Source organism: Eutrema salsugineum, unplaced genomic scaffold, assembly GCF_000478725.1.
Source record: "Eutrema salsugineum unplaced genomic scaffold, Eutsalg1_0 scaffold_4, whole genome shotgun sequence".
Lineage (NCBI taxonomy): Eukaryota > Viridiplantae > Streptophyta > Magnoliopsida > Brassicales > Brassicaceae > Eutrema > Eutrema salsugineum.
The window spans coordinates 12527641-12663589 of record NW_006256686.1 but is presented as its reverse complement, the minus strand read 5'-3'; the positions used below and the strand labels follow the sequence as shown (position 1 = coordinate 12663589).

General features: G+C 41.4%; 4 protein-coding genes and 5 non-coding genes across 9 annotated transcripts; 7 read left to right on the top strand and 2 right to left on the bottom strand.

Moving 5' to 3' along the window:
- Window positions 1-10458: 10458 nt before the first annotated feature.
- On the bottom strand, window positions 10459-10566 carry LOC112084951. Its single transcript, XR_002898599.1, has one exon. It is a non-coding gene; the product is annotated as a small nucleolar RNA R71 (small nucleolar RNA).
- Window positions 10567-26122: 15556 nt separating this feature from the next.
- On the top strand, window positions 26123-26229 carry LOC112084708. The gene has a single exon (XR_002898369.1). It is a non-coding gene; the product is annotated as a small nucleolar RNA R71 (small nucleolar RNA).
- Window positions 26230-33860: 7631 nt separating this feature from the next.
- LOC112084797 lies at window positions 33861-33967 on the top strand. Its single transcript, XR_002898457.1, has one exon. It is a non-coding gene; the product is annotated as a small nucleolar RNA R71 (small nucleolar RNA).
- Window positions 33968-49026: 15059 nt separating this feature from the next.
- LOC112084856 lies at window positions 49027-49133 on the top strand. The gene has a single exon (XR_002898514.1). It is a non-coding gene; the product is annotated as a small nucleolar RNA R71 (small nucleolar RNA).
- A 15090-nt stretch (window positions 49134-64223) lies between these two features.
- LOC112084747 lies at window positions 64224-64330 on the top strand. Its single transcript, XR_002898408.1, has one exon. It is a non-coding gene; the product is annotated as a small nucleolar RNA R71 (small nucleolar RNA).
- A 22781-nt stretch (window positions 64331-87111) lies between these two features.
- Window positions 87112-92535, top strand: LOC18013818 (kinesin-like protein KIN-7B). Its single transcript, XM_006419069.2, has 15 exons — window positions 87112-87423; window positions 88063-88294; window positions 88399-88488; window positions 88597-88697; window positions 88779-88892; window positions 88977-89058; window positions 89279-89346; window positions 89494-89553; window positions 89628-89752; window positions 89849-90047; window positions 90166-90303; window positions 90504-90590; window positions 90674-91564; window positions 91700-92007; window positions 92091-92535. Exons 2-15 carry the CDS (start codon window positions 88066-88068, stop codon window positions 92419-92421), a joined length of 2823 nt encoding a protein of 940 aa, XP_006419132.1. The 5' UTR covers window positions 87112-87423; window positions 88063-88065; the 3' UTR covers window positions 92422-92535.
- Window positions 92536-97004: 4469 nt separating this feature from the next.
- Window positions 97005-97858, top strand: LOC112084536. Its single transcript, XM_024153685.1, has 2 exons — window positions 97005-97337; window positions 97532-97858. Exons 1-2 carry the CDS (start codon window positions 97005-97007, stop codon window positions 97856-97858), a joined length of 660 nt encoding a protein of 219 aa, XP_024009453.1.
- Window positions 97859-99071: 1213 nt separating this feature from the next.
- On the top strand, window positions 99072-101954 carry LOC112084535. The gene is made up of 4 exons (XM_024153683.1): window positions 99072-99545; window positions 99588-100979; window positions 101094-101534; window positions 101874-101954. Exons 1-4 carry the CDS (start codon window positions 99072-99074, stop codon window positions 101952-101954), a joined length of 2388 nt encoding a protein of 795 aa, XP_024009451.1.
- Window positions 101955-102147: 193 nt separating this feature from the next.
- On the bottom strand, window positions 102148-104131 carry LOC112084534 (uncharacterized protein At3g60930, chloroplastic-like). Its single transcript, XM_024153682.1, has 3 exons — window positions 103503-104131; window positions 102332-103151; window positions 102148-102258 (listed from the first exon to the last, which is right to left on the bottom strand). The coding sequence occupies exons 1-3, from the start codon at window positions 104129-104131 to the stop codon at window positions 102148-102150; spliced, it is 1560 nt and encodes a 519-aa protein (XP_024009450.1).
- Between the last annotated feature and the right edge of the window lie 31818 nt (window positions 104132-135949).

Here is a 135949-nt window from a genome sequence, read left to right as displayed (position 1 = left end):
AAAGGTATTTGCTTCTAAAGAACTCATTTTTTTTTTCCTTCATTCTTTGCGAGCTTTTAAGTTTGTAAAATGTGGAATCGATTCTTTTAGAACATATCGACCTCTGGGAATAATTTTAAAAATTCCATCAGGATAGACAACACAAGAAAAACCGGTTTTTGTTCTGAAAATCACTTGTTCTTGAGTTTTCAAAATTCTTGAGAAAATGCGCTTGGAATCGGTCTTAATGATGATTTGTGTACTTTAGCTGAAGTGTCTTGATAACTTGTCTCTAATCGGTTGTTCTGGCTTGTTCTTACTTCTCTCTTTGATGTATGACAAAGCTATAACTATGATCTTGTTAGAGAAAAGCTCTGTCTTTGCTATCTTCAGAAACCTGTGCTTGTCGTTGTACTTGATTCTAACGGTTTCTTTGAGGATCTGTCTTGCAGATGACCGGCGACCGAGCTGTTCCCACTCATGAGACGAACAAAAATGAGGTCCAGAGGAGGAGCACGAAAGGGAAAGCCGTGGCCGTAGCACGCAATGGTGGAACAAGCAAGAAACCCTCCGTGAGATCCGATGGTGAGCCAGCCGCCAAGCGAGCGGGGACCTCAACCGCACCAGTTACACAGGAGGAGGTTGGGGAAAGCTCAAACGCAAGGAACCCGGAGTTTCCACCAGGCAAAGAGGATTGGATCAACCCTGCCTTGGCATTCTTACCTGAACCCTCGGATAGCAGCCCGCCACGTCAGTCCACACCCTCCTGCTCAACATCAAATCCCTCGTACTACTTGGGATCAGACCTCTCCGACTAAGGTATCGACTTCAAACCCTGTACATATGCATCTTGTGTATATCATTCTGCATTCGTTTAGTTCGTCTTTTTACTTCTCTCACACGCTTCTATAACACACGGGACTGTGTTGTTTAAGTGTGGGGGAGGAGCTTTGTGTTTTCTGATCTTGTTTTCTTTGTTCTTATTTGACTTTTGCATTCTTGAGTCTCATCTAGCTTTGTACATATGGTAAAACCGCATCATTCTAGTTGCATCTCGCATTTTAAGATCGAGTCTAAGTTGCATCATGTAGGATTGCATCAGTGCAAGGAGCAATGATAGATTTTTTCCTAGAGAGTAAATCACTCGAGAACTTGAACTAAATATGCTTGTGAAACTCATTCTGTGCTTGTAAAGCTTGAAACGATTTGAATCTGAGAAGCAAGTCTAAATTACACTCAACTCTAACTAAGTGATAACCCTGAACTTGAATTATAAATATCTTTTGATGCATTGCTTGAATTGGCTTGTGGATACCGATATACATACTTGAGCTAGAATCATTGTTTTTACCACCCTCTTTTCCCTTGCTCAAGTAGCTGAATCCGCATCATGGATCAGTTCCCTCACCTTGAACCCAACTTTCTTTTCGAGCCAATGTTTGTGTGTGAATTGTAAGGCCACCTTGGACCGAACTTAGCAGAAAGTGTTAGGTTTAGAGCGACAAGGGCATGTCTCATTGAGTGCTACGTTCCAACATCAAGGAACTGAGAGTATTGGCAAGAAATAAGTGTGGGGGAAAAGATCTATTGGTGAGTGGAAAAAGGTGAGCTGAGAGAAAAGAGAGAATGGAGATAGCTAGGGGAATGAAAGAAAAAGAATCGAGTCTTGAATTTGAAAAGAAGAGCTCTGTTGTTCTAAAAAGAAAAGTATAGTCTTTGAAATGAAAAGAAGACAAAAAGGCTCAAGTGTTCTAGAAAGAAAAGAAAAGAGCTGTTTGAATAAGTAAACACCAAAGGCTTGAAAATCAAAACAAAAGTGAGTCCCCTAGTGAAAAAGAAAGCGATTGAGAGAGTGAGGATCTTGAGAGGGTGAGCAAGTAAGAAAAGCTTTGAGTGGAGTGTGGGGTGTGATGAGTCTTGCCCTTGTATGCATCGGTTGCTTTTTACCTTTAGCATTCTGCCAAAGTTTGGTCGTTCATTGAGTGATCCCATTGTTGCATTACACCCGCTTGAATATTGATGAGATCATTTTTTATCTCATGACCTTACCCTAGCCAAGCCAGCCTATTTGAACATTGCATCATTTGATTCACCGGTTACGAGCTTAATGAATGTGAAAGAGTTGAATGTGATAATGACTTGTGGAGATTCTGTGCTTTAATTATAGAATATCTGAGTATGGCTTTACGTTGCATATTTGAGCATGAATCCGAGTTCTCCTTGTGATCACTTCTTTCTAAAAAGGAAATATGAGCTCCATCTGCATTACAACCTCTTCTTCCCATTTGTTCTCTTCGCTTGAGGACAAGCAAAGGACAAGTGTGGGGGAGTTGATATGTCTATATTTTACATCATTTAGAGTGCATTTTAGAGTCCTCATTATGTGTTTTCCCCATGTAAATTGAGTCTTTAGGCATGAAAATAGGATTTAGGGCTTGCATTAGGTCCCAAAGAGTTTTGCATGTTTTGAAGTCTTTATCAGGTGCTTGGGGAGTCATTTGGAGCCTAAGAAGAGGAGCAGAGAAGAAGACGGTGAAGAAAAGGGTCAAAAATGGTGAAAACCGCTTGGAGGAATTTCTCGGCCAAATCGCTTACCGGACGGCAAGAAACCTCGGCCAACAAGAAACCTCGGCCAAAATCCTTACCGATCGTTCAACCTCGACCAAAAAGCTTACCGATCGCTCAGCACCGACCAAAGTCAGCCTGGGTCGAAGATCAGGTGTAAATACCGCGGGTTGAGTTTTTGGCCGAGGCGAAGGAATTTTTACGACCAAAAAGCTTACCGCGGTACACAGCCCTCGGCCATTTTCCTTACCGTGGGAAGCTTTTCTCGACCAAAATTTGTCCTTGTCCGTGCGTTTCAAAGATCAGCAATCCGGGGAACCATCCGGTCCGAACCAGTTGGCGGGGTCTTCAGAAAAGTTGGAGATAATCAAACAAAGATCCCAGAACAGTTGGAATCATCCAATTCGGACCAGTGGGGAGAAAGATACAGCTTCCGGAAGATGCACCAACATTACGCGCATCCGAGAACCGAACGGTGGAGTACAAAGATCACGGCGGACGGAACCTTTCCGGACCGAACCAGCTTGCCCGGTCTTCATCAAAGTTTGAGAGCTTTGAAAGACCTTTTCAGAACGGTTGGGATCGCTAAATTCGGACGAGTGGTTTGAAAGATAAAGTCTCCGGAGTTCACACCGGTCCAAACAGCTTATTTCCCGGTGATTCCAATGCGGTTCAAAGATATGAAATCCAGGAAGCCTTCCACTTCCCAAGCTCCGACGGTTTCTTCACCAAAGTTCGAGTTTATTGAGTCACCTTGACTATGAAACTGGTCTCAGAGCATTCGGAGTCGTGGGTCGAAAGTTACTGCCGCCGGAAGGCGACATGGTCGATACGGGCCCAAATATGTTGCGATACGCGCTAAGTGTTTCTTCAGGGCTCGGCATCATTACCTCGACATCAGCCAAGTCAAGGCTCATATTTTGGAAGTATCCTGAGCTAGGCCTCGTATAGATACCTCGGCACGTTGGGATCAAGGCATGCACACGTAAGAAAGGAGCTGGAAACGACTAAGTGTTGAACATGCACCTCGGTGTAGCGACCTCGGCGTGCATGCCGGACCCTATTCTCCCGAACCCCTCGACGTCCAAGCGCCTCGGCATTTTATCCCGAGGTCCATTGTCACAAGCCCAGAATCAAGAACAAAGCTGCTCAAAAACACACACGTGAAGATGGATCAAAGACTAGGGTTCATGCATGTTCTTGCCGTGTTCTTCACGAGATCTTCATTTGGATCTGGACTCACGTGCGCTCCTCGACATGAAGACCTCGGCTTCACTCTCCGACACACCGTGGCACTCACCCATCAGCCCAAGAACGCGGTTCAGTACCCGGTTTGTTCCGGGCTGACCCGCGACACTTTACCTTTGCTATATATACATTTTGAGACTAAAAACCTAATCATCTTATCTCTTATCTGTTTTTAGCTTTAAGAACTTGCCTCTTTGGTGAAACTTGATGATTCTAATCCGATATCTCGCTTTTGCATGAGAAATCTTGTTCTTTCTTTATTTCTTTGATCGTCTAACATTAAACTCCTCATCATGACCAGCTACACGTCTTGCAAAGGACTTAGTGAGCTCGTTATGATTAGTGAGTAGTCGTTTAAGCGGCTTTAGACGAGTAGATTAGGGTGCTTTCAAGGTAGATTAGTGGGTTTAGGTGTCTAGTCTTGCATGTTTCATTCTTTAACCGACGAGATCTCTAGGCTGGATCCAAGCACATCACTTGAGGTTCAGATCTGAGACATATCTCGCATCAAAAGTGTTCGTAGAAATGTCTGAACCACTCGGTTATGGGTTTAAGAGTCTTTCATCACGAGAGTGATAGTTCGTTCTCTTAAATGACATTTTTGAACTGATTCTTATTGCTGATTGATTCGATGCTTCTCAAAAGACATTTTTGGTATGAAGGAGGATCAGTTTAGATGCTTAATACTTTCATGAGAAGATTAACATGCCTTGAGTTCAAAGTTAAATGAAACTGCTTGATGTTTTGATACATTAACCAACTAGTTGAACTTGGAAGCATCCAAGTCAAGTATCTCGTCTAAAGTTCCTTGCTTTATTACATATTATCATCATCTGAATCGTTCAGTTATTATTTGCATCCTGTCTCTGTTTAGATCTAATCATTTGCTTTACCTTTCATGCTTAATCGTTTGTTACTTAGCTTAGTTCAAAACCTTCACCTTTTGTCTTGACTTAAATGAACAAACATCATAGTCTAGTGTCTCGTTGACTTGTCTGGATTGATACCTCTTTGTGCTACTTCGACAAAGGGGATTGATAGCCCTGAGTCCTATAAAACTCCTATCTATCATACTCCTGATGCAAGAATGACAGAAAATGCAGTTCCGAAAGAGAGCCATGTGCCGGGACCGCAGTCAACACCCATTTTCCCGCGGGTAGAGCAACCGCGACCGCGGAACTTGGTCGTTCACTTTCCAGACGACTTAATTAAAGCCCAGATCAATTCCTTTCGTTATTTTTGAAGCTCTAAGTGTCCAGGACCACCCCAGAAGCTATAAATACCCTCTTTAGGTCCACTACAAGAAAACAGAGATTTAGCGACAGCAAATACAGTCGCATAACAGTCGTTAATCCTATATATCCGACTAATTTGTGACTGAATTTTTTTGTAGGTAATTCTTCGTCGCAAATTGCTGCAGTCGTACTTTCGTCGCAATTTTGGGACTGATGATCGACTAATCTTTCGTCGTCGGGAAACAGTCGCAAAATAGTCGGTAAATGTTACGACTGATTAACGACTGAATGTACGACTGTTTTGCGACTTTATATTAGTCGTAATGGTCTGTCACCGAGTAGTAGTAAATCAGTCGTGAATTGTTACCATTTTACGACTGAATTGTGACTACATTGCGACTAAATAACGTTTGAATACCGACTGTTTTGTGACAATTGCTAACATCAGAATTACAATTTGGTATTGCTTATATGACTTATCCTAAAACAATACTGATCTGAATTCTAAAACATATAAAAACAATATTCAAAAATTGTAAAAGCATATGAAACCAAATTAAATTACATTACATAAACCATACATTGTCATTCAAACAAAAGCCTAAACCCATACAATCTCCAATGGTACCATATACAACCATTGGAGATAAGTTCAAAAAAAGGGCTACAAAAGATAACATTCTACAACCAACATCAGTCGACATTCAAAAAAGAGATAAGAGAGGAACCTAGGATCAGTTTGAGTTTGGATCAGCAGTAGTAGTTTCTGCAGTCGATGCAGATTGTGTAGCCAAAAAGTCTGCAAACTTAGGATCAGTTTGAGTTAAATACCTTTCAACCAGTGTGAGCTGATCGATCTTCGCTTGTTGTGCAGCTTGTGTAGCCAAAAACTCTGCTTCACGTCTTGCATTTTCAGCCACTTGTACTTCTATCTCTCGCTGAGATTGTTGTAGCTGTTCGTGAAGGCTGTTGTATGCTGAGGAGCTTCCTGGAGACTTCCGCTTTCCATTAACATGTGATTGTGAGAGGCTTCCAACTCCATATGGAACTCCTCTTTCACTCATGATAGTGGACTGCAAAGAAACAGATCATTCAAACACATCATTCAAACTTCACCAAAACTCATTCAAACATCATTCAAACAGATCATTCAAACACTTATTGGAGAGAAAAAAACCAGAATATACCTGAAGAAATAGGTCATTCTCCTCTTCTACGGATAGCTCTGAAGACCCGAGTGCAGACAACTTCTCTTGCAGGTTCTTCTTATATGTTTCAACAACTATCTGCGCCTTTCCATCAACATAAGTACCATCTTTTTTTGTATGAGTCTTGATGAAAACTTCACCAAGACTCACAGGTCTTCCCAATTCATCTTCCTGAAATGATAAGAAAAAGGTTAATGTATAAGCAAGAATCTTCTTCCCAAGACTTAAACAATTATATGCTAAGAGAAAAAGATACACATACCATTTCCTGTTGGATTTGTACATAGGACTTTTGACCTGAATAGTGAACATGAGGACCTAGTCCGCCACGTTCAGACATCCGAGCTGCTGATGTCGTTGAACTCTTCTCTTTTGATTTCTCTAAGTCCCAAAACGCAGTCATCTTTCTCCACAGGGTATCTCCAATCCAGTGTGGTTGCTCGCGTGAAGTTCTTGCTTTGCTGACCATATCTTTCATCCTGCTTTTACATATGCTCTCAAATTTCATCCTGCTTTTACATATGCTCTCAAATTTCATCCCAGGTGTGAGTTTTCTACAATAACAATAGAGAAGGAGATGATGTTAGTAAGTAAAACACTATACTTAGAGAAAAGAAGATATTAGTCTTAAAAAAAATGTAGTAAATGAAACACTATAATATATACCGCGAATTCAACAAAGTATCTCTCTTGTCTTTCACGAGGCACTCGTCTCCAGCTATAAAAGGGACCATCAAATTTGTTGGTGAAGACTTTGGTAATCTTCCGGGTCAGTGCAGACTTGTCACGACCAAACCTACAAACATTAAACAAAATGGAGACAAACAAAGCATTAAGACACAAACATCAAGCAAAGCACTAACATTAAGCAAAGCATTAAGAAACAAACATTAAGCATTAAGGCACAAACATGTACCATTAGGAAATATTAAGCAAAGCATTAAGAAATCTTACCATGTTGTACCCGGCTTCTCTATGGGGGAGAGTACTGTGGTGTAAGCTTCCCTCCCAGGCTTTGTGAGCAAAGCATTAAGAATTAGCAGCTGGTCTTCTGCGAGACTGGGAAAACCGTCTTCACCTTCTGAATCATCCTCCGATGGAGCTTCTTTGCCATCACTGCGAGCTTCGTGAGAGAGTGGCGAGAATCCTTGCTGAGAGTGTGGAGAGGCTCGTTGCTGACACTGTGGAGAGGCTCCTCGCTGAGAGTGTGGAGAGGCTCCTTGCTGAGAACGTGGAGAGGCCCCTGGTTGAGAGTGTGGTTGAGGTGATGCAGAGTGACGAGGAGAAGCAGAGAAACGAAGTTGAGACTGCTCTGACCTTCGTTGTTGAGGTGGTGGTTGAGACTCCTGGAAAAGCTCCATCGAAGGTGGATAATCACGTACGTCCAAAGAGGGTGAGAAATTGGGGACAATCGCTGGTGGAGATGATGCCGGAATAAAATCATACCGGCTCGGTAGTGGCGATGGAGTTCTGACCTCAGAAGCTGAACCGTTGGCTGCCCAATTCTTCGACGTCGAAGCTCCCCCTCGTCCTTTCTTCCTTCCACCGCCTGCCATCGGAGATTACACAAACTTGACTTACGATTTAGAGGTTTGAACAGAGGTTTGAGTTAGGATTTGGGTGAGAATCGAAGAGAGAAATTGGGATTTGGGTGAGAATCGAAGAGAGAAATCGAGTAGTTAGGGTTTCTATAATTTGGGAATTAGGGAAACATAGAAACACTTAGCAAAATTTCTGTCTTTGTTAAGCGGGCTTGTGAAAATATTTGGGCCTGATTTGGGTTTATGGCGGGGTGAATTGGCGGCTTAATTTTTGGACTAATAGAAGGTATTCAGTCGCAATTCAGTCACAACATTAGTAACTTAATTTTTTTTAAAAAAGCAGCATAAGTATACTTTTTCTCATACATCATAACTTATTTATTTAGAAATTATTTGGATAAACTTTATGTAACTTACTATTTTTAAAAAGTTTATGTAAATAACTTAGTATATAACTTAGTTATTTTAAATGATTTTATGTAACTTACTTAAAATGTACATTTATTTTTTTTTTAAATGCACATATCTATGTGAATGCACATAACATATTTCATATTTTTTAAAAATTGACATATGTTAGTTTCTTAACTTAAAAACACTTCCAAAAATATCTTATATTCAATTGATAATGTATGTGAATGAATGGAAAAAGTTGCAAGTGCTAAATATAGATATACATATATATATGCGACTACATAGCGACTAACATGCGACGAAAATGCGACGGCACTTTATTAGTCGCAAAAAAAAGTAAACCAACCTGTTTACGTAGGACACGTGTTTTTGTTTTCTCCGACCAGTAAAAACAGTCGCAAAGTAGTCATTAAATAGCGACTAATTAGCGACTGTATATATTGGTCACAAATAAGCGAATGTTAAACGACATCGCGCGTTTAGTAGTATCGTGGTTGCAATTCAGTCGCGAATCAGTCGGTACATTTTGCGACTGCTGTTTTTAGTCATTATGTGCAGTCGCTAAATCTATGTTTTCTTGTAGTGGTCATTCTAAAGAGGTAGAGACGACATAAGATAAAAATAGAGAGAGATTTCGTGGAACCCTAGAGAGTAGGCCGCCGCATCAGAAGAAGGAGCCGCCGCTGGAGGAAGACATCGCGCCTCCATCTGCTTCTTCGTTCTTCGTTTTTCTTCCTTCTTTTCTTTAATTTCCTGCACTTTCAATACTCTATGATGCTTTGTTACAATATGTTTGAGTAGTTACCCAGTTGGGTTTAAAGGGATTTTTCAAAGGGAATTTCATGTGTATTTGCTTATGAATCGATAGATTTAGGATTATTAATCTTCTAGATGTTTTTCGTTTGCCTTTAATCTTACTGCATGATTCTTTGCTGGCCACTTAGAAGCCGATCTGATATGATATGTTGCGAGAGTTTTCATTAATTGTCTGAACTAGGGTGAAACGAGCAATAATTCTATAGGAGTGGAAACCTACCTGTAGTTGAGTTGTGAATGTTGATGAGTCTTGTTCTGCTATTGCGTCTTCTCCCTTCCAGGTTCAGAGTGGAAACCTACTGATCAGGGTTGCGAGAGATAGTTGTTTAGTGCTGCGAAAGTAGGCTATTCATACTTCTGTGCCTCGAGTTCTAGAACATACGTAGTTGATTACCTTTATCACTTGTTTAAAATCGACATAGCTTAGTCCATGAATCCCTGCGAATTACCCTTGAGCCCCAACGTTTGTCTTTCATTGCTTACAACCTTCAATTCTATTTGCTTTTCAATCGCTATTTACTTGCCTTCATTTGCTTTTGTTTAATCGATTTTATTTTCTTTAGTTTTCTTTCAATTGCTTTTTACTTGCTTTTTAGTTTAGATTTAGTGACAACCAAAACCCAAAACCAAAACCCAAATTGTTTAGTTCTAGTCTGATTTAAGCATTTTCGTGAATTCGTACTGAAACAACTAAGTCTCTGTGGATCGATACCCTAAGTACTACAGCGCACATCTATGCACTTGCAGACATTTAGGGGTTATAAATTTAAAACCTGAAGCTTAGTAAAAACGAAAAACAACAACCCCGTTTTGCTCGCAACCAAGTTTTTGGCGCCGTTGCCGGGGACATTGATTTGTTTCGTTGCGAATCCCAGCTTAAATCCATTAGAACACTTGTTTACTTTTACTTTTTCTTTTGAATTTTTCAGGTTTCTCTAAGATGAGAGACCGGAAACATGTTCCCGGGACTCTTGGTGATCCACCATATCGTGTGGATGGTGATCCAAGCGATGATGACCTGACTGATGATGAGTTTGAAGAACCGATCTATGATGACAATGAGCTAAACGGATCAACAAAACATGAAGATGATGATGAACTGATTGGAAGTTTCGATTCACTCGAGAAATTCTTGGGAGATCGAAGAGCTATTCAACCAGCCTTACCAGAGGATGGTAAAACCGAAATTAAGGTACCCCATATCCATTTAGTTCAACAAAATCAATTCTCTGGTTATTCATTCGAAAACCCGATAGATCGTATCGAGACGTTCGAAGAATTATGTGCAACCATTACAGCAAATGGGGATTACCACAAATGTAGTCTTTTCCCATTCTCTCTTAGAGACAATGCCAGCAAATGGCTAAAATCTTTAGAACCTGCTTCACTAAAAACGTGGGCAGCGTGTAGAACTGCTTTCCTAAATCGTTTTTATACTAGAAATCGTTCAAATTTCTTATGAAACAAGATAAGAACTTATAAACAAAAAAAAGATGAAGATCTTTTAGATACTTGGGAAAGATTTAGGGAATACGAAAGAGATTGTCCACACCATGGATATACCGAGGAATACATGCTGGCTATCTTCTATCGCGGTATAACTCCAGAGTTACGACATTCTTTCGACACAGCAAGTAATGGAGACTTCTCAACTAGATCTGTAGAAGATGCTCACGTTTTCATCAACAATCTTGCAAACAGCATCCGAAATCAAGTAACCTTTGGTAATTCTGCACTTCCTGAGAAGAAAGAAGAAATTTTGGAAGTTATGAAGTGTCTCCATCACATAATGAGTCATCTTGGATTGCAACAACCAAATAAGGTACACAATACGTGTAACTTTGACGGTTGGGACAACCCAATGGATTCTTATGATCAAGGGATGGTTAACACTGCAGAAGTCTACCAAATTCAAGATTTTCCATTCGTTTCTGATCACCGCGGGTCCATTCATCCGGACCGCGGCAAACCAAGCTTTCACCGCGGTCGTGATGACGCTGACCGCAGCCAAGACCTGTTTCACCGCGGTCGCGAGCCTTCTGACCGCGGGAAACCGTCTTCCAAACTTGCCTGGAAACCACCTTCCAAACCAATCTTGGCTGTTCAATCTAATTCTGTTTCATATCCTAGTTTTCCCTCTTCTGAAGCTGAAAACCTAAACAAAAGAATTCTAGAGCTTGAAAAATCTAGGTCTCAAGATATTAGTGATCTTAGATCTGAACTAAAAACGATGCAAGAGGATTTCGATGAAAAATTTTCCACCCTCCTTAGCCTGATGATCAAAACTAATTCTAAAAATTTAGATAAACCTGAGGAGGAGCCAAGTGAAAATTCTTTCGAAAGCTCAAGTGAAGCAGATCCCTCCGATGATGTGAAAGCTATCACACTTAGGAGTGGATTAGCTTACAAAGAGCCTGAATTTCCTAAAGATGCCGAAGATGAGGAAAAGGGTAAGGAAAAGGAGAAAGAAAGAGAAAGTATTACTGTAGAAGATGTTGAGAAAGAAGTGGTAGGAGAAATGGATGGAGAAGAAGTAAGAGAAGATTCATCCCGGGAAATACTCGGAGAAGACCTAATTCCACCTCCACCAACTCGTGTCTACAAACCTAAACCTCCATATCCTAGAGCCTTAAGAGCCCCTAAGAAAGAGAAAGAAAAAGCTAAGCTGAAAGAGTTGATTGATCAATTAAATGTGAGATTACGTTTCGTAGAAGCTTGTGCTATGATTCCAGCTTTAAGAAAATTCATGAAGGGTATTTTAAAAAATTCTTTAACTCTTGAAGAAGGCGTTATGATGATAACCCATGAATGTAGTTCTATCCTGCAAAGCCGAATCCCTGAAAAGAAAAACGATCCTGGAAGCTTTGTACTTTCATGCACCATCAATGATGTAGCTTTTGAGCGTGCTCTCTGTGATTTAGGATCGAGCATAAACATGATGCCTCTTTCTGTAGCAAAACGTTTAGGACAGCACACTTTCAAGCCCACTAAAATTTCTTTGGTATTAGCTGATCGTTCCGTTAGACAACCTGTAGGTATCTTAATTGATGTTCCTGTAGAAATCGAAAAATGTTCCATACCCACCGATTTCGTAGTTTTAGAACTAGAAAAAGAACCTAAAGATCCACTTATTCTTGGACGACCATTCCTATCTACAGCCGGAGCCATAATCAATGTTCCTGAAGGAAAAATTGACCTTCATCTAGCCGGCCTAGTTATGCAGTTTGACATGAACAAAAGTTTCGATAAACCAACTTTGGATGGCAAAATTTGTTGGGTTGATGAGTTAGACGAAATTATTGAGGAAGTCTATGAAGATCTGCTTCTAGACGACCCTTTAAGTGTCACGCTTTCACCCGCAAAAGACGAACGCAATTTTCTTGAAGAAATTTCAAGTGAGTGCGCGCGTATGCTTGATAAATCCGAAACTTATAGGAAACCTCTAAACTATCTAGATCTTAAGGACCAAACAAACATTCCTACACCTCCTAAAGACAGTTCTGCAGCAATTAACGATCCTTGGAGCGAGCTTAAAGCCCATAAAGTTGAGCTTAAACCTCTTCCCGTCGGATTTAAGTATGCTTTCCTTGGACCAAATTCTACTTATCCTGTCAAAATAAACTCTGGTTTGACGGAAGAAGAAACCACAATGCTGTTGACTGAGCTGAGAAAGCATAGAAAAGCCTTAGGATATTCACTTGATGACATACCTGGAATCTCTCCAGATCTTTGTATGCACAAGATAAATCTAGAGGATAATGCTAAAAACTCAATCGAAAGTCAAAGGAGACTGAACCCTAATCTCATGGATGTTGTCAAGAAGGAGATTATGAAGCTTTTAGAAGCTGGAATAATCTTTCCTATCTCAGATAGCACTTGGGTTAGCCCAGTTCATGTTGTTCCGAAGAAAAGAGGAGTCACTGTCATTAAAAATGATAAAGATGAAATGATCGCTACAAGAACAGTAACGGGACATCGTATGTGCATCGATTACCGGAAGCTGAATGCAGCAACTAGGAAAGATCATTTTCCACTTCCATTCATAGATCAAATGTTAGAAAGGTTAGCTAATCACCCTTACTATTGCTTCCTTGATGGATACTCCGGATTTTTCCAAATTCCTATTCGACCGGAGGATCAATAAAAAACGACATTTAACTGTCCATATGGCACGTTCGCTTACCGACGTATGCCTTTTGGACTGTGTAATGCACCTGCTACCTTCCAGCGGTGCATGATGTCGATCTTCACAGACTTTATTGAAGATTTCATGGAAGTATATGTGGATGATTTCTCTGTCTATGGATATTCTTTTGAAAAATGCTTATCCAACCTTGGTAAAGTTCTGCAAAGATGTGAAGATAAGCACTTAGTATTAAATTGGGAAAAATGTCACTTCATGGTACGAGACGGAATCGTGCTTGGGCACAGAATTTCCGGAAAAGGTATTGAAGTTGACAAAGCTAAAATCGAAGTCATGACAAACCTACAACCACCCACAAACGTCAAAAGAATTCGTAGCTTCTTAGGACACGCAGGATTCTATAGGCGCTTCATAAAAGATTTTTCTCAAATAGCTAGACCTCTTACGCGTTTCCTTTGCAAGGAAACGAAACGAACTTCGAGTTTGATGATGAGTGCTTAGCAGCGTTTCATAAGATCAAACAAGCTCTTGTCTCCGCTCCTGTCGTGCAAGCACCTGATTGGGAACTCCCATTCAAAATCATGTGCAATGCAAGTGACTATGCAGTCGGAGCAGTGCTTGGCCAACAAAAAGATAAGAAACTGCACGTAATCTACTACGCAAGCACAACTCTAGACGAAGCTCAATACAATTATGCTACAACAGAGAAAGAACTTCTAGCTGTCGTATTTGCATTTGAAAAATTCCGTTCTTATCTCGTAGGGTCTAAGGTCATAGTTCATACTGATCATGCTGCAATCAAGTATTTAATGTCTAAGAAAGACGCTAAACCGAGGTTGATAAGATGGATCCTCCTACTGCAAGAATTTGATATCGAAATTCGAGATCGAAAAGGAGCAGATAATGGAGTTGCAGACCATCTTTCACGAATTCGAGTTGAAGAAAGATTGCCTTTAAATGATAGTTTGCCTGAAGAAAACATCTATGCAATAGATACTACCCCCACCAATGCCAATACCGCACCACCACGTCCACTCATGCGACGAGCAGATGCTTTCAACACCCCATGGTTTAGACACATAGCAAATTACCTAGCAGCTGATGTAGAACCACCACAATTCTTTGGTTATAGGAAGAAAAAGTTTCTGAAAGACGTAAGACATTATTTTTGGGATGAACCCTATCTCTATAAGAGATGTGCTGATGGGTTATTCCGAAGATGCGTGGCTGAAGAAGAGATGGAAGGAATTTTATTCGGATGCCTGATAGACAAGACTTTTTAGGGTCTCAGGGCTATCAATCCCCTTGTCAATGTAGCACAAAGAGGTTTATCAATCCAGATGTGGTGTTAGACACTAAGCTATATGATCAAGTTCTTAATTCAAGCAAACAAGAGTGGGTCTTGATTAATCTAGAGACAACTATAAACATAAACAGGATTAAAGACTAATGACAATGACAAATGGTGTGAATAAGATATGATGGAGGCATGAGATTCTAGACATGATAGATGGTTAGGGTGCTTTGGTGTTAAACTAGGAATGCTAATGACAATGATGAGACATGATTCAAGTGATTAAGAACTCTAATCTATGTTAATCCTCTCATGAAGGTATTAACCCCTATACTAATCCATTTTCAAACCAAATTCCCATTCGTGAAATATGAATCAATATGCATTAAATAACAGTTCTCAATGATCATTCAAGCATTTAACAAATCATTCCCATGATGAAAAATTACTTAAACCTCTAACACAACTCTTTCAGGAATTTCATCAAACACTTTTGGTGCATGAAATTCCCAGAATCTAGATCTCAAGTGATTATCAAGGATCTAGCATAGAGAATAGTTGTTTAGAGAAATGAACCAATGAATCTAGCCCTAAGCACTCCTAATCTAACACTTTAGCACCCTAACCTACACATCTAGAACCTCATTGAGGTAACTACTCACTAATCATGATCAACACACTAGATCCTTTGCAAGATGTGTTGTTAATCATGATTAGAATTTGATTTTGATGAATAGAAATGATGAACAAGATGGAAAGAAACTGCAAATCGATTTAAACTCTCTAAAACAAAGTGTATTAAGTGGTTTTTCACAAAAGGGGGAAAAAAGACTAAAAGTAGATTCAGTGTTCTCTACAAATTAGGTCTAAAAACCTTATAAAGGAAGCTTGGGCGAACCGGGTCAACCCGGAACAAACCGGGTACTGACCCGGCCTTGATGGGCAAAGAAGGGTTTGCCACGGTCTGGTGTGTCCTTGGTGTGACCGTGGCATTCCTGACCGTGTCAAAGACTTCATTGTGTTCTTGGTTCATTTTGATGCCACGGTCTGATTAAGCTTCATCTGGGACTCGTGGCAAGTTAACCGTGTCAAACGCCGAAGATATGTAAAGGTTGCCACGGTCAAACCCCCAGACCGTGGCATTCAGACCGTGCCAAAACCCGCATGTATGTGAAGTCCTTCCCAGCCAAGTATATGCTTGCCACGGCCAAGTCTCAGGCCGTGGCATTGAGATCGTGTCAAAAACCGAAACTGTGTAGAAGTTATCTCCAGCCACTTGTTCATTTGCCACGGTCAAGTCCCAGACCGTGGCATTAAGCTCGTGCTAATCGCTGAAGGTTGCAAGATGTTGCCACGGCCAAGCCTCACACCGTGGCATTTAGGCCGTGTCAATCGCCGAACGGTTGCTAAGTTCCTCTCAGCCAAGTGTGTGTTTGTCACGGTCAAGCCTCACACTGTGGCATTTATATCGTGTCATTGGCCGAGGGTGCACAAAAGTTGCCACGGCCAAGTGTGGACCGTGGCATTGAAATCGCGGCATGTTTAACTTAGTCATCCTGGGCTGTCTGGACCATCTCGCATTCCGGAGAGTGTAACTTCCTGGAGACCTGTCCGAATTGAGTAATTCCGGTTGCAGAAGACAGAGGACTCATTTATCTCCAACTTTGATGAAGGAAGTTTCAGTGCTTGGGAAGTGTAAGGTTTCCTGGAGGGCACATCTTTGAAGCGCATTTACACGACCAGAGAGAGGCGCCTAGACATGTGTCCATTCCGGAGACCGTATCTTTCTGCTCAAAGCTCCGAATTGATTGATCTCGGATGTTCTGGAAAGAAGACTCAAATGTATCTGATTCTCATGAAGTCCCCGGAAACTGAATCGGAGTGGAAGTGCACCGTCCTTCGCATCCTTCAAAACTGATCTGCTCGGTCCGGAATACCTGCGAGATAGGGGTTCCTTCCGACTAGCTTATCTCTCTGCTCACGCGTCCGAATTCCACGATTTCACTTGCTATGAGACCGTGCTCCAATGCTCTCCAACTCTTCCACATTTATTAAGCTTTTATCAGGTGAACCTCATGATGCAATGTTTAAACAAGCTGGCTTGGCTAGGGAGAGGCTATGAGATTAAAATGATCTCATCAGTGTTCAAGTGGGTTAAATGCAGCAAAGGGATCTCTCTATGAATGATCAAACTTTGGCAGAATGCTAAAGGTAAAAAGCAACCTATGCATACACAAGGGCAAAGACTCATCACACCCCACCCTCTACTCAAAGCTTCCTCACTTGCTCAAAAATCCTCACTTTTCACTCTCATTTTCCTCTCACTAGGGGATTTACTTTTCACATTTCCTCTCAAGTCTTGGAACTCAAACTTTACACAGCTCTTTTTCTTTTACAACTTCTAGCCTCTTCTTTCTTTCTTAACAAAACATTTGAGCCTTTTGGCTTCTTTTCTTCCTTTTTTTTTTACTTAGAGGCTAGAATCTTTCTTTTCAACAAACCAGAGCTCACTTTCTCAAAACACCAAGACTGATTTCTTTTTCTTTCATTCCCCTAGCTATTTTCACTCTCTCTTTCCCATTCATCTCACCTTTTTCCACTCACCAAAAAGTCTTTTCCCCCACACTTATTCCTAGCCAAAACTCTCAATTCCTAGATGTTGGTACACAGCTCTCAATGAGACCTGCCCTTGTCGCTCTAAACCTAACACTTTCTGCTAAGTTTGATCCAAGGTGGCCTTTCAATTCACACACAAACATTGGCTTGAAAGAAGGATGGGTTCAAGGTATGGGAACTGATCCATGATGTGGATTCAGCTACTTGAGCTAAGGAAAAGAGTGGTAAAAACAATGGTTCTAGCTCAAGTATGTATATTGGTATCCACAAGCTTTTTCAAACAATGCATCACAAGATATTTTCAAGTCAAGTTCAAGGTTCCCACTTAATTAGAGTTGAGTTCAATTCAAACTTGCTTCTCAGATTCAAATCATTTCAGACTTTGCAAGCACAGAAAAAGATTCACAAGCATATTCAATTCAAGTTCTCAAAGTGATATACTCTCTAGAAAACCTATCATTACTCCCTGCAAGATGCAACCTATATGCAAATGCAATCTAGACTCAATCCTAAAAAATGAGAATGCAACTACATGATCATTTTTTTTTTTTTATATGCACTTAGATGAGATTACATGAATATGCAACTAGAATGTGACTCAAGACTCAAAGTGTAAAATAGGAAAATAGAAAACATGATTAGTAAAGGATGAAACTCCTCCCCCACACTTAAATAACACAGTCCCTTGTGTTATAAAAGTATGAGAAAGAAGTGAAACCAAAGCAAACAGGCAAAATGCAAAAGAAAAAGAAAGTCTACATGCTATTTACAAGGTTTTGAGTGTTTACCTCAATCGCTGAGGTCTGATCCCAAGTAATGGGATGGATTGGAGGTTGAACATGATGGGGTGGAATATCTGGGTGGGCTGCTCTCAGGTGAGTCTGGTTGGAACGCTGTGGCCGGATTCACCCAATCTTCTTTTCCTGGTGGTAGCGCAAGGTCATTGGCAGCTGTGCTTTCTCCCACCTCTTCGCTTGTATCTCGTTTGGGTGAGGTGGCTGGAGCTGTGAGCTTTTTAACCTTCTTCTTAAGCTGCCTAACACAGTCAACCAGCTTGTGGATCGTTTTGTCTTGCCATTTGCACCATTTCTGAAGGGTGTTAACTCGGGAATACAGCTTCCTTGTGTGATAGTCAGGCTCACCCCAAAAGTAAGGATCAAAGTGATACCTTCCTGCTCCCATCCTTCTTTCAAAATCTCTTGGCTCCTCATGCTCACAACCAGTGGTCCTAGTTGTGTCTTCCTCTTCAGCTGGCTCTTTACCCTTAGAATTAATTGGCTTCTTACATTTGGGAATTGGAGGGTGAATGGCTGAGTTGTAGAGCTGATCCTTGAGGACAATAAAGGAGACATTGTGCCTTTCTGTGAGAGTTGTGATGGCTGGGTTTGGCAACAGAACATGAAATTTTTCATCTTGCAAGAGCTTGAAGGTGTACAAGAAGTGTTCACCATTGCTCTCTTTTAGAAACCCAACCTTGGTGAGGGTAACTTCATCAATCAACCCAGGCCTGACTGCAACATTATCAAAGACAAAACCTCTTGCTTTCAGAATCCTTGTCACTAGCCATCCATTGTGTAGCTTAGTGAGCTTCTTTCTTTTACCCTCGCTCCAAGCAATGTCCTTGTAAATCAGCATTTGGCGTGCCAAGAATGCACCACTAGAAGGGATGTAATGTGGAAGGTGAAACTCTCTCTTGCTCTTCAAGTGACTGATGAGAGGATGAAGACCCATACCCAATAGCTCCATGTCGGCTAGATGCACCACTCCATCATTGTGCTTGGTAAAGAACATTTGGCAAAGCACCTTGTGAGCATAGCGGATTGCTGGGTTTCTTATCCATGAACTCTTGCATCTTCCTCCTCTGAAGCTCCCAAAAGCAATTGTATCCCACAAGTCAGTGATCATGTGATCAGGGTATGTGAACTTCACTGTCTCTTCTTGTGCAGGTCTTGTAAAAGCAAAGATCTCATCAAGTTCTTTGAAGCTTACATGGTGTTGTGCACCATCTATTTTGAACTCTATGTGCCCAAGACCATTGCCCTCTTTGATTCTTGCATCTCTAGGGCCATATCCACAAACTTGAAGGGATGCAAGAAATTCTTGTGTAACACCATCATGAGCCACATCTTTCATCTCAAAGAATCCACCAAACCCCATGTTGTTGAAAATGAGCTGAACCTCTTCAAGAATACCCATCTTCCTCAGCAGTTCCATATCAGGGAACTTGGTTTGCTGCACTTTTGCACTTCTGAACATGTCAAAGTAGTCATCAAAAGTTGGCTCTCTGTCCTCAGAACCTGGCTTTGCTTTCTTGGCCCGCTTCAATGCTGTTTCAGGGTCACTCTCTGTTCCTTCTTCATCCTCAGCCACAACCACCTCTTTTCCTGCTCTGTGAACGACCTCAACCAATGCCAGCTCTGTACCAGAAGTTTTTGAAGTGGAGGCCTTTGTTTTCTTTGGTGCAGCAATCTTCTTTGTTTTCTTTTCAGCTGAATCCTTTGGCTTTCTCCTCCTTTTCTGTTTCTCGAAAACTTTGTGCCCAAAAGGCAAAATCTGCTCCTCTGATTTCTCTTTTTTAGATTTCTCCATGGCTGCTTGTCTTTTTGTTCCTCCCATCCTGCATTTTCTCAAACCATTGTAAGCACCAAAGAAAGAGAACAACAAAAGTTTTTTTTTTTTTTTCAAAAATTCAAAAGTTCATGAGCAGCACCAATCGATTTTTCTTTAAAAGAAGGTATTGCAAGCTGATTAAAAACTCATTAAACTCAAGGCAATGGCAAGAAGCAATGCACACAAATAGTTCAGCTTGAAACACAATTTCTTAAAAAAAATCTATTCACATGGTGATTTTCAAGAAAATTTCTCAAAAATTCCAAGAACAGGTCATTCTCAAGCAAGATTCATGAAATCCCTATCCATTCTACTTGCACAACATTCACAAAATGATTCCAAGGTATCAAGAAACCCATTAAAATCGATTCCATTTGTTTTTCTCTGTTCATGAACAGTACTCTAATGTATGGAAAAGGTGAGTTTTAACAGATTAAATACCTTGGAATCTTCAAGTTTCGAGTGTAAAACGGATGTGCAACAAGAAACTAGACAGGAATAAGAGTTCAATGCAGTTGGAATCACTCAATTTGATGCAGCAACAAGAGAGATATGAAAGTTTAGAGTTCAAGAATGGAGAAGAGAGAGCAAACTCGCGATGAAGAAGAAAGAGTGGTGGGGAACAGCTGGCCTGGCGCGTCTGTTGACCGGTCAACGTCCGTACGGTCAACTGGAATTCAAATTTTGGATCGCGCCTCTTTGACCGTGTCACATGCCCGTGTCTATCACTCGAGGATGCTGTATCTTTGCCGCGGTCTCGACTTGGTCGTGTCTTCAGGCCGTGGCAAACCCCGAGCATTGTCCTTCTTCTTTCTTCTTGCCACGGTATGATTGTGTCCCCGTGGCAAACCCCTCGTGGCCGTGCTCATTCCTCGGTCAAACCCTCAAAAACTTTGCCACGGTCAAGCCTCCAGACCGTGTCTTGTAGACCGTGGCAAACACCGAACCTTGGCCGCTTCACTTTTGCTTTGCCACGGTCAGGCCTTTATCCCGTGGCAACCCCTAGTGGCAAACACCGAGCATTGGACGTTTCACCTTCATTTTGTCACGGCCTAAGCTTCTTCCCGTGGCAACCAAGTCGTGGCATGGTCCGAATGTTGCCTGGTCCACTTTTGTTCTTGCCACGGCCGCCTAGGTTCCATGTTACAAGGCCGTGGCATTCACCGAACACATGCCTCCTTTTGCCACGGTCTGGCCTTGAGACCGTGATTATCTCCCCGTGGCAGCACAAAGAGACTTGCCATGCCTTGTTTTTGACCGTGGCCGGCCCCCATGTCAAAGGCCGAGCACAAGCTTGTCTCCATTCCTTCATCTCTTTTCATTCTGCATTCACTTTCCAAAGGTTTAGACTCACACCTAACACCTGTAAACACTCAACAGACCCATCAAAACATCCTAAAACATAAAAAAAAAGAAAAGAATCAGAAGATCAAAAGCATATTTACAAAGGATAAGCTTGGGGTGTCTCCCAAGAGCACTTTGTTTAATGTCTCTAAGTTTGACTTTGGGAAACTGATTAACAGGCTGGTGGATCAAGAAGGGGAACTGATGTAGCTTCCTCCTTCCTTTGTGAAACTAAGTAATGCTTGATTCTCTGTCCATTCACCACAAATTCCTGACTATTCTTCCCTTCCAAGACAATGGCACCATAAGGCCTTACTTCAAGAACTTTGAAAGGTCCAGACCACCTAGACTTAAGCTTTCCTGGAAACAACTTAAGTCTGGAGTTGAAAAGCAAGACCAAATCACCAGACTTGAACTCCCTTTTTAGAATCTTCTGGTCATGCAGGGCCTTGGTCTTCTCCTTATAGATTTTTGAGCTTTCAAAAGCTTCAAGCCTGATCTCCTCAAGTTCATGAAGTTGCATGATCCTTTTCTCTTGAGCTGTCTTGATATCAAAGTTTAGAAACTTCACAGCCCACATAGCTTTGTACTCCAACTCAACAGGAAGGTGGCAGCTCTTCCCATATAGCAAACTGAATGGTGATGTTCCAATTGGAGTTTTAAAGGCAGTCCTGTAAGCCCATAATGCATCATCTAGCCTTTTGCTCCAATCTTTTCTGCTTGAGCTAACAGTCCTCTCAAGAATGGCCTTGATCTGTCTATTGGATACTTCAACCTGGCCACTAGTTTGAGGATGATATGGAGTAGCTATCTTGTGTTTAACTCCATGCTTTCTCAATAAACCTTCCAGAGTCTTGTTCACAAAATGGGATCCTCCATCAGAGATGACAACCCTTGGAACTCCAAACCTTGGGAAGATGATGTTCTTGAACAGCCTCACTACAACCTTGGAATCATTGGTAGGGGAAGCAATGGCCTCAACCCATTTGGACACATAGTCCACAGCAACAAGTATGTATTGATTTCCATAGGATGAAATGAAAGGTCCCATAAAGTCAATCCCCCAGCAATCAAAGATCTCAACCTCTAGAATGGGGTTTTGAGGCATCTCACTTCTCTTAGATATGTTCCCATGCCTCTGACAGGCATCACATGCTGAAACCACCAACTGGGCATCTTTGAACATTGTAGGCCACCAAAACCCACTTTGAAGAACCTTTGCCACAGTTTTGAATGCCCCCATGTGACCTCCAAAGGCAGAACCATGACATTCTTGCAACACAGGTTGCATCTCCTCTTCAGCAAGACACCTTCTGTAAAGCTGATCCTTGTTCAGGACATAGAGGTAGGGCTCATCCCAATAGTATCTCTGGACATCTCTGAAGAATTTTTTCCTCTTGTAGGCATCTAATTCAGGAGGCTCCACCCCACATGCAAGATAGTTCACTATGTCTGCAAACCAAGGCATCCTCCTTTCTTGAATGCTATCTACTTCCTCAAAATCCAAGTATGAATGGAGCACCATCAGAGACTCTTCAGGCAAAGCATCATCTATGGGAACTTTTTCTTCAATCCTCAGCCTTGAGAGATGGTCTGCAGCCCCATTCTCAATGCCCTTCTTATCAAACACCTCCATATCAAACTCCTGAAGCAATAAAACCCATCTCAACAGCCTTGGCTTGGCATCTTTCTTGGTCATCAAGTACCTGAGGGCTGCATGATCAGTATACACAATGACCTTTGATCCCACCAGGTAGCTTCTGAACTTATCAAAGGCAAAAACTATTGCCAGCATTTCCTTTTCAGTTGTAGCATACTTTTCTTGGGCAGAGTCAAGTGTTCTACTGGCATAGTAGATCACATGCAGCTTCTTGTCTTTCTTTTGTCCAAGTACTGCTCCAACAGCAAAGTCAGAAGCATCTGTCATGACCTCAAAAGGTAGAGACCAGTCTGGTGCCTGAACTATTGGTGCACTAACCAATGCCTCCTTGATCAACTTGAAGGCTTCTTCACATTCAGCATCAAAGATGAAATCCACTTCCTTACACAACAGTCTTGTTAAGGGCCTGGCAATCCTTGAGAAGTCCTTTATGAATCTTCTATAAAACCCTGCATGACCCAGGAAGCTCCTTATCCCTTTAACTGAAGTGGGGGTTTGCAAATTCACCATCACCTCCACCTTTGCCTTATCAACCTCAATACCCTTTTCAGAGACCTTGTGCCCAAGGACTATTCCTTCTTGCACCATGAAATGACACTTCTCCCAGTTCAGCACCAAGTTGTGCTGCTCACATCTCTCCAACACCTGTGTCAAATTAGAGAGACAATCTGAGAAGGAGGAGCCATAGACACTAAAGTCATCCATGAACACCTCAACTTTCTCTTCAATAATGTCAGAGAAAATGTGCATCATACATCTTTGAAAAGTGGCTGGTGCATTACATAAACCAAAGGGCATTCTCCTATAAGCATAAGTGCCATAAGGACATGTGAATGTTGTTTTCTCTTGATCTCTTGGATCTATGGGAATTTGAAAAAATCCAGAGTACCCATCGAGAAAACAAAAATAAGGATGATTAGCTAACCTTTCAAGCATTTGATCAATGAATGGCAAAGGGAAATGATCTTTTCTAGAAGCAGAATTCAATTTCCTATAGTCAATGCACATGCGATGGCCAGTTATGGTTCTTTGAGCTATGAGTTCATCCTTATCGTTTTTCACCACTGTGATCCCACCTTTCTTGGGCACAACGTGAACAGGAGACACCCATCTTGAGTCAGAGATTAGGTAAATTATCCCTGCCTCAAGAAGCTTTAGTATCTCCTTCTTAACCACTTCCCTAAGGTTGGGGTTAAGTCTACGTTGGTGCTCAATAGAGGACATGGCTTGGTCCTCCAGGTGGATCCTGTGGGTGCATATATCAAGAGAGATTCCTCTAATATCTGCCAAGGAATACCCTATGGCTCTCCTGAATTTCCTTATTTCACTAAGTAATGCACGTTCCTCATGCTCCAGCAAGTTATCATTTATGATCACGGGAAAAGTAGAGTTTAGGCCTAAGAATGCATACCTGAGCCCTGTTGGTAGAGGCTTGAGCTCAACAGAGGGTGCATCCGCCTCATTCCAGTCCTGGTCCAGGTTGCTTTGGCTGGTGACTGATTCCTTGATAGCAAAGACTTCAGAGCCTCTTTGTTCCAGCTCCAAAAACCTTGTTTCAGGACCCAGCTCTCTTGCATTTTCCAGATACAGCTTATACCCTTCACTTGCTTCAGCCAAGAGCTCATTCTCTCCTTGTTCTTGAGTTAGAGCAGCTTGAAGAGGATCCTCAGTGTTCAGTTCCTCAAGCAACTCATCAGCCAACTGGTCCATTGTCTCCACATAGAAACATTGACCTTCAATGGTGGGTTTCTTCATCATCTCATTCACATCAAACTTGAGCCTTTCAGACCCAAGTTGAAGCTCTATTATCCCACCTCTCACATCAATGATGGCTCCTGCAGTTGCTAAGAATGGCCTGCCCAAGATGAGAGGATCTACTGGTTCCTCATCCATTTCCAGCACAACAAAATCTGTTGGAACTTCAAAACCACATATCTTGACAGGTAGATCTTCCAACATACCAACAGGCAATCTAACTGATCTATCTGCAAGGATAAGAGAAATCCTTGAGGGTTTGAAAACTCTAAAGCCCAACTTCTTAGCTATGGAGAATGGCATCAAACTGACTGATGCTCCTAAATCACAAAGACATCCAGAGAATAGAAGAGGTCCAATGGCACAAGGGAGTGTGAAGCTCCCTGGATCAGTTAACTTCCTTGGAATGGACTTCTTCTGAATGATAGCACTGCATTCATGACTTAGTACTACCATGCCTTGAAGCTCTTTTGTCTTGTTCAGAATTGCATTCTTCAAGAACTTCCCCATCTTTGGCATCATTAGGAATGCATCAATGAGAGGCATTGTGAGTGGTGTCTCTTTGAGTGCCTTCTCAAATACAGCTCTTGCCTTGTTCACTAGTTGCTTCTTAAATCTCCCTGGAAATGGGAGCTTGGGTTGGTATGGAGGTGGTGGCACATACTTCTTCTCTGGTTCTGGTTCCTTTGCTACCTCTTTACCTTTTTCTGTCCTTGGTTTCTCAGCAACTTAATCATCCTTTAAGGCTGCCTCCCCCTCAGGTTGATCATTGTCCTCAATGATCACTTTGTTGTTCTCAATACCAGGTAATTCCTTGCCACTCCTCAGTGTAATTGCTTTGGCATATTCCTTGGGGTTGGGTTCTGGTTTTCCAGGTAGGTGACCTTGGTTCCTTGAGCTTGATGCCTGGTTTTGCTTCAGTTCCTTGATTTCCTGCTGCATAGTCTGTTGACCCTGAAGTAGTTGTTGCAGAATACCAACCATATCTGTACCCATCTGTGGCTGCTGTTGGACCATTGGTGGCTGAAACTGTTGTTGAACCGGCGCCTGCTGTTGGAACTGTGGTGGACCAAACCCTGGTGGTGCCTTTGGCTGCTGTGAAGTGTAACCAGTGCCCTGAAATGGTTGCTGTTGCTGACCAAAACTCTGATTCTGACCAAATTGATTCTTGGGTTGGAATGACCCTTGAAAGTTGTTCTTGGGAACAAAGTTCTTTGGAGCTTGAGAATTGGGATAGACCTGGTCTTGTGGGTTAGCTACATTGGTGTTCCTGTAAGAGAGGTTTGGATTGGCATTACCATACTGATATCTTTGGAACCTCTGATTCCCAATGTAGTTGAGCTCCTCTTGGGTAAGACCTTCTTCACTTATGTTCTCAAAAATTTGAGAAGGTTCCTCATACTCTCCGACAAAATGCATTGGCTTCTGAGTGGTGAATTTCAGCTTGTCCAATTCACTCCTCAACTCCTTAACTTCTCTGGTGAGCCTCTGTTCTGAGCTTGAACCTTCAGATCTATTTGATCTGTCATAGTCTTCACCATAAGTGTCATTGCTCAATGCTAAGTTCTACACTAGCTCTAAAGCAGCATGTATCTCTTTACCCAGAAAGTTCCCATTGGAAGCAGTATCCAGCTGGTTTCTAATCTTGGGAAGAGCTCCCCTATACAGTGTGCTGAGAAGAGAAGCCTCACTAAACCCATGGTGTGGGCATTGGTTTGTGTAGCTCCTGAATCTCTCATATGCTTCACCAAAACTTTCATTGCTGTGCTGAGTGAAGCTAGAGATTTGGTTCCTCAGTTTTGCAGTTCTTGAGGTGGAGAAGAACTTAGATAAGAAGGCTTGCTTGCATTGCTCCCAGGTTTGAATGGAGCCTCTTGGAAGATTCTTCTCCCATTGATGAGCTTTATCACCAAGACTGAATGGGAATAGTCTTAGCTTGAAGCTGTCTTCTGAAACTCCATTTATCTTGGTCAGATCACACACCTTATCAAACTGGTCCAAGTGTTCCAAGGGATCTTCCATTGCTAACCCATGGAACTTTGAGTTCTGGACCATATTCAGCAATGATGCTTTCACTTCAAAGTTGTTGTTTTGCACAGGTGGTGCCTGAATACCAGCTCCATACTGATGAGCATTGGCCCTGTCATTCTCTCCAACATAGACTTGGGGTTGCTCATATCTTCTTTGCTGTGGTTGGAAAGGGTGGGGTTGGTGGTGCACCTGGTGTCCTTGCTGAACATTGGCCTGATGCCTTTGTTGATGAGCTTGAGCTTGTCCTTGGTGGACATAAGCTTGTTGATGGTGCACCTGTTCCTGATGAACATTACCCTGATGAAGCCCTTGACCAACTCCATTACCAGCTCTATTACCCTGAGCCTGTTGCTCTTGAACCGGTTGTTCTATATCTACCACGTGATCTCTTTGTTCTGCCATCTCAGTCTGATCAATTTGTCTACCACGTCTGTCTCTTCTCCTCCTTGGTACCAAAAGGTTGATGTTGTCGTTTAGAGGAAAAGGAGGACCACAGCTTCTTGATCTAGACCTGGTGTTCATACACCTGAAATCACAAACAGAACTTGAAAGGAATCAGTAAAAACAAGAAAGTAAGCACTTGATCTCAAGAACAGATCAGAGCTTAATGCTAATCAAGCCACAATTTGGCAACGGCGCCAATTGATAGACAAGACTTTTTAGGGTCTCAGGGCTATCAATCCCCTTGTCAATGTAGCACAAAGAGGTTTATCAATCCAGATGTGGTGTTAGACACTAAGCTATATGATCAAGTTCTTAATTCAAGCAAACAAGAGTGGGTCTTGATTAATCTAGAGACAACTATAAACATAAACAGGATTAAAGACTAATGACAATGACAAATGGTGTGAATAAGATATGATGGAGGCATGAGATTCTAGACATGATAGATGGTTAGGGTGCTTTGGTGTTAAACTAGGAATGCTAATGACAATGATGAGACATGATTCAAGTGATTAAGAACTCTAATCTATGTTAATCCTCTCATGAAGGTATTAACCCCTATACTAATCCATTTTCAAACCAAATTCCCATTTGTGAAATATGAATCAATATGCATTAATAAACAGTTCTCAATGATCATTCAAGCATTTAACAAATCATTCCCATGATGAAAAATTACTTAAACCTCTAACACAACTCTTTCAGGAATTTCATCAAACACTTTTGGTGCATGAAATTCCCAGAATCTAGATCTCAAGTGATTATCAAGGATCTAGCATAGAGAATAGTTGTTTAGAGAAATGAACCAATGAATCTAGCCCTAAGCACTCCTAATCTAACACTTTAGCACCCTAACCTACACATCTAGAACCTCATTGAGGTAACTACTCACTAATCATGATCAACACACTAGATCCTTTGCAAGATGTGTTGTTAATCATGATTAGAAGTTGATTTTGATGAATAGAAATGATGAACAAGATGGAAAGAAACTGCAAATCGATTTAAACTCTCTAAAACAAAGTGTATTAAGTGGTTTTTCACAAAAGGGGGAAAAAAGACTAAAAGTAGATTCAGTGTTCTCTACAAGTTAGGTCTAAAAACCTTATAAAGGAAGCTTGGGCGAACCGGGTCAACCCGGAACAAACCGGGTACTGACCCGGCCTTGATGGGCAAAGAAGGGTTTGCCACGGTCTGGTGTGTCCTTGGTGTGACCGTGGCATTCCTGACCGTGTCAAAGACTTCATTGTGTTCTTGGTTCATTTTGATGCCACGGTCTGATTAAGCTTCATCTGGGACTCGTGGCAAGTTAACCCTGTCAAACGCCGAAGATATGTAAAGGTTGCCACGGTCAAACCCCCAGACCATGGCATTCAGACCGTGCCAAAACCCGCATGTATGTGAAGTCCTTCCCAGCCAAGTATATGCTTGCCACGGCCAAGTCTCAGGCCGTGGCATTGAGATCGTGTCAAAAGCCGAAACTGTGTAGAAGTTATCTCCAGCCACTTGTTCATTTGCCACGGTCAAGTCCCAGACCGTGGCATTAAGCTCGTGCTAATCGCCGAAGGTTGCAAGATGTTGCCACGGCCAAGCCTCACACCGTGGCATTTAGGCCGTGTCAATCGCCGAACGGTTGCTAAGTTCCTCTCAGCCAAGTGTGTGTTTGTCACGGTCAAGCCTCACACTGTGGCATTTATATCGTGTCATTGGCCGAGGGTGCACAAAAGTTGCCACGGCCAAGTGTGGACCGTGGCATTGAAATCGCGGCATGTTTAACTTAGTCATCCTGGGCTGTCTGGACCATCTCGCATTCCGGAGAGTGTAACTTCCTGGAGACCTGTCCGAATTGAGTAATTCCGGTTGCAGAAGACAGAGGACTCATTTATCTCCAACTTTGATGAAGGAAGTTTCAGTGCTTGGGAAGTGTAAGGTTTCCTGGAGGGCACATCTTTGAAGCGCATTTACACGACCAGAGAGAGGCGCCTAGACATGTGTCCATTCCGGAGACCGTATCTTTCTGCTCAAAGCTCCGAATTGATTGATCTCGGATGTTCTGGAAAGAAGACTCAAATGTCTCTGATTCTCATGAAGGCCCCGGAAACTGAATCGGAGTGGAAGTGCACCGTCCTTCGCATCCTTCAAAACTGATCTGCTCGGTCCGGAATACCTGCGAGATAGGGGTTCCTTCCGACTAGCTTATCTCTCTGCTCACGCGTCCGAATTCCACGATTTCACTTGCTATGAGACCGTGCTCCAATGCTCTCCAACTTCTATGAAGGACCCGCCGTCTGAATCGGACCGGAAGGCTCCCCGGAGAGGCGATTTCTGAGACTCGTTCACACCCGGAGATTTTGGCTGATACACTTCATTCGCGGTACATGGAAATGGCCGGTAAAGCTTCCCGCGGTACATGAAAATGGCCGGTGAAACCTTCCTGGCCAGCGAGAATGGCCGAAAATCTCCCAAGACCCAATTTTTCCACTTTTTCACTCTTTGCTCACCATTCCACCTCCTGGATTCATCTTTTCAGCTCCATATTCACCTGATAGACACTCAAAACATGCAAAGACTCATTGGGACCTAATGCATCTCCTAAGTTCTAAAACAAACCCTAAGGACCTAAGATGCATGAAATAAAACATGATTTGGAATGATTTATGCAACCTAAATGATGCAAATTATGAACATATCAATGCCATAGCTCGTCTTACGCAGGACATTTCGCAACCTTCAAAACTGCTTCAAAGATTTTACAAGCAGGTTTTTGGGGGCCTACTTTGTTCAAAGATACTCAAGCTTATATATCGCGATGCGATAAATGCCAAAGGATGGGTAACATAAGCAAAAGGAATGAGATGCCTCAAAATTTTATTCTCGATGTCGAAATTTTCGACGTCTGGGGAATAGATTTTATGGGACCCTTTCCTACTTCTTTTGGAAACCAATACATCTTAGTAGCAGTAGACTACGTCTCTAAGTGGGTAGAAGCAGTCGCCATCCCCACTAATGATGCGAAAGTTGTCATGAAGCTGTTTAAATCTGTGATATTCCTGCGTTTTGGAGTTCTTAGAATTGTGATAAGCGACGGAGGATCGCATTTCATCAACAGAGTTTTCGAGAATCTTCTTAGAAAGAATGGAGTTACACATAAAGTTGCTTCTCCATACCATCCCTATACCAGCGGTCAAGTAGAAATCTCAAATAGAGAAATCAAGTCGATTTTGCAGAAAACTACTGCAGTTCATCGCAAAGATTGGTCTACCAAGTTTGACGATGCATTATGGGCATACCGAACAGCATTCAAGACACCATTAGGAACAACACCATTCACCCTAGTTTATGGAAAAGCATGTCACCTTCCAGTAGAACTCGAGTATAAGGCGCAATGGGCTATTAAGGAGATGAATATGAACTTGAAAACAGCTGGAGAAAGAATACTACTTCAACTTCACGAGTTAGAAGAAATCCGACACAATGCCTACGAAAACTCGAAGATCTACAAGGAGAAGACTAAAGCATATCATGATAAGAAGATTATTCATAGAACTTTTGCTCCTAACGATAAGGTACTTCTTTTCAATTCTCGTCTTAAGCTTTTTCCAGAAAAATTACGATCAAGATGGTCAGGACCCTTCACGATAAAGGAAGTCAAGCCATATGGAGCCATTGTCCTGTGGGACAAAACCGGAAACTCATTTACAGTGAATGGACAGCGTGTAAAGCCATATCTGGCTGAAGAAAGAGAAGACGAAAGAGAAGTGATGTTTTTGATTGATCCATCATCGGCCAATGATGAGACCAAAGAATGTCACGACCCCGGTTAAGTCTAATCGAGCATTAATGTCAAGCTAACGACTTGAAACAAGCGCTTAGTGGGAGGCAACCCACTTGGTATTTTATCTATTTCCCTTTGACCTTTATTTTCTATTTCCATTGCTTTGTTTCTGTTTCATTTAATTTCAGGCTTTCAATACGGAAGAACAAACACAAAAGACGAGCAACACTCTCCATCGCTTGTCACTCATTTCTATTAAAAAAAAAGGAAATTAGATTAACCGGGAATCAAGAATCGGAGTGGAATCAGATGCCATGTCGGGCATAAAGAGAATTGGTTCACGGTGTGCAAGTATCGCGCGACACCACCATCGGTGTCACTCGTTACTACCAAACAGGTAAGTCTCCTTTTTTCCTCTTTTATTTAAAACCTTCATTATCTTCTTTCTCTCCTTCGCCGCACTCGACACCATCGACCCGTTCCCCTTCACCAAAACTCGATTCGCTCAAATCTTCACCGATTTGAGTGTTTCAAAACCCTAACCTCATCAGATTTTCACCCTCATTCTGTTTCTTCCATCAATTTGCCACTTCCACAAGGTAAGCCACTCAAATTTTCAATTTTTTGCTTTCGGCACCCAAGGTATGGAATGTTGAATTTTCTCTTTCTAGGGTGCTTTATTGCTCGATTCCTCACCTTTAAGCTGATATAGAGCAAATTTTGTCATCCTCACATACTTCTCATCGACGTTTTGGCAGATTCCTGGAATTTTGTTCTTCATGAAAACTCTTGTTCGAAATTTTTGCATGTAGAGTTTCAGAACTGACTTAGGGTGAACTCTGGTGATTGTGTTGCTATGCTTGTTGATCTTGATATCAGGGAATGCTGGAATAGACAATGCATGATTTTGACATTGGCTAACTTGTCGTTTTTCCTCTTTGTTTGCTTTGCTCTGTTTTGTGTTTTGCAGATGCCCCCACGCAAACGACAATGCAGGAACGACGCCTCCAGCTCGCAACCCACTGAAGCGGTGACATTCAACCTTTGTGATCACGTCGAGGCTTTGATAGGAGATCAGTGGCACCGCACAATCATTAATGTGGTCCTCGCGGGACCTCGCTATTTGGTTAAATTCCCTGACTCGCAGGAGTTGCAGCTGTTCACGTCCTCCCACCTTTGACCTGCTGCACCACCTCGTGCTCGTTCGGACTCAGCACCACCATTGCCTCCTGCTACACCTGAGTCACCAGCTCAGAGGATTAGGCCCCCTTGGCCTAAACGAGAGAAGGTGCGCATTGTTCCCAGGCGAGTTTGGGAAGAATCTCACAAGAAGGTTTCTGAGATTGTCGAGTGCCTCCATAGGCCAATTTCTGATGATTGCGACGATTACGGTATGCTTTTCTACAATGCTTGGCTTAACTTCAAGATGGTCCCTACCAGATCTCTCAATATGCGACGTCTGGGTTTGGATTTTGAGCTTTTACGTCTGCTGGCTAAGCTGGGTGATATGTTCATAATTTGCATCATTTAGGTTGTATATTTCATTTCAAATCATATCTTATTTCATGCAAATTAGGTCTTTAGGGTTTGTTTTAGGACTTAGGAGTCCCAATGAGTCTTTGCATGTTTGGAGTGTTTATCAGGTGTATTTGGAGCTATTTGGAGTTGAAAAGGTGGATCCAGGAGAGGATTGGCGATCAGGACTTGAAAGATGGTGAAAATGGGTTTTTGGAGCTTCCGGCGATTCTCACGTACCGCAGGCAACTTTTTCGGCGATTTTCATGTACCGCGAGTGAGCCCCTCGGCCAAAACGCGTACCGCTGCTAAGGTTTCTCGGCCAAAATTTCCGGGTAAAGACACATCTCAGAAATCCCGTTACCCGAAGGTCTTGCCGGTCGATTCAGCTGTCGGATGCTTCATCAAAGTTGGAGAGGATTGGATCGTGGTTCCAGATCAGGTAGAGTCATATGATTTGGAGCCGTGAGCGGAGAGTTAAGCTTGTCGGAAGTTACACCTGTCTCGCTGCCGTTTTGGACCGACCCGATGAGCTCCGAAGAATGCGAAGGACGATGCACTTCCAGACCGATTCAATCTACAGGGCCTTCATCAAGATCCGAGATATTTGAGTCCTCTTTCCAGAACGTTTGAGATCACTCTATTTGGAGCTGTGAGCAAGACGATAACGTTTCAGGAATAGACGCATGTCTAGAAACCTCTTCCTGACCGTGTCAATGCACTGCGAAGATGAGCCCTCTAGGGAACCTTCCATTTCCCAAGCGCCGAAGGTTCCTTCACAAAAGTTGAAGATATCTGAGTACCCTTTCCACTGAAGTTAAAATCGCGTCATTTGGACCAGTATCCTAGAAGTTACTCTCCCCTGAATGTGAAGTGGTCCGACGAGACCTGAATGCTGCGAGATAGTCTTGCGACTTGGTTAACTCGAAATGCTTGGAGATTAATGTCTGGGGGTTGAGCTGCGTGTTGAGATGTGCGAGTAAGGTGTCACTGGGTAAGGTCTAAGGTTCCCGAGCAAGAAAAATGCTAAGTCCACAACCGTGCGACTTGAGCATGCGAGTTGGCCAAGCTTGGAACTGAACCGCATGAAGACTCACAATCTACACCGACTTGAGCATGCGACTTGGGAGTGATGGAGACCACCCCACACATATCTCTGAAGGCCCCTGTTATATGGTCGTGCAAGTTAAGGAGCAAAGAAGACTTAGCCGCATGAAGGTTCGCAGATCACACCGAGATAGTAATGCGGCTGAACTTACATAGGTTTTATCTCGTTCAAGCTTCTTTCTTTGGCTGTGCGAGTTAGGCATGCGACTTGGGACTAAAAGAGGACCAAGTCGCATTGATGTTCTCAAAGTTTGGAGAATCATCATACTCACCAACATAGTGAATTGGTTTTTGAGAAACCAATTTCAACTTGTCTAGTTCACTCCTCAACTCCTTAACTTCTCTAGTGAGCCTCTGTTCTGAGCTTGAACCTTCTGATCTGTTTGTTCTGTCATAGTCTTCACCATAAGTGTCATTGCTCATTGCTAAGTTCTCAACTAGCTCTAAAGCAGCATGAATCTCCTTTCCCGGAAAGCTTCCATTGGAGGCAGTATCCAGCTGGTTTCTAATCTTGGGGAGAGCCCCTCTATAAAGTGTGCTGAGAAGAGAAGCTTCACTAAACCCATGGTATGGGCACTGATTAGTGTAGCTCCTGAATCTCTCATATGCTTCACCAAAACTCTCATTGCTATGCTGAGTGAAGCTGGAGATTTGGTTTCTTAGCTTTGCTGTTCTGGAGGTTGAGAAGAACTTAGACAGAAATGCCTGCTTGCATTGCTCCCAAGTCTGAATAGAGCCTCTTGGAAGATCTTCTCCCATTGGTGTGCTTTGTCACCAAGACTGAAGGGAAATAATCTGAGCTTGAAACTGTCTTCAGATACTCCATTTATCTTTTTTAAGTCACACACTTTATCAAATTGATCCAAGTGTTCCAAGGGATCTTCCATTGCCAATCCATGGAATTTTGAGTTCCGGACCATATTCAACAAGGATGCCTTCACTTAAAAGTTGTTGTTTTGCACAGGTGGTGCTTGAATTCCAGCTCCATACTGATGAGCATTGGCCCTATCATTCTCTCCAACATAGACATGTGGCTGCTCATATCTCCTTGTCTGGTTTTGAAAGGGCTGATGTTGGTGCACCTGTTGTCTTTGCTGGACATTGGCCTGATGCCTCTGCTGATGAGCTGGAGCTTGTCCCTGGTGGACATAAGCTTGCTGTTGATGCACCTGTTCCCGATGAACATTACCCTGATGTAACCCTTGACCAGCTCCATTACCCTGAGCCTGTTGCTCTTGAGCCGGTTGCTCCATGTCAACCACATGCTCTCTTTGATCTTCCATATTAGCCTGATCAATCTGTCTTCCACGCCTGTCCCTTCTCCTCCTTGGTACCAAAAGATTAATATTGTCGTTTAAGGGGAAAGGTGGACCACAGCTTCTTGATCTGGACCTGGTGTTCATTCACCTAAAACTCACAAACAGAACTTGAAAGAAATTAGAAAACACAAAAGAAAATGCTTGATCTCAATAAATGACACAATCTTAATGCTATCACACTTTGGCAACGGCGCCAATTGATAACTTAGAGTTTTCAAGCCTCTAAATGAGGGGTTATCAATCCCTTTTGTCACTTTGCAGTACAAATGGTATCAATCCATCATGTGTAGACACTAAGATGCAGTATCAGTTCTTAATTCAAGCCAAATGAGTGAAGTTTTGGTGATTAATGACAACTAAGAATGGAAAAACAAGGATTAAAGCTAATGATCAACTTAAACAAGCAAGTAAATGAGCTAAATGAGATGAGAATGTATGTATGATGATGAGAAAGGTCTTAGACATGATAGTGGATTAGGGTGCCTTTAGTGTTAAACTAGTGAGCTAATGAATCATGTGATAAAGCAAACCATTCAACTTAAACATCATTAATTAAGTTAATCCTCTCATGAAGGTATCAACTTCTATGCTAAAACAGTTTCTAACCTAATCATCATTAGTGAAATATGAATCAACAAGCATTGAGAGCCAGTTTAATCTGTCATTTAAGCATATAGACAATCATTCCCATGATGAATAACACTTAAACCTCTAACAACTTTGGTTCAGGCATTTCATCAAACACTTTTGGTGCATGAAATGCCCAGAATCTAGACCACATATGATGTGTATGGATCTAGCATTAAGAACAGGTTGTAGAGAATGGAATATGAATGATCTAACCCCTAAGCTCACTAATCTACCACCTAAGCACCCTAATCTACATATCTAAGACCTTAATATGGGGATTACACACTTCTAATCATGATTAACAACACATCTTGCAAAGGATATAGTGTGTTGATCATGATTAATGAGTAATCCCCATATTAAGGTCTTAGATATGTAGATTAGGGGGATTGAGCGCGAATTTGTAGTCCTGGTGGGTTATGTTTCTTGTATTCCATTCTCTACAACCTGTTCTTATTGCTAGATCGATACACATCATATGTGGTCTAGATTCTGGGCATTTCATGCACCAAAGTTTTTGATGAAATAGCTTTAAAAGATGATCAAGTTGCTGAGAGACCAAGGAAAGAAAAGGGTAAAGAGGTGCAAAAGGAACCTGAACCAGAAAAGATATATGTGCCACCACCTCCATACCAACCCAAGCTCCCATTTCCAGGGAGATTCAAGAAGCAGCTGGTAGATAAGGCAAGAGCTGTATTTGAGAAGGCACTCAATGAGACACCACTCACAATGCCTCTCATTGATGCATTTCTAATGATGCCAAAGATGGGTAAGTTTTTGAAAGATGCCATTTTGAACAAGACTAAAGAGCTTCAAGGTATGGTGGTACTGAGTCAGTATGCATCAATGCAACAGGATATCAAGGAATTGAAGCAAAACCACGCCTCTAGCTCAAGGAACCAAGGCCAACTAGAAAGCCTGAACCCAACCCCAAGGAATATGCTAAAGCCATCACACTGAGAAGTGGCAAGGAGCTACCTGGTATTGTGCACAACAATGTGATTGATAGACAAGACTTTTTGGGTCTCAGGACTATCAATCCCCTTTGTCAAAGTAGCATAAAAGAGCTTGTCAATCCAAGAATGTGGTCATAGACACTAAGCTATGTGATCAGTTTCTCAATTCAAGTCAACAAGTGAGGATTTGATTGATTAATGACAACTAAAAACTTAAACAAGATTAATGACTAAAGGAGTGATCAAACAAGAACTAAGCAAATGACAAGTGATGAGAATGTATGTATGATGATGAGAAAGGTCTTAGACATGATAGTGGATTAGGGTACCTTCTGTGATAAACTAATGAGTTAATGAACCATATGATCAAGCAAACCATTCAACTTAAACATCATTAATTAAGTTAATCCTCTCATGAAGGTATCAACTTCTATGCCAAGACAGTTTCTAACCTAATCATCATTAGTGAAACATGAATCAGCAAGCATTAACAACCAGTTTAATCTGTCATTTAAGCATGTAAGCAATCATTCCCATGATGAATAATACTTAAACCTCTAACAACTTTGGTTCAGGCATTTCATCAAACACTTTTGGTGCATGAAATGCCTAGAATCTAGACCACATATGATTTGTATGGATCTAGCATAGAGAACAAGTTGTAGAGAATGGAATATGCATGATCTAACCCCTAAGCTCACTAATCTACCACCTAAGCACCCTAATCTACATATCTAAGACCTTAATATGGGATTTACTCACTAATCATGATTAATACACTAGATCCTTTGCAAGATGTGTTGTTAATCATGATTAGAAGTGTGATTTGATGATGAGAAATGATAAAACCAGATGGAAAACACTCTTCAAATCGATATTAAACTCAAAACAAAGTATTAGCCAATGGTTCTTTCACCAAAAAGGAAAAGGAGACTAAGGATCAGATAAGGTTCTCTCCAAATTAGGTCTAAAAAGTATTTATAGTGGTCTTGGACGAACCGGGTCAGCCCGGAACAAACCGGGTACTGACCCGGCTTTGGTGGGTAAAGAAGGAGTTTGCCACGGTCTAGCAATTTTTGGTCAAGCCGTGGCAAGTGACCGTGTCAAGTCCCATGTCTCTTGTTCTTGGATGAATCTTGGTGTCACGGGTTGACTCTGGCCGTGATGCATGGCCGTGTCAAATGCCGAAGAATCGCATCAAGTTGCCACGGTCAGGTTCAAGGTCGTGCTGGTGGCCGTGTCAAGTCCCGAATGTCTGAAGGATCACAAGTGTTGTCTTGCCACGGTCAAGTGTAGACCGTGGCGTTACCTAGTGTTAATTACCGAATGCAAGTGAGATTCTGCCGCGGCCAAGTGTTATCTTGCCACAGTCAAGTGTAGACCGTGGTGTGGAGACCGTGTCAAACCCCGAATAACTGCAATCAAGTGCCACAGTCAGATGTGGACCGTGGCATTCCACCGTTCCATCTTTCCCTTAGCATAATTTCAAGGCCTTAATAAGGGTTATCAATCTCGCAACATTCAGGGCTCCTCGGACCACTTCACATTCATGGGAGACTAGCTTCCAGGATACTGGTCCAAATGGTGTGATTCCAGTTTCAGTGGACAGAAGACTCAGACTGTTTCAACTTTGGTGAAGGGCTCTAGCTCGGGTGACGTCGGCAAAGGCTCCGTTCCGCCAGTTCTTCGACGCGCGTTGCTTTGGTCTTTTATCAGCTCCGAGAAATGCACTGCGTCCGATCGCCGTAACTTTCAGCTCACAACTCCAAATAAGACGATATGAAGTGTTCTGGAAACTAGACTCGACCCTTTTCATTCTTGATGAAGACTCCGGAAGGTGAATCGCATTGCAAGTCCTTTGTCCCACGCGATCAAAGTAAGGGCTTTGTCTGCGCCAAACCATCTGTCCGAGTTGTTGCACACAGGTGAGGGTTCGTCCATGATCCCAGCTCCAAGTTGCTCCAAAAAGTCTCCAAAGGACCTCAAAACACTCCAAAAATGCAGGACACTCTAGGACCTAATGCAAATCCTAGACAAAGCTAGAACCAAGGGCAAACTCAAACAAAACTAGCTAAATGTATGCATGAGACTCAATCTTTGGACAAAAATGCAAACCTAAATATGACAAAAAAATGAATATATCAACTCCCCCACACTTGTTCTTTGGTTGTCCTCAAGCAAACAAGAACAAATGAGAGAGAGAGGTTGAATGCATGGGAGTTCATATTTCTTTAAAGAGATATCATCATTAAAAGAATTCAAAGCTCATTGTTCAAGTCATCAATTTTAGCCTGCAATGCAAACTGGTTTACTCATAAAAATTAGCCATACTTGTCACCAAATGAACCAAACTCAAGCACCAACCTTCACAAGCATTCCTAACATCAACCTTTTGACATTCATTTAAAGTTTCAAGTGGATCATGTTCATGCAGATCAAGTGAATTCATTTGGCTTGGGACTGGGTTTTGAGATTAAAATGATCTCAATCAAGTAACTGGTACTCCATGCAAGGGGATCACTCAAAAATTAGTAGACTTTAGTAAAATGCTAAGGGTAAAAAGCAATGGATGCATACAAAGATAGAACTACATCTACCCCACACCTCAAATGCTTTTCACACTCAACTTTAAACCTCTCAAGGCTCTTTCTCTAGTCTACTCACCCCAAATGGCATTTTACCCTTGACACTCAAACAGCTCTCATCACTCTCTTCATTTCATCTCTTAGGGGAATGCTTTCTTTAACAACCACTTAGTGAGTTTCTTTTCTTTAACACACAAGCTCTTCTTTAATTCAGCCTCTTTTTGAATCTTTCTTCTTGTTTTTTTTTTATATGAGACTCTTTCCATTTCAACACATGAGCTTTACATTTCAGCACACACTCACTTTCTTTCATTTTAGCATTCATTCCCCTAACCAGTCCGGTTCTTTCCACTTTCATCACTCAGAATTTTTTTTTTTCAGCTCACACACTCCAAATCAATGCTCTCACTTTCACCTAAACCTGGACTAGCCCTTGATGTTGGACTAGTATCTACATGCAGCACTATCTTTGTCGCTCTAAACCCAACACTTTTTACCAAGTCTACTAGAAACAAGGCCTCACAAATCATGCACACAAGAAAGGTGTTTAGGCTTCAAAGAAAGGTTTGGCTAAAGGCAGTGAACTGTCTCAAGATGAGAGATCAGCTATTTGAGCTAGCAAGAGTGGTGAAAAGGGATAAGAAAGCTCAAATATTTATGTGGTACCCATGAATTCACAATGATATGCACAAACATGATAATTAGATGTCAAATTCAAGGGTTCTCACTTAAGAAAGGTTGAGGCTATTCACAACTTGATTCTGCTAGCACAGAAGTATTGAGACACCAGTTCAAAGCATGGTTCACACTTGATTTCATACCAGTTTTTCAATGCCTTAAGGGACCAAGCTCTTAAAATGATGCTCTCTTCAAGAAAAAATCTATCATTACTCCCATTTGCATATGATGCAACCTATATGAAAATGCAAACTAGACTCAACCTAAAATGTGAATGCAACTACATGAGCATTTTTTGTGAAAATTTTTCAGATTTTTCCATTTTTTTTTTGGTTTTTATATGCACTTAGATGAATGCAAAATGAGACTCAAAGTGAAAAGGAAAATAAGAGCAGAATAAACATGATTAGTAAACACAAAACTCCTCCCCCACACTTAGATAACACAGTCCCTTGTGTTATAAAAGCATGAAGGAGAAGTGCAAAGCAAAATCACAAAATGCATAGAGAAAACAAGCTAAGTTATATGCATATTTACAAAGGTTGAGTGTTTACCTCAATCGCTGAGGTCGGATCCCAAGTAGTGGGATGGATTGGGGGTGGAGCAGGATGGAGTTGAGTATCTAGGTGGGCTGCTCTCAGGTGAGTCTGGTAGGAACGCTATGGCCGGGTTGATCCAGTCTTCTTTTCCTGGTGAGGTGGCTGGAGCTGTGAGTTTCTTCACCTTCTTCTTTAGTTGCCTAACACAGTCAACTAGCTTGTGGATCGTTTTGTCTTGCCATTTGCACCATTTCTGAAGGCTGTTAACTCTTGAATACAGCTTCTTTGTGTGATACTCAGGTTCACCCCAAACATAAGGATCAAAATGGTACCGGCCTGCTCCCATCCTTCTGTGAAGATCTTTTGGCTCCTCATTCTCACAACCGGCAGCCCTAGCTGTGCTCTGCTCTTCAACTGGTTCTTTACCCTTAGATCCTGCGGTCCTCTTGCATTTGCGAATTGGAGGGTCAATGGCTGGGTTGTAGAGCTGATCCTTTAGAACAATAAAGGAGACATTGTGCCTTTCTGTGAGAGTGGTGATGGCTGGGTGTGGCAACAGAACTTGGACCTTCTCATTTTCTAGGAGCTTGAAGGTGTACAAGAAGTTTTCACCATTGCTTTCTGTTAAAAACCCAACCTTGGTGAGGGTAGCTTCATCAATCAACTCAGGCTTGACCTCAACATCATCAAAGACAAAACCTCTTGCTTTCAGAATCTTTGTCACTAACCATCTATTGTGCAACTTAGTGAGCTTATGCCTTTTACCCTCACTCCAAGCAATGTCTTTGTATATCAGCATATGGCGTGCCAAGAATGCACCACCAAAAGGGATGTAGTGTGGGAGATGAAATTCTCTCTTGCTCTTCAAATGACAGATGAGAGGATGTAGACCCATACCCATTAGCTCCATGTCAGCTAGATGCACTACACCATCATTGTGTTTGGTAAAAAACATTTGGTAAAGCACTTTGTGAGCATAGCGGATGGCTGGGTTTCTTATCCATGAACTCTTGCATCTTCCTCCTCTGAAGATCCCAAAAGCAATTGTATCCCACAGGTCAGTAATCATGTGATCAGGGTATGTGAACTTCAGTGTCTCATCCTTTGCAGGTCTTGGAAAGGCAAAGATCTCATCTATTTCCTTGAAGCTTACATGGTATTGTGTACCTTTGACTGTGAACTCTATGTGCCCAAGACCATTTCCCTCTTTGATCCTCTGATCTCTGGGGCCATATCCAAAAACTTCAAGGGATGCAAGAAACTCTTGTGTTACTCCCTCATGAGCTACATCTTTCATCTCAAAGAATCCACCAAATCCCATGTTGTTAAAAATGAGCTAAACTTCTTCAAGTAGCCCCATCTTTTTCAGCAGCTCCATATCATGGAACTTGGTTTGCAACACCTTTACATCCTTGAACATAGCAAAGTAGTCATCAAAAGTTGGTTCTTTGTCTTCAGGTTCTGGTTATGTCTTTGCTTTCTTAATTGGCTGCAATGCTACTTCATAGATTGGTCCTCTAGGTATATCCTGTGGGTGCATATGTCAGAAGAGATCCCTCTAATATCAGCCAAAGAGTATCCTATGGCTCTCCTGAACTTTCTTATCTCACTAAGCAATGCACTCTCTTGATACTCTAATAAGCTATCATTGATGATTACTGGATATGTGGAGTTTAAGCCCAAGAAGGCATACCTGAGCCCTGTTGGTAGAGGCTTGAGCTCAACAGGGGGGTGCATCAGCCTCATTCCAATCCTTGTCCAATCTGCATTGGCTGGTGTCTGATCCTTTGATAGCCAAAACCTCAGAGACACTTTGTTCCAGTTCCAAAAACCTTGTTTCAGGACCAAGCTCTCTAGCATTGTCCAAATACAACTTGTACCTGATAACTAAGGTTTTTAAAGCCTTAGATGGGTTATCAATCCCCTTGTCAAAGTAGTATAAGGGGTGTCAATCCATATGTGTGGTAGTTAGGCACTAGTTTATGTGATAGGTTCTTAAGTCAAGTAATCAAAGATGAGTTTTGTGAAACCAGCAACAAGAAAGCATAAAACAAGAAACAAACAAGCTATGATTAATGAACTAAGCAAGCAAACAAAACAAGATGATGGTGATTAAGCAAATGATAAAAGCTAAACCTCTAGATGTGATCATTGATTAGGGTGCTTTAGATATTGAATCATGATGCTAAGAACATAATGCAACACTTGCTACTCTTTAGTCTAGGCTTCTTAATCAGATTAATTCATTCCCATGACAATAATCCCTTTGCAAATCACTTAATCAAGTCTAACAACCATTAGATATAATCAAGCAATCAGCAAGCATAATGCATCAAGCCTAATAAGTGACCAAACAATCTCTCAACCAAGAAGACTGAATCTTATACAGAAAGACATAACAAGCAATCACATGATCTCAAACATTTCAACTTAGAACTCTAATCTAGACTAATCCTCTCATGAAGGCATTAATCTCTACACTAATCCACTTTCAAACCAAATCATCATTTGTGAAATATGAATCAATGAGCTTTAAGAAACAGTTCTAATATGTCATTCATGCATTTAACAAATCATTCCCATGATGAAAAAGGCATAAACCCTTAAGTTAGCTCATTCAGGCATTTCATCAAACACTTTTGGTGCATGAAATGCCTATGAACCCAGATTTCACTTTCCCAAGGAAATCTGGCATTAGGAGCAACTAACTAAGGAAATGGAATGAGAATCTAAACCCTAAACATCACCAATCAAACATCTAAGCACCCTAATCTACACACCTAGAAGTTTAAAAGATGACTACTCACTAATCATGAAGAACACATCTAATCTTTTGCAAGAGATGATGTTAATCATGATTAGAAGTAGAAATGAGATGATGAGATGATAAGAAACAGACTTGGAATGATCAAATCCCTTCAGATATCTCTTAATCAAAAACGTTTTTACACTCAAAAGGAAAGAAAACTAGAGAGAAAACTAAGTAGAAGATAACATCCTTGGGTTTTTCTCCCAAAAAAACTATATATACCTAGTGCTAATGGACCGGGTCAGCCCAGGACAAACTGGGTACTGACCCGGCTCAGTTGGGTCAAGTGGAAATCCTGCGGGTCAGTCCAGTATGTCCCAGGTTGCACACCTAAGTCGCAGTAGATGAAGACTTGTCTTGTGAAGCCTGAATCGCCTTGTCTTAGCCGCACGCCTAAGTAGGAGTGTTTTGCGAGTGCTGCTGCGGCTTGGTCTCCTTCCTCTCCAACTCGCAGGGCTAAGGCGGTTTCTGGGGAATGTACAAACTGTGCGGGTTGGTCTCTATTGCACCTAGGTCGCAGGCTCAAGTCGGAGTGATTTGCGAGTGTTGCTGCGGCTTGGTCTCCTTCCTCTCCAACTCGCAGCATCCAGAGCAGCTTAGACCACTTCGCATTCCGGAGAGTGTAACTCCTATGAGACTTGTCCGAATTGAATGATTTCGGTTGCAGAAGACAGAGGACTGGAAAGAAGGCTCAAATGTCTATGGTTCTCATGAAGGACCCGGAAACTAAATCGGCCTGGAAGTGCACCGTCCTTCGCATCCTTTAGAACTGATCTGCTCGGTCCGGAATACCTGCGAGACTGGGGTTCCTTCCGACAAGCTTATCTCTCTGCTCACGCGTCCGAATTCCACGATTCTACTTGCTAAGAGACCGTGATGCAATGCTCTCCAACTTCTATGAAGCACCCGCCGTCTGAATCGGACCGGAAGGCTCCCCGGACAGGCGATCATTCAGGGGTATCGGATTGCTCCGGAATGAGTGCGAGACCTGTTCGTCTTCCGATTACCATATCTTTCAGTTCTGTGGTCCAAATGCCTTGATTCCAACTGTTATGAACTCTTGACTCAATTATCTCCAACCTTTATGAAGACTCCGACAGCTAAATCTGACCGGAAGGTTCCCCGGACAGGCGATTTCGGAAACGTGTCTGCACCCGGAGATTTTGGCCGAGAGACTTGACCGCGGTACGTGTTATTGGCCGAGAAAGCTACCCGCGGGAAGGATTTTGGTCGAGAACCTTCGACCTTCAGTACACCATTTTGCCGAGAAACCCAAAATTGCTCCTTTTCACCATTTTTGATCATTCCAACTCCATTTCTTCATCTGAATCACATCATCCACTCCAAATTGGCTCCAAAAGCACCTGTTTAACACTCCAAAACATGCAAAACTCTCTTGGACCTAATGCAATCTCCTAAGTCTTAAAACAATGCCTAAAGACCTAAAATGCATGCAAATGAGACATGATTTTGACTAGAATATGTACATTAAATGATGCAAATTATGAACATATCAACTCCCCCACACTTGTCCTTTGCTTGTCCTCAAGCAAAAAGAGCAAATGAGAGAAAGAGGTTGTATGCAATGGGAGTTCACATTTTCTTTTTGAGAGAAGTGATCATAATGAGAATTCAAGTTCATGCTCAATTATGCAATGCAAAGTCATACTCAGATATATATCAACTCAGCAAGGAATCTCCACAAGTTCTTCTCTCTCTCAACTCTTTCACATTCATTAAGCTTTTATCAGGTGGATCTCATGATGCAAGGTTTAAACAAGCTGGCTTGGCTAGGGAGAGGCTATGAGATTAAAATGATCTCATCAGTGTTCAAGTGGGTTAAATGCAGCAAAGGGATCTCTTTATGAATGATCAAACTTTGGCAGAATGCTAAAGGTAAAAAGCAACCTATGCATACAAGGGCAAAGACTCATCACTCCCCACCCTCTACTCAAAGCTTCCTCTCTTGCTCAAAAACCTCACTTTTCACACTCATTTTCCTCTCACTAGGGGATTTGTTCTTCACTTTCACTCTCAAGTCTTGGAACTCAAACTTTACACAGCTCTTTATTTATTTTACAACTTCTAGCCTCTTCTTTCTTTCTTAACAAAACATTGAGCCCTTTGGCTTCTTTTCTTTCTTTTTCACTTAGAGGCTAGACTCTTCTTTTCAACAAACCAGAGCTTACTTTCTCAAAACACCAAGACTGACTTCTTTTTCTTTCATTCCCCTAGTTATTTTCACTCTCTCTTTCTCACTCATCTCACCTTTTTCCACTCACCAAAAAGTCTTTTCCCCCACACTTATTCCTCGCCAAAACTCTCAGTTCCTTGATGTTGGAACACAGCACTCAATGAGACCTGCCCTTGTCGCTCTAAACCTAACACTTTCTGCTAAGTTTGATCCAAGGTGGCCTTTCAATTCACACACAAACATTGGCTTAAAAGAAGGATGGGTTCAAGGTATGGGAACTGATCCATGATGTGGATTCAGCTACTTGAGCTAAGGAAAAGAGTGGTAAAAACAGTGGTTCTAGCTCAAGTATGTATATTGGTATCCACAAGCTTTTTCAAACAATGCATTACAAGATATTTTCAGGTCAAGTTCAAGGTTTCCACTTAATTAGAGTTGAGTTCAATTCAAACTTGCTTCTCAGATTCAAATCATTTCAGACTTTGCAAGCATAGAAAAAGATTCACAAGCATATTCAATTCAAGTTCTCAAAGTGATGTACTCTCTAAAAAACCTATCATTACTCCTTGCAAGATGCAACCTACATGAAAATGCAATCTAGACTCAATCCTAAAAATGAGAATGCAACTACATGCTCATTTTTTTTGTGAAAAGTTTTCAGATTTTTCCATTTTTTTGGTTTTTATATGCACTTAGATGAATATGCACTAGAATGTGACTCAAGACTCAAAGTGTAAAATAAGAAAATAGAAAACATGATTAGTAAAGGATAAAACTCCTCCCCCACACTTAAATAACACAGTCCCTTGTGTTATAAAAGTATGAGAAAGAAGTGAAACCAAAGCAAACAGGCAAAATGCAAAAGAAAAAGAAAGTCTACATGCTATTTACAAGGTTTTGAGTGTTACCTAGTGGCTGTTGAAATCAGACCCCAATGAGTAGGAGGGGTTCGATGTGTGGCCTGGTCATCCTATGTCTAACCCGCACTCCTATCCCGCAGCTTCTGTTACTTAGGCATTTTGGCCGTTCATCTTTTTGCTGCGGCCTGGCCATCCTCTGTTCTGACCCGCACAACCATCCCGCAGCTTCTGTTACTTAGGCATTCTGGCCGTTCATCTTTTGCTGCGGCCTGGCCATCCTCTGTTCTGACCCGCACGACCATCTCGGAGTAAATTCCGAGTCTTGCTGCGGGTTGGTCTTCTTTACTCCCAGGTAGCACGCTTATCTCGCAGGTTTTGGGACTTAATCTCTTTGGGTTCCCTTCTTTCTGTGCGGCCTGGCCTTCCTCTTTCCAGGTCGCACGACCATCCCGGAGTAAATTGCGAACGAAGGTTTTGAGTGTTACCTAGTGGCTGTTGAAATCAGACCCCAATGAGTAGGAGGGGTTCGATGTGTGGCCTGGTCATCTTCTGGTGCGGCTCAACGTCTACGCTTCTAGGTCGCACGCCCCAGCCGGAGTAAATTCCGAACCTTGCTGCGGCCTAGCTCCCTCTCTTCTGACCCGCACGCCCATCCCGCAGTAAATGGGACTTAAACATTTTGGACTTCTCCAGGTTTTGTGCGGCCAGGGTTATTTCACACCAGGTAGCACGCCCAGGCCGGAGTAAATCGCGAGTCTTGCTGCGGCCTGGACTCTTTATGCACTGACCCGCACACCTAGGTAGCACTGAGGCCTTCTTCAAGTTTTTCTGGCTTTAAACAGTTCTCTCAGCTCTCTCACATGATCCATTCCATTCATCACTGAGCTATGTCCTCCAAAAATCACCTAGAACCTGAGACCAACTCACAAAACCCATCAAAAGATCCTAAAAAAGGAAAAGAAATGAGAGAAAAGAATAAAAAGATTATATACAAGGATAAGCTTGGGGTGTCTCCCAAGAGCACTTTGTTTAAAGTCACTAAGTTTGACTTTCAAAAACCTGTTTTCAGCTGGGGTGAGGTTGAGCACTGATGCTCTTCAGCTGGGGTGAGGTTGAGCAAGAAAGCTGAGTTGGTTTGCTGCCTTTGGGAACCATTAGACCCTTGTCCTTGAGATCCCACCTTGAGACCTTTGTCCACCAGCTCTTGAATACCATCTGGGTCTTTATCAAAGATGGCCCTTGTGAGACATGCCCTCACTTCAGCAAACAGACCTGGCTTCCCATTGCAATCCAGCTTATACTTCAGAGAACCATCATCATCAACCCAAGGAGTGAGATCAAAGTCTTGAGAAGAAAGATCAGGTTTAATACTCTTGTCTTCTGATGCTGAGCCATCACTTTTGGTGTTAATCATCCTTAGATCACTAAGTGTAGGAGACCATGAGAGCAAGATGTCTTCTTCTCTGATCAATGGCTGTTCAGTCCCATCCTTGTAAACAGAGTTGGTGTGAGGTTCTTTTTCCATTTCCACAGCTGAGAGAGATTGGGATCCACCTAAAATCCCAGTACTTCCTACATACTTCATCTCAAGTACCTTAGGGGGTTCTATCTCTTGAACAACTGATCCACAAAATTCAGCTAAAGGTGGTTGAACAGGGTAAAAGGCATCCTTATCCACCTTTGTGAGCACCACTCTTTGAGTATCAAAGTCAATCATTGCACCAGTGGTGTTGAGAAATGCAGTTCCAAGCAATAGGGGGAGCTCTTTGGTCTTCTTCATCTTCATGATCACAAAATCAGTGGGAATTATGCATTCACCAACTTGAAGTGGATAGTCTTCTAAAAATCCATATGGTTTCTTGGAGTAGGAATCACCAAAGGTGATAGAAGAGGGGTAGGACGTTATAGACCTGACCTTTAGCTTCTCCATCATATCTTTAGACATTATACTCACACTTGAGCCTGAATCACACAAAGCATTCTCAACTCTAAAGTTTCCAAGAGTGCAAGAGATGGTGAACTTCCCTGGGTTGCCTAGCTTTGGGAGGGAGGTGGGCTTCATCTGAGTTGATTCAGAGGTGGAGGCACAATCTGTTAGCTTTCCTTGACCAGTTGGATGCTCCTTTGTTTCAATAGACACTGAATCATTTCCTTGCTGAACAGAAAAAACTGAACCGGCTGCCCCCACACTTTTGCTCTCAATGTCCTCATTGAGTTCATGTAAGAAGCCAATGAAATCATCTATAATGGTGTCCTCATCTACTTGAGTGTGTGCATTCTCAGTAAAAACTTGACCATAAAGGAGGTCTTCAATCTCTTGCACAGCAGCTGAATAGTCCTCATTGGAGTAGATGGCATTGCAATAATCTTTTGAGTTTTGAAGAGCTTTACCAGGAAGAGAGACTTGTGGTTCAGAAGTGCAGATGCCCTTGTTCTTTTTAATAGACTTTAGTTCAGTACCTAGTGTCTCCAGGTCAGATACCATCTTTTGTTGTCCTAGTAAGAGCTGTTGGAGAAGAACATTGAAATCAGGACTTTGTTGAACAGTTGGTGGGCCAAAACCAGGAGGTGGAGCCTTTGGCTGTAGGCTGACTTGATTTGTGAAGCTATTCCCTTGATTCTGAACCGCTGGTTGCTGAAAACCCTGTTGACCTTGGGAGTTACCTTGGTACTGATTCTGTTGAACAAAGCTTTGAGGAGGGTATATTTGGTCTTGGGGGTTGGCCACATTGTTGCTCCTATAGGACAAGTTCTGGTGGTTGTTGAAGTTGTTGTAACCATTGAACTTGTTTTGATTTCCAATGAAGTGCAACTCCTCTTGAGTGAGACCCTCTTCATTGATATTTGTGAAGCATCTCTTCTCCTCACTCACATAGTGTATAGGCTTTTGAGTGGCAGCTAGGGCTTTGTCAAGCTTTATATTTAACACTTTAAACTTCTCTTCCAGCTCTTGGTGTCTACCAGAATCTTCTCCTCTATAGCTTCTATCATAATCTTCCCCATAAGTGTCTTGGCTCATGGCTAAGTTCTCAACAAGTTCCATAGCTGCATTGATTTCTTTTGCCAAGAAATTTCCATTTGATGCTGTGTCCAACTGAATCCTGATCTTAGGAACAGCTCCTCTATACAAAGTGCTAAGGAGAGAGGCTTCTGAAAAGCCATGATGTGGACACTTATTTGTGTAGCTTCTAAACCTGTCCAAAGCTTCTCCAAAGGTCTCATTAGAATGTTGAGTGAAGCTGGAAATCTGGTTCCTTAGCTTTGCAGTCCTTGAGCTTGAGAAGAACTTGGATAGAAAGGCAATCTTGCATTGCTCCCATGTGTGGATGGATCCTCTTGGGAGGTTCTTTTCCCACTGATGTGCCTTATCTCCAAGGATGAATGGGAACAATCTCAGTTTGAAACTGTCTTCAGATACCCCATTGATCTTAGTGAGATCACAAACTCTGTCAAACTGATCCAGATGCTCCAAGGGATCCTCCATAGGTAAGCCATGGAACTTCTGATTCTGAACCATATTGATCAAAGAGGCCTTCACCTCAAAGTTGTTGTTTTGGACAGGAGGTGGCCTGATTCCTGCTCCATACTGGTGTGCATAAGCTCGGTCATTCTCACCAACAAAGACTGGTTGGGGCTGATGACGTATGGGTGGGTTTGGGTGGGGCTGTGGTGGATTAACCTGAGGTCGGTCTTGGTTCTGGTTACCCTGAGCGTGTCCCTGATGGACCTGAGCCTGTTGAGCCTGAATTCCAATCCCATTACCAGCTCTTTGACCTTGATCAGCTTCTTGAGCCTGATGCTCATTCCCAACTTGCTGATTCATTCCTAACCTCTCCAAGTGAACAGCTCTTTCTCTTTGTCTTCTGGCTTGGCTTCTTGTGATCATAAACCTGAAAACAAAGACAGAGCTTGAAAGGTGATCAGTAAAACAAAATAAACTTGATCTCAAAAACTATATCAGAAACTAATGCTAACAATCCCCACACAATATGGCAACGGCGCCAATTGATAACTAAGGTTTTTAAAGCCTTAGATGGGTTATCAATCCCCTTGTCAAAGTAGTATAAGGGGTGTCAATCCATATGTGTGGTAGTTAGGCACTAGTTTATGTGATAGGTTCTTAAGTCAAGTAATCAAAGATGAGTTTTGTGAAACCAGCAACAAGAAAGCATAAAACAAGAAACAAACAAGCTATGATTAATGAACTAAGCAAGCAAACAAAACAAGATGATGGTGATTAAGCAAATGATAAAAGCTAAACCTCTAGATGTGATCATTGATTAGGGTGCTTTAGATATTGAATCATGATGCTAAGAACATAATGCAACACTTGCTACTCTTTAGTCTAGGCTTCTTAATCAGATTAATTCATTCCCATGACAATAATCCCTTTGCAAATCACTTAATCAAGTCTAACAACCATTAGATATAATCAAGCAATCAGCAAGCATAATGCATCAAGCCTAATAAGTGACCAAACAATCTCTCAACCAAGAAGACTGAATCTTATACAGAAAGACATAACAAGCAATCACATGATCTCAAACATTTCAACTTAGAACTCTAATCTAGACTAATCCTCTCATGAAGGCATTAATCTCTACACTAATCCACTTTCAAACCAAATCATCATTTGTGAAATATGAATCAATGAGCATTAAGAAACAGTTCTAATATGTCATTCATGCATTTAACAAATCATTCCCATGATGAAAAAGGCATAAACCCTTAAGTTAGCTCATTCAGGCATTTCATCAAACACTTTTGGTGCATGAAATGCCTATGAACCCAGATTTCACTTTCCCAAGGAAATCTGGCATTAGGAGCAACTAACTAAGGAAATGGAATGAGAATCTAAACCCTAAACATCACCAATCAAACATCTAAGCACCCTAATCTACACACCTAGAAGTTTAAAAGATGACTACTCACTAATCATGAAGAACACATCTAATCTTTTGCAAGAGATGATGTTAATCATGATTAGAAGTAGAAATGAGATGATGAGATGATAAGAAACAGACTTCGAATGATCAAATCCCTTCAGATATCTCTTAATCAAAAACGTTTTTACACTCAAAAGGAAAGAAAACTAGAGAGAAAACTAAGTAGAAGATAACATCCTTGGGTTTTTCTCCCAAAAAACTATATATACCTAGTGCTAATGGACCGGGTCAGCCCAGGACAAACTGGGTACTGACCCGGCTCAGTTGGGTCAAGTGGAAATCCTGCGGGTCAGTCCAGTATGTCCCAGGTCGCACACCTAAGTCGCAGTAGATGAAGACTTGTCTTGTGAAGCCTGAATCGCCTTGTCTTAGCCGCACGCCTAAGTAGGAGTGTTTTGCGAGTGCTGCTGCGGCTTGGTCTCCTTCCTCTCCAACTCGCAGGGCTAAGGCGGTTTCTGGGGAATGTACAAACTGTGCGGGTTGGTCTCTATTGCACCTAGGTCGCAGGCTCAAGTCGGAGTGATTTGCGAGTGTTGCTGCGGCTTGGTCTCCTTCCTCTCCAACTCGCAGCATCCAGAGCAGCTTAGACCACTTCGCATTCCGGAGAGTGTAACTCCTATGAGACTTGTCCGAATTGAATGATTTCGGTTGCAGAAGACAGAGGACTCATTTATCTCCAACTTTTGTGAAGAAAGCTTCGGTGCTTGGGAAGTGTAAGGCTTCCTGGAGGGCACATCTTTGCAGTGCATGTACACGACCAGAGAGAGGCGTCTAGACATGTGTCCATTCCGGAGACTGTATCTTTCTGCTCATAGATCCGAATTGAATGATCTTGGACGTTCTGGAAAGAAGGCTCAAATGTCTATGGTTCTCATGAAGGACCCGGAGACAAAATCGGCCTGGAAGTGCACCGTCCTTCGCATCCTTTAGAACTGATCTGCTCGGTCCGGAATACCTGCGAGACTGGGGTTCCTTCCGACAAGCTTATCTCTCTGCTCACGCGTCCGAATTCCACGATTCTACTTGCTAAGAGACCGTGATGCAATGCTCTCCAACTTCTATGAAGCACCCGCCGTCTGAATCGGACCGGAAGGCTCCCCGGACAGGCGATCATTCAGGGGTATCGGATTGCTCCGGAATGAGTGCGAGACCTGTTCGTCTTCCGATTACCATATCTTTCAGTTCTGTGGTCCAAATGCCTTGATTCCAACTGTTATGAACTCTTGACTCAATTATCTCCAACCTTTATGAAGACTCCGACAGCTAAATCTGACCGGAAGGTTCCCCGGACAGGCGATTTCGGAAACGTGTCTGCACCCGGAGATTTTGGCCGAGAGACTTGACCGCGGTACGTGTTATTGGCCGAGAAAGCTACCCGCGGGAAAGATTTTGGTCGAGAACCTTCGACCTTCAGTACACCATTTTGCCGAGAAACCCAAAATTGCTCCTTTTCACCATTTTTGATCATTCCAACTCCATTTCTTCATCTGAATCACATCATCCACTCCAAATTGGCTCCAAAAGCACCTGTTTAACACTCCAAAACATGCAAAACTCTCTTGGACCTAATGCAATCTCCTAAGTCTTAAAACAATGCCTAAAGACCTAAAATGCATGCAAATGAGACATGATTTTGACTAGAATATGTACATTAAATGATGCAATTTATGAATATATCAGTACCCTTCACTTGCTTCTGCTAAGAGCCCATTGTCTACTTGTTCTTGGGTTAGAGCAGCTTGAAGAGGGTCCTCAGTATTCAGTTCCTCAAGCAACTCATCTGCCAACTGATCCATTGTCTCCACATAGAAGCATTGACCTTAAAAGGTGGGTTTCTTCATCATCTCATTCACATCAAACTTGAGCTTCTCAGACCAAGTTCAAGCTCTATTATCCCACCTCTCACGTCAATAATAGCTCCTGCTGTGGCCAGGAATGGCCTGCCTAAGATAAGAGGATGAACTGGTTCCTCATCCATTTCCAGCACAACAAAATCAGTTGGAACCTCAAAACCACCAATCTTGACAGGTAGATCTTCCAACATGCCAACAGGTAATCTAACTGATCTGTCTGCAAGGATAAGAGAGATCCTTGCAGGTTTGAAGATTCTAAAGCCAAGCTTCTTTGCTATGGAGAATGGCATCAAACTGACAGATGCTCCTAGATCACAAAGACATCAAGAGAATAGTAGAGGTCCAATGGCACAAGGGAGTGTGAAACTCCCTGGATCAGTCAACTTTCTTGGTATGGACTTCTTCTGAATGATAGCACTGCATTCATGACTTAGTACCACCATGCCTTGAAGCTCTTTAGTCTTGTTCAGAATGGCATCCTTCAAAAACTTACCCATCTTTGGCATCATTAGGAATGCATCAATGAGAGGCATAGTGAGTGGTGTCTCATTGAGTGTCTTCTCAAATACAGCTCTTGCCTTGTCTACAAGCTGCTTCTTAAACCACCCTGGAAATGGAAGCTTGGGTTGGTATGGAGGTGGTGGCACATATATCTTTTCTCATTCAGGTTCCTCTGCTACCTCTTTACCCTTTTCTTTCTTTGATTTCTCAGCAGCTTGATTATCTTTTAAGGCTACCTCCCCCTCAATTTGATCATTTTCCTCAATGATCACATTGTTTTGCTCAATACCAGGTAACTCCTTTCCACTCCTCAGTGTAATGGCTTTAGCATATTTCTTTGGGTTGGGTTCAGGTTTTCCAGGTAGATGGCCTTGGTTCCTTGAGCTTGAAGCCTGGTTTTGCTTCAATTCCTTGATTTCCTGCTGCATGACTGCATTCTGGCTTGCAAATATCTGTTGACCCTGAAGTAGTTGTTGCAGAATACCAACCATATCTGACCCCATATGTGGCTGCTGCTGAACCGGTGGTGGCTGAAACTGGTGTTGAACCGGCGCTTGCTGTTGGAACTGTGGTGGACCAAACCCTGGTGGTGCCTTTTGATGTTGCTGTGAACTGAAACCAGGACCCTGAAATGGTTGCTGTTGCTGACCAAAACCCTGATTCTGAGCAAACTGATTCTTGGGTTGGAATGACCCTTGAAAGTTGTTCTTGGGAACAAAGTTCTTTGGAGCTTGAGCATTGGGATAGACCTGGTCTTGTGGGTTAGCTACATTGGGATTCCTGTAAGAGAGGTTCTGATTTGCATTGCCATACTGATATCTTTGGAACCTCTGATTTCCAATGTAGTTAAGCTCCTCCTGGGTTAGACCTTCTTCACTTATGTTCTCAAAGATTTGAGAAGGTTCCTCATACTCTCCTACAAAGTGCATTGGCTTCTGAGTGGTGAATTTCAACTTGTCCAATTCATTCCTCAACTCCTTAACTTCTCTAGTGAGCCTCTATTCTGAGCTTGAACCTTCAGATCTATTTGATCTGTCATAGTCTACTCCGTAAGTGTCATTGCTCATTGCTAAATTCTCCACTAGCTCTAAAGCAGCATGAATCTCTTTTCCCAGAAAGTTCTCATTGGAAGCAGTATCTAGCTGGTTTCTAATCTTGGGAAGAGCTCCTTGATATGTTCATAATTTGCATCATTTAAGTTGCATAATTCATTCTAAATCATGTTTTATTCCATGCATTTTAGGTTCTTAGGGTTTGTTTTAGAACTTAGGAGATGCATTAGGTCCCAATGAGTCTTTGCATGTTTTGAGTGTTTATCAGGTGCATTTGGAGCTGAAAAGATGGATCCAGGAGGTGGAATGGTGGTCAAGGATTGAAAAAGGGTGAAATGAGGTCTTTGGAGGTTATCGGTCATTCTCGCTGACCAGGAAGGTTTTCTCGGCCATTTTCGCGTACCAGGGAGGATTTTATCGGCCATTTTCACTTACCGCGAGCAGACCTTATCGGCCAAAACGCGTACCGGCCATTGAATCTCTCGGCCAAAATCTCTGGGTGCAGACACGTTTCCGAAATCGCCTGTCCGGGGAACCTTCCGGTCCGATTCAGATGTCGGGTGCTTCATAGAAGTTGGAGAGCACTGGATCACGGATTCATAGCAACTGGAATCATGGAATTCGGACGCGTGAGCAGAGAGTTAAGCTCGTCGGAGGAAACCCTTGTCTCGCTGATGTTTTGAACCAAGCCGATAAGCTCTGAAGAATGCGAAGGACGGTGCATTTCCAGGCCGATTCAGTTTCCGGGACCTACATGAGAATCAAAGACATTTGAGTCCTCTTTACATAACATCCAAGATCATCCAGTTCGGAGCTATGAGCAGGAAGATACGGTCTCCGGAATGGACATATGTATAGACGGCCCTCTCTAATCGTGTAAATGCATTGCGAAGATGAGCCCTCCAGGAAGCCTTCCACTTCCCAAGAACCGAAGCTTCCTTCACAAAAGTTGGAGATAAATGAGTCCTCTGTCTTCTGCAACCGGAATCACTCAATTCGGACAAGTCTCCAGGAAGGTTTACTCTCCGGAATGCGAGATGGTCCAGACAGCCCAAAATGACTAAGTTAAACATGCCGCGATGGAATGCCACGGTCCACACTTGGCCGTGGCAACTTTTTCACACCCTCGGTGAATGACGCGATCTTCATGCCACGGTCTACATTTGACCGTGGCAAACACACACTTGGCTGAGAAGAACTTTGCAACCATTCGGCTGAAGACACGGCCTAAATGCCACGGTCTGAGGCTTGACCGTGGCAATTTCTTGCAACCTTCGGCGATTGGCACGGGCTGAATGCCACGGTCTGGGACTTGACCGTGGCAAATGAACAATTGGCTGGAGGCAACTTTTACACATCTTCGGCGTTTGACACGGTGACTTGCCACGGGTTTCAGACGAAGCTTGATCAGACCGTGGCATCAAATGGAACCAAGAACACAAGTGAAGGCTTTGACACGGTCAGGATTGCCACGGTCACACCAAGAACACACCAGACCGTGGCAAACCCATACTTGCCCATCAAGGCCGGGTCAGTACCTGGTTTGTTCTGGGTTGATTGCTGGGGGATTGACTTTATGGGACCCTTCATTTCATCATATGGGAATCAGTATATACTTGTTGCTGTGGACTATGTGTCCAAATGGGTTGAGGCCATTGCTTCCCCTACCAATGATTCCAAGGTTGTAGTGAAGCTGTTCAAGAGCATTATCTTCCCAAGGTTTGGAGTCCCAAGGGTTGTTATCTCTGATGGAGGATCTCATTTTGTGAACAAGACTCTGGAAGGTTTATTGAGAAAGCATGGAGTGAAACACAAGATAGCTACTCCTTATCATCCTCAAACTAGTGGCCAGGTTGAAGTATCTAATAGATAGATCAAAGCCATTCTTGAGAGGACTGTTAGCTCAAGCAGAAAAGATTGGAGCAAAAGGCTAGATGATGCATTGTGGGCTTATAGGACTGCCTTTAAAACTCCAATTGGGACATCACCATTCAGTCTGCTATATGGGAAGAGCTGTCACCTTCCTGTTGAGCTGGAATACAAGGCCATGTGGGCTGTGAAGTTGCTGAACTTTGATATCAAGACAGCTCAAGAGAAAAGGATCATGCAACTCCATGAACTTGAGGAGATTAGGCTTGAGGCTTTTGAAAGCTCAAAGATCTATAAGGAGAAGACCAAGGTTCTGCATGATCAAAAGATTCTGAAAAGGGAGTTCAAGTATGGTGATTTGGTCTTGCTGTTCAGCTCTAGACTTAAGTTGTTTCCAGGAAAACTTAAGTCTAGATGGTCTGGTCCCTTTAAGGTTCTTGAAGTGAGGCCATATGGAGCTGTTGTCTTGGAAGGAAAGAATGGTCAAGAGTTTGTGGTAAATGGCCAAAGGATCAAGCACTATTTGGTTTCACAAATGAAGGAGGAAGCTACATCAGTTCCTCTTCTTGATCCACCAGCTTGTTAAACAGGTTCCAAAGTCAAACTTAGAGACTTTAAACAAAGTGCTCTTGGGAGACACCCCAAGCTTATCCTTTGTAAATACGCTTTTGATCTTTTGATTCCTTTCTTTTTATGTTTTAGGATGTTTTGATGGGTTTGTTTAGTGTCTACAGGTGTTAGGTGTGAGTCTGAACCTTTGGAAAGTGAATGCAGAATGAAAAGAGATGAAGGAATGGAAACAAGCTTGTGCTCGGCCTTTGACATGGGCACCGGCCACAGTCAAGAACAAGGCGTGGCAAGCCTCTTTGTGTTGCCACGGGGAGACAATCACGGTCTCAAGGCCAGGCCGTGGCAAAAGAAGCATACGTTCGGCGATTGCCACGGCCTTGTGACATGGAACGTAGGCGGCCGTGGCAAAAGAAAAAGAGGAATGAACAAGGCTCGGGGTTTGCCACTGTTGGGATTGCCGCGAGAAGGAGCCAGACCGTGGCAAAGTACACAGAAATCCCCTTTGTTCGGTGATTGACACGGGCCACAAGACACGGACTGAAGACGTGGCCGTGGCAAAATATGCAAGGGTTCGGTGATTGCCACGGGTAAAAAGCACGGGACACAGAAGGCCGTGGCCTAGAAGGAAAAGAAGAAGAAGAGGAGGACCTGGTTCGGGCTTTGCCACGGTGGGAATGACACGAGATGGAAGGAGACCGTGGCAAAAAGAAAAGAGGACTAAGTCTTTGTTTGGTTTTTGCCACGGCTACAAGACACGAGTTCAAGCCCAGGCCGTGGCAAAACAAAAGTGGAACCCGCAACATTTGGACAATGCCGCGGTTTGGTTGCCACGGGAAGAAGCTAAAGCCGTGGCAAAATGAAGATTAATTGTGCAGTGTTCAAGGTTTGACACGAGGAGTTTGCCACGGGAAACAACCAGACCGTGGCAAGAGAAAGGAAAAGAGACATAGTTCGGGGTTTGCCACGGTCTGAAGACACGGCCAAACCAAGACCACGGCAAAGAGGAAGCATTCTTGAGTTGTAGACACGGGCACGTGACACGGTCAAAGAGGCGCGATCAAAAATTTGAATTCCAGTTGACCGTACGGACGTTGACCGGTCAACAGACGCGCCAAGCCAGCTGTTCCCCACCTCTCCTTCTTCTTCATCGAGAGTTTGCTCTTTTCTCTCCATTCTTAAGCTTTAAACCTTCATATCTCTCTCGTTGCTGCATCAAATTGAGTGATTCCAACTGCATTGAACTCGTAATCCTGTCTAGTTTCTTGCTGCACATTCGTTTTTCACTCGAAACTTGAAGATTCCAAGGTATTTAGTCTGTTAAAACTCACCTTTTCCATGCTTTAGTGTACTGTTCATGAACAGAAAAACAAATGGAATCGATTTTAATGAGCTTCTTGATACCTTGGAACCATTTTGTGAGTATTGTGCAAGTAGAATGGATAGGATTTTCATGGATCTTGCTTGAGAATAACCTGTTCTTGGAATTTTTGAGAAATTTTTCTTGAAATTCATCAAGTGTATCGATTTTTTTTAGAATTGTGTTTCAAGCTGAACTCTTTGTGTGCATTGCTTCTTGCTATTGCTTTGAGTTTACTGAGTTTTAAATCAGCTTAAAATACATTCTTGACAAGAGAAATCGATTTGTTCCACACATGAGCTTGGTGAATTTTAGAAAAATTTTGTTGTTCTCTTGCTTTGGTGCTTACAGCTGTTTGAGAAAATGCAGATGGGAGGAACAAAAAGAACAGCAGCCATGGATAAAGCCAAAAAGGAGAAAGCTGGAGCTTCAGAGGATAAGATTATGCCTTTTGGGTACAAAGTTTTCAAGAAGCAGAAAAGGCAAAGAAAGCCAAAGGATCCAGCTGAGGAGAAAGCAAAGAAGGTTGCTGCACCAAAGAAGACAAAGGCCTCTACATCAAAAACTTCTGGTAACGAGTTGGCATTGGTTGAGGTCGTTCACAGGGCAGGAAAAGAGGTGGATGTGGTTGAGGATGACGAAGGAACAGAGAGTGACCCTGAAACAGCATTGAAGCGGGTTAAGAAAGCAAAGTCAAGTTCTGAGGACAGAGAACCAACTTTTGATGACTACTTTGCTATGTTCAGGGGTGCAAAAGTGCAGCAAACCAAGTTCCCTGATATGGAGCCGCTGAGGAAGATGGGAATTCGTGAAGAGGTTCAGCTCATTTTCAACAACATGGGGTTTGGTGGATTCTTTGAAATGAGAGATGTGGCTCATGATGGTGTTACACAAGAATTTCTTGCATCCCTTCAAGTTTGTGGGTATGGCCCAAGAGATGAAAGAATCAAAGAGGGCAATGGTCTTGGGCACATAGAGTTCACAATAGATGGTGCACAACACCATGTAAGCTTCAAGGAACTTGATGAGATCTTTTCTTTTCCAAGACCTGCACAGGAACAGAAGTGAAGTTCACATACCCTGACCACATGATTACTGACTTGTGGGATACAATTGCTTTTGGGAGCTTCAGAGGAGGAAGATGCAAGAGTTCATGGATAAGAAACCCAGCAATCCGCTATGCTCACAAGGTGCTTTGCCAAATGTTCTTTACCAAGCACAATGATGGAGTGGTGCATCTAGCTGACATGGAGCTACTGGGTATGGGTCTTCATCCTCTCATCAGTCACTTGAAGAGCAACAGAGAGTTTCGCCTCCCACACTACTTCCCATCTAGTGGTGCATTCTTAGCGCGCCAAATGCTGATTTACAAGGACATAGCTTGGAGTGAGGGTAAAAGAAAGAAGCTCACTAAGTTGCACAATGGATGGCTAGTGACAAAGATTCTGAAAGCAAGAGGTTTTGTCTTTGATGATGTTGAGGTCAGGACTGAGTTGATTGATGAAGCTACCCTCACCAAGGTTGGGTTTTTAAAAGCGAGCAATAGTGAAAACTTCTTGTACACCTTCAAGCTCTTACAAGATGAAAAGGTTCATGTTCTGTTGCCACACCCAGCCATCACCACTCTCACAGAAAGGCACAATGTCTCTTTTATTGTCCTAAAACTTCAGCTCTACAACCCAGCCATTCACCCTCAAATTCCCAAATGCAAGAAGACCGCTAGTTCTAAGGGTAAAGAGCCAGTTGAAGAGCAAAGAACAACAGCCGGTTGTGAGTATGAAGAGACAAGAGATTTTGAGAGGAGGATGGGAGCAGGAAGATATCACTTTGATCCTTACTTTTGGGGTGAGCCTGATTATCACACAAGGAAGCTGTATACCAGAGTTAACACCCTTCAGAAATGGTGCAAATGGCAGGACAAAACAATCAACAAGCTAGTTGACTGTGTTAGGCAGCTTAAGAAGAAAGTTAAGAAGCTCACAGCTCCAGCCACCTCACCCAAACGAGATACAAGAGAAGAGGTGGGAGAAAGCTCAGCTGCCATTGACCTTGTGCTACCACCAGGAAAAGAAGATTGGGTGAACCCGGCCACAGCGTTCCAACCAGACTCACCTGAGAGCAGTCCACCTAGATACTCAACTCCATCATGTTCCACCTCCAACCCATCCCACTACTTGGGATCAGACCTCAGCGATTGAGGTAAACACTCAAAACCTTGTAAATAGCATGTAGATTTTCTTTTCTTTTGCATTTTACTTGTTTACTTTGTTTTAACTCCTTTCTCATGCTTCTATAACACAAGGGACTGTGTTATTTAAGTGTGGGGGAGGAGTTTCATCCTTTACTAATCATGTTTTCTCTTTTCTTATTTTACACTTTGAGTCTTGAGTCACATTCTAGTTGCATATACATGTAGTCTCATCTGAGTGCATATAAATCTGAAAAATTTACACAAAAAAAAATGATCATGTAGTTGCATTCTCATTTTTAGGATTGAGTCTAGATTGCATATGCATGTAGGTTGCATCTTGCAAGGAGTAATGATAGGTTTCCTAGAGAGTGCATCACTTTGAGAACTTGAACTAAATATGCTTGTGAATCTTTTTCTATGCTTGCAAAGTCTGAAACGATCTGAATCTGAGAAGCAAGTTTGAATTGAACTCAACTCTAATTAAGTGAGAACCTTGAACTTGACTTGAAAATATCTTGTGATGCATTGTTTGAAAAAGCTTGTGGATACCGATATACATACTTGAGCTAGAACCATTGTTTTTACCACTCTTTTTCCTTAGCTCAAGTAGCTGAATCCACATCATGGATCAGTTCCCTCACCTTGAACCCATCCTTCTTTCAAGCCGATGTTTGTGTGTGAATTGAAAGGCTACCTTGGATCAAACTTAGCAGAAAGTGTTAGGTTTAGAGCGACAAGGGCAGGTCTCATTGAGTGCTGTGTTCCAACATCAAGGAACTGAGAGTTTTGGCGAGGAATAAGTGTGGGGGAAAAGACTTGTTGGTGAGTGGAAAAAGGTGAGATGAGTGGGAAAGAGAGAGTGGAAATAGCTAGGGGAATGAAAGAAAAAGAAATCAGTCTTGGTGTTTTGAGAAAGTGAGCTCTGGTTTGTTGAAAAGAAAGAGTCTAGCCTCTAAGTAAAAAGGAAAGAAGCCAAAAGGCTCAAATGTTTTGAAAAGAAAGAAAGAAGAGGCTAGAGGTTGTAAAAGAAAAAGAGCTGTGTAAAGTTTGAGTTCCAAGACTTGAGAGTGAAAGTGAAAAGTAAATCCCCTAGTGAGAGGAAAATGAGAGTGAAAAGTGAGGATTTTTGAGCAAGTGAGGAAGCTTTGAGTAGAGGATGGGGTGTGATGAGTCTTTGCCCTTGTATGCATAGGTTGCTTTTTACCTTTAGCATTCTGCCAAAGTTTGATCATTCATAGAGAGATCCCTTTGCTGCATTAAACCCACTTGAACACTGATGAGATCATTTTAATCTCATAGCCTCTCCCTAGCCAAGCCAGCTTGTTTAAGCATTGCATCATGAGATCCACCTGATAAAAGCTTAATGAATGTGAAAGAGTTGAGAGAGAGAAGAACTTGTGGAGATTCCTTGCTGAGTTGATATATATCTGAGTATGACTTTGCATTGCATAATTGAGCATGAACTTGAATTCTCATTGTGATCACTTCTCTCAAAAAGGAAATGTGAACTCCCATGCAGTCAACCTCTTTCTCTCATTTGTTCTTGTTTGCTTGACGAAAAGCAAAGGACAAGTGTGGGGGAGTTGATATGTTCATAATTTACATCATTTAAGTTGCATAATTCATTCTAAATCATGTTTTATTCCATGCATTTTAGGTCCTTAGGGTTTTTTTTAGAACTTAGGAGATGCATTAGGTCCCAATGAGTCTTTGCATGTTTTGAGTGTTTATCAGGTGCATTTGGAGCTGAAAAGATGGATCCATGAGGTGGAATGGTGGTCAAGGCTTGAAAAAGGGTGAAATGAGGTCTTTGGAGGTTATCGGACATTCTCGCTGACCAGGAAGGCTTTCTCGGCCATTTTCGCGTACCAGGGAGGATTTTATTGGCCATTTTCACTTACCGCGGGCAGACCTTATCGGCCAAAACGCGTACCGGCCATTGAATCTCTCGGCCAAAATCTCCGGGTGCAGACACGTTTCCGAAATCGCCTGTCCGGGGAACCTTCCGGTCCGATTCAGATGTCGGGTGCTTCATAGAAGTTGGAGAGCATTGGATCACGGATTCATAGCAACTGGAATCATGGAATTCGGACGCGTGAGCAGAGAGTTAAGCTCGTCGGAAGAAACCCTTGTCTCGCTGATGTTTTGAACCAAGCCGATAAGCTCTGAAGAATGCGAAGGACGGTGCACTTCCAGGCCGATTCAGTTTCCGGGGCCTTCATGAGAATCAAAGACATTTGAGTCCTCTTTACATAACATCCAAGATCATCCAGTTCGGAGCTATGAGCAGGAAGATACGGTCTCCGGAATGGACATATGTATAGACGGCCCTCTCTAATCGTGTAAATGCATTGCGAAGATGAGCCCTCCAGGAAGCCTTCCACTTCCCAAGCACCGAAGATTCCTTCAAAAAAGTTGGAGATAAATGAGTCCTCTGTCTTCTGCAACCGGAATCACTCAATTCGGACAAGTCTCCAGGAAGTTTTACTCTCCGGAAAGCGAGATGGTCCAGACAGCCCAAAATGACTAAGTTAAACATGCCGCGATGGAATGCCACGGTCCACACTTGGCCGTGGCAACTTTTGCACACCCTCGGTGAATGACGCGATCTTCATGCCACGGTCTACACTTGACCGTGGCAAACACACACTTGGCTGAGAAGAACTTTGCACCATTCGGCTGAAGACACGGCCTAAATGCCACAGTATGAGGCTTGACCGTGGCAATTTCTTGCAACCTTCGGCGATTGGAACGGGCTGAATGCGACGGTCTGGGACTTGACCGTGGCAAATGAACAATTGGCTGGAGGCAACTTTTACACATCTTCGGCGTTTGACACGGTGACTTGCCACGGGTTTCAGACGAAGCTTGATCAGACCGTGGCATCAAATGGAACCAAGAACACAAGTGAAGGCTTTGACACGGTCAGGATTGCCACGGTCACACCAAGAACACACCAGACCGTGGCAAACCCATACTTGCCCATCAAGGCCGGGTCAGTACCCGGTTTGTTCCGGGTTGACCCGGTTCGCCCAAGTCTTCTATATAAGGTTTTTAGACCTAATTTGTGAGGGACCTTTAATATACTTTTAGTTTCCTTTCCCCTTTTGTGAAAAACAACTGGTCACACCTTGATTTGAGAGTTTAATATCGATTTGAAGAGTCTTTTTATCTTGTTCCATCATTTCTTATCATCAAATCACACTTCTAATCATGATTAACAACACATCTTGCAAAGGATCTAGTGTATTAATCATGATTAGTGAGTAAATACCATATTAAGGTCTTAGATATGTAGATTAGGGTGCTTAGGTGGTAGATTAGTGAGATTAGCGGTTAGATCATGCATATTCCATTCTCTACAACTTGTTCTCTATGCTAGATCCATACAAATCATATGTGGTCTAGATTCTGGGCATTTCATGCACCAAAAGTGTTTGATGAAATGCCTGAACCAAAGTTGTTAGAGGTTTAATTATTATTCATCATGGGAATGATTGCTTACATGCTTAAATGACAGATTAAACTGGTTGTTAATGCTTGTTGATTCATGTTTCACTAATGATGATTAGGTTAGAAAATGATTTGGCAAAGAAGTTAATACCTTCATGAGAGGATTAGCTTAATCAATGGTGTTTATGTTGAATGGCTTGCTTGATCATAAAATTCATTAGCTCATTAGTTTATCACTGAAAGCACCCTAATCCACTATCATGTCTAAGACCTTTCTCATCATCATTCATACATTCTCATCAATTGTCATTGTTTAGTTCTTGTTTAGTCATTGCCATTAGTCTTTAATCCTGTTTAAGTTTGTAGTTGTCTTTAGTTAACCAAAATCACTCTTCTTTGCTTGAATTAAGAACTTGATCACATAGTTTAGTGTCTAACACCACATCTGGATTGATAAACCTCTTTGTGCTACTTTGACAAGGGGATTGATAGCCCTGAGACCCTAAAAAGTCTTGTCTATCACTCCTCTATAAAGTGTGCTGAGAAGAGAAGCCTCACTAAACCCATGGTGTGGGCATTGGTTTGTGTAGCTCCTGAATCTCTCATATGCTTCACCAAAACTCTCATTGCTGTGCTGAGTGAAGCTAGATATTTGGTTCCTCAGTTTTGCAGTTCTTGAGGTGGAGAAGAACTTAGATAAGAAGGCTTGCTTGCATTGCTCCCAGGTTTGAATGGAGCCTCTTGGAAGATTTTTCTCCCATTGATGAGCTTTGTCACCAAGACTGAATTGGAATAGTCTTAGCTTAAAGCTGTCTTCTGAAACTCCATTTATCTTGGTCAGATCACACACCTTATCAAACTGATCCAAGTGTTCCAAGGGATCTTCCATTGCTAATCCATGGAACTTTGAGTTCTGGACCATATTCAACAAGGATGCCTCTCACTTCAAAGTTGTTGTTTTGCACAGGTGGTGCTTGAATTCCTGCTCCATACTGATGAGCATTTGCCCTGTCATTTTCTCCAACATAGACCTGTGGCTGCTCATATCTCCTTTGCTGGTGTTGGAAGGGCTGATGTTGGTGGTGTACCTGTTGTCTTTGTTGTACATTGGCTTGATGCCTCTGCTGATGAGCTGGAGCTTGTCCCTGGTGGACATAAGCTTGCTGTTGATGCACCTGTTCTTGATGAACATTACCCTGATGTAACCCTTGACCAACTCCATTACCAGCTGCATTACCAGCTCCATTACCCTGAGCCTGTTGCTCCTGAACCGGTTGTTCTATGTCAACCACATGCTCTCTTTGATCTTCCATATTAGCCTGATCAATCTGTCTTCCACGCCTATCCCTTCTCCTCCTTGGTACCAAAAGATTAATGTTGTCGTTTAAGGGGAAAGGTGGACCACAGCTTCTTGATCTGGACCTGGTGTTCATGCACCTGAAATCACTACCAGAACTTGAAAATAATCAGTAAAAACAAAAAATAAGCACTTGATCTCAAGAACAGATCAGAGCCTAATGCTAAACACTCCACAATTTGGCAACGGCGCCAATTGATAGACAAGACTTTTTGGGTCTCAGGACTATCAATCCCCTTTGTCAAAGTAGCATAAAAGAGGTTGTCAATCCAAGAATGTGGTGATAGACACTAAGCTATGTGATCAGTTTCTCAATTCAAGTCAACAAGTGAGGATTTGATTGATTAATGACAACTAAAAACTTAAACAAGATTAATGACTAAAGGAGTGATCAAACAAGAACTAAGCAAATGACAAGTGATGAGAATGTATGTATGATGATGAGAAAGGTCTTAGACATGATAGTGGATTAGGGTACCTTCAGTGATAAACTAATGAGCTAATGAACCATATGATCAAGCAAACCATTCAACTTAAACATCATTAATTAAGTTAATCCTCTCATGAAGGTATCAACTTCTATGCCAAGACAGTTTCTAACCTAATCATCATTAGTGAAACATGAATTAACAAGCATTAAGAATCAGTTTAATCTGTCATTTAAGCATATAAACAATCATTCCCATGATGAATAACACTTAAACCTCTACCAACCTTGGTTCAGGCATTTCATCAAACACTTTTGGTGCATGAAATGCCCAGAATCTAGACCACATATGATTTGTATGGATCTAGCATTAAGAACAGGTTGTAGAGAATGGAATATGCATGATCTAATCCCTAAGCTCACTAATCTACCACCTAAACACCCTAATCTACATATCTAAGACCTTAATATGGAGATTACTCACTAATCCTGATCAACACACTAGATCCTTTGCAAGATGTGTTGTTAGTCATGATTAGAAGTGTGATTTGATGATGAGAAATGATAAAACCAGATGGAAAACACTCTTCAAATCGATATTAAACTCAAAACAAAGTATTAGCCAATGGTTCTTTCACCGAAAAGGAAAAGGAGACTAAGGATCAGATAAGGTTCTCTCCAAATTAGGTCTAAAAAGTATTTATAGTGGTCTTGGACGAACCGGGTCAGCCCGGAACAAACCGGGTACTGACCCGGCTTTGGTGGGTAAAGAAGGAGTTTGCCACGGTCTAGCAAGTTTTGGTCAAGCCGTGGCAAGTGACCGTGTCAAGTCCCGTGTCTCTTGTTCTTGGATGAATCTTGGTGTCACGGGTTGACTCTGGCCGTGATGCATGGCCGTGTCAAATGCCAAAGAATTGCATCAAGTTGCCACGGTCAGGTTCAAGGTCGTGCTGCGTGGCCGTGTCAAGTCCCGAATGTCTGAAGGATCACAAGTGTTGTCTTGCCACGGTCAAGTGTAGACCGTGGCGTTACCTCCTGGCAATTACCGAATGCAAGTGAGATCCTGCTGCGGCCAAGTGTTATCTTGCAACGGTCAAGTGTAGACCGTGGTGTAGAGACCGTGTCAAACCCCGAAGAACTGCAATCAAGTGCCACAGTCAGATGTGGACCGTGGCATTCCACCGTGTCATCTTTCCCTTAGCATAATTTCAAGGCCTTAATAAGGGTTATCAATCTCGCAACATTCAGGGCTCCTCGGACCACTTCACATTCATGGGAGATTAGCTTCCAGGAGACTGGTCCAAATGGTGTGATTCCAGTTTCAGTGGACAGAAGACTCAGACTTCTTCAACTTTGGTGAAGGGTTCTAGCTCAGGTGACGTCGGCAAAGGTCCGTTCCGCCAGTTCTTCGACGCGCGTTGCTTTGGTCTTTTATCAGCTCCGAGAAATGCACTGCGTCCGATCGCCGTAACTTTTAGCTCACAACTCCAAATAAGACGATCTCAAGTGTTCTGGAAACTAAATTCGACCTTCTTCATCCTTGTTGAAGACTCCGGAAGGTGAATCGCATTGCAAGTCCTTCGTCCCACGCGATCAAAGTAAGGGCTTTGTCTGCGCCAAACCATATGTCCGAGTTGTTGCACACAGGTGAGGGTTCCTCCATGATCCCAGCTCCAAGTTGCTCCAAAAAGTCTCCAAATGACCTGAGAACACTCCAAAAATGCAGGACACTCTAGGACCTAATGCAAATCCTAGACAAAGCTAGAACCAAGGACAAACTCAAACAAAACTAGCTAAATGTATGCATGAGACTCAATCTTTGGACAAAAATGCAATCCTAAATATGACAAATTATGAATATATCAGTGATCATTGAGGATAATGATCAAACTGAGGGGGAGGCTGCCTTAAAAGATGATCAAGTTTCTGAGAGACCAAGGAAAGAAAAGGGTAAAGAGGTGGAAAAGGAACCTGAACCAGAACAGATATATGTGCCACCACCTCCATACCAACCCAAGCTCCCATTTCCAGGGAGATTCAAGAAGCAGCTGGTAGACAAGGCAAGAGCTGTATTTGAGAAGGCACTCAATGAGACACCACTCACAATGCCTCTCATTGATGCATTTCTAATGATGCCAAAGATGGGTAAGTTTTTAAAGATGCCATTCTGAACAAGACTAAAGAGCTTCAAGGTATGGTGGTACTGAGTCATGAATGCAGTGCCATCATTCAAAGAAAGTCCATTCCAAGAAAGCTGACTGATCCAGGGAGTTTCACACTCCCTTGTGCCATTGGGCCTCTACTATTCTCTGGATGCCTCTGTGATCTGGGAGCATCTGTCAGCTTGATGCCATTCTCCATAGCAAAGAAGCTTGGCTTTAGAGTGTTCAAACCTGCAAGGATCTCTTTGTCCTTGCAGACAGATCAGTTAGGTTACCTGTTGGGATGTTGGAAGATCTGCCTGTCAAGATAGGTGGTTTTGAGGTTCCAACTGATTTTATTGTGCTAGAGATGGATGAGGAACCAGTAGATCCTCTTATCTTGGGCAGGCCATTCTTGGCCACAGCAGGAGCTATTATTGATGTAAGAGGTGGCATCATAGAGCTTCAACTTGGGCCTGAGAAGCTCAAGTTTGATGTGAATGAGATGATGAAGAAGCCCACCATAGAAGGTCAATGCTTCTATGTGGAGACAATGGATCAGTTGGCTGATTAGTTGTTTGAGGAACTGAATACTGATGACCCTCTTCAAGCTGTTTTAACCCAAGAACAAGGAGACCATGGGTTCTTAGCAGAAGAAAGTGAAGGGTACAAGCTGTATTTGGACAATGCTAGAGAACTTGGTCCTGAAACAAGGTTTTTGGAACTGGAACAAAGTGGTCCTGAGGTCTTAGATATCAGAGGATCAGACACAAGTCAAGGAGTAATCCAAGCAGTCATGGCTGTGGGTTCCAAGGTGAAGGAGCATGCTAGGCTGTTTGAGCAAGACAGCTTCAGTGCTGATTGGGATGAGTCTAAGGCACCTCAGCTGGAACTCAAACCTCTTCCCAAGGGGCTCAGGTATGCTTTCTTAGGTCTCAATGAGTCTTATCCTGTCATTATCAATGATATGCTGTTAGAAGACCAAGAGCATAGGTTGTTAGGAGAGTTGATGAAACATAGGGGAGCCATTGGCTACTCTCTGGATGACATTAAGGGTATCTCTTAATGTGAGAAGGCTGAGAGAACTGTTTAAGGCATGAGAACTTGAGGGACGCCTGTGTGCTACTTTAGCGTGCAGCTCAGTCAGGCCACGGACCAACTCGCATGGGAACTCGCAATTTAGTCTTGCTTGGGTCTGTGGGTTATTCACCTGGCACCAAGAGATTTGAGCAAGAAAAGGCTAAGTGTAAAGACGTGCGGGTTGAGTCTGCTAGTTGGAAGCTTGTGAGACCAAACCGCACTGGCATTCGCAATACACACCGGCTTGGTGATGCGAGACAGTGCAAGGGCCGACCCAGGTCGCATCTGAAGAAAATGACCCAAAAACACCTAAGTGTCAAAACCTGCGGGTTGGTCATGCGGCTTAGCACAAGAGGAGGCCAGGCCGCAGCAGAACTCGCAATTAAGACCGAGTTGGGAGTGCGAGAAGGTCCGAGAGCAGCCAGACCGCATACCAGGAGGAAGAAGCTGCGGCGTCTAAGTGTCAAAACGTGAGGCTTAGGCGTGCGGGTTAGGCGCAAGAAGAACCAAGCCGCACACACACTCGCAAATCACACCAAGACAGGCCTGCGAGTTGCTACGAATGATGCCAGGCCGCACAACAGAGAAGAAGGACAAAAACGCCTAATTGTTGGAGCTGCGAGATGGTCCTGCAGCTCGTAAGCAAAGAGACTAGGCCGCAGCAACACTCGCGTTTTACACCGACTTGGTACTGGGATTGGAGACAATGGCTATCAGGCCCTACGACCTTTACCCCGACCTTTCTTGTCATTTCATGGCTTCTGTTCGCATCTATTACACCAACGAGACTGCCCCTAATGTGTAGGAAGGTATTCTCACCTTCATGATTCGAGGAATTCGCTACAGGTTGGCTTTCCGTGATCTTTGTGTTATCTATGGATTTCGGAATGACCTCCCACGAGTTTCTCTTCAGACTCAGACGATCGATGCAGGCTTTATGGTCCCACTTTGGGAATGGTCACTCTATTCAAAGACCACGTCACAGACCGATGTGTGACACCCTGTTCTGTGATGCCTTCTTCGCGTTTTGGGTAACACCATTCAGTGTATGTCAGCTCCAGGTATGATGCGCCTCTCTGAGCTAGCTCTTCTCTATGTTGCCATTGGTGATCTCACAGATGCTGAGCATTTCCGGAGTTCCGCGCATGCCACTGACGTCAACATGGGAGCTGCTTTGAATATCACTTGATTTCGCTGCAGAGCAAGCCGTTTTTTGGAGTTGGGACAAAGCAGAGGACTGAGACTGTGGGCAGTTTATTGACTCCCATCTTCCAGCATTTTGGGATCAGTACAGAGAACTACACTATCATCACGGTTCACAGGATGGTTGACTTGAGTCATCTTCAGAACGCTTCCTGGATCAACCATGATCGACAGTGGTCCTTTCGCACTGCAGCTGGGTCTTTTCGGATTCAGCTGCCTGAACGTGCGCTTACAGATATTGGGACAAATCCTCTCACACTTCATTTCGAAGCTGAACGGAGTGCTCTTATTACAGTCTCCCGCGGCACATCTTCCAGAGCTCGTGCATCCGCTTCTGAGGATGATCAGGTACCTCGCTCAGCTGGCATCTCATTTCCCGCTCCTGATCTCCTTGCTGCACCAGAGATCCCCATGGAGGCTGCTGTTTTTCAGTGGTGCATTGTTCAGAGCTTTTAGAGCATCTGGGATGCCATCGCTACTCTGTCTCGCTGTGGGTGTGTTTGCACTTCTCGACCATGCTCCCGTTCACTCACCACTCCGATGATGATGCTGCTACTACCGACGAAGACTAGTTCCTTGGTCGTTCTGGTTCTATTTTATTTTCTTTTGTTTTTCTTTTATTTTCTTCTTACTTTTTTGAGTCTGTTATGTCAGCTACATTTGTTGTGAAACTTTGATGGATTTATGCATTTATGGGTGTTCTTGTTACTTTTAACTTCTCTCTGAGTGATCTGACAGTGCTAACCTAGATGATTCTGTGTCCTGTTTGATGGATTCACATATTTCTGATCACAAGGATTGTTTTCTGCAACGTGGTGTCGTGCGACACCATCATTGGTATCACTCGTCACCACCCATGTAATGTCGACCTGAGCTTAGTTTTGCCTGATTCTGAGCTGTATGTTAGTCGACATTGACTTGGTAGTAAGACACTCTAACCCTTTGCATTCGTCTTCTTTGATTCCCTTTTTTTTTTGTCACCAACTTCGGGCTAGATAACACTGGGGGCAGTGTTGTTCAAGTCTGGGGGAGGTAGTCACTGACATTGTGTTTGTTTTTCTTAAGAGTCAGTCGTGTCAATTTTTTTTGGAGTCAAAACCTGTTGGAGATTATGATGCATTTCTTGGAATTATTGTGCTGACATTTCATCTAAGTGACCTTTGCTGCAGAATCAGTTTAGATCCAACTAATGAAAAATCCAAATGCTGACCAGTTAACTAGAGGCTTCCATGTTTCTAACAAAGTCCATTACCCTGAGCAAATTTCTGAACTCTTTCTTTAACCTCATTGATGTGACTAATGTTCATAGAGTTTGATTCCTCGTTCATACTTGACAAATGAAAGCATGTGAGAGATCTAATGTTGGTGTTTCTCTCCCTTATAACAAGCTAAAAAGAAGAAAGAAAGAAAAGGGCGAAAAGATTGAGATGATTTTCTTTTAGGAGTGAAGGGCAAGGAAAATTTCCAAGGATCCCATTATTTCACTTCTAAGTAGGAATGATCACACAAAGGAAGGAAGCGAGGGATAGGAAAGTTTCCTATGACCCCACTATTCACTGAAAACCTTTGAGACAAGGTAAGGGGACAAATCGGGGATTTGATGGCAAACACCATCAGTACTCGCAGCTTTAACCTTATCGTATATATGCCATAAAAAAATGATGATGAGTGTGCGAAAAGAAAATTACCGAGGATTATATGGCTGCTTTGTTTGAGTATAGTACGGGAAAGAATCTAGAAGGCTCTTGGCATCGGAATCATCAGTAAGACCCAGCGATGAGGGTTTATGGACAATGTTGCGGAATTTTGGACTTAATCTAGGAAGCTGTAAATGTCTGCGGAGAAGTACATGGTGGTTTGATTTGGAATGATGAAGCAGTATTTGAATTACAGGGTGATCGGTCAAAGCGATGTTCCAGTGAAAGGTTGAATCTCCGTTTTTTTCAAACCTCTTTCTCTTGCTTGGTTTTCTGTTTGCTTGAGGGCAAACAAATGCTAAGTCTGAGGGAGTTGATATATCATGGTTTTTATAGTTTTTGACCATGATATAAGTCTTATTAATAGAGTCTTTCTAGTGTTTTTCGAGTCTTTTGGAGTCTTTTCAGATCTTAGGTACGTTTGGGGCTGAATTGATGATTTCGGAGCACGTTGGAGCTAAATCAGGATCAAATTTGTGAAGGACAAATCATGCGCATTGGTGTCACTCGACACCATGGAGAGTGACGCTCGACGCTTGTCAAGGAAATAAGGAAAACGTGATTTTGTCTCCTATTTGAAGAAGGAGTTGGGCCCAGAAGTTTCCAAAGAAACCCAATACGTGTTTTTAAGATAGAAATAGGGTTTTTAGTCTCTTATCACCGATACCTTGGATTTTCGAGAGAGAGATATCTTGTGCTTTAGGCTTTTTGCGATTTTGAGAGCTTGGGGAGACAAGTCCGAACTCTGTTCGTTTAGAGAGAAGATTTTGAACCCTTTTATTTATTCTATTCATCTTATTTTTGCAATCTATTCAATCATGTGTGTTGTTTCAATATTCATGTCTGAGTAGTTAGCTTTTTAGGTTTAGGGTTCTCATTAAGGTTTTCTCTGGATGTCTGATTAAATTGATTAAGTTAGGATTCATAATCTATTTAGTTCTTCACCATATGTTGTTTTTAAAGCTAATTCTGGAATGATCACCTAGAACTTAGATCTTAGGTTGCTTAATTGACACGGAAGTGTAATTGAATAACTGGAAAGAACCTAGGGTGAGCAAAGTAGCTATTCGCAAAGGAATTTGGTTTAGACACTTTGTGAACATATCAAACTTGAGCATCAAAGCTGGTTTAAATACTTGGGGTTTACAAGGGAATTTTGAATTCTAGAATTTTAACTTAGATAATTTTCACAACGGAAGTTGGTTAAATATAATTTTATGATTTAAGTGTAAGAACTGTGCTTAAACCTGAATCATGATTAATCGATTGATCTGCATTCTTTGATTTCCTGAGAAACGCTCTAAGCCTAATTTCCATCCATTCGAGTTTAACAAACGCTTTTACTGTTTTCTTACTGCTTAGTTATATTTATTTACATTATTCTGCTTAGCATAATTTGAATTTGAATAGGTTTATTGAGTGAATTTCTCGTCTCTGTGGTTCGACCCCTGCAATACTACAACTGCACATATGTGCTTCTTGCAGAGTAGCTTAGGGGTTAAACTTTGAGCATATCAGAGGTCTTCATCAAATTGATCATTAATCCTAGGATTAATCTCATGAGGTACGTAAATTCTAAGCCATTCCTCTTTGTTTCCCCCTTCAGGTCTCATATAGGTCTAACGGTTTGCTCTTCTTTCTCTAATTATCTTCCTTCGGCCATGTTTGTATCGGGATATGATAACATTCTTAGCCTTACTCATGGTCATTACGATGTTTTGTTTTTGTGTGTTCTCATGTTGATTTTGTGTAGTTGTGTTTGCTAAGTGCAAATGTATGGTTCGGATTCTTCCTTACGTTTTCTGGTTAATTGTTAAATTTGGAGAATTATCCTTCGTCTCAAATGATTCACTATTTGATTGGTTCTTCCATATATCAATTGTTGTTACACAAATGTTGTATTCTACTTTATCACTTCACCCTACCTTTCTCTCCATTCGCTTATGCAGATTTTGTTGCGTTTCTTTTCTGAGTAGAAAGGTCGTAGCAGTGTTTTACAAGATATTCATAGAGAGAGCTGGATAATGTTGATTGTGGTTCTCAACTATTTAGGGTCGGTTCAGTAATTCGAGTTTGGAAGATTGATTTTATTTAATTAAGTATTCAATTTACAGTTCGTTCAGTTCGGAAGTCTCTCGACGAACTATACACAATTATGTTGAGGTCTCTATTCTTCGGGTCCAAAAAAAAGATGCCTTCTACAGTAACGAGCCCTCTATTTATAGTACATTAGCGAGGAGAAGATTTAGGGCTTCCCCGTCGACTCTCACCACCTATTGTTGCTGGGCCTGTCTCCTTATGGACCGTGTCGTCAGGCCAGGCCCATTTCGGCTAAGACTGTCGTAAACTGGAATCAATTGGGCCAGTCTCGGTCTTTAACCGGTCCGAACCGGGTAGCGGAGCGTACCACCAACAGTATGTCCCCCCCCCCAGTTCGGTAAATGAACCTGACTGACTTTTGCCGAATTGAGGCTGGAGCGGTTGATGACCGAGGTCGGTGAAACCAGATTCCCGACTTCCACACGTGCTCTCCTTCCTCTGATGGTTTGACGAGGGTATTAAGGTCTTTTCGCCCATGGGAAACTGAAGAGTCGTGTCGGTTTTGGCGGGAAATTGAGACGTTACGAAGCGCGGAACTCGAGAAGTCGCAATGATTCGCTCTTCTTCTATAAATAAGGCTCAGCTCTCCCCATTTCCTACTTTCGCTCCTACTGCCAAGGTGTTTGCTCTCCCTTCTCTCTAAGTTTTCTTCTTTCTCTCTCTAGGATATTCGTGTCGTCCGCCGTGCTCTCTCGTCGACGTTTGTTCCTTTCGGTGCTCCGACGATGTCTTCCGAATCCTCTTCCAATTCCGAGGCCGCCGTCTTCCCCGAACACCGTCGGGAGGAAACTTCAACCGATGTCTCGAGTTTGGGATCTACCGAACACTCTTCAAATGCTCATTTGGTTCGGAAGAATTCCCGGGTCGTCGAGGTCGGCTCCAGCAGTCGCGTTCCGATTCGGGCTCCGGAGCAGATGGATCAGAACCTCCGCGAGCCCGAAGGTCAAGTCCCTGCCGACTTGGTCCCAAGACGGGAGCCAGACGTGAAGACGGACGAGGATGCTTTATTGCATAAGGTCGGGGAGGGAGGAGCGCAAGATCCGAATGACGACGACATGATGCCGATCATAGATCGGCCATGCGTGTGCGCTCCAGTGAAGTCTACACTGTCGTCCCCAGAGACAGTTCGGGCCGCTATGTTGGTCGGCGGAGCCCCTCCCGGAATCATAGTTCAAGTCCCCGAACCGGAAGAGCACCCTTGGGATGCTCCTGAGGATTTCATCTGCGTCTACGAGGCGTACTTCCGTGAGGCCGGATTAACTTTTCCCCTACCACGTCTGCTGTTCGCCTACTGCAATCGTCGTGGTTGCGCGATATCGCAGCTCCAGCCGGCATCGATAGTGAACTTTGTCGGGATTCTCCAGCTCGGGCGTGATATCCGTGCTCAAATCAACGTTGCCCAATTCGAGGAACTTTTTATCATGAAGGTTTCTCAAGCCAAGAGCTGGTTCCTGTCGGTGAATTGCAACCCGAAGTTTGACTTGGTCACTGGGAACAAGGCGAGCAAGCTTACGGACTGGGACAAGAGTTACTTCTTTTTTCGTGTTGACTCGCGTTCTGCTGAGAATCCGGAGAGCACGTTCCGGACTGGCTGGAGTGTCGACTTTGGTACATATCTCACGGTTAATTTCCTTGTTATTTGACTGACACTGACCGCTTTTTTACTTCGTGCAGATCGCCACGTTCCAGGATTCATACAGCGTTCCCTTACTACCGACTTGGCGAAGCAACTGAGCCTTGCCGGACAGCGTCGTTGGCCCCGAGCTTACCAGGAGAAGATCGACCGGAGGATAAAGAGAGCTCAAGACAGAGGTGTGAATTCCCGACTCGGTCCTTTCGAGACAATTATTAAAATCGAGGCTGATTTATTTCGTTTTACTTGTAGCTAAAACTAAGGCCGAACCCAGTTCCTCGAGACCGGCACCAAGGAAGAAGAGAGCGGAAAAGAAGAGTAAGAAGCACCGGAGAAAGATGGCTTTCGACAAGTCGGACATCCTGATGATGAATTTCGCGGCTGATGATGACGACGACAACGCCCCAGTCGACGTCGTCGGCCTTGATGGGAACGAGGTCGGTGATGGGAATGAGGTCGACGACGCCCCGGCCGATCAAGCTGATCCAGTGATTCCGGTGGCGGACCCTGCGACAGATGAAGTGGGGACCGGTGTTCCTGAGGCGATTCCTCAGCCTCAAATGGAGGAAGGCGAGATCGGTGAGCAAGACGAGGACGAGCTCACCATTGCTGATCGCGTGCGGAGGAAGAAGGGAAAGTCCTCGAAGAAGTCTTCCCGGAGGAGGGGTGGTGATCCCGAGGCGGCTGTAAGCGAGGATACGCTGGTTCTCCATGGCGGGGACATTGGTGGCTCGCCCGCTGCTTCTCAGGACCCTCCTGAGGGTCCGGCGGTCGAAGCCGGTAACCCGAGGTCGTCAAAAAGGCGCCGAGTCTCTGATTCCTCATCCTTCTCGGTGCGTGATGGTGTTTTGGTGAACTCTCTTCTTACAAGTGAATCCAATGAAGGTGTTGCAAAGGGACAAACTCGAGAACGTGGTGGTGGTAAAGTTGTTGGCAAAAAGGGAGGCAAAAATGGGAAGATGTGATCCCATATATTATGAAGTTTATGAATTTGTTATTATTCAATTTTTTATTGAATAACTTTCTCTTTTCCAATATTTGGTTTAGTATTTTGAGCATTCGGATATTTTTTTTTGTCGTTAGTTATTTGTTTCTATAAGTTGAATTATTAATAAAATATGTTTGGGTTTTGCATACTATGTTTGTCTGTCATATGTTATACATTTTTATCCATTTGCATAAAAAAAAATAGAAGTACAATATATGAGTAGTTTAAATAAATATTCCTCATATTATTCAAATTGTTTATCTACATACAAATTACTATTTATCAAATAATGATATGATATTATTTAATACATGAATGATTAACTGCGTAGTTATTTAAGAATATAATTGTATTGAAATTTTATGTATGGCCATTATGCTTAATATTTTTATATATTATAATTATACGGTTACTAATTAAACAGTACTTTTAAATAATGAAACATCATAATTGTTTAACCGTTACTTACAAAATTTATATATATATATAGATATTGTGAAAAACAAAACACTCTTTGTTAACATATCCATTATCGTTTTTGAATTTTGTATTCTCTCGGGAAAAATGTCTCCATTCGAAATATTATATGAAATTACCTTATCATCTGAAGGATGTAGCATATGCATTCAAATCATTAAGAAAATTATTGAAGATAATGATTCGAGTGACTATAAAGCAACAATGGTCTGGGCAGACGAACATGTAAGTTCTTCAATCACTATATTCATATATTATAATTTTTGGGTCTATAAACGTTACATTTATTTCAGATAATTTCATATCCTATTTCCTGATTTGGTATTTTCAATTTCTTCTAGGGTGATAGAATTGTTGCTACAATTCCTAGGAATATAATGTCTATTAATCACAATGATTGTTCGGAGGTAAATTGGTATTTCGTTCGCAAATTTCGCATCAATGAAGTTTCATCGTCATCTAATGCAAAATTCAATAGATACCAGATATCTATAACTGATGATACTCGGTTTCATATGACATCCCCAAAATCTGAAGATCGTATGTATTTTTTTCAAAATTCACCGAATTATTGCCAATGTTGTTGTCTACATCATCCAAAACTGGTACGTATTCATCTTTCTTATTGTTCATATGTTAGAAGTTTATATATAACTGACAGACGTCTAACATATACGAAATACCATTTGTATAGTTGACTTGATTGGATGCATAGTAAAAGTTCACAAATTTTCTGAACATGTAGGGATGAAATATGGGAGAGAAGGGATTGCTACCAATAAGTGTATCAAAATTACGATTCGGAATTTTGAGTACGTAACCATCTGTACTAATTTTCTCAAATGGTAAATTACATAGGTTTGCTTACTAATCGTATTTATTTTGATTGGATTGTTATACATTTATTTCCATATTTTTATAGGTGTGTTGATATTAAATGTGTCGCATTTGGTAACAATGCTGTCAAGTTTGAAGAGCTCTGGCTAACAAAACCTAGAGACAAAGTAATCATATGTGTGCTAAGATTTTGGGAGATTGGACCATATGGAGGTAATCTGAATTTAAATATTTATATTGTTTATTGCGATTGTATTATGCATAAGGGCTAAATTAAAAATTTTATATTGCAGATGATATACGTATTTTTCCCAATGACAACTTCTCGAAGATTAAATTTGATCTCCCTATTCCGGAAGTTGAGAATTCACGTATCATGTAAATAGAAGAAAATATGCACTTTTTAAAATTTTCTGTGTATGAGAAACATTTTGTTAGATATTATTTAATAATAAATATTTTATTAAATTATTTCAGGTTGGACTACACAGATGATTTTAATAATGTTGAAGATGAATACCGTGGGTGGGTCATGCCGTTTTATGAGCATAGTCGATTGTTATAAACTGTTTTTTTTTATGGCATATGTATTTCTATTGTTCTGTGAACTTAGACTTATGAAACTATGTCGAATGTTACTGTTATTTTTAAAATGATCTTAAAGTAACTTACACACATAAGAATTAACTTTAATTTGTTATAAAATGACTGGTCTAATAAGTAACTTTTAGAAAAAGTATATTACAAAATATTATTACATAACTGAACATTTACTTATAATACTTTGATATACTTTACAGTTATAGAAAGCCAATGAAATAATATTTTGTAAGAGATAAATAAATTTCGAGTTCATAAATTTTTATTGAAAAATATGGATATGAATCAAAAGTATATTTTCTATTTACTTATTCAAATTTTGAAATATATTATATTATTTTAAATAATAAGCAATCCATATATTTGAAAACATCTTATTTGGGAAGTTGTGATATTTCGGTCAAATGGTAGTTAATAATTTTATTATAGAATACTTTTGGGAAATATTAAACACACCTTCACAACATGAATGGTAACCCTCTATTTACAATATAAATAAACAGCATAAGAGATTTTTCATCAAGTTATCTTTAATACAACTGATATTCTGATCTGATTTATCACAGATGTATAAAAAAATATCGTTAAAACAAAGAACAAAATATATTGGTCAGTTCTCAGTATTTTTTATGCATCTGCGACGAAACCGTTCAGTATAAGTAGTTTTTCTCATATTTCTATTTTTTGACCGATCACTTCACATAGTAATTACACATCGTTACATTAGAACTGGATTATCTAAAACAATAAAAAACGATTTATCCATTATAATTCTTTAATAAAATTTTGTTTATATAAGGTTTGAAAATCAAAATGGGTAACAAATATAAATTTATTACCTGGAAGTCGAACTGTTTATCTATATTGTTTTCTTAATTTAGCGCCAATTTTTATTTTTCTTTTCATTTGCATTTATATGTGAACATTTTAAATAGTGTGAAAATTTATAGGCCCAATAATTTGAAGTTATGTTAAAAGGTTTTACCTGTTTAAAGAAGAGGAAAAGTCAAAGTTATGAATAAATCTATAAAACTTCAAAAGTTTAACGAAATATATGGTAGGTAATTATATTTTGTTATTATACTTTAATCAATTATACAGTATAATTATCTATATTAAGTAGTTTAATGGTTCAATCCATTTCCAACTGACAAAGCATATTCTCTTATATTTATGTATTGTTTCGCATTTTGATATCAAAAATATATTGATATCACTACTTAAGTAAAACAATGTACCTATATATTTGGTAGCTGTTATATTTCCTATTTTAAATTGAAACAACTATTTTGTTAAATGAACAATATTAATTAGATTTGGTTTTTCCTATTTATAACTACCCAAGTTAATGGTGTCATATATTTGTTTGCAACTTTTCCCACTTATTTTTATAGTTTTTTTATTAGGATATATTCGTATATAGTAAACAAATATTTCTTAACTGGTTTGGTATGGTAGTTTAAAAATCCTAGATAATACTAACTATATATAGGTATCAGACTGTGGACAAAGTTTATCATATAACTTCTTAATACAGTCCATTTGCTCCATCGTTTGTTTTGAAAACTAACATGCCAGGTTTTTAGTTTTTCTCGATAAATTTAGTTTTACTAATTAAGGTTTACACTTACATATGTTTTGTTTTTTTTACCAGAAATGATGGGTTACCATCTTCCTTTATCTCTTGGCGAAACCGACGTCAGACGCGGTAAAGTCATTACAAAAAGCAAATTTATGGCTTGGATGGAATGTAACCAGAAGTACGAAAATGGTCGACACATTCTATACACTAAAGTTCCTACCAAATTTGTGTGGAATGACAGACTTAAATTATGGAGACTTAGAAAACGTGGTGTTGGTTAATCCGGGGTACTTAAGAAATGTCCCATTGAAGATTCCGAGCTTTTTTACTTGTGGTTATTGTTGTACATCGTAAGAGGTCCTACATCTTATGATGATATTAAGACTGTTGATGGTGTTACTCATCCCACATTCAGAGAAGCTTGTCTTGGTAGAGCATTTGTCCCATTTGAAGATCAATGATTTTTTTATCTTTTTAAGTATTCAGTATTAAGTTTATTGATAATTATTTTTATTTTTCATAATATTTTGGCTTTTATGTGTAGCCAAAATAATCAATAACAATGTGCTTTTTATGAAAAGTGAAATGGAATAAAGCTTTTAATATTTCTTATTATTTGCACTTTATATTCAAATTATTAACTAAATATTAGGGATTTTCTTGGTACAAAAGTTATAACTATATGACACACCTTCAAATTACAACATACGGATATTTTGAATAGTAATTGTATACGGATAACAACAATCCTTATAGCTTTAATGGGCCGTCACATATATATTTGGTTGCTCATCTAATCATGAAAGTAATATAGTATGTAGGGTTTATATTAGCAAATCCAATCCATTATTCGTCTAAGTATCATATGTGTCGGTTTATATAGTATAAACCATGGACCGATTGTTTAGTAGTAATCGCAAGTTATATAATTTGGCTCATACAATATTGTATGAATATATATTTGATAAACTCATAAAGCTATAGGTAGTTATATAACAAATTCATCATATTGTTGTACGCTTTAATGATAAACTGACATTCTATATTTATTTCGGATGTTTGCTTTATGCAGTAACTCATTGATACTTAATTTAAACATAGAATATTTTCATCAATACTATTAAGGTATGTGTACAACTATAATGAAATAATTTTTTATATTTATAGTATTAAATGTAATAAGTGTTTAAAGGACATATATCTAAGTATTTATTCGTACGATATTTAACAACACCGTATGAATTCCAAATAATGTTTTACTCTTCTTCAGTGATTTTTTTTATTTCCTTAAATATTCTAGGCGTTGTTATTATAATATTCACTTTACTATCCTGAATATCTTACCTATATTCGCTAAGTCCTACATCATCGGAGATTAAAAATTTATTCACCACTATTTAAGTAATATTTCAGAAGACATACAGGGAAGTTGTAATCACTATTGTTTATTATTATGTTTGTCTACGAATACATTTCAGATTTGAACACTCATACCTCAGACTGGAAGATTCGAGTTAAGATCGTTTGGAAGTGGAAGGAATGGATTCAACATGACGGTGTCACTCTAATGCTTATTTTGTCTGATCCAAAGGTTACTTCAATATAATATCTTACTATATGAATTTATTGTTTTGTTGCGTATACTACTGAACTAATATTATTTTTGCTCATAAACTTATTATTTGTATTGTGTTAGGAACATACTATAGAAGCAAGAGTGAACAAAAAATTCATTAATCATTTTGATTATTTGCTGGTTGAAAATCAATGGTATGATATTGAAGATTTTGGAGTAATCCTTAGCCGTGAAGACAATTCAGCATCAACGAGTATTCATATAATGTTATTTATTGTGTCTACAGTCGTCACAAAAATTGAGAAATTTTCAAGTTAGTTCACCTCCGTCTAATTTTGAATCTATTTAACTCCATATGCTTATGTATGAGAACTTTTTATTCAATTTGAAGCTATCCAAACAAGCTTGATGGGAAGACGATGTATTTTTTTAGGCTAAAATTAAAATTTTAATATTTAGATTCCGTATTTTTTTGTTATATGGTAACTTGTTATGCTATAATTCCTCGATATAATGATTTCTGATTGATTCCCTCTTGTGTTATACCTATTATTTTTAAAATCAAATGATCACATACATATAACTACAATTTATGTTCAATTAATATAGTGTACGTTAACGTATATAGAACAGGTGTTCATAAGTAAGTACACTACAAAGCGTATGCATGCTACGGAATAAACAGTCATAACGTCAGTTTTTTAGCTTCTCAATACTAATTATTATTGTCTCGGTAATCGATTGGAGTTGCAATACTAATGGAACCATATAATAAATTGAATAAATATGATTTATAATTTGATGACGATAATAACCAGTAATTAGAAGTATAAATATGCATTAATTTTGTTATATATATTTGATATTCTTTTATAATATAGAAATATATAATGTATATGTTAATTATTTTTGTTGTTGTTTAACTATAACAACTTCGTCTGTTTTTTCTAATTAATAATTACTAAAAAAACTTATAGCCATATTCTGTAACTGATGCTACATAGATATGTGAGATACTAGACACTTTGTTTTTCTCTATGGTAATCGTTACACTAAAGATCAATGTATTTTATATTTCAATTTAAGATAACCAATATAATATATGAATCGTCGCCAGTTAAGATAATTTTATATTGTTAGGTGTGAAACGGTTATTATATAAGATATAAACTAAAAACGGTAATCATAAACTACTTTCACTCCTAACATATGATAACGAACTAAGTCTTATTTTATTTCAGTTATCGGAGTGATTTTATTCCATATCTAAAATGTATAATCAATAATTATACTATTTACTTTAATGTATTAAATGTGAAAATGAATTTTCGATTAAATGAAATAGAAATTATATATCATGTAAACTACTTTCAGTCCTAACATAGGAAAACGAATATTTATGTATATATTTTGGAATACGAATCTCAAAAAAAGATTTGTCATGAATTAATACGATATAGAAAAGTATGTTGCATTCAATGTATATAAACATCATTAGTTGCTACGATAGGTGTAATCATTATTTTTGTTTTTTAATAAGAAACCCAAACCGGTGCCAAAATTAGTTCGAAGAAGTGCTCCTTTTCGTTTTTGACGACGGTTCCATTTTATTTGTATTTTATTAATACAGTTGCGAGCATAATCAGTATAACTTCGTCATTTTTAGAGACAAACAAAAAAAATTTAAAACACGAACTTCTCGAATTATGTCTTACCATGACTTAGTTAGTAAGCTTACACCATGGGAAGAAAATCCGGTGATACGTGTTGTTATTTACAAAAAGTGGATTGAGAAAGACACCAGTGGTCGGGATCGTGTCGAATTCATATTTGCCGACGAATAGGTAAATAAGTTGATCTTTTATGCTAGATGAATTTTTGGTGATGTCCGTAAAAAATTTTGCCCTAATAGTTTTTGAATTTACAATTTGTAATCATTCTAGGGCTGCAAAATTCATGCGTCTGCTCATAACTGGATCCATGAATATTTCAAGAATGAATGTCACGAAGAAGAATGGTTTGAAATTCACAATTGTATTGTCAGATCTTCAGACTGGAACAATTGGAAAGAACGTCCAACTAAACATCCTTACAATATTGTTCTTACTCGAGATACCACGCTTGACTCTATACGCGAAGAGCCGGTATCTAATTGGTATTTCTTGAATTTAATCAAATTCGAAATATTGTGAACAGAAAAGCGGATCCTCTGCTTCCTATTGGTAATATTTTATTTTCATTATTGATTTATTTAATTTATTTGTTCTTAATAATATTTAGTCTATTATATGTTATGGAATCATAATATTATTTTAACTTATATTCTTTCTTTTTAAATAGACTTGGTTGGTGTGGTCGATTTTTTTGGTGAAATATCCATGGACAATGACTTTGACTCCATTTCAAGAATTCAGCCAAAGAAAGTTCTTGAATTTCATATAAGAGATCTCGAGTAAGTGTATTTTCTATATGTTATGCAAATTTATTTTTTATAAGTATTATTCATTGTTGTTATGTTTACTTTTAAATTTAGGGATGTTGTTATCAAATGTTTTGCCTTTGATAACTGCGCAATTTGTTTTGATAATTCCTGGAAATCAAGAAAGACTGATCGCATTTTCGTTATGTTAACTGAGTAGAGACTTGATCTATAAAAGTTAGATACCCCATGTATATTATTATTGAATTTGGTATCTGAACTTCTACCAAAGTATATAACGGTATCAAATGCTACAATTATATTTTTCTTTGTAGGTGAACACATTGTTAGAAATGGAGGAGGTCAGTCTCGATTTCTTTTCAACCCAGAGATAACTGAAATTCAAGAGTTTGTGTACATGTAAGCCGTTTTATCTTTATTGTTAAATAAAATCATAATTTTTAGTTGCTAACTATTCATATTTATATCAACAGGTTTGTTCTAGCTGACAAGAAGTCAAATATCAAACTAGAAAATTAAGATATGCAGATGAAACCGGACTACATTATAACACATTTTCGTTAAAAGGAGATATGTCCTCCTATCTAATATCTTGAACTTATTAATTTTTGTTTTGTTTTTTTACAATGGTTGTTTATGTATTTCCGTAAACATATTTTATTTTCATATCTAAATGACTATCTGCTTACATATTTATCAATGATCGTTAATAAATTATAACGAATCGTGTGACAGAAATATGGAAATTAAGTTATTAACTAGATTAATTTTATCATTATTGAATATACCTTATTATATGAAAGGATATTATCTTGTGTTTATAATTCATTGAGTAAAGTTCGTTAATCGATTCATTTATAACATGAATGTTTTTTCCCTGGTATGATTTCTGTTTTAAAAAAAAAATATTTAGAGAATTATGATTAAACAATTTACTTTTTGTATTATTAAATAAAATATTATTTATACAGAGCTTTATCTTATCAAATAAGTCAGAAATTTTACTCCTTCGAAAATATTAATTTACTTTTCCTTTGCATCTTCCTCACATTTTCCAAAGAAGCATGTCATAAAAAGTAATTCATCTTTATCTATATTAACTTATTCCTCTGAACTCACAATTACAATATTCATCACAGAAAATGGATTTTTCAAGAGTTGCTCGAGATGAATTAGAAGATTTGCGTGCAATTGGTCAATTGTTGGGCGATTGATGTTAAAATCTTGAGTATATGGAGGAAACCATCTTCTTACGGCGATAGTATTGAGATGATACTCATGGATAATAAGGTAAGAATTTTAAATTACATATTCGAACTTAAACTGCCTTATGTGATAATACTTAAAAACTTTTACATAATTTGCCGTTTAGATTATTTTATTCTACTCTATAGTTTTAACAACTTAAATTTTCATTATATTTTGCACTTATTTGTAAATACTATAAGGGTTTGAAGATATCGGCTAAAATAGAACCAAGAGATGTGCATCATCATGAAAATAAACTTCGACAAGGAGACTGGAAGCTTTTTTGGGGCTTCAAAGTATTTGTAAATAATGGTGTTCGAAGACTTACACGCAATATATACTATATTCTATTGAAGAACTCAACCATTATCGAAAATATTCAGCCAAAGACAGATAGTTTTTTTTTGGATTCTACAAAATCCGTAGATATTCTGAGAAGAAAGGCAGACCCTTATGTTTTGACAGGTAAACACTTTTTTATTTTAAACTATGTATTATTGATCTTTCTTAATCAAACGTTCAATTAACATATTCCTTTTGAATGTATATCAATACATAGAATTAGTTGGAACTGTCTCTGCCGTAGGCAAACTCTTAAACAAACGAGGACAATATATACTAAATTTTGATCTGGAGGACGTAGAGTAAATTTTACTTCATCTTCATATTATTTAGGGAACCTATTATATAGTTTCTTTATTCAAATTTGTACTTTAGCTTATGAAATACTTATTGACAATATTGAAGCGCATGTATTATGGGCTGTGTTGCATTTGGTGATATTGCGAAAGATTTCAAGTATGAGTGGATGCATAGTAGAACTTATTGTTCTGTCTGTGTTCTCCGTTTTTGGAAAATTAAAGAAGGAAGAGGTTAATAAAAATATTATTAAGTATTAACGCTCATATATACCATTGTATGTATACAACATGTACGTAAGTTAGATTGCTAATAAACAGTTTTAATGTAGATCACGATGCGGGCGGATATGTGTTCATTCTGTTAAGGGTTGTTCACAGTTTTTAATTAGTAGACCCACAAATACAAGAAGTCATTGAATTCAAAAAGAAGTAAGTTAATAATGATATATATATATATATATTTCATCATTTTTTGTGACGTGTTATAATACTAATTAAATTGTATTCACATTTATATATTAGGTATCGATCGGAGATGAGGTTTTGAGCAATGCTTGCTTAGTAATAACATTTTTTGTATAAATTTTGTGTTTTTTCCGAACGATGTTAAGAGTTTTATAATAATGTTTATGTTCTTTTTAGTTATCTATTTATTTAATAACAAAAGTAATAATCTGTTTTGAAGTATAATTTATGTATTTGACTACATATACTAATTAATTTGGAATATGAGGATAACTTTAGACTTTTACGGAAGGTTTATAGCACTATTGATTAAGTGAATGAATTTTAACTAGAATCAATTTATATGTATTCTATATTATATAATGAAAACTATGAAATGCAAAAACAATACAGATTATCCTAAATTGGACCGACCTAACATGGTTAAGATCACTTTGTGAAAAAAATAATTTTTTCTTTTATATAAATATAACATCATCAGTCATTTTCTGGTTTTGATTTTTTAAATCTTGAAGTCTGATTTAAAGAAAAAATATATATCTTTTGTTGCTTATTTTGTTCAAATATTTAATATTGTATAAGAACATTTGTATGAACACAAATTTAGATTATTGGACTGTTGCACATCTACCCATCGATATTGAACTGACTATTTGAGGTTTATATATCTACATAATAAATTTATATCTTCACATAATAAAATGATGTTTCAACTCCACATATAATTTCGTTTATAACATAAAATTTCATATATTTAATTAAACATTATTTTCAACACCAATTTTTTTTTAAATATTAAAACAATAAAAATCATGTCCGTCCACTAATGGACGAGTTAGAATGTAGTGTTTTGTTTAAATACAAAGGTTGCGATTCTCCAATCAACACTAAGTCGTTTATGGTAAGTACTGCTCCGATGTGGAGTCATAGTCGTCCATGTGGCAGATGATGAACGCCGATTGATCTTCAACCGTTCAGTTCAAAAAATTTCAGGTGTGCGCAGAGAACGCGAATTAAAAAAAAATAAACACACGATTTAAAAAGAAAAAAGTTAAACGAAGAAGAAGAACAAAGTTAAAAAGCAGCAAGAAAATAGTTTCCGTTACACATCTCCTTCCTCTCCTCTGGTTTCTGAGAAATTCCTAATCTTCACCATCATCTTCATCTTCTATCGCCGATCGAAGTTTTACAGTCTCCAAAGATTCGCCGGCGAATCTTCCTACCGTCACGGCCGAATTAGCAATCGCCGGTCAAATCTCTCCGTCTCTGTAAGCAATTCTACAGATTCTCAATCTTCCTTTTTTTTTCCAACATCTTTCTTCTTTTCTTTTCGGGATTTCACCTCAGGTGACTATATATTGGATTTTCATGTAATCTCGTTGAGTTACAGGGTTTCTACTTTAGTCTCTCTTGATTTTTCGAGTTGATTTTCAAAGATATTCTTGGGTCGGTGATGAACACATCATTTTTAAGAAGACGAATTATCAAATTGGAATGTTACGACGTATTGTGGATTTGTAACATCTAGGCCTGTGAATAAGTTTCCTAATTTGGTTTTGATTGGGGGACTATGTGTTGAATTTTCATGTCGAGTAGGATTTCTAGGGTTCTGGTTATAGTTTCTTAGTTGATCTAACAGTTAAATTTGATAAAAGCAAAAAGTGTTCAAACCAAGCTGAAATATTACGAAGTATAGTATATTGATGCGAAGCTATATTGGCTGATTCTGGCTGAAACCGAACCTTACTTGTTGGTGATGGATTGAACACAAGAGTGCTCATATCAAACTGGCCTAATAAGTTTCTTAATCTAGTAATGAACATAGGAAAAGAATGTTCATATAACATAGAATGTTCATATCAAAAGAGTGCTAATAAGTTTCCTAATTTGGTTTTAATTGTGTGTAGAAAATGATGGGACCGCCCAGGACGCCGTTAAGTAAGATAGACAGGGCCAATCCGTCTACACCAGGTGGTTCCAGAGTTACTGAGGAGAAGATACTTGTCACTGTTCGGATGAGACCACTAAACTGGAGGGAACATGCCAAATATGATCTCATTGCTTGGGATTGTCCAGATGATCAGACCATAGTGTTTAAGAATCCGAATCCTGAGAGAGCGGCAGCAAAATATTCGTTTGGTATTTCATTAGAATTTCATTGCTTATTTGATTAGCATCTCATCGGTTCTTCTGTTAATAAGAATCTCACTGTGTTCTCTCCTTTACTTTTCATGTAACTATAGACAAAGTATTTGAGCCGATTAGTGCGACTCAGGAGGTTTATGAAGGTGGTTCTAGGGACGTCGCACTTTCTGCCTTAGCAGGAACCAACGGTAATTATGCAGATACCTCAAAAGCCATCATATAAGGATATCTTCCCTTTACTAAAGCTTTAGTTATCTGCCCACGGATATGTGAATTGTTGTCTCTATTCATTGCAGCAACAATTTTTGCATATGGTCAGACCAGCAGTGGCAAGACCTTTACAATGAGAGGGGTCACTGAAAGTGTTGTTAAAGATATATACGAGCATATAAGAAAAGTGAGTGAGAAATTCAAGGTCCCTATCTCTTGGTCTTGGTCTTGTTTACAAGCTGATATGGATCTAATAAAATCTATGCAGACTCAAGAAAGGAGCTTTGTCTTGAAAGTATCTGCTTTGGAGATCTATAATGAGACTGTGGTTGACCTTTTAAATCGTGAAACTGGCCCCCTTCGACTGTTGGATGATCCAGAGGTATGTAAAGGGTCACACTAAATTGAATGCTGAAATAGACATCCATTATCTTTGCGAGAATTGAGAATGTTGCCTGGCTTGCAGAAAGGAACCATTGTCGAAAATCTGGTGGAGGAAGTGGTTGAAAGTAGGCAACATTTACAGCATTTAATTGGGATTTGTGAAGGTATATCCTTCCTATCAAGTGTCACTTGTGAAGATATTACATGTCTTTTTATGCATCTGATGTATACGCTTGGCAGAGCAACATAACTTAGTGATAGATGATGGAAACAGCCCAAAGCCTCGAACTGTATTGATAGCATATTTATTAGATGATACATTTTATCTATCAGACATATGGTATCGTCATTTGCTTTATGTTATTTTCCATATGCATTTTTCAGCTCAAAGGCAAGTAGGTGAAACTGCTTTGAACGATAAAAGTTCACGATCTCATCAGATTATCCGGCTGGTATGATAAATGCTGATTTGATATGCTGCATGATCGAATAGACAATCTATTTCTGTAATATTTTAAACATGGGAATTTTTTTGCATAACTATTGCTTATCTATTAAACCAGTAACATTATCTCATGTTTTCTGCTTTCGATATTCAGACCATTCAGAGCAGTCTCAAGGAAAGAGCTGGCCGTGTGCATTCTTTCATGGCAACTCTGGTACGAGATTTTATTATGCTTTGGCTAAAGCTTCACTTGGTATATAAGTGACTAAGACACTCTTATTGGTGCAGAATCTTGTTGATCTTGCTGGAAGCGAACGTGCTTGTCAAACAAACGCAGATGGTCTAAGATTGAAGGAAGGGAGTCATATTAACCGTAGTTTATTGACACTTACCACAGTGATCAGAAAGCTGAGGTAAGAAAGCACAACGCATAATTGTCTTTGGAGATGTCTAAGTTATCTTGTAGCTTGATGACTATTTCACCTTTGTTTTTGTTATTTTGGATGTAGTTCTGGAAGAAAAACTGATCACGTACCATATAGAGACTCAAAGCTTACAAGGATTCTGCAAAATTCACTTGGCGGAAATGCGAGAACAGCGATAATATGTACCATTAGCCCAGCCCTGAGCCACGTTGAGCAGACAAAAAAGACGCTTTCTTTTGCCATGAGTGCGAAGGAAGTCACAAACTGCGCTAAAGTAAATATGGTATGTCAATTAACTGTACTCCTTTGGCTTCAAACTAAGTGTTTGATGATATGCTGATTCTTGATAGAAAACGCACCCTTCTGCTGGTATTTGATTTTAGCTGATTATTTTGTGGTAGGTCGTCTCAGAAAAATCAATGCTAAAACATCTGCAGCAAAAGATTGCCAAACTCGAATCAGAGTTAAGAAGCCCAGAGTCCAGTTCATCTAACTGCTTAAAGTCTCTTTTAATTGAGAAAGAGATGAAAATCCAACAGGTAGAACCAGACGTTAATAATTAGGATTCTCAGCTTTCATTATCTCATCTAGATATTTATAATTTGGACTTCACTGACTAAAAAAGAAAACCATAAGAGAGGTGAAATGGAGTTCTTTTGTCAAAAAAAAAAAAAAAAAAAAACACTCTAAGTTTAATAGGATCATCTGCAATTATTCATTCATGTTAATCTAATGGCAGATGGAAACGGAGATGAAAGAGCTAAAGCGTCAGAAAGACATTGCACAATCTCAGCTTGATCTAGAAAGAAAAGCAAAGGAGCTGAAGGTATGTGCGGATGTATGAGATACCAAAAATTTCTGTGAACACTGTATTCATTTTTCAGACATGCCTATATAATTTTATTTCAGGGGTCAAATGAGCGTGAACCTTTTTCTCAAGTAGCAAGGTGTCTCTCCTACCCTAATCAGGGGGAGTCTACGCCAAGCAAATCTGTTCCGAATAGCCGCAGAACAACTCGTGGTAAGAGAAACGATACTGTGAGGCAGTCTGTAACTTCAGCGGATCCAACAGCGCTAGTCCAAGCAATCCGTTTGCTTGCAAAGCACCAAAAGAAGTTGGGTGAGGAAGCAAACCAAGCGCTAGAGCTTATTCACAAAGAAGTGACATCTCAAAAGCTCGGTGATCAGCAAACTACAGAAAAAGTTGCGAAAATGCTGTCAGAAATCTGTGACATGCAGAAGAGCAACCTCTTAACCGAGGAAATTGTAGTTGGTGATAAAGCTAACCCGAAGGAAGAAATAACTCGGTTGAACTCTCAAGAAATTGCAGCTCTGGAGAAGAAGCTTGAGACTGTTCAGAACACTATTGACATGCTTGTCTCGTCTTATCAGACAGATGAACAGACTCCAGAATTCAGGACCCAGATGAAAAAGAAGAGAGTTCTTCCCTTCGGCTTAAGTAATAGTCCTAACCTACAGCATATGATCCGGGCACCATGTCCACCTCTTTCGTCTTCTGGGACTGAAAACAAGGCTCCTGAGAGCAATGTGGTGTCTGCTAATTTAGTCTCGGTGTCTTTTGGAGCTACTCCACCAAAGAGGGATGATAACCGCAGTCGAACCCCATCAAGGGAAGGAACCCCTGTATCACGCCAAGCGAATTCAGTCGATATCAAGAGAATGAAGCGTATGTTTAAAAATGCTGCTGAAGAGAATATACGTAGCATCAAAGATTATGTTACTGGATTGAAAGAACGTGTGGCGAAGCTTCAATACCAAAAGCAGCTTCTTGTTTGCCAGGTCAGTTTTAACACTGTGACTTGTCCACATCAAGCTCTAGTTATGTTCATCTCCTCATTTGGAAAGGCTATGTATAGTATTAGTTAGCACCATCAAACCAGTAACTCGTATGCTTGTTCATGTTATTCTCCTTAGGTGTTAGATCTGGAAGCAAACGAGACAGCTGCTGCGTCAGAGTCTGATGCAACCGATGAATCTCAAATGGATTGGCCCTTGTGTTTTGAAGAGCAGAGAAAGCAAATCATAATGTTATGGCATCTTTGCCATATCTCAATCATTCACAGGACACAATTCTATAAGCTGTTCAAAGGAGACCCAGCTGATCAAATTTACATGGAAGTCGAGCTCCGCAGGCTGACATGGCTCGAACAGCACCTGGCCGAGCTGGGAAACGCGAGTCCAGCATTGCTTGGCGATGAACCAGCGAGCTACGTAGCATCAAGGTAAGTAAAAGTGAACCCATAGCTCACTTTTCTTCATAATTGAGTCAAAATATCACAAGCATGCGCATGTTTTTTCGTGGCAGTATAAGAGCTTTGAAGCAGGAGAGAGAGTATCTGGCGAAACGGGTAAACACCAAGCTAGGAGCCGAGGAAAGAGAGATGCTGTACCTGAAATGGGACGTACCGCCTGTGGGAAAACAGAGGAGGCAACAGTTGATCAACAAACTCTGGACAGATCCTCACAACACGCAGCACGTTAGAGAGAGTGCAGAGATAGTTGCTAAGCTTGTCGGGTTCTGCGACTCGGGAGAGAACATAAGGAAGGAAATGTTTGAGCTCAACTTCGCCTCACCGGCAGGTAAGAAGACATGGATGATGGGTTGGAACTTCATATCAAACTTGTTGCATCTCTAGTTTGTAGGCTTAGAAAAGAAAACTCGTAAATTTCAACACGGCTAGATGTCACTCTCTTATTTTGTAAATCCTTTAATTTCTCAGTCTTTTGATGCTAATAAAGTTGATTCTACCCTCGAAGCTTATTTTTTCTCTTAGATTCTGATGATATGATTGATCTTACGAATCTTAAAAATGTGAGATCAAAGGTAAATTTAGAAGAAAGATGTGAATGTTATAAATTATATATGGGAGGATTACTACACTAACCTTAAAAAGTAGCTATATTATTTGTTTGGCGCATTTTTATTTTTTTTACAAAACTAATCTAATATATTTAAAACACCCTTTTCGCCTTTGTTGAAAAAATCTAATTACGAAAATGTTATTATTTTTTTAATGCCACGTAGGCAGATTATTCCGCTGATAAGTTAATAAGTCTACCAAGCTTTAACAGTAGACTTATCAAATTTTGGTCAACGCAAAAATTTTATCGGTAGAGTTATTAGGTCGATGGTAGATTTATTCGAAAGTTGGTAGAGTTTACAAATGTTGGTAGACTTATCTTGGTAGAGTTTTGACGATGAGAGGTAGATTTATTATGTTTCGGTAGATTTGTTGTTATGAATGACAGACTTGTCAAACGTGTTGGTAGACTTGTTAAAGAAAGCGTTGACTTTCTCGCATAGTTGACTTTTTCGGTAGATTTATTGACAATGAAGTAGATTTATTTTCTGAGTTGGTAGACTTATGTCCTTTGGCGGTAGATTTATGTGAAAAAAGTTGTCAATATCTGTTTTATGGTAGAGTTATATCTAGTTGGTAGATTTTTGTGGTAGATATGTTTGTTTTGTGGTAGATTTAAATTGAAGTAAAATTTATTCCGGTGAGTGGTAGATTATTTGTTACATGAGGTAGACTTACAAAATGTTGGTAGATTTATTTGTTTTGTGGTAGATATGTTTGTTTTGTGGTAGATTTAAATTCAAATAAAATCCCTTCCGGTTAGTGGTAGATTATTTGTTACATGAAGTAGACTTACATAATTTTGGTAGATTTGTTTGTTTGTTTGGTAGAGTTTATGTAATCTGGTAGAGTTATCGTACGTATGGTAGACTTCTTATAATAATCATGTGGTAGATTAATTAAGTTTGGTATTTACAAAGATAACCTCGATCTGGTAGACATATGAGATGCTTGTGTTAGACTTGTGTATATGGTAGAGTTATTTTTCATGCTTTAGGTAGACTTAGTTGTTAATGTTTGGCAGACATTTGACTTTATGGATTGAAATTACTTTTTTGTCCTAAAAGTATTGTCCTATCTACGAAAAAACCTACCGTTTGGTAGACTTATGTTTGCAGTGTTGTACGTCTTTCTAGTTTCGTCCCTCTGGTAGACTTTTGGTGACGGTTATGTGAAACCGTTATCTCCGACCGTTGCATCGATTTAAAGTACTGCAAGTTCTCTATAAATACCACAACCGAGAAGTTTCATTTCCCATCCCGATTTTCCTATGGCGAATCATATGAACATCAACTCGCTCCCTTTTGATCTTTTGTACGAGATTATGTTAAAAATCTCTTCAAACTCGTATGCGGATCTTTGTCTTGCAAAAGGTTTGTCGAAAACACTTAACAACATCTCTAACGAAGCGGGTTTTCTTAGGAATGTTGATTTGATCAACTTTATCGCGCCGTGGAAGTGGGATCAACATGGAAGGGTGGGTGCATTCTTCACACGGTGCTTGGAGGCAGGAAATCCAACCGCACAATTGCGAAGAGGTTTATCTCTGATTTTTTTCGAAAATAGCCTTCAAGCAGGGTTGGATTTCATTATAATGGCATCAAACAATGGATCTCTCATGGGTAAGTGTTGGGGTCGGTTTTCACCCCACGCAGATAAAACCATCTCAAAATGACTAGGTATGGAAGAAAGACAAGTGGGAGAGCCGTTCTCACCAAGATAAGTGGGAGAGCCGTTCTCACCAAGACAAGTGGGAGAGCCGTTCTCACCAAGTGGGAGAGCCGTGAAGATAGACCAGTAGGGAGAGCCGTGAGGAAAGAGAGATGGGCCGAGCCGTATCGCAAGAAATGGGCCGAGCCCCTCTCCAACACGCCTGGGCCGAGCCGCGCCTCAGTGAGGTGGACCAGATCACGTCTCGACTCAAATGACAAGTGTGCCGAGCCGTGGAGAAGTTTAGATGGGCCGAGCTGTGGAGAAGTTCGGATGGGCCGAACCAAGGCCTTGAGAAACGAAGCCCATAAAAACCCTAGGCGAAATACAAAGGCGGTGAGCCGCACGAGGCGATAAGAAAATATTCCGAAAATCTCTCCCGAGATTCTCGGCTAGGCGGTTCAGAGAATTAGTATAAATAGATGATGTATACAATTCATTCTGTAACTTTTACAACTCGAGAGCAATAAAACCTAAACACTTTTACAGCAAGAAAAACTTTCTTTCGATCTTACTGTTCTTGACGATAAACTCTAGAAGTTTCCGTTCCCTTAGTTTTCCTTAAACAAATTTCTGGTTGTGCGAGTTTTGGCTCACACAATTTGGCGCCGTCTGTGGGGAATCGAAACTTTCTTACTCTAAATCGACAAGACTTTAAGATCCGAAGAACATGGCGAGCAACACCCCCGACGACAACAACAACAACAACACCGGTAACGGCGCGGAGAAGGACGCTCCAGCATCGGGCACAACGACGGCAACGATCGAAACCCAAGAGGAGATGCGAAACATGATGGCTGCGTTGATGAAGAAAATCGACGAACAGGATAAAAGAAACGAGGCGATTACAGAGAGGCTCGACGCGATGACGGCTGAGCGACTACACCCAACTTGGAGAGCCAGAATTCCCAACCCGATGGATGGAATCCGGGGAGGCTTCGATTTCTCGACACCTGCAGAAGCCTCAGGGAGCGGAGCAAGAAACCCCTCGGCTCCTCCAATGTCTCGTCTCCTCGACGAACAGACCCCCGCGGCGACCCGAGTCAACATGACCGAGCCGCCCCCTCTCCGCCGAAACTCAAGGCGACGAGCCGGCGAAGAAGAAAACGATGCGATCGACGTCGACGCCCAGCAGAACGACGGAACCGCGAATCCGCAACAAACCGGCTCGGCTCGGCGAATAAGTCAAGAAGACCTCGCCTCGGCACTAAACGGCGTCCGAACTGACGAAGTTTCCGACCCGACCCGCAGCGACAATCCAACCGAGGAAGAAGAAAACCTTCAATGGATCGAGCAGGCAGAGCGCGAAGACGAGCCGAGGAGAGAGGAGCGGGAGCGACCCCCCAATCAAAGGGAATGACTCACGCACAAACTCTCGAACTCAAAGAGCTGCGAGCCTCGATGGCTCGGACAGTAGCTGAAATACGCGCCATGAAATCCCAAGTGACAACGCGACAAGCGCCGCACCCGAAATCGACCGAATGCTTGAAGAAACTCAGAGAACCCCATTCACTGCAAGAATCACGGAGGCCAGGATTTCCGAGCCGGGGAAAGTGAGAATCCCGTTCTACGAAGGAACAACCAACCCGAAAGCACACATCACAGCGTTTCGGATAGCAATGGGACGAGCCTTCACAAAGAACGCCGCTAAACTCACCGAACGCGAAGTAGACGCCGGATACTGCCTGCTCTTCGTGGAGCATCTCAAGGGAGCCGCACTCGAGTGGTTTTCAAGGCAGGAACGAAATTAAATCGGCAATTTTCAACAGCTCTCCGCCTTGTTCCTTAAGCAATATTCGATGTTTATGGACAGAGGAACATCCGATGCCGACCTGTGGACATTATCCCAAGGACCGAACGAACCGCTTCGGGATTACATGGCAAGATTCAAGGCAGTCGTATCCAAAATAGAAGGGATAAGCGACAGACAAGGCTGCGCTCGAGGCTCTGAAACGATCTTTGTGGTACAAATCCGAGTTCTGACGGGAGATGGCTCTCAACACGCCGCAAAAAATTCAAGACGCTTTGCACCGATCATCAGACTTCGTCGTAAACGAGGAGGAAATGAAAAACTTGGACGAGCAGTACGAAGTAACGAAAGCAGCAATCCAAAGCTCAATTTTGCCGCGCCCCGCGAAGAAGGGCAACCCATCGAGCAACGCATCAACGCAGAGCTCGGATGAACCTAGAAGCGGAGGCGCCCATAACTACCAGATAGGCACCGGACGCGGAAGAGGAGAGCCGCGCAACAACACTTGGGTGAGAAAGTCCGCCAACTACAACGAGAAGGCTTTCTGCGAGTATCACCAGACCTACGGGCATTCAACGGCTTAATGCCAAACTTTAGGAGCAAAGCTCGCAGCAAAGATGGCAGCGGGAGAGCTCCAAAACGCGGTCAGACTCAAAGACCTCGTTCCTAACGAACAACAAGAGAGAGCCGAGGCGATAACCCCAAGCGCGACAGGAGACGCGAACCTGAAGAGCGACCCGAGCCAAGGCAAAGGATCAATATGATCATGGGTGGATCCCAATACTACCAAGATACCGTGTCCTCCATCAAAGCCTATCAGCGCCGAGCCGAAGCGAAGAAGAATTGGACAGAACCAACCGACATCCCAAACAAAGTGATCTCCTTCGCCGAGGAGGAAATGGCAGGAATCGATCGACCTCATAACGATCCGTTGGTGATTGAGTTAACGATCAGGGATCATGACGTAGCAAGGGTGCTCATCGATACTGGAAGCTCAGTGAACGTCATCTTCATGGAAACACTCAGAAGAATGGGAATATACCTCTCCGAGGTGGAAGCAATCCCCAAACCTCTAACCGGATTTTCAGGAGAAACGACGATGACTATGGGAACGATCAGGCTTCCTGTGGTAGCTGGCGGAGTCACTAAGATCATCGAATTCTGCGTCACCGATCACCCAGCAATATACAATGTGATCATGGGAACTCCGTGGATCAACGGGATGAGGGCGGTACCCTCCACCTATCATCTCTACCACAAATTCCCAACCCCAGCAGGTGTCAGAAGGAGTCACGAATGTGCTGCCTAGCCGAGCACAAGCTAAGGAACCCCGTCACCGACGCACGAGCAGACATCGACCGCAAAAAGATGAAGACAGACCGAGAGTCCGCGAACGAGCTCTCAAAACTCTTATAGCAATTACAGATAGCGGAGAGCCGCGAAACACACGTCGAGCCAGTATGCGATGCAGTGGACTCGGTGTGTATAGATGAGGCGCGCCTGGAGCGATGCGTCGAAATAGGAACAAAACTGGAAGAGCCTCTGAGAAGCGAACTCCTTTCCCTCCTCAAGGAAAACATCAACACTTTCGCCTGGACAGCAGAAGATATGCCAGGCATAAGCATCGACGTGACCTGTCATGAGCTGAATGTGGATCCGACCTTTAAACCAGTAAAGCAGAAAAGAAGGAAGTTCGGCCCCGAACGAGCTAAAGCAGTTAACGACGAAGTCGAAAGGTTACTCAAAGTATGATCAATCGCCGAGGCCAAATATCCGGACTGGCTCGCAAATCCAGTGGTCGTGAAGAAGAAGAACGACAAGTGGCGAGTATGTGTGGATTTCACCGCAATCGCGTCGAGCCTCTCCGTAATCGCCTCGTTTCTTTTATCATGTTCGTCGATTTTCTTCATCAACACAGCCATCATGTTTCGCATTTCCTCCTGGGTTTCGATCGTTGCCGTCGTTGTGCCCGATGCCGGAGCGTCCTTCTCCGCGCCGTTACCGGTGTTGTTGTCGTCGGGGGTGTTGCTCGCCATGTTCTTCGGATCTTAAAGTCTTGTCGATTTAGAGTAAGAAAGTTTCGATCCCCACAGACGGCGCCAAATTGTGTGAGCCAAAACTCGCACAACCAAAGATTTGTTAAGGAAAAACTTAAGGGGTCGAAAACTTCTAGGGTTTATCGCAAGAACAGTAAGATCAAAAGAAAGTTTTTCTTGCTGTAAAAGTGTTTAGAACTTATTGCTTAGGGTTGCAAAAGTTGCCGAATGAATTGTATACATCGTCTATTTATACTAACTCTCTGAACCGCCTAGACGAGAATCTCAGGAGAGATTTTTGGAATATTTCCTTATCGCCTCGTGCGGCTCACCGCCTTTGTATTTCGCCTAGGGTTTTTATGGGCTTCGTCTCCCAAGGCCACGGTTCAGCACATCATTCTCCTTCTCCACGGCTCGGCCCATCTAAGCTTCTCCACGGCTCGGGACATCTAAGCTCTTCCACGGCTCGGCCCATCTAAAATTCTCCACGGCTCGGGACGTTTGCCATTTGAGTCGAGTCGTGAGCTGGTCCACCTCACCGAAGCGCGGCTCGGCCCAGGCGTGTTGGAGAGGGGCTCGGCCCATTTCTTGTGATACGTCTCGGCCCATCTCTCTTTTCCTCACGGCTCTCCATTTCTTGTGATACGGCTCGGCCCATCTCTCTTTTCCTCACGGCTCGGCCCACTTGGTGAGAACGGCTCTCCCACTTGTCTTGGTGAGAACGGGTCTCCCACTTGTCTTGGTGAAAACGGCTCTCCCACTTGTCTTTCTTTTATACTTAGTCATTTTGAGATGGTCTTATCTACGTGGGGTGAAAACCGACCCCAACAATATACTGCTACAAAGTCATGTCGTTCGGGCTCAAGAACGCAGGAGCAACGTATCAACGGCTCGTCAATTAAATGTTCGCGGCTCAGCTCGGAAAAACTATGGAAGTATACATCGACGACATGTTAGTCAAATCACTCAAGGAGGAAGACCACGTCGCGCATCTACGGGAATGCTTCGAACAATTGAACAAGCACAACATGAAACTAAACCCAGCGAAGTGCAGGTTCGCGGTCACCTCGGGAGAATTCATCGGCTATCTGGTAACTCACCGAGGCATAGAAGCAAACCCCAAGCAGATCAAGGCTTTAATTGAGATGCCCTCTCCAAGGACGAAGCGCGAAGTGCAGAGGTTCACAGGAAGAGTCGCCGCACTAAACAGGTTTATTTCCCGTTCCACAGACAAATGCCTGCCCTTCTACGACACCCTCCGAGGAAACAAGAAATTTGAGTGGGACGAACGATGCGAGACGGCTTTCCAGGAATTGAAGAATTATCTGGCGAGTCCACCAATCTTAGCAAAACCAGTCGAAGGAGAGCCGCTCTTCCTCTACATCGCAGTGTCTACTACAGCTGTAAGCGGAGTGCTTATTAGAGAAGAATGATCCGAGCAAAAGCCCATTTTCTACATCAGCCAGACATTGACCGACGCCGAGACTCGCTACCCCCAGATTGAGAAGGTCGCCCTAGCCGTCGTAGTGTCGGCTCGGAAACTGCGCCCGTACTTTCAATCACATTCGATTGTTGTGCTCGCTGTGCTTCCGCTGCGCTCGATCCTACACAGCCCTAGCCAATCCGGTCGGCTCGCCAAGTGGGCCATAGAGCTAAGCGAATACGACATCGAGTATCGGAATAGGTCGTCTGCAAAGTCACAGGTGCTCGCAGATTTCCTCATTGAACTTCCCACCGAAGCAACAAACGAGCCGACTCTAGACGAAGTGTGGACGCTGCACGTCGACGGCTCGTCGTCTAAACACCGCTCGGGAATAGGAATCCGCCTCACCTCGCCCACCAGAGAAATATTGGAACAGTCTTTTCACCTGAACTTCCACGCCTCGAACAACGAAGCGGAATACGAAGCACTGATCGCCGGCATACGACTAGCGCAGGGAATCGGAGTTCGAAAGATAAGAACCTTTTGCGATTCACAGCTAGTAGCATGTCAGTTCAACGGAGAATACGAGGCGAAGGATGGACGAATGGGAGCTTACCTCAAAGTGGTCCGAGAGTTGGTGCAAAAATTTGATGAGTTCGAACTCACTCGCATTCCCCGAGGAGAAAACACCTCGGCCGACGCCTTGGCAGCACTCGCTTCGACCTCGGACCCAGACCTCCGACGAACGATCCCAGTCGAATTCATCAAACGTCCTAGCATCGAAGAAGTGGAAGGAGTTAGGCTGATAAATCCTCCTGAACAAGAACCAGAGGACGACGAAGCCGTTCCGATGGATGAAGACGCCTCACCGGCCGAGACGGAATACTGCTGCGACAAAGAATGGCTCGGAGCTATCCGAGTGTATATCGCCGATGGAGAGGTGCCAACCGACAAATGGGAAGCCCACAAACTAAAAGCTCAGGCCGGACGGTATGTCCTCGTCTATGGCGAGGTGTTTAAATGGACATTTTCAGGGCCTCTCATGATATGCGTCGAAGAACCGGAGGCAAGAAAGATCATGGACGAGGTGCACAGCGGCGCGTGCGGGAACCATTCCAGCGGAAGGTCGCTCGCTATCAAGATTAAACGGCACCGCTACTTCTGGCCCACGATGGTCACAGACTGCGAGAAATTTACAGCGAAGTGCGAGAAGTGTCAGCGGCACGCTCCAACAATTCATCAACCCACCGAGTTGGTCTCGTCAATTTCATCACCTTATCCGTTCATGAGATGGTCGATGGACATCGTCGGACCTCTACATCGCTCGAAGCAGAAGCGTTTCCTGCTCGTCCTCACGGATTACTTTTCCAAGTTGGTTGAAGTCGATTCCTACGCAAGCATAAAGGATGTTCAAGTCGAACACTTCGTCTGGAAAAATATCATCTGTCGACACGGGGTCCCCTACGAGATAGTCACCGACAACGGATCCCAGTTCATCTCAACACGCTTCGAAGCCTTCTGCGAGAAGTGGAAAATCCGCCTCAGCAAATCTACGCCAAGATACCCTCAAGGGAACGGACAAGCGGAGGCAGCCAACAAGACGATCCTCGACGGTCTGAAAAAGAGGCTCGACGCCAAGAAGGGACGGTGGACAGATGAACTCGAAGGAGTCCTTTGGTCTCATCGGACAACTCCGTGCCGAGGCACCGGGGAAACTCCATTCGCTTTGGTCTACGGATCGGAGTGCGTAATTCCCCCCGAGGTGGATTTCCCAGGTATTCGACGAAGACTTCTACCAGGACAGGAGGGCTTGAACCACTTAATGATGCTAGATGAGCTCGACCTAATCAACGAAAAGCACGACCAAGCCTTAATTCGAATACAGAACTATCAACAAGCAACGGCGCGATACTACAACAAAAACGTTCGTAGCCGAAGATTCAAAGCAGGGGAGCTCGTCCTCCGAAAGGTCTTCCAAAACACTGCCGAGAAGAACGCAGGAAAGCTCGGAGCAAATTGGGAAGGTCCTTACAAGGTCACAAAAGTGGTTCGTCCAGGAGTCTACGAACTCGCAACACTAGCTGACGAGGCGATTCCAAGATCATGGGACGCAATGCATCTGAAGAAATACTATCACTAAGGATACAACACGACCAACATGAACTATGGGACGGCTTGATCCCTACAAAGACTACGTAGGCAGCCCGTCCTCGGACGGGTTCAGCTGTACCCCCTCCTAAAAAGGGGGGGGGGAGTGGGTACGTATACATACCTCTTTTAACTCTACAATTTTAGCTTGCTCACTTAGGAACATCGCCACTTTGGCACATTCTCAGTTCGTTTTGAATCATCTACTTATTTCACGTTCGGTCATTATCGCTTCGGCTAGTTTCTCATTCTTTCTAAATCAGCAAGTTCGGATTTTTAAATTCTTTCACTCATCACTTCGGCGAGTAATCATGACCTGGTTACCTCGGACCTTCGGTGAGGTCACTCATCACCTCAGTGTCAGTTCGGCAAACTAAGCCACCGAACGCCTCGTCTCGTTGCTGGCCACAACGGGGCAACAAATACAAAGTTCTCTAAACGGACTTTGACGCCGCGGTCTCATTTCGGGCCTCGTCTAAGCGACGTTCGACCTTAGACAAGTCCGCCTCGTACTCGGCCATCCGGTCGTTAATGGCCGCGACAAACTGCAAAGAACAAACTCGCGTTAAAACACTTAGTAAAAATTTGCAGAAATAAAGGAAAGCAAATAGAACGTACCTTGGTACCGCGCTGTGCCATCGCGCCGTACGACCTCGGCCTCCTCAGCTTCTCCGGAGGAGGAAGACGCGTGCTCGCGTTTTTTACACGCGAGAACATGACGGCAGAGGCGTCGGGGTCGTCGACGACCAACTTGCGCGCGGCAGGGTCCCTGGGCGTCGGCTTCCACCTCTTCTTGGACGGCTCGTCCTTCTGAACGGCGACACCCTTCCCCTTGTCAGTAGCCGAACGTTTTCGGCTAGAGTCATGCTTCTGAACAACCGAAGTCGGTGGCCTCGTCGACTTCGGGAGGGCCAGGATGGTGGAGTGCGAAGGAGTCTTACTCCGCGCCGCCGAGCTGTCTCCGGACACCTTGGGGATAATTTCGCCCGGTTCCACCTCGGGCGCTGCATCTTTCTCAGCCGCCTCGGCAGTGTTGCCTTCTGCGGCTCGGACCATTACATCTCCTTCCCGGCTCGGCGGGTCGGGTTGAGGGACGGCCTCGGCTTGCACTGAAACCGCCTCGGCTTGCGCTGGAACCGCCTTGGTTTGCGCATGAGCCGCCTCGGCAGCTTGTCTAGCGGCCTCCTCTTCCTCGCGCCTCTTCCTTTCTCTGAGAGCAATTATTACCATCTTCTCCCAGGTATCTCTTGAAGAACTTTCTTTGAGAGCAATTATTCCTTTCTTTGAGGACGAAGAGCTGACGGGGACTCCGGCAAGGATGGCTCGCCCTTTTTCTACTCTTTCGAGGGTGAAGTTCTTTCTCCAATTAACCTTTCGCGCCAAAAGAGAGTCTCGAACAGTAAAGAGGTCGTCGGGATCGGGGGAAGAAAGCACCGAACTGCAAAACAAAGCAAAAAAGAAAAATTTTCAGAAAAGGAAGAGGATACCAAAAATAGTTCCGAGTCGAGGCAAAGCTTCGGGTCGGCTACCAAGTGGTCCCCAAGCGGTCTTGGTTCTTTGAACGTAATTCTCGCCGACCGACGCCTCGTTCACCAAGACGTAGAAGAAGCATTCAGTCCAAAACTGATCCTTGCTGGGAAAACCGCCGATGATCCGTCGCTTCGCCTTGTTGGAAATATAGAATCTATTTCCCTTCGGAGCTTTCCTGATTTCCAGCAAGTTCAGCAGGTGATTCAGCTCGATATCAACTCCGCACTCGAAGCTTCAAACTAAGATGCCAATCATATGCCGTAATCCCCTCGGCATGATTTGCCCAATCGAGATCCCGTGTTTCCAGAGATATTCGAGGATCACTCTGGGGATCGGGAACCAGAGGAAGCAAAGCTCGAAGAAAGCCTCGTACAGAGTGAAATGATTCTCTGGAGGCTTGTCGGCTCGGTCGCTCTTCTCTGTAACGACGAACTCCACCACCTCGGATATCCCAAAGCGATGCCTCAACGCCTCGAGCAACTCAAGGGAGCAAAGCGTAGAGCCAGGCGGGTCAGGTTTTTGTCTCTTAACTCTCGGCCCTCGCCCAGATGTGGAAGCGCCTCGGGACGCCTTGAGATGTTCCAATTCACGCTTCGCCTCGAAAAGGTCAAAGGGAAATGCCTCCTCCTCGGCCTTAAATGCGGCGCGATTAATGTCTTCATCAGGAACGGGATCCTGGGGACGCCTCGTCAAAACCGACGGCTCGCCATCCGGAGAACCGACATCTGATGGGTTTGCATGGTTTAACGCTTCGTCAGATGAACGATTGGAGGGGCTCGGCAAAACAGACGCCTCGGAGGATTCTGCCGTACCACTCGCCTCGGCATCTACGCGGCTCGGCTCGTAATGAAAAAGTGAATCCAACGAATCGTCGGAGCAGCTCAACATAATTTACGACTTGTACAAGAGTTACAGCACGACTCGGCGAGCCTCTACCGGAAAAAGATCTGGAACGGCGGAGACCTCGGAAACCCTAGCCAGAAAATAAATAAACTAGAGAGAGAAAGAAGAGAGAAGGGAGAGCTACCTTTAGTAAAAACGAGTGAGTCTGAAGATAATGAGGAAGAATGAAGGAGCTCACCCATTTATAGGAAAACCGAAGCGCGTGAATTCCGCGTAAACCTCGGGAAACCTTCCAAACAGCGCGTGGAATCCGCAGTGAAATGGCTAGATCGAACTGCGTCGGTCGCACACGCCAATAAATCAAGAATCTTCTCTCGGAAGACCAACAGTCGGGATATCCAAGTTTTCATCCGGTATCTTACCAAAGTAAACGCCTCGTCGTTAACGAAACGGCATGGCATTAACTCCCTCTCTTAAAACGCCTCGTCGTTAACAAAACGGCACGGCTTTAACTCTTGCTCTTGAAACGCCTCGTCGTTAACGAAACGGCTCGGCGTTAACTCTTGCTCTCGAAACGCCTCGTCGTTAACAAAACGGCTCGGCATTAACTTTTTCTCTTGGAACGCCTCGTAGTTAACAAAACGGCACGACATTTACTCCCTCTCTTAAAACGCCTCGTCGTTAACGAAACGGCACGGCATTAACTCTTGCTCTTGAAACGCCTCGTCGTTAACGAAATGGCTCGGCGTTAACTCTTGCTCTCGAAACGCCTCGTCGTTAACAAAACGGCTCGGCATTAACTTTTTCTCTCGGAACGCCTCATCGTTAACGAAACGGCTCGGCACGAACTTTCTCTCAAAACGCCTCGTCATTAACAAAACGGCTCGGCGTCAACTCCCTCTCTTAAAACGCCTCGTCGTTAACAAAAACGGCTCGGCACGAACTTTCTCTCGAAACGCCTCGCCATTTATTCGGCTCGGCATAACCTTCTCAAATCGCCTCGGCTCATCATTACCGAACAAAATCGCCTCGTCCTTAAACTTGCCTTGGCATCTTCGGTACCCTTTCGAAACACCTCGGCACCCTCGGCACTCCTTGGAAACGCCTCGGCGTCTTCATTCCCAAAACACCTCATCTGGGCTTACGTCATAACAGTTTGACTCGATGGTTTATCCTACGGTCAGGAGTAATGGACCTCGTCACTCTCGCCTCCGAAACTGACGAGCTGGGGGGCTAACTGTTGGGGTCGGTTTTCACTCCACGCAGATAAAACCATCTCAAAATGACTAGGTATGGAAGAAAGACAAGTGGGAGAGCCGTTCTCACCAAGATAAGTAGGAGAGCCGTTCTCACCAAGACAAGTGGGAGAGCTGCACAAGACTCGTCAATACTCACGATCTCGCCGCAGGTAGGTTTCCACTCCTACAGAAAAATCGCCTGTTTCATTCTAGGGCTGATACTTAATGAAAACTTTCGCAACACTAACTATCTAGATCAGATACTAGGTGATCAATCAAGCATACATGCAATAATTACCGATTATGAGAGCCCTTTTCGGGAACCCTAAGCCCAACTCGAGATCTACTCAGACATGGCTGAGTTCGACATCATCATTGGTTTTAATAAAAGTAATGAAAAACAGTAAAGAAAAGAGATAAAGAAAGCTTCTCTATTGAAGAACTCGGACTTGAACAATCTTCTTCAAAAATCTCATAAAAAACGGCTAAAGGAAAAAGGGTTTTTGTAAAGTATGAAGGGTGGTTTCTAAAAACGACCTAAATGACATGTATTTATAGTCTCCAATACTCCATGGTCTCTAGGGTTCCGGAATTGAGGCTGAGAATGACTTTGGGCTTCAGATAAGTGGGCTTTAACTCGGAGAATGATTGCCGTGGTCGGGAGTGTTGTGACCGCGGCAATTGGCTTGTTGGCCGCGGTCGGGAAGCTTCTGACTGCGGCAAATAGCTTGTTGGCCGCGGTCGCGTGAGTTGCTGACCGACTTCGAGTGGCTCCGGGGCTAATGGAATATCTTGAGATCCAACCGTTGGAATGTCTCCAAACCAAGTGCATTTGAAAGCTGGTTGATTATTCTATAAGTTGTCCAATTTTGAGGGTGATCAAACGGTGAGAAGGTATTCGTCTCTCCATGAGAGTTTTGACGGTCTGCATTTATCCAAAAGAGTCTTTTTGTTCCATTTTGTGCCTCTTTATCCCAAATTACCTGAAAAGTCTTTTAAAATCCGGAAACATAGAAATCCTTTGAAAACCTTTGAAAATGGAGTAAAAAAACCTGTAAAAGATATTAAAATGATCCATAAAAATGGTCAAAATCCGGTGTTATCAACTCTCCTAGACTTAGTCTTTTGTTTGTCCACAAACAAAACAAAGGCTAAATCTCGGCAGGAACTAAACAAAATCTCAGAGACCAAACTTCTAGACCAATATCAATCAGTATGCATCAATCGGGAATAGCGTAGAAAATTCTCACTAGCAATACAGGCATAACTAGTCCGTTAATCCGTCATGCAGAAATCTATGCACTAAGATCTAACTTCCAGTCAACTAGCTCTTAACATTCATTAAAAATCTCGGTGGTTCTCATCAAAGAAAATCTAGGCAAGGCGATCTAGGCTAGGTGTCAAGAAGGATTATTTTGGGGGGGGGGGGTAAGGCTTAAAGTGTTTACGGGTTACCTGAAGATTTGGAGGATGCAGGATATTATGCAAAACCACAAGAGAGAGTGAAGCTGTTGGTATCCACAGTTTTCAGTCACTTTCTTCTTGACATAGATTCATGGTCTTCTTCCTCAGGTTCTCTCCAAACTCCCCCAGACTTAGATTTTTGTAAATCTTTCAAAACAATAGCTCCTTAAACGAATAGTGGTTGCTCATTGCTCCACAAATTTCGACAATCTAAGACTCATTAGGCTTTTTGTTTCCCTTTTTCTTTTCACGTTTTCTTTTTTTTTTTTTTTTTTCTTTTTTATAGGGAAAGGGAACACCTTTAGATATAGAGTCTTAGAGAGCACTAATTTACCAGTTAATATCTGTCTTCTAAAGCTTTATTATGTTTCTGATACTCTTCCTTCCCAATTCCATTCAGTCTCCTTTGTGAGTGACTGAAAACTGCGTCGCTCCTCTTCTCTCCGACGTTTTGCACATATCTGCTGATATAAACTAAAGAGAGAATGCATGAGGATTGAAAACAAGGGTTTTGGGTTTAGGGTATGGTACCAGATAAAGATAAACTGGTCATCTAGAACGACAAAGAGTGGTAAAAGTGAGAGTAAAAGACGTCCTCGATGTGTATGTCGATGCCTGCCTAAAATCAATGATGAGAAAATTAGATATCAATATTAAGTCCAAATTAAATGAGCTAGTATATCCTGTCAGAAAGAATCTCCATGAATAGAAGTCCTCTGGTGGGAGTTCGTAGTGCAAGTACTCTACCTACCGCCTAGTCTAGTGCTAACCACAAATGAGCTATCATGCATAGTGTAGAAGTGTGCAGGTCTAAATCATCATAGTTTTGCGTCAAACAATCCTGAAAATACTTAATGTCGAATAGGCTACATATTAAAATTTAAAAAAGTACTTGAAATTTAAAAGCAAAGCAGGGAAATGATTAGTACAGATAGACATCCTCCCCCGGACTTAAATCACACTGTCCCCAGTGTGAAAAAGTTGGTGAGAAGATGGTGAATAAAAGCAAAATAAAATAAAATATGATAAAAGAAAAGAAAATGATGATAGAACCGTGATGGTAGTGAAGTGCTGATCAATCACTCATCCTCCGATGTGTCCTCTGCGAACTGGTGCTGCTCCTGTAAGAAGGTGACAACGCGCTCAAAACGTCGTCACTGTCTCTCAACTCTGCGCTCCAGATCGGAATGAGTGTGTGATGATGTAGATGATGAGGTGTGACCAGTCAAAATAGATGGCTGAAAATGAGCACGGGCCGCAGCTGCATCACGCTTCGCCTTGGCCACTATGTATTGGCCAATGGTGAATGGTAGACGAGGTACAGATGGCAGAAAATCATCGGATACCGGAGTCCATCGTGGGCGTCCTCCGTTGCACAATCTCGGGATAGATGCTGAAGGTAAACGGACTCGGTGCTCCTCGGCGCCAGTGCAATACTTGTAACCAAACCTGTCTGGATCGAAAGCGGCACGAGAGATAGTGTGATCGTGAGAAAGATAAAGTAGATCATACCAGACATCAGGAAGTGGATCATCAGATGAGAAATCGAATCCTACAGCCTGTAGTATCGCTGTAATAGCACTCCCGAAAGCTGGAGTAGCGTCCTCGCAACCATGTAAATCATGCTTCACCTTTACCATATTCTGCGCTATGATCCATGCAAAGCAGGCGAGTCGTGGGTCATCCATAAACGGAATCTGAAGTGTGATGAGCTCAGTCTTCAAAACACTTCCCATGTTGGCTCTACAGAAGATCGTGTGTGCTAAGAGTTTGTGCACAACTCTCACTGCTGGGTGGCTAAGAAGGGCTGACTTCGATCTCCCACTATCATAGGTTCCATGACCCATCTCTCTCCACAGGTTAAGATCAGGTTCATCTTCAAGGTAAATGCCATCAGTGTATGGAAGCTTAAGAGCTTCACAAACCTCGGAAATGGTGAGAGAATAAGGCTGTCCGCGGATAGAGAATGACAAGATGCCATCTGATGCTCTTGGGTTCCTCCTCTTCGTGTGGTGGAGTGTAATAGTCGCTAAAAGCTCACGGACTAGCTCAGGATAAGTCGGAAGGTTCAGCTCCATGTAGGGTCTCAGCTTAAGTGCATCGATGTACCAGATCACATCCTCTCTGATTCCAAGCATCTCGAGTGTATGATAATCAATGCAAGGCGTGGGTTTGATGTTCAGCTTCTTGAAACAGCTTGCATAGTCCACTCTCGGGTTTGTCTCCCTCCCAATGTATCGAATTTGTGGTGGCTCGGGAGTTGCTCGTGTTTCTCTTGAGTGCTGGAGCAATCTCATCACATAGCTTCTTCTTCTTGGTCTGGCTTGGTTCAGCATGTACTCTCCTAGAGTAGCATCATCGGGAATGTCCTCGGAGCTGCCACCAGTGCGACGGCTCCTTCGGGATCTGGTTTCGTCCATTTTTTGCAAAATGAAATGATTCTTGGAAAAAGAATGAATATGGATGCTGATTTTAACACATTAAGATCTGTTATACTAATACTAGTATAAAGAGATTAATTAAAACCATGAGCTAGCAAAATTTATATTGAATCAGAGAAATCAAGTAGTTCATGACTAAATTCGGATTTTTGATGTTCTTAACATAGAAATCTTCTAAAAATCGGTTTTGATGAGCAATTTCCATGTAAATTCTAAAGATTACCCAATACTAATCACTAATCACACAAGACTAAATCAAATTCATCAATTTTGTTGTTCCAAATTCGATTTTTATTAAGCATGTAGAATCCAAATTTCAAAAATCTCAATTTTTCTTAAGCTAGGTGCTAAAATCGATTTTTAGATAACCTAAATGGATAATCTATCATTCTTAAGCTATTTTCACCATCAATAGACCAAGATTTTGGGTTTTTAAAGAAAACCCTAAGTTCAAAATCGAGTAAGAATGGTGAGTTTGAGGTTCATACCTTGCTGGAAATAGAGAATTGATGGCATAATTGAAATCAGCTTTGAAAAAGAGAGAGGTTTGAGCCAAAAATCTCTTAAAAACCTGAAGAATTGAAAAATGTGTTCTTTCTCCTAAATCTCTAAGTCTTTTGGAAGAGAAGAGAAGAAAGAGTTTTTATCCAAAAAGTTTGTTTCTTTTCTTTAAAAAGCGTTTTTGAAGCAAAAACGGAAAATTTATGGAAATTTTTAAGTTTACTGGAACTTACCTTTTCTTGTTTGCACATTAAAAAAGTTTAAAACTTACGGAGGATCTTATCGGGTTTTACCGGGAACATTTCGGGAAACACTGGGAATCACCAGGTAACACCAGGTAAACACCAGGCAACACCGGGAATCACCAGGCAACACCGGGAATCACCAGATAAACACCAGGCAACACCGAAAAGCAGCAGAAATCCGCGGCGTCACCTCAACGACCAACGGCCGCGGTCAGGAGACACGCGACCGCGGTGATTGAGGGCTCGGCCGCGGTCACGTTCGCGGTGCCGCGGTCGATGCACCCTTGGCCACGGGTCGAACGGGCGCGACCGCGGCTCTTCCTCCTGCGGCCTATTGTCCAATCTTCAATTGGTTTTTCTAATTTTCTGATTTTTTTTTGTGTTTTTGTTTTATAACATACCTAAAACTTAAAAAGAAAAAGAAAGCATAAATTGTAAAAAGGAAAAGAAAACTAAAAGAAAGAGTACCTAAATGGGTTGCCTCCCATTAAGCGCTTTTGTTTTAAGTCGTTTAGCTCGACGTAAGCATTAGGAATCAGACTGATTTAAATGGCACTCCACTTGATGTGCCTTTATTACTTCAGGTTGCTGGAGGTTTTACTTCTTCTCCTTGAGGAGCCGTCTTCTTCCCTTTATTCTTCTTTCGGACTTTAATGTTGTTCAAAACCCTTTTTGTATTTTCGATCAGCTCCTGGATTTGGTCCTCACTAGTTTCTGTTGCATCTGGTGGAATAATGATCTTGATCTTTGCAAAAGCTTTCGGCTTCTCCTTTTCTTTCTCTTTTGGCCTGTTTCCTTTGCTTGGAAATTCATCTAAGATAGTAGGATAGTACCTTTTTCTGTCTACATTGAGGAAAACAGCATGCCGGTTTGCGTGATCGATAATTGCTCCTACTGTAGCTAGGAATGGTCTCCCGAAAATGAGTGGCCTCTCCTTGTCTTTATCCATCTCCAGGACTTGGAAATCTGCTGGAACAATCTTATCTCCCACTAGAACTTGTAGATCATGAATCGCCCCTTCAGTACTTTTTGAGATGAATCTCCAAAGATAACCTTAACGGTCGATGTCCTTAAGGTTTTTATGCCCAATTTTTCGGCAAATGCCTTAGACATGATGTTGACATTGGCTCCGGAATCGCACAAGCAGTCTGTAAACTTGATTCCTGAAATGAAACACTGGAAAACAAAACGTCCCGGATCATCGGCTTTGGTAAGCCTTTGAAACGGTGATCGTTCAGGTACCTTAAACGGTGGCTGCTTGGGATCGATATCCATGTACAGTGGTACAAAGATTGGGGTTTCTTCTTTCTTTCCATCGGTTCCAGCCTCTTCTTCGGGCAATGTGGTTATGGCGTTGCAAAACTTCTTAGGGTTATCTTCAACTCTTCCTGGAAGAACTCCACTTTGCCTCTTCATAGAGTCGGCTGTTTGGGCGACTTGCACATCTAACTTTTTTACGTGCGAAGATAAAGATTCAAACTTACCATTCAGATCATTGTACATGCAGTCCACTTTCACGTTCACATCTTTAGATGCTTTTTCGTTCGTCATAACAAGCTGTTGGATTGACTGTTCAAGTCTACCGATTTGTGAAGCTAGCTGGTTCCTCGTGACTCCCTGCTGTTGTACAAATTGATTGTTAAAACCCGTACCTTGGTAGTTATATGGCTGTCGCGGTTGATATGGTACTATTCCCCAAAGTTTCCACCTTGAAACTTGTTTTGGAAGGATTTTTGCTGAGGTGGGTAGTACTGATTTTGAGGATTCTCCACATTTGGATTGTGGTAAAAGAGATTGTTGTAATTTGCATTCCGGAAGTTGTTGTTGAAGTTGTTGTTGGAGCGATTTTGGTATGGCACCAGTGCTCCTACGTAGTTCACATCTTCTTCTTGAAATGTTTGATTAATGTGATCGATATCACTAGGTCCTTCATCTTCTGCGCCATTGTTGGTTTCACAGGCATGGATCGGGCGATTGTTGCTCTTCAGAAGCTGGCTCACCATGTTCTTCAACTCGGTTATCTCCTTGTTGTCTGTTCCGGCTTGCTTCATCGATCGATCGTATTCAGGACAGTCATTGCTATTGGCTTGAGCCAAATTTTCGATGATCAGTTGCAGTATTTAGGGATCGAATCCACGGAGATTTGTGTGCCTGGTATTCTTCTACGGTTTTTTTAACTTTATGTCTAGACTAAATTGGTTTTTAAGGTTGGTTGTTTTTCTTGCGAATTAAACTAAAACAAAATAAAGCAAATAAATCTATCCTAAAAAACAGGTAAGAAAATCGAATGAAATGCAATTAGAATAAGCAAATATCGAATGAAAGACAAATAAGGCAAGTAAAATATCGCATGAAAGGTAAATAAAGCAAGTAAATAATAAACTAAGGAAATTGAAATGCAGGTCTAAGAAAGCAAGTAAAAATCGATGGAATTGTAAACTATGGCTAAAAACGCTGAGCTTTTGGGAACTCTAAGGGATCATAATCAGTTTTAACACTAAGGTAAATAGATTGGGATTGACAGATAACGATATATGGGTTCTAGAGCTAGAGTACGGCGGTATGACTACGTCACTGTCGTGATCATAAACAACTGTTTCTCGCAACCCTGACCAGTAGGTTTTCACTCTGGCCCTGAAAGGGAGAGAACGCAAGAGCTGCACAAGACTCGTCAATACTCACGATCTCGCCGCAGGTAGGTTTCCACTCCTACGGAAAAATTGCCTGTTTCATTCTAGGGCTGATACTTAATGAAAACTTTCGCAACACTAACTATCTAGATCAGATACTAGGTGATCAATCAAGCATACATGCAATAAGAACAAGAATAAACAGAGAAGAGGTCGAAATCCCAGATCTATAAACCTAGATGTCTTAATCGATTATGAGAGCCCCTTTCGGGAACCCTAAGCCCAACTCGGGATCTACTCAGACATGGCTGAGTTCGACATCATCATTGGTTTTAATAAAAGTAATGAAAAACAGTAAAGAAAAGAGATAAAGAAAGTTTCTCTATTGAAGAACTCAGACTTGAACAATCTTCTACAAAAATCTCATAAAAAACGGATAAAGGAAAAAGGGTTTTTGTAAAGTATGAAGGGTGGTGTCTAAAAACGACCTAAATGACATGTATTTATAGTCTCCAATACTCCATGGTCTCTAGGGTTCCGGAATTGAGGCTGAGAATGACTTTGGGCTTCAGATAAGTGAGCTTTAACTCGGAGATTGATTGCCGCGGTCGGGAGTGTTGTGACCGCGGCAATTGGCTGGTTGGCCACGGTCGGGAAGCTTCTGACCACGGCAAATAGCTTGTTGGCTGCGGTCGCGTGAGTTGCTGACCGACTTCGAGTGGCTCCGGGGCTAATGGAATATCTTGAGATCCAACCGTTGGAATGTCTCCAAACCAAGTGCATTTGAAAGCTGGTTGATTCTTCTATACGTTGTCCTATTTTGAGGGTGATCAGACGGTGAGAAGTTCTTCGTCTCTCCATGAGAGTTCTGACGGTCTGCATTTATCCAAAATAGTCTTTTTGTTCCATTTTGTGCCTCTTTATCCCAAATTACCTGAAAAGTCTTTTGAAATCCGGAAACATAGAAATCCTTTGAAAACCTTTGAAAATGGAGTAAAAACACCTGTAAAAGATATTAAAATGATCCATAAAAATGGTCAAAATCCGGTGTTATCACCTAACATGTCGCGCTTAGTTGTCAAATTGAAAACCTTATATTTGTATTATTATAGACTGCAATAATCCGCTTGAAAACCTTGTTTTATGTACTTGTAAATCTGGAACTTTTATATCTAAACTCTACTATTTGACAATAATAAATCTACCAATCTTGCTATAAATCTACCAAGATTGCAATAAATCTATCAATCATTTTGTAAATCTACCATTCATTTAAAGCAATAGGACCAGCATGTAGACTACAAACCAGGTTCCTTTTACATCAGCATCTAGTCGCTTTAAATTCCAAAAAACAAGCAACGTCTAAATTCCAAAAGACCACCAAAGAGGCTGGCTATGAGTAATAAATCAACCAAAAATACAACTTCCGATACCAAAAGTCTACCAATTAGTTTGAATCTGAGTATTAAATCTACCAAAAAATGATTTCAGATCCCAAAGGTCTACCAAACCAATATCTCAGTTAGCGGAGTCTGTCTGAAAACCGTACTTGTCATCCAATAAACTTCGAGGGTTGGGATCAGACATCCGGGATTCATCTGCTTCATGTACCTCATCATAAATCTCAGCTGCGTATTTCATTCGAATGAGAGGCATGTTGCTATCTTTCAGCTGGTCCCATTTATGGCACAAAGCCAAACACTCAATGGTCTTCAAAGTAAAGACGCCATAATCACCTGATAACAAGAATCCGATAATTAGTTAAAAGTCTACCAAAGTAAAATACCAAATCTACTAAGCTGCATTGCACCTGTCTGTCTGTTTAGTGCGGCTGTTTTATACATGTAGATATGAAACTGGCCCTCCTTCATACCCTTCTTGAGCTCCAGTGGTGCCATATGTTTCAACAACAGCGGAATCATCCTCGCGTAGGGCTTCACAGACTCCTCCACCTCGCCTTTTCTGTGTAAATCTGGAATGCAATCAAACACTCGGATCTTTTTTTTGGGAATGTCGACCTCAACGGCTACCCAATGTTCGTTGTTCATGTTGTGGGCGATATACACGAAATCTACATCTGTCCCCCATTTCTTGTATGTAGGCAAGTAATAGTCATAATGACCGTTGGCAACGTCCAAATAACCATCACTGAATATCAAACTCTTCTCGTTTGGTAGAAATTTGGTCCGATAGTCTCCACACCAAACTCGACAAAAGATAGGATCAATGAAAGCAACTCTTCCCCCTTTGTAAGGAGATGGATACCGCATAGACCGTTGCCGGAACATGTCTAATCATTTGCACATATGCTGCATTAGGTAATGAAACAAATTTATATAAGTCTACCAAGCAGCTATACAAGTCTACCAAACATAATAACTAAATCTACCATTTGTTACTACAAGTCTACCAATCATTTGAACAAGTCTACCTAAGTAATTCTCTCCTAAACAAGCAAGTATAATAAATCTACCAACTAATATAACAAGTCTACTATACAATTTATTACGTCTACCAAACAATTTAGAAGTCTATCATTAAGTTTCCAAAGTTTACCAAACAATTTCCAAAGTCTACCAAACCATTTCAAACTAAAATCGGGTCCTGATACGACCACGTACCTGATCATGCAACCACCCATACTCCTTTCTCGGCCAGCTTTCTTTAGGGGTCATTAATGTAAGGTAAAATTCTCCTCCTGCATATGGACTCTCCAGCTGTTTTTCCCTGAAAAATGACATAAACATACCATACTCCGAATTAAGTCTACCAACATACCTAATAAGTCTACTATATAAAACAAATAGGTCTACCAAATCAAACAAGTAAGTATTCGACTGTCCACCGCTTCAAAAGTTTTAAACTGACTTACGCTTCAAAAGCTACGTATCGGGTTAGCTTATCCAGTATTCGACTGTCCACCGCTTCAAAAGGATCATACCTCCCAGGAGGGGGACCTGCTGGGTCCATGATGCGTCTCACCACTGAGTTACCAAGGTAGGGTGAAACCTGGGTAGATGCAAGGCTGCGTCCCCTTTTTTCCTTCTCAGCAGGTGGATTTTTTGCATGTTCCACCAGCTTATCTAACCGTTTCTTCATAGCTTCAATCGCTGAGTCGTCTTCGTCTTGCAGGGAAGGGATCTGTACTCGTCTAGACTGTACTGGGCGTGAAACATCGCTTATATTGATTATCTGGGTTTCTTCGTTTTTGTCTTTTAAATCAGGTTTTGACTTTGTGCCTGATTGATTCTTCTCTTTAGGATCAGCAGGTTCTTTTTTCACTTTGGTTACTTTCTTTCCTCTCGACGCTGGGGTTCTAACAACTCTTGCAACTGGAAAACCTGGCTCTGATGTTTCCTGCATCTCCATCATCCACGACTGCTTCGCATGTATAGTAATTTCACATCAGTCAAACCAAATATTAACATAACTAAATCTACCTAAAAATCTACCGAATTAATTATAAATCTACCTAATATAAATATCACTGCCAAACTATGTAAAAATCTACCACATAAAGATAATCTTGTATTCCAAGAAAACATTTGTTTAAACGTCTACTGTGAAGAAAAAGTTAAAAAAAAACCATCAATACAAGTCTACCAAAGTAAAAAAGTATTTCGTACAAATCTACCATAAAGGAAAACGATCTGTTTAAACATAGTTGAATGTTGTCTCCAGTAACTTTTGCTAAGTTACTGATATTAGAAGAGAGACTTGCGTACCGGATCCTTTTCCACAGCTCCCGTTCCCGTTCCTGGTCCACCTCCCATTGACGTTCCTGCTAATGGCGCTGCTGCTGGAGGAGATGCCTTTGCTTTAGGGGTTTTAGGTGAGGTTTTGGATTCTGCATCCCCGGCATTCTCATCATTGTCAACGTGATCGTTGTCAACCTGGTTCCCAGAATTCTCCATAGCCTCATCTTTCTCTTCATGTTTATCCTTAATAACGGCAATCCTCTTATCCAGGTGGTCTATACAAATTACAGCACTGCTGACATTGCTGTTTAGCAATGCAACCGTCGTTGATAAACCATTAATTGCCATGAGGATCTCATTCGTCCTATCCTCCTTCTCCACAGCCGGCTCTTTTTTCTTGCTCTCGTTCTCTCTTTGCTTCTCTCTCTCCTTCTCCTTTCTTTACTTCTCTCTCTCCTTCTCTTTTCTTTCCTTTCTCTCCCTTTTCTCCTTTCTCTTTTCTTCAATTGCATCCTTTAGTAGCTTCATCGGCGAGTTAAAATCATCATCCTCTTCCTCATCCTCCTTCTTACGTTTCTTTTTCTCCTTGTTTTTGTGCTTCGTCTCTTCTTTCCTTGCCTCTCTTTCCCTTCTCCTTTTGCTTCTCGGAGTTGAATCCGTTGCTTCAGCCTCTTTCACCTTCTCTTTCTTTTTCTTCTCCACGCGTGGAGTTTCCAACTTCCTCTTCGACTGTTTCGGTGTCTGAACTGTTGCATCGCCATCTACGTTTTTGGGAGATTCCCAGAACCCCTCATCCAAGCTTCCATCCAGAATATCGCATATCATGTTATGCACCTTTATATCGACGTCTACACGTCGGGGTTCACCTTCCTAGACAGGATATATTTCCTCCAAAGGCTTCACCACCATTAGATATCTAACCCGAACCTGCCATGCCATAGAAATGATATTAATAACTCTACCATGATATTAATAAATCTACCAAAATGAAAAAAACTCTACCAAAATGTAAAAACTCTACCAAAATGTAAAAACTCTACCAAAATGTAAAAACTCTACCAAAATGTAAAAACTCTACCAAATGTAAAATTCTAACACATTTAATAACTCTACCACAAATTGTTGTATAATAAATAACTCTACCAAACATTAAGCTATTATCAAAAAACTCTACCAACTAAATAGCTGCTAAGGTACAAGTACCTTGTGGTCCTCAGTTTCACTCTTATCCATCTCCAAAAGAGTCTCGAAACATAACGACACCATGATGAAGTCAACCTAAGAAGAGGAACAACCCGAGTCATCTACATCGGGGCCCTATTTTCCCTGCTCTCTCAGCAAATATAGGGATGCACTCATAACCCCAAACAAGCATGGCCTGTACACATCCGTGGAGAGTGTATCGTGCTCCCCCCAAATCAGCAATCTTGATGGAATAAATTATTTCATGGAATCCATAATGAACCCACGACTGTCTCTCAAAAGCTGCTTCATCCATAACTGTTTTGGCTAAAGCCAACGGGATTCGACTGTTGCGGTGAAGTCCCAATACGCCAACGTGCAAAATGAAAAGCAACGCCAACATCTTCTTCTTCTCATAAGTCCATGCTTGGCAAGTTTTCATCCGAGCTTCTAACTCATTCCAATTAGGGCCTTCCCCACCTCTCACTCCAATCTCAGCCCAAAATTCGGTGTGATCTATTTCCAACTTGTCATTGGGATCAATTGGGTCACAGTTTAGCCCCGTGATTTCAGCATACTCGAAGAGTGAAAATCTAACCGGGCGACCTCCAATAAGAGTCCAGAACTCATGATTCCTATCCACCTTCAGTTGGTTGCTCACGAAATACTGAACCGTCTTAGCACTCCATATGAAGGAAGTCAAATGCAAGCTTCAGTAGCACGCCAACTTGAGAATTATTCATGATGTCGTTGTAAATTTCTTCCCCAAGGTGATCCCTGATCATTAAGATGAACTTATGAAGCTTGCAGTTATGATGAAAGCTCTTCTTCAGCAAAGGAGATTTGCCTTCCGGGTACAATCTTTGGGGATAATCCTTTGAGCCGCTAGCTGAAGCCATGTCTGCAAACAAATAAAAACATTAAAATCTTACAAATCTACCACACATCAAAACAAATCTACCATGAACAAACACATGTCTACCAAACTTGAAAGCAACTATAGAATACCTAGCACAAAACATTTACAAATCTACCAAAACGAACACAAATCTACCACAAATGAAAGTAAATATAGAACACAAATTTACCAAATAAATACATAAATCTACCACACACAAAGAGAGAACGCAAATATAGAATACATAAGTCTACCAAACACAATTTTTAACCCAACCATTACAAACACAAATTACTCACCACATATGAAAACAAATCTACCATGAACATGTCTACCAAACTCGAAAGCAACTATAATATAAAATCTACCAAACCTGGGAGCAACTATAACATATAAATCTACCAAATACGACCACAAGTCTACCACACATGGTATAAATCAACCAACAATAAATACATAAATCTACCAATACAATCTCAACAATAACTCTACCAACAATACTTTAATTATTCAAACAAGACAATGAAACGAAAACAAATCTACCTCACATAGAAAACAACTCCGTTAACACGAACAAATCTACCGTTTAGCATATACAAATCGAGCAAATGCAACAACTACTGAAAAGTCTACCAAAAACAAATTAAAACCGAACCACTACGAACAGAAATTACTCGCCGGAAATCGTGTAGGGTCTCTAGAAACCGTTCTCGAAAGATGGAAACCGCCGATAATAATACTTCCCTGAAAAAAATAAGAAAAGGGTTACGATTTCTGAGTAAAATCATGTGAACAGATGGATTTCTCTTCCGCCGTTAGCGCGAAACCACCGTTGAAACCCAAACACAACCGTCGCGACTAAAGGCGAAAACAGTTTTCGACATAACCCCAAAAACCCAAGAAAAAAACTTGTTCGCGACGAGAAATGAACCCAGATGTGAACACTTACCAGATGAGTGGCCGAAAAAACTTTCGTCGCCGCCGAAATTGCCTCCTTCATCTCCCAGAACCCTGAATCGCCTCTCTAGTCGCCGATCGCCTCTATCATCGCCGCCAGAATTAGGGTTTCTATTTTTTTTGTGTTGTAATTTCTATTTTTAGAATTAGGGAAATGTATGTGTATATACGTGTATATAGATGTATGTATATGTATATACGTATGTATATGATTTAATATGAAAATGTTATTATGTATATAGATGTATATTAATATGTTTAATTTGAAGTTTTTTTTTAAAATAGAATGGCAATCTGGTAATAATATTGATTATTTGGACAAAATGGTATAACACCAACTTTCTAAGGTTAGTCTAGTAAGGTGATGAATATGTTAGGCTAAGTTTGTCAATACATTAACCTTAAAGGCTAGTCTGAGGAATTTTCACATTATATATAAATGTATATATGAAAGAGGGAGAGAATAAGTGGAGAGGCAAGAGACGAGAGGAGAGGAGAACAATTTCTCTCCATCAATTAATCTTCTCATTATTGTTGTACAACAAATATTTATATAAGAGAGGAGAAAGGTGATATGTAAGATAACTAGGTAACAATTCTTGTTACCTAACTTATTTGTGTGAACTCCCTCTTAATTATCTATTACTAATAATTTATTATGTATTGTTTCATTAAAAACCTTATCATGGAAAAACCAATTGGGACAAAAACCAAGACACGTGAAAAATAGTACAACAACGTAATCTCCCTGTGGAAATGATGGATATGAATTTTCTTTGTAGATCTCATAGTCGGCGCACTCCAATACTGTGATCATATTTTCTGAATGATGTAGTGAGAAGCGTCTTTGTAAAGAGATCTGCTGCATTATCACTCGAGTGAACATATTGGATATCCACTTCCTGATTTTCTCGAGTTCTTGAATGTAAGAGAAAAATTTTGGAGGAATATGTTTTGTTCGATCGCTCTTGATGAAACCCTTTTTGAGTTGAGTGACACATGTGGCATTATCTTCGAACATTTTTGTTGGTTCTCTATAAATGACTATTCCACTTGCACCTTGAATATGTTAAGTCATAGATCAGAGCCATATGCATTCTCTACATACTTCATGGAGAGCAATGATTTCCGCATAATTTGAAGAAGTGGCAACCAAAGTCTGTTTTTTGAAATGCCACAAGATCGCAGTTTAACCAATTGTAAAAACATATCCAGTTAGCGATCGAGCTTTATGCGGATCTGATAAATATCCTGCAGCTGCAAAACCAACTAGAACAACTTCAGGGTTTCTAGGATAAAATAAACCCAGATCAATCGTAGTTTGGAGATAACGAAAATATGTTTTATCCCATTCCAATGTGTAGCGTAGGAGATGAGCTTTATCTTGCAAGTAGATTAGTAGCAAAGACTATATCTGGTCGAGTATAATTTGCAAGATACTTAAGCCCACTGATAGCACTAATATAATGTACTTCAGGTCCTAATATGTTTTCGCTATCTTCACAAGGTCGAAATGGATCCTTGTTAATATCAAGTGATCTATTGACCATTGGAGTATTCAAAAGAGTTGATTTATCCATTTTAAAGCGCTTTTACACCCTTTTGGTGTAATTTGATTGATGCACAAATATTCCATCTTGGAAATGCTCAATTTGGAGCACTAGACAAAATTTTGTCTTTCCAAGATATTTCATTTCGAACTCTTCTTTCATGTGAGTTCTTGCATCATCAATCTCCTTTTGAGTTCCGATTATGTTCAGGTCATCAACATATACAGCAATGATAACATATCCTAATGAGGATTTCTTGATAAACACGCAAGGGCATATCGCATTATTGATGTATCCTTTTTTTGAATCTAATGTTAAATTATATTCAAAAGAAAAAAAACAACTTTGTCTACAACTTTTTCATGAAGGATAAACAAATAAAAGACCCCCCAATTCTAGTTGCTTCTATTACACGCTACTCAAACCCTTGTTGAGAACCAAATTTCCAACCCATCCTCGTATCTTCGATCACCCGCCATGCGCATCGAACATAACTGGTTCCTAATGTTTTTATCCAATAGCATCGCCAGAGTAGGTGCTTGAACTGGTTGCTCACCATGCCTGCGGCTGTTCCTTTCCCTCCAAATGGAATGAACTGCAGTTTGAAACGAGTACCTGATAAGAAATGTTGTGGTGCTGTTTCCAAACGGGTTTGCAATTAGGTGGATCAATTGTTCCCACTGTTCTGTGTGTCTGCTTCCTAGAATGCCTTGAGTCAGTTTCCTCCATATCTCCTTTGAATAAGAACAAGTGAAAAAAAGGTGATCCCTGGTTTCCATTTGATCGCCGCAGAAGACACAACTTGTGACAGCATTCTGGTTCCAGTTTTTTATTCTGTTTCCAGTTGCCAATCGATTCTTGACAGCTAGCCATGTTATAAACGAGTACTTGGGGGTCGATTGTGGAAACCATATCCCCTTGAACCAGTCCACCTTCGGTTTTGCTTGTCTTAATAGCTCCCCTGTATCCTTGGTTTCAAAACTCGGTTTGTATTGCCCATTTTTCCGTCGCCATCTTGCTTCATCCCTTTCATGAATATTCTGATGGAGTCTTAGAGTCTCTAACTCTTCTTCTATTTCTGTGAGCAGGTTTCGACGGTGTCGCCTTCGTCTGGGTCGATCAAGGACCTCTCCAAGGGTCTTGTTTTTTGAAACTCCCATGTCAACGAAACCCCTTTCACCCAAGAGGTCGAACAAGCTTCCCTTACTGCTCCAGCTATCAAACCAAAAAGATGTCTCTGCTCCACTCCTTATCTCCACATTGTGAAATTGTTTTGCATGGGCTCTCTATTTAAGCAGCTTCTTCCACATCCATGATCCAAGCGAGTTGGTATCTTTAATTGCCCAAAGTGATCCATCCTTGATCAGATATGATTTCGTCCATTGTACCCATAAGGAGTTATGAGATGACATAATCCTCCAGATAAGCTTCATGCAGGAGATGTTATTTGCGAGTTCTACTGATCTTAATCCCAAGCCACCTTCATCCTTGGGTATACAGACTTCAGACCACGCTACTTTTGCCTTTTTTGGATTTAAATCAGGGCCAGACCATAAGAATGCAGAACAGAGTTTATCTATCTCCCGAATGCAGGCTTTAGGCAGTCTAAAAGCTGCAATCCAAAAGTTAATGGTGCTGAAAATTACCGAGTTCAGAAGCTGCAATCTCCCAGCGAATGATAAAGCTCTACCTGTCCAAGAGGTGAGTCGGTTTCTGATGTTCTCAACGAGCGGGACGTAGTCTGTTGTTCTCATTTTCTTAGACATTAGGGGTAAGCCTAAGTATCTAACTGGTAATTCCCCCTGCTCAAATGGAAACTGTTGTTGAACCTGATTCCTGACCGTGTTGGATACCCCTGCCATGAATATGGTGGACTTCTCAATACTTATTTTAAGCCCGGATCCTTTTTCAAACTTATCGAACACCTGCAGCACTCCTCCAACTGATCTCTTTTCTCCTTCCAGAAAGACCATCAGATCATCTGCAAAGCAGAGATGAGTAAGATTCAGATTTTTGCATTTTGGGTGGTAGTGAAACCATCGATCCTTTGCTGCTTTGTCTAAGAGCCGAGATAGCACATTCATACATACTACAAACAGGTATGGTGAAAGTGCACAGCCTTGTCTAAGCCCTCTTTTGCTACCAAAATAGCCAGCAAGTTCACCGTTTATTTGCACTGAAAAAGAAGCAGAACCAATGCATAATCTGATCCAGTGTATGAATTCCTCCGGGAAAGCTAGGGCCCGCAGAGTGGTCAAAAGAAAATCCCATTGCACTGAGTCGAAAACTTTTGCAATATCAATTTTCATTGCACAACGAGGACTGATATTAGTCTGGTGGTAGTCTTTCATAATTTCGGTAGCCAAGAGGACATTTTCCATCAGTAAACGATCTTTTACAAACGCCGACTGATTCGGAGGGATGATCTTGGGAAGAATACCTTTAAGCCTGTTTGCTAAAAGCTTGGAAATCACTTTATACAGGACGTTGCAGCAGGATATGGGCCGGTAATCCTTCATTTCAATCGCTTCTTTTTTCTTTGGTATTAGTGCAAGGATAGTTGAGTTAACCCCCTTGGGCAAGAACCCCAATTTGAAAAAAGACTGGATCGCTGCTGTTACATCTGAGCCAACAATGTGCCATGCCTCCTGAAAGAATTCACTCGTAAAACCATCTGGACCTGGCGATTTATTTCTAGGCATGGATTTAATTACTGAATAGACCTCTTCATTCGTAACCTCTTTCGTCAGCAGCTGTTTCTCATTTTCATTGCATTTAAATTCCAGAAGATCTTCCAGCTCAGTGACTGAAATAGCCGCAAATTCGGTCACCTCTGTGGTCATGAAGCTGTGAAAATGGCGAACAGCTTCCTCTTTGATCTTCTCCTGAGTTGTGGCCATTATTCCATCTGCACATCTCACTTCCCGAATGTTATTTCTCATCACTCTCTGTTTTGCTGCATTGTGGAATACCTTATTATTTTTGTCTCCAACTTTCAACCAATGTAACTTTGCCTTTTGGCTAAGGTATTTTTCCTCAATATCAGCTAATCTCGTCCACTTCTCAAGTGCCACTGCTTCCTCAGCAACTGCAGCTCTTGTCGGATTCTGCATAGTGCGATTTTGAAGATCACACAATCTCGCAAAAGCCTCCTTTGTTCTCCTTGATATGTCCGACAGAAGATCTCTGCCAAGCCCCTTCAGACCTGGTTTGAGTTGCTTGAGTTTCTTTGTAAGCCTATAAATGGCAGATGTGGAGTGAAACAGTGGTTGAGTAGTATCCCACGTTCCTTGAACTACGTTAAAGAACTCGGGATGAGCTGTGATTGAGTTTGAGAACTTGAAAGGCCGTTTTTTCTTTACTTCCTCTGCTGTAATGTAAAAACGACACCGAAGGTGGTCGGAACAGCCTCCTGGTTCAAAAATGCTGTACGACCGGTCATACATCTGAATCCAGTTTTGATTCACCAGAACTCTGTCAAGTTTTTTGCATATAACTCCCTCTTGTCGCATACTAAGAGTTTTCAGGCTCTTAAAAGGGTTATCAATCCCTTTGCTGTTGTAGCATAAAGGGTAGTCAATCCAAATGTGTGGTAGTTAGGCACTAGTTTATGTGACAAGTTCTTAAGTCAAGTGATCAAAGATGAGTTGGTGACAAGTAACTAATGAAAGCATAAACAAGAAACAAACAAGCAATGATTAATGAACTAAACAAGCAAGCTAAACAAAAAAGATGATGATGATTAAGCAAATGATGAAAGCTAAACCTCTAGATGTGATCATTGATTAGGGTGCTTTAGATATTGATTCATGATGCTAAGAACAATAATGCAATGCAAGTTACTCTTTATCTAGACTTCAAAAGCAGATTAATTCACTCTCATGACAATAATCCCTTTGTAAATAACTTATTTAAGATTAATTCACCTTAAGCAAGATCAAGCAATCAACAAGCATAAAGTATCAAGTCTAATAATAACTAAATAGTTTCCACTTAAGAGAGACCGAATCTTACACAGAAAGATGCAACAAGTAATCACATGGTCTCAAATCATTTCAACTTAGAACTCTAAGCTAGACTAATATTCTCATGAAGGCATTAATCTCTACACTAATCTACTTTCAAACCAAATTCTCATTTGTGAAATATGAATCAATGAGCATTAATAAACAATTCTAATATGTCATTCATGCATTTAACTATCACTATCATGATGAAAAAGGCATAAACCCTTAGCTTTAGGCATTTAATCAAACACCTTGTGGGTGGAGAAATGACTAAGGTCTAGATCAGAGTGATGTGCAAAGATCTAGCATTAAGAGCAGCTAACTAAGGAAAGAAAATGAGAATATAGAACCTAAACATCATAAATCAATCATCTAAGCACCCTAATCTACACACCTAGAAGCTTAAAAGATGACTACTCATTAATCATGCTTAACACACCTAATGTTTTGAAAGAGATGATGTTAAACATGATTAGGAGCAAAGATAAGAAGATGAGATGATTAGAAACAGCTTTGAAATGATCAAATCCCTTAGATATCTCTTAACAAACTCGGTTTTACACAAAAGAGACAAAGAAAAACAAAGAGAAAACAAGATAGAAGATAAGATAAAGGATAAGTAGGGTTTTAGTCTCTAAAAACTATTTATAGAAAATGTATGGGGCCGGGTCATTTGATGGTGACTTGATGTGGTGTGTCGTGGGTTGTCAAGTTTTACCCTAATTGAAACCAATAGCCTCAAGTGCACCGCTGATCGATTGTAGTACTTAGGGATCGAATCCACAGGAAAGGAGGATCTTTTCCTACAAAAAGCCTTTGAAATAAGTATAAAGTAAGAAAGTCTAGAACCAAAACGGTTTTGTTGGGGTTTGGTAGTGTGTTTAAAATGTAAAAACGAAATATTAAAAGAGAATACGGGAATTAAATGACGTAATAACTAAACTTAACGAAAATGACTAAAAATGAGAAAAACGGATATTCTAATTGCTTAAATGAAAATCTACTAAAAAGGAAAGACAATATTGAACTAAAGCTTTAAAGAAAATCGGTGTAAATCAATGGAGAAGAAAGCGTTGGGCTTCAGGGAAGTTTTCTCAGGTGTACGAACGATTCAAAACATTGCTAGAGAGTAAATTGATAAGATCTTAGCTTAAACTTTTCGAACTGGAGTCAAGGACGTATGAATATGCCACTGTCGTGATCATAGACAACTATCTCTCTCAACCCTGACCAGTAGGTTTCCACTCTGGCCCTGGAAGAGAAGAGATGCATTATGTTTAAGACTCGTCCTAATTCACAAATCGCCCATAGGTAGGTTTCCACTTCTATGTTTGTTTTGCTCTCCCAAACTAGATCTGATACCTGATGAACACTTTCGTGTCACCAAGCATCTGGATCAGATTGTAGTTCATGACGCTGCTCTCATGCAGTAAAAACAAATTCAGAAGAAAAAAGTTCTAAGATTCGGCTCAAAAGCTCATGGAATCCTCATCGAACATATAAATCCCCATCGAAAATCCCTTAATCCCAACAATAAAACTACTCAGACATAATGAACGAAATCAAAGACATAGTATTAAGAAGTAGAATAGAAACCGAAATTGAAAAAGAAAGAACAAGGGTTCAAGAGAACAAATCTCTCTCTCCCTAAAACCTAAAGCAAAAACAATAAAAATATGAAGTAAATATTTCGGTGGTCTTCGGTTTTTTTTTTCGTTTAGGGTTCCTAAGACATGTATTTATAGTGCTCAAGACCTCTCTGGACGTCACTTTGGGTTTCTCCAAATGTGGGCTTCAGAAATGGGCTTTTGGGCTCGGAGTTGGCTTGCCGCGGTCGGGAGTGCTCTGACCGCGGGAATGAGTGGTTTGCCGCGGTCGGGATGCTTCTGACCGCGGGAAATGGCCTGTTGGCCGCTGGTGGAAATGCTCGCCGGCTGGTTTACGGGACAACTTGCTATTCGCGTATCTTTTGATTGAACCGTTGGATTGCCAAGCTGTAAAGTGCACTGGAAAGCTGATACTTCCATCTTTAAGGTCTCCAAATTTGAGCTGGATCAGACGGTGAGAAGACCTTCAATCAGGGGTGAACTTCTGACGGTTTGACTCTGAGCTGAAATCTGGTTTTCTATCCATTTTGTTAAGCTTTTCCCTAAGTTACCTGAAAAGAGTCTTGGAACTACAAATACTAGAAAAACGTAATAAAGTACTTAAAAGCTATTTAAAACATAGAAAAAGTATTTCAAAACGATCCATAAAAGTGGTCAAATACGGTGTTATCAACTCGCCCAGACTTAAACCTTTGTTTGTCCTCAAACAAAGCAAAAGCCTAAACTGGTTAAGTGAAAACAAAAATAGGGAATGCACAATCTCATAGACATGAACTCCTAAACTAGGACCAAAGATAGTGCATCAATCCACAACTTAGTGTAGAAAATTCTCACCAATGCACAAGAGATACTAGTCCACTTTTTCCGTCATGCAAAACTTAAACAATCTAAATCTTGATTCCAGTGAACTAGCTCTCTACATTAATTAAGTTCAATAGTGAGTTCTCATTAAAGACATCATCCGGGGTAGACGGCGTTTGGTATTAAAGGGCTATTTAAATGGTGGAGTTAAAGTGTTTTTGGGTTACCTGAAGATCTGGAGGATGCAAGATAATATGCAAAACCGCAAGAGAGATAAGGATCTGTTGATGACCACAGTTTTCAGTCACTTCTTCTTGCCAAATGTTGTTGCATAATCCTTCCTCCTTTGTTGTAAACAGCTGTTCCCCCAGACTTAGATTCTTTCCGGGAATCAGAAAACAATCTCCAAAACTCCATAAAATCGAACTCCAGTTGCCTTGGGACTTAAAATTCGACCTCTCTAGACTCTCTAAGCTTTTATTTATTTTCTTTTCTTATTTTTGGATTTTTTTTTTTTTGGAAAGGAAATGCCTTTTAAAGAGAGAGAGACTAGAGGACGAGATTGTACCAAAATTTGAGATTTTCTAAGGCAAACTGAGTTTCCTCTTGTGTTGAATCTTTCCGGAAACTTTTCCGGCAAATTGCAGGTCTCTGTCCTTGGTGACTGAAAACTGCGTCGTTCCTCTTTCTCTGCAACGTTTTTGCACTTATCTGCATATAAGACAATAGAAAACAAGAGTGCATGTGGTTTGAAAGAGGATTGGTTAAGGTGGGGAACTAGCTAAAGATGAACTAGCCATTCATGATCAACAGAGAGTGGTAAAAGGATAAAGGAGTCCTGAATGTATTGTTCGTTTCCCTGGTCTAATGCTTCAATGAGAAAATTAAGTCCAAATTAAGTCCAAATAAAACAGAGCTAGTGTATCCCTTCATCTAAATCGAAATTATTCAAATTCCTCTGGGGTACTTCGTTTCAAATGTGCTTAGCTACCGCCTAGTCTAGTCCTAAATCATGAATGAGCAAGTCACTAGGAACAGTCTAAAAGCACATAGTCAACTATCATTGATTCATGTTCACCATTCCCTTTAAAACGTATTTTGTTTTGAAAACCGATTTTGAAAAACTTTAAGGAAAATGCAAAAAGTGTAGATAATGCAAGACTCATGAAAGAAAAGTGGTTAGAAAGGGATGAAATCTTCCCCCAGACTTAAATCACACTGTCCTTAGTGTGAAACAAGTCGAGATTGGATGAGAAAAATGCATAGATAATCGAATTGGTAAGGACAAAGAGAACTTACCTGGATCCGGGATGCTGGTGGAGATGAACCGGATCTATTCGAAGAGGTTTGGGAAGGTGATTAGGTGGTGATGAATGTGGTGGAGGGTGATGAATGAGGTGGAGGGTGATTGGCGAGGTGAAATGAGGTGAAAGGGGTGGACTGGGTCGGGTTTGGATCTCAACGACCAAGTGTCGTGGTCAGGGGCTGCACGACCGCGGCGAACCATTGCTTGGCTGCGGTCAGGACTACGCGACCGCGGTCGATGATAGGTTTCCCGCGGTCAGAACGTCTGTGACCGCAGGGGCTTATATCGCGGCCTCTTCCTGCTTCTCCTTGGTTCCTGCTGGGCCGAGCAGTCAGGTACCATCCTTCTTTTTGGTTTTTTTCTGGTTTTTTGATTTTTTTGGCTTTTTTGTTTTATAAGAAACACCTGAAACTAAGAAAAAGAAAAAGATCAAAAGAAAAAGAAAGCAAAATTCTAAAGAAAATAATACCTAAATGGGTTGCCTCCCATTAAGCGCTTCTGTTTTAAGTCGTTTAGCTCGACTTTTGGTGTTGGACGTGACTTATTCCAATGAAGAAGACCTTGTCCTGAGACAAGTCTTTTTCGACATCTCCTTGCTTTTCTTAGCAGGTTCTTCGTCACTCCAAAGTTCTTTTTCAAACTCTTCTGCTGCAGAACGTTTTCCTGCTTTGCTGTTGTATGGAACAGCTTCTGTGAAGACATCTTTGTCGATATTAGCAAATGAAATCCTCTGGTTTGGCCAGTCCATTATAGCTCCGGAAGTTGCTAGAAAAGACCATCCGAGAATCACTGGATAAGTTGCATCTCTCGTCTCGACAATGTAGAAGTCGACAGGCACAATGCAATCTCCTATTCTCAAAGGAATTTCATGAGCTATTCCTTGAGGTGTTGCATTTGAATCATCAGCTAGGCTAATCTTTGCTCTAGTCCTGCGCAAGTGTCTAATACCAAGTCTCAAAGCAATTGCCTTGGACATCATGTTAAGACAAGCTCCAGAATCACATAGCACGTTTTTAAACATTTCTCCTCTAATAGAACAAGAGATAAGAAACTGACCTGCACCATCGATTTTGTGAAGTGTTCGAACAGGTTTACCTCTTCTGGCATGATTGAACAAGTCTTCTATCTCAGGGATTGATTCTTTGCTCTCACAGAAGTAGTGGCCTATCATGAAGTCCTTGCAAGCTCTGGCGAACGTGATTCTTTCAGGCAAATTTTGAACCACATCATTAAATTCATCGAGCTTTTCTTTGCTGATTTTGTTGGTGTAGTGGCTGCAGTCTTCCGGATTTTTGAGGTGAATCGCATAGACAGCTGCTTCTGGTGTTGTCATGTATTGAGCTCTCATAAAGTATCTATGGATATCCTCTTTAGACTCCTTGCAGTACCTGAAAAAGACTTGCAAACGACCAAGTTTCTAGATTTCATCATAGCTTAAATGAGTAGGGAATGACCTGACTACGTTGTTGAACTCCATTAGTGTTTCTCTACTGATGTTGTTGGTGATCCATTGAATTTCTCCTGAGTCGTCTTCTGAGGAATATCCTGCGTTTGGATCTTCTACAAACAACCCATACTCTTCATCTTCAGAGTATTGCTCTTCATACTCATCTTCACAAGACAAAGCCATGTTGCAAGGAAATGACTCGTCCTCTTCTTCAGATCTTTGGGTGCTAATGGAGCAAACCAGTTGTTGATGGAGTGGTTTAGTCATCCCAGGAGGTGTACCAGATCCACAGATGCTTGTATGAGCTGAACGGGACTGTTTTGGAACGTTTTTACGATTGGCCTTGACTGCAGGTGACGTGACCGCGGGGAAACGACCATGGGCCGCGGGTAGACACATCACGACCGCGGGAGAACGCTTGTTGGCCGCGGTCGGAGCCAACGCGACCGCGAGAGTTTGCCTCCGAGCTGCTCTGCTGCTGTTGCTTCCTCCTTTGCTTCCTGAATGGTCTCCTGGGTCTTCTGGCTCGATGTACTTCCTCTCTGGACTTGAGTCTTTAGTTTTGGTTGCTGGAATCTGCTCTCCAAGTCCTTGCATGATCTCCTCAACCTTTTCTTCAACTTCATCAAGAGCATAGACTACTTTGTCCATGGTTGAGTCAAGCTCTTCGGTTTTGTCGATGACTTTGTAAACCTTCTCTGAAACTTCGACTGTAAAGTCATAAGACTCGTTCTTAGCTTCGTTTAGGGCTTTGTCCACGTCATCGAGTTTGAAATCCAGGTCCATGACTTTGTTTTTGGTGTTGCAAAGCTCATAGTTGTGCTTTGCTTGCTCTTCCTCCATGCTGTTGAACCTGTTAGCGATCATAGCTGCATCCTTGGTTGCACGTTCTTCTATTGAATTGACTTGTGAGGCTAGGTTAGTGATTTTTTCATTGAAAAGTTTCGATATCCCATCAATCCTTTCGTTTAGAGCAGTTGTAGCGGTTGCTTGAGCTGCTATGAACTGTCTGATCACGCCTTCGAGCTGACTCAGTCTGTTGCTGAGCTGGACGATCTCATCTTGCTGGAGAACTTGGTGAGGTAGGCGATACATAGAGTACCTAGGGTTTGCCATTTGAGGTGCGTAGGGCTCCTTCTGGAACGTTCTATAGTCTTCGCTTTGAGTTTTTTCGTAGAGATCTCGCAGATACTGCTTCTCTCTGCGTCTGGTGGCTTGAGGAGTGTTATAGAAACCTTCCTCATAGTGTATATTTCGATTTATAGGATCCATATCTTCTGAAATGGAAACAAAATAACCGAAAAATGGAAAGTTGCAGAAAAGGGGGTTCTAGAGTCGATTTACTAACCTTTCTCGGGGTTTTGCAGAAAAGAAAACGCGTGCCTTCCCCGGCAACGGCGCCAAAAAACTTGATGGTGACTTGATGTGGTGTGTCGTGGGTTATCAAGTTTTACCCTAGTTGAAATCAATAGCCGCAAGTGCACAGCTGATCGATTGTAGTACTTAGGGATCGAATCCACAGGGAAGGAGGATCTTTTCCTCCAAAAAGCCTTTGAAATAAGTATAAAGTAAGGAAGTCTAGAACCAAAACGGTTTTGTGAGGGTTTGGTAGTGTGTTTAAAATGTAAAAACGAAATATTAAAAGAGAATACGGGAATTAAATGACGTAATAACTAAACTTAACGAAAATGACTAAAAATGAGAAAAACGGATATTCTAATTGCTTAAATGAAAATCTACTAAAACGGAAAGACAATATTGAATTAAAGCTTTAAAGAAAATCGGTGTAAATCAATGGAGAAGAAAGCGTTGGGTTTCAGGGAAGTTTTCTCAGGGGTACGAACGATTCAAAACATTGCTAGAGAGTAAATTGATAAGATCTTAGCTTAAACTTTTCGAACTGGAGTCGAGTACGCCACTGTCGTGATCATAGACAACTATCTCTCTCAACCCTGACCAGTAAGTTTCCACTCTGGCCCTGGAAGAGAAGAGATGCATTATGTTTAAGACTCGTCCTAATTCACAAATCGCCCATAGGTAGGTTTCCACTCCTATGTTTGTTTTGCTCTCCCAAACTAGATCTGATACCTGATGAACACTTTCGTGTCACCAAGCATCTGGATCAGATTGTAGTTCATGACGCTACTCTCATGCAGTAAAAACGAATTCAGAAGAAAAAGTTCTAAGATTCGGCTCAAAAGCTCATGGAATCCTCATCGAACATATAAATCCCCATCGAAAATCCCTTAATCCCAACAATAAAACTACTCAGACATAATGAACGAAATCAAAGACATAGTAATAAGAAGTAGAATAGAAACCGAAATTGAAAAAGAAAGAACAAGGGTTCAAGAGAACAAATCTCTCTCTCCCTAAAACCTAAAGCAAAAACAATAAAAATATGAAGTAAATATTTCGGTGGTCTTCGGTTTCTTTTTTTGTTTAGGGTTCCTAAGACATGTATTTATAGTGGTCAAGACCTCTTTGGACGTCACTTAGGGTTTCTCCAAATGTGGGCTTCAGAAATGGGCTTTTGGGCTCGGAGTTGGCTTGCCGCGGTCGGGAGTGCTCTGACCGCGGGGAATGAGTGGTTTGCCGCGGTCGGGATGCTTCTGACCGCGGGAAATGGCCTGTTGGCCGCTGGTGGAAATGCTCGCCGGCTGGTTTACGGGACATCTTACTCTTCGCGTATCTTTTGATTGAACCGTTGGATTGCCAAGTTGTAAAGTGTACTGGAAAGCTGATACTTCCATCTTTAAGGTCTCCAAATTTGAGCTGGATCAGACGGTGAGAAGACCTTCAATCAGGGGTGAACTTCTGACGGTTTGACTCTGAGCTGAAATCTGGTTTTCTATCCATTTTGTTAAGCTTTTCCCTAAGTTACCTGAAAAGAGTCTTGGAACTACAAATACTAGAAAAACGTAATAAAAGTACTTAAAAGCAATTAAAAACATAGAAAAAGTATTTCAAAATGATCTATAAAGTGGTCAAAATACGGTGTTATCATCATTCCATGACAAACTGGGTACTGACCCACCCTTTCTGGGTTGCTGGAACCACCCCTCGACATCTGAAGAAGTTCTACACCGAGGGTTATACACCAGGGGGTCATGCGTTGGGTTGAAACTTTGATGAACACTTGAAGAACATGCATGAAACTTGTCTTTGATCTGGTTAAAGCCTTGGAACGTGAAGAAAACTTGTTTGAGATCTGGGTTGGTGGCATGAGGGCCTCGGTGTAGCTCACACCGAGGTGTATGGTCGAGGTCTGGAGCATTTTATTCGGTGAAACATTGCACCTCGGCCTAGAAGACACCATGGGGCTAAGGTGACCTTTTGGTGCTTTGTTTTGTGGGAGAAGCACCTCTGTGTGGTTACACCGAGGGGTCTAGAGGTTGAGGGGTGTGTTACAGAGGGGTCCGACGTGTGAAAGCCGAGGGGTTCACACCGAGGTCAGCTTCCACACTTAGGCAATTCCCAGATCATTCCCCATAGGTGCTTAAGCTGATATTTAGTTGTTTTGGGATCATTTTGGTGAGCAAGGGAGCCTCGGTGTTGTATTACCGAGGTGTTAGCTCGAGTTTTAGGCCAAAATCTTTGTAAATTAGGCCTCAGTATAGCTACCGAGGTGTTCACACCGAGGCATGACACAACACTTAGCACACAGTTCCATCCCTTGAAACCCGAATTAACCTGCTTCTCTTCTGTCCAGTGTAACTCTCAGCTCCCATCTCCAAATGACACAAAAACAAGTGCACAAGCAAGGTGACTTAACCAGCTAAAACTTTGGTAAAGGAACTATCGGAACTTGGGAAGTGGAAGGCTCCCCGGACAGCTCATCTTTGCATCGCATCGGATTGGTAAGAAAGCAGCTCATGGACCCGTGTTCACTCCAGAGACAGTATCTCTTATCACACAGCTCCAAATCGAGTGATCGTAGATGTTATGGATAGAAGACTCAAACATCTTGAATCTTGATGAAGGCCCCGACAACTGAATCTAACCGGAAAGGCATCTTCCTACGTAATCTTTGAAACTCATCGGATCGGCTTAGAATGCATGTGAGACAGGTGTGTCAACCGATGGCCTTAACTCTCTTCTCACTACTCCGAATTCATAAATTCTAACTGTACTGGAACCCTGACTCGATCCTTTACAACTTTGATAAAGACCCCGACAGCTGAATCGGACAGAAAGGCTCCCCGGACAGGCAATCTTTCAGATGTATTGGATTGCTCCGGAATGGGTACGAGATAGGTCTGTCTTCTGGTGGTCCTATCTTTCAGCTCGCTTCTCCTAATGCATTGATTTTAACTGTTCTGGAATCTAGAATCTATTTTCGTGATCTTTGCTGAAGACCCCGGAAGCTAAATCGGCCTGCAAGACCTTTTGGTAACGTGATTTCAGAGATGTATCTGCACCCAAGATTTTTGGTCGAGAAACTTAACCAGACAGTACGTGTTTTGGCCAAGAGATCTACCCGCAGAATGGATTTTAGCCGGAAAATTTTGACCATCAGTACAGCATTTTGAACTCCATTTCTTCATCTGAATCACATTCTCCACTCCAAATTGGCTAAAAAAACACCCGAATAACACTCCAAACCATGCACAACTCTCTTGGACCAAATACAATCTCCTAAGGTTTAAAACAATGCTTAAGGACCTAAAATGCATGAGATAACACATGATTTGGACTCTAAAATGCAACCTAAATGATGCAAATTATGAACATATCAGTATTCACTCAAGGGATTATATCATATGCGTATGGACTGTTTTAATCCATAAAGTGATCGCTGTAATTTGACCGAACATATGTCTTTAGATACTTCAGGCATCTTTGATCCTTCTTTTGATCATTCTGGGATCTTTACTCCCTCTGGAATTTTTAGATATCGTTAAGCTCATTAAGTACCTGAATGTGATTGCATCCATGACCAGAGAATATGTATCTTCGTTATCAATTCCCGGTCTTTGAGAAAGCCTTTGTGCCACAAGTCGGGTTTTATATCTTGTGACCTTGTTTTTTTCATTTTTTTTTCTCATAAAGACCCATTTTCACCTGGCTAGCATTACATCTTCCGTTGTAATGACTATAGGTCCAAAGACATTTGTTTATTCAGGGAGATTAATTCATTTCTCATGGCCATCTGCCATTTCTCCCAGTCAGGCCTTTTCTGGCACTCTGACACGGACCTTGGGTTTGGATCATCATTTTCATTATCAATTTCTTCGGATACCGAAAAGGAGAACATTCCATTTGTACCATTTATCTTGCTTCTAGCCCATAATGTTCCGCTTTGGACGAAGTTAATGGAAATCTCATACTTTTCAGTATCATATTCGTCTTCTGGATGAACTTCTTTAATTGGTTCTTCTAGAACCTCTTCTTGTATGTCTTTAGGACATATATCTCTATATGGTTCTTCTGGAACCTTTTCATAAATTATTTCATGACATTTTTATTTTATCGGTTCTTTTGGAACCTTCTCTCCCAATTTCTTTTTCTTTCGGGGATTTTTATCTTTCGAGCTCATCTGCCTCCCGCGCTTTAATTGAACCCTCAGTTCATTTGCTTTATTCCCATCAATAACTTCTTCTGGAACATTTATTTTTGATGGAGCATTAGCAGCGGGGATATATGATTTCATCACCCATCTTATATTTGTGCATGCAACAAGTAACTAGTTTGTCAAACTTTGCAAATGCACAATTTTATGAACTCCACCTCGCGTTTATTGGTAGGAGGATCGAGATAAGCCAAAGTTTATATACACTTTTGTGCTATCTTTTGGTGATTTTCTAGATCCTCCCCCTCGACGAAGGGAATTCATTTTCATCAAAACGTGCTGTAAACATATCTCCAGTTATTGGTTCAAGATATAGCCT

What these genes read in the sequence shown, in the direction of transcription:
- LOC112084535 (XM_024153683.1), top strand. Translation starts at nt 99,072, where the DNA reads ATGGAAGTATACATCGACGACATGTTAGTCAAATCACTCAAGGAGGAA. An exon ending in CAAGCATAAAGGATGTTCAA is followed by an intron (nt 100,980 to 101,093) that starts GTCGAACACTTC and finishes TTCTGCGAGAAG; the next exon opens with TGGAAAATCCGCCTCAGCAA. An exon ending in GGGAGCTCGTCCTCCGAAAG is followed by an intron (nt 101,535 to 101,873) that starts GTCTTCCAAAAC and finishes TTGCTCACTTAG; the next exon opens with GAACATCGCCACTTTGGCAC.
- LOC112084534 (XM_024153682.1), bottom strand. Translation starts at nt 104,131, where the DNA reads ATGTTGAGCTGCTCCGACGATTCGTTGGATTCACTTTTTCATTACGAG. An exon ending in ATCATGCCGAGGGGATTACG is followed by an intron (nt 103,152 to 103,502) that starts GCATATGATTGG and finishes TTTGTTTTGCAG; the next exon opens with TTCGGTGCTTTCTTCCCCCG. An exon ending in TGGCACAGCGCGGTACCAAG is followed by an intron (nt 102,259 to 102,331) that starts GTACGTTCTATT and finishes TGTTCTTTGCAG; the next exon opens with TTTGTCGCGGCCATTAACGA.
- LOC112084536 (XM_024153685.1), top strand. Translation starts at nt 97,005, where the DNA reads ATGGCAGGAATCGATCGACCTCATAACGATCCGTTGGTGATTGAGTTA. An exon ending in GGATCAACGGGATGAGGGCG is followed by an intron (nt 97,338 to 97,531) that starts GTACCCTCCACC and finishes TAGCAATTACAG; the next exon opens with ATAGCGGAGAGCCGCGAAAC.
- LOC18013818 (XM_006419069.2), top strand. Translation starts at nt 88,066, where the DNA reads ATGATGGGACCGCCCAGGACGCCGTTAAGTAAGATAGACAGGGCCAAT. An exon ending in CTCATCAGATTATCCGGCTG is followed by an intron (nt 89,347 to 89,493) that starts GTATGATAAATG and finishes TTCGATATTCAG; the next exon opens with ACCATTCAGAGCAGTCTCAA. An exon ending in ACAGTGATCAGAAAGCTGAG is followed by an intron (nt 89,753 to 89,848) that starts GTAAGAAAGCAC and finishes TTTTGGATGTAG; the next exon opens with TTCTGGAAGAAAAACTGATC.